Source organism: Tachysurus vachellii, chromosome 4 (assembly GCF_030014155.1).
Source record: "Tachysurus vachellii isolate PV-2020 chromosome 4, HZAU_Pvac_v1, whole genome shotgun sequence".
NCBI lineage: Eukaryota > Metazoa > Chordata > Actinopteri > Siluriformes > Bagridae > Tachysurus > Tachysurus vachellii.
Window position 1 is genome coordinate 1 of NC_083463.1, and position 125,000 is coordinate 125,000.

The 125,000-nt window shown below is 41.0% G+C and overlaps 2 protein-coding genes and 1 pseudogene across 5 annotated transcripts in view; 2 read left to right on the forward strand and 1 right to left on the reverse strand.

The window, feature by feature from the left end:
• Positions 1–13,330: 13,330 nt before the first annotated feature.
• Positions 13,331–58,853, reverse strand: LOC132844142 (NACHT, LRR and PYD domains-containing protein 3-like; annotated as a pseudogene).
• LOC132844126 (histone-lysine N-methyltransferase PRDM9-like) lies at positions 22,173–99,449 on the forward strand. Of its 3 annotated transcripts, XM_060867303.1 has the most exons (7): positions 94,017–94,149; positions 94,351–94,417; positions 94,710–94,875; positions 97,111–97,382; positions 97,583–97,650; positions 97,939–98,129; positions 98,268–99,449. In XM_060867303.1, the coding sequence occupies exons 2-7, from the start codon at positions 94,379–94,381 to the stop codon at positions 98,993–98,995; spliced, it is 1,464 nt and encodes a 487-aa protein (XP_060723286.1). In that variant the 5' UTR covers positions 94,017–94,149; positions 94,351–94,378; the 3' UTR covers positions 98,996–99,449. The 3 variants fall into 3 exon arrangements, with proteins under 3 accessions (XP_060723288.1, XP_060723286.1, XP_060723287.1); XM_060867305.1 differs by lacking the exons at positions 94,017–94,149; positions 94,351–94,417; positions 94,710–94,875 and adding an exon at positions 22,173–22,427 and having other exon boundaries at positions 95,872–97,382; XM_060867304.1 differs by lacking the exons at positions 94,017–94,149; positions 94,351–94,417; positions 94,710–94,875 and adding an exon at positions 94,895–95,797.
• Positions 99,450–110,276: 10,827 nt separating this feature from the next.
• Positions 110,277–125,000, forward strand: part of pfkfb4b (6-phosphofructo-2-kinase/fructose-2,6-biphosphatase 4b) — a 15,068-nt gene continuing 344 nt past the window's right edge. The window contains exons 1-14 of one of the 2 annotated variants that reach the window (XM_060867306.1): positions 110,277–110,483; positions 111,955–112,071; positions 112,419–112,515; positions 112,611–112,677; positions 112,754–112,828; positions 113,646–113,702; positions 114,340–114,461; positions 114,665–114,872; positions 115,200–115,346; positions 120,054–120,158; positions 120,362–120,491; positions 120,642–120,704; positions 121,179–121,243; positions 124,393–125,000. The exon at positions 124,393–125,000 is cut by the window's right edge and continues 342 nt beyond it. In XM_060867306.1, coding sequence (XP_060723289.1) covers positions 110,354–110,483; positions 111,955–112,071; positions 112,419–112,515; positions 112,611–112,677; positions 112,754–112,828; positions 113,646–113,702; positions 114,340–114,461; positions 114,665–114,872; positions 115,200–115,346; positions 120,054–120,158; positions 120,362–120,491; positions 120,642–120,704; positions 121,179–121,243; positions 124,393–124,452 — 1,443 coding nt within the window. In that variant the 5' untranslated portion in view covers positions 110,277–110,353 and the 3' untranslated portion in view covers positions 124,453–125,000. Of the gene's footprint in view, positions 110,484–111,954; positions 112,072–112,418; positions 112,516–112,610; positions 112,678–112,753; positions 112,829–113,645; positions 113,703–114,339; positions 114,462–114,664; positions 114,873–115,199; positions 115,347–120,053; positions 120,159–120,361; positions 120,492–120,641; positions 120,705–121,178; positions 121,244–124,392 lie in introns of those variants that run through there. The other variant, XM_060867307.1, reaches the window with a different exon arrangement.

Sequence of the window (125,000 nt, forward strand, 5' to 3'; positions counted from 1 at the left end):
AGCCATAAAACAACTGCAGGGCCTGTGGAAGGCGGCCTACACAGCGTTCCCCAATGCCACAGTTCACACAGCATTGGTTCCATATTCGTGGTCTTTGCCTGATCAGGAGCAGCAGAATCTGGAGGTGCTCAATGAATACATTGCGTCTCATGAAAATCCATTAATGGCTGAGAGCCAGGATCTCTTTAAAGTAGAACAGGATGGCATATGCTGGACAACCGACACAGCACAGGCAATATTTGACTACTGGGTAGAGCAACTAGATCCGTAACAACACAATTGCAATAGATGCACATAACTTCAGACAACAACCTTAACAAAAACCTATTTTGAAGAACATAAGAACTCATAAAACATGGATTTTCATGAGACGCAATGTAGAAAGGTGAGTACACCCAAATGCAAGGTCACCAAAGTTACAATAGGTACATCTCATTCTTGAAGGTTTCAATTTACGGTTTTCATCATTATTCTGTAGGGTACAGGTCTCCAGGATCCCTTTCTGGTTGAAAATCATTTCATTGTCACTATTATTATTCCTATCTATATTATTATTTATTATTATTATTATTGTTTATATAAATAAAAAAGACAAAAAAACAGAGTCATGGATATAGAATCCTTAAATTTCTTTTGGTGTGTGGATTTGCGGTGATTACTATTTTTAGCACTTACCTTTTTTTTGATCACTTATCCTTTAGCACTTCTTTTAGCACTTATTGCTCCATGCTCTTGTTTGAAATCTTTTTCTAGTACTGTAGCTATTATAATAATCTACTGTTATCTATCATTCCTGACCTCAACCTGCTCTTACCCCAATCTTACTTTTCCACTTCAACCTGTACCTCAAACCAACACCTAACCTTAACCTCGGCCCATATCCTCACCCCATCCCCTTACCCCGACCCGGACCCTAACCTTAACCCAACACCCAACCCTAACCTTAACCTCTGCCCTTATCCTCTTACCCAAACTTCTGCCCTAACCTTAACCTAAACCCAACCCTAACCTTAACCTTTACCCTTACCCCATGCCCTTACCCTAACCCTAACCCTAACCTTAACCCAGTACCCAAACCTAACCCTTAGTCCTTGCCCTATCCTCTTACCCAAACCTTTGCCCTAACCTTAACCCCATACCTAACCCTACCTTTCCGACTGTTCTTTTGGCCCCCATACCCTTTTCCGTTCTCTAAACTTATCTTTACTTTCTTAGCTCTTTCCTTTCCCCTTCCCTTTCCCCCACCCCTCCTTTTCCTCTATTTTGCCTCATCTTCTCTACCCTTTCTTCTCTCCCCTCTCTCACCCAAAGTTCCTAGTTTCTACAAAATACTTACCTGTAGACCGGTCCTCCTTCAATACTTACCTTATTGCAGTACAACTCCGATTTCACTCCATCCAAAAAATAGGGGATCTTGGAGACCTGTAAAATAAATAAATAAATCAATCAATCAATAAACACATTAATAAATAAATAAAATATCTGATTAAAACAAATAGGGGGGAAGGAGATTCTTGGTTGTGCCCGTGCACCAAAAATCCAATTGGATAATTTTTTTAAGAAACAGTCTTTCTAAAACCTAACCCTAACCCTAACCCTAACCCTAACCCTAACCCTAACCCTAACCCTAACCCTAACCCTAACCCTAACCCTAACCCTAACCCTAACCCTAACCCTAACCCTAGCCCTAAACCTAACCCTAAAACTTAACCCTAAACTTAACCCTAATTTTTAGAACCCTACACCTAACTCTCAGCCCTAAACATAACCGTGTTTCTAGCCTTAGGGTTTAGAGCCCTAAGCCTAACCCTAAAACTTAACCGTTAGCCCTAAACCTAATTCCCAGCCCTAAACATAACCGGAGATTTAAAGCGCGTTCGTAACCCTAATTTTCCGAACCGTAAACCTAACTCTTAGCCCTAAACATAACCTTAGGCGTCGTCTGAGGTCGGAACCCTAATTCAGACCGACCTCCAACTCTAGAAGAGCGCTTTAAGCTCGTAACTATAAATAGGCGGTGTTTTTTCGTTCGCCGTGACGGTGGTGGCCGAAAACGAGGCCCGAGTGGCAGGCCCGTGCACAACGTTGGCTCTGGGTCACTCCCGGAACCACGGTCTTTTCCCCTAACCTAACCCAGCCAGTGCCGCCCTCGGACACCTCGTTGGAAGCCATCTCCACGTGACGCGTGATCCTGGTGGGCAGAGGTTAAAAAACTTTAACTGTTAACCTCAATAAAATAAACACAACGTAATGTCTTGATATAGACACCCACCGAGGCACCCCATTAGTTGGGGGCGACAGTTTCGATGCTTATCCATGAGCACGTGCTGTAGCGATCGGGCCGAATGACACGGGCGATCCGTGCTCTATGGGCGGCCGAACAGAAAGGCGCCGGGGCGTAAGCGCGAGGGATATAAGAGGGACGGGAAGCGTAAGCGCATCGTAGTCTCAAGGGTCATTGGTTACGTTTCCGGAGCACGGTTTGGGATTAGCCCGAATCTAGCGTAGGGGTCTGCCGCCCTCGACGCAGGATACCGAGGAGAAAGGCCAAGAATGACCCATGACTTTTCTCGTGCCACCCTCAGAGGTCTGGTCCACCCTGAAGGCGAATGGCGATCGTTAGCTTAGGCTCTGGTTGCGTGCCTCGACCACCGAGCAGATGCCCGCTTCGTATTGCCCTTAATAGATCTCCGCTGGCCTTGTAGTGACCCTAAAATAGGCGCCCGCCGGCCCAATCTTACCCCATTCAGAGCGTTAAAGCTCAGGCATGAATACGGAGATTCAAGCGCAGAAATAGGCGTCGTAGGTTATTAGGCCTAAAGTTAATTTAATTAAAAAAATAATTAATTTTCTAAATAGGTTAATAATCACGGATTAGATTTAAAATAAGGGGGAGATCGTAACTACGCTCCGTCCTGCTAAAATAATGTTTGGACCGGAAACTTAGGCCTGAACTCTAAATTAGAGGCGTTTATTAGCTATTTTAATTTAAATTAGTAAACTCTTATCTTAGCAGCGATCCAAAATCCCTTTAAATCCAACGTGAGACGTGCCTTGACCCAATTCCAACCAGTTAAATGGTGGTTAAGAGGTTTTAGGCCCATAATTTACATAACTCCGCCCATAAAGTCAATTTTGGAGTACATTTTAACTAATAACTCCAAAACGACAAAAGATAGAGAGAAAGCGTTTTTTGCGACGTGTTAGCCATAACAAAATATATAAACTACAATATAAAGTGAAAATTCACCCTCAGTGAGAAAATTAGGCCGATTAAGGATCTGGACTGGCCTCCCACTGAAAAAAGCTTAACTTGGCTGGGAATTATACTGTCTTTTTGAGAGATTTTTCCTAGAGGGCTACCCAGTAGAAGCTTGTTGACCTGATCCGGGGTCATCCGCTGGGATCTGTGGGCTCAACATATGCTTCGCGGGGCACAGCACTCTGCCCGTGTGGTCCCGGAAACCTGGCGGTGTTAACAAAAAGGGCCACTGGCAGAGAGGTGAGTCATGGTCTTCTACCTGTCTTCACCTTGTTTAAATGTGTTGAAAATGTTTATTGTGTGACGGTTCAGGTATGATGATAGTAATGTGCAGCTTTAACACTATAGTGGTAAATAGGACTCTAAATGTAATCATTTATCTTAATGAATAAACAAATCAAGAAGATTATTTTCTTAAGAAATGATCTTCATCCTAATAAGAAAATAAATAAATAAATAATTTGTTCTCTTAAATAATTATCTTTTATCTTAGTAAATAAATAAATAAATTGTTTATCCAATTGGCTATGGGACACGAGCCGAGGAGTGATCGCCCTACGGCTGGCCGCCATGGATGAGGGTGTATAGTAATGAAAGGCTGAAACACCCTGTGATTCTATGGTTTACTACTGATGACGTGTCTCACTATTTAGGATGTCGTCGGGCTAAAGAGGGCTTTAATTTTAGTCTGTACCCTTAGCCCTAAATAGCATTTAATGCGTTTTCCATTCCTGAACCCTAAACATAACCGCAGGTTTCCATTTTTAAGCCCTAAACATAACCATGTTTCTAGCTCTGGTGGTTGGAGCCCTAAACCTAACCCTAAAACTTAACCCTAAACTTAACCCTAATTTTTAGAACCCTACACCTAACTCTCAGCCCTAAACATAACCGTGTTTCTAGCCTTAGGGTTTAGAGCCCTAAGCCTAACCCTAAAACTTAACCGTTAGCCCTAAACCTAATTCCCAGCCCTAAACATAACCGGAGATTTAAAGCGCGTTCGTAACCCTAATTTTCCGAACCGTAAACCTAACTCTTAGCCCTAAACATAACCTTAGGCGTCGTCTGAGGTCGGAACCCTAATTCAGACCGACCTCCAACTCTAGAAGAGCGCTTTAAGCTCGTAACTATAAATAGGCGGTGTTTTTTCGTTCGCCGTGACGGTGGTGGCCGAAAACGAGGCCCGAGTGGCAGGCCCGTGCACAACGTTGGCTCTGGGTCACTCCCGGAACCACGGTCTTTTCCCCTAACCTAACCTCAACCCTAATCCTAACCGCCGCTTAATCCTAAAACCTAGCCCTAAAACCTAACCTTAGCCCTAACCATAACCGATAAACTCCAATTCGGACCGCTACGCTAACCAGACTCTAAATCCTTAAACTCAACCAATCTTGGCCCTAAAATTCCCTAACATTACAATTTGGCTCTAAAACCTAAAAACAAAATCCAAAAGTTATTTTCATATATCAAAATCCTAAAAGATAACTTTCAAAATTGACCCAAAAACAACTTGAATTGGATCTAAGGCTCTAAATCTAAAACAGGCCTAATACGTAGAACTTGATTACCTAATTCAACTTAACTAATTAATTGAATTTTTTAAATTGACTGGTTAATGATTTAAATTAATTAATTTAATTGTTAGATTAATGTAGCTTATTAATTGATGTATTTATTAATTGGTAAATTATTCAAATTAATTTGTTAATTAATTGATTAAAATTAAATAACCCTAATTAGGATAAAATTAATTTGGACTAATACATTAATCCGGACTCTTGGCCCTAAATGTTCTTGACAACTCAAATTGGCTCCAAATACCCCTAATCAAAACTCTAAAAAAATTATCAGGCAATACCATGCCAAAAAATTTTAAATTGACCCAAACCCACTTGAAATTGCAAATAGAACCCTAAATCAAAATAAAATCACCTAAACCTAATTAGAATCATTCCAATTTGGAATACTACACTAATCCGGACTCTAAATCTTATATTCATATATATTTTATTCATAATTATGTATACTTATGTATTTATATTAATTATACCAGGAACACAATCCAAAAAATACATGAAATTGCATAATTAATACTGCAGATGGTGCCATTTGAACATGGGTGCCGCCTAATGCACAGAGAGGATTCTGGGAACAGAATCAAAAGCTAATATCTCAGATCTTGCGTGGGCAATGTTACCCTGGTAAAACCAATTCGATATATTTTATAGATGATAGACAACCAGACAATGAGCATAATGTATCCTTTGGAGCAGAAGGAGGTCTTATAACAAAAGGGAACAGACATATGCACTGAATAGAGACGGTAAAAGTGGGTGGCTCCTGAGGCGGTTCTAGGATTTCATCTTTAGGGGGTTTTAGGCCTAAGTGGAAATTTAAAAGAAGAAGAGTTTTATATTATATATTATATGAGTACATAGTAAGCCAAAAGTAATGGTATTATTTAAAATGGCAAAAGTGGACAAAAAAATGTTATGCATGATGTAATGATGCCAGTCTTGAATCAAATCAATTCATGTACAGATGCAGCGGCTCAAAGTTGTTCTTTTCCAACGTGTGACTGACCTTAGTCAGACTTTCATCACACCTTTATCACACGTTTAGCAGTACTTTTGTCATGAGCCCCCCTCTCTACAGGCAATGAAGGACATGTGAATATTCTAATGTAGCCACCCCCATTTTTAGCTGTTGTAATGCAATTCCAGGGCACAACCTGAAGATGGGGCTTTGCTCACAAATACTTTCTGACCCTGACTTTACAGGTCAGCGACAACATTTTTTTAAGAGTATAGAAGCAGTTTTCTCTTTCACCTTTTACCTGTCCAGCAGGAAGATAGTAGGAAGGACCTGAAACTTTAATGTCATTATCACACACTGGAGAGAGACAGACTGGAGAGAGACAGACTATATATATATATATATATATATATATATATATATTTGATTTGAACCAAGGACAAGATCTTTTCAGGACATGCATCTATGACCTGTTTAGACTTTAACCCTCTTATTACAGTATGTTGCAGGTCAAATTGACCTCAAATTGCTAAGGTTTGTCATTGCCATAGTACATATGATATTTATATAACCCTTGTGCAGACATGGGGTCTATTTGACTCATCTGGAAAGTTTAATGTGTCATAACTTGGGTTTCCTTCCACATATTTGCCTGAAATTTACCAGGACTGTTCCAAATTATGAACATTGCAAGTAAAATTAATACTTTCCTCCTCAAGTCCTCCCGAGTCAATTTGACCCGGCCACATTTAGTGGGCAATAGGTCACACTTTTGCCCTTTTCAGCGCAATGAACATACATACAGACACAAAAATGCACACATAAAATGTTCACTAACACACACACTCAAAACACACACTCACACCCCACACACACACAAATTGGGCATTGCATTTCATTATGTCTCCAGAAAAAAAAAAAAGCCACACATTTGTAAATATTTCACACTTTTGATATGCCTTTGCCTAGCAGAGGGCAAAATATGATCTAACGAAATGATGCTACACACACACATTGTGTTTTCATATTCAAATCATATTTAATGGTCAAAATGGTTTCAAAACAATCTCCTGGCTTTCAAAGAGACAATGCCCCGAGATAGATTCATTTCAATTATGCAACACCTTCTAACAGACAAATTTGCTGCGGCCTCCGACATCTGGACACACTTCAACAAGAACTGTGCTGAGAGTTTCACTCCAGGAGAACACATGTCCATAGATGAACAGCTGTTCCCTACCAAGGTTCGTTGTCCATTCACACAGTATATCGCAACCAAGCCAGACAAATTTGGGATCAAGTTCTGGATGACCACGGATTTGGAGACCAAATATGTCTGCTATGCATCTCCTTACTTGGGAAAGGACCCCAGTCATCAGAAGGGAGAGAGGCTGGCAGAGAGCGTGGTCATGAATCTGATGAAGCCATTTTTGGATGATGGCAGAAATGTCACGCCGGTCAATTTCTTTACTTCACTGTCACTGTTCTTCTTTTGTTCTTCTTGAAGACCTGACACACCTCATCTTCACTGAACTGAATTTTAGGTGTGTTGGAGTCGGTGTTTACAGGAGGTGAGAATTGGGCTTTTTCAAACCTACAGTAGAACTCATTCAGGTCGTCTGCCAGTTGTTGATTCACCACAGTGCTGGGGGATGGTGTCTTTCAGACCTTTCCACACTGAAGCTGAGTCGTTAGTGGAAAACTGAGCCTTTTCAGAATAATTTCTCTTTGCAACGTGTCAAAGCGGTACAAGAGGTGTGATTCCCCCCTGTTGAGATTTTCACAGTTCTTCAGCTCGATTCTCCTTCTGCTTTTGTTGTGCAAACACCCCCATCAGGCACATTTGCATTTGTTCACTCAGAGTAGCCCAGATCCAAGGCAGGCCAAACCTCTGTGTGTGACATGGAAACCTTCAGAAATGCCCAAATAAATAATTGCCTAAATAAATGCAAAATAGTCTGTTTTGTTTATAAAAAATTGTGTGAAAACAGAATGAAAAGTTGCTAATACTTTTCAAATCAAATCCTGTTTTCTCTCTCTTATTTATGAATTTGGTTGCTTCAGTCAGCTTTGACCTGGGGATGTTTGACATACACCAACCAGTGGTTATCCAAAATAATATTTAATAATTTTACTCAAAAACATGGCATAATTTCATGAGGTTTCTTGTTTATAAATTAAATATAATAAAAAGCATAAGAGGTGTAAAGGAAGTTTTATTCACCATAAATTATGCCATGTTTTTGAGTGGTGTGCGTGTGTGTGTGTGTAGCCCGTTTTTGGGTGATCAGATGGCATCTGGTAGGCAAAATAGACATAACAAGTGTAAAATGTTTACAAATATAAGCTGATCACACAGAATGCTGATCATTGTAGAATTTTTGATTTATAAGCATTCAAGTCAATTTGACCTGGAAAAAACAGGTTTTATTATTTACTGACATTAAAAATGATCAAAATGGTTTTAATTTAATTTAGAGACGTTTCATTGGTTAATGCCAGCAGCTGTTACACTGATCACGGCGCCACCTGGTGGATCAATGCGTCATTGCAACAGACGCGTGTAGGGGGCGTGAATAAGGCAGCTACTCATTAACTACGTCAGAGCGGGGGAACAAGATCATTGTAGCACTCCTGGTGGATGTCTGGCAGAATCACACAGTAATCATGCAGTGAACATGCAATATTCAAACAGCAATTCTGAGCCGCTGCATCTGTATGTGTGCATTCTCTACAAACAGTGTGTCCAATGAATGCAGTCATTAAGTGTCCAATGAATGCAGTCATTATCTGTATCTGTATCTGTACTCGGAGTGGGTGGGGCCTAACCCGGAAGTCTCAAATGGGCGGGGCTTTAACCGGTATGTTATTTTAAGCATGCAATTGATATGGGTTGATCAGAACCCACATTTACCTGAACTCTACTGGTTAGTAAGTACGTATTATTAATGTTACAACCCGAAGTAAAAAGCTGTAGAAACCCTAAACGTTAACGGAAAAGACCCGCGAGCCCGAGTGACTGAGGGAGAGGCAGAGAGCTGTTCTATGTGTGACTGTGAGTGAGCAGTGTGAGACACAGCAACACAATACGTCTGTATGTGTGTAGGGGAGGGGCGCTGTGACTAGCCTATCACAGAACGCTGACACAATCAGCTACCCAATGATGATTGAAAGGTTAGAGATAAAACTCTTGCACCGTGGTATAATAGTCATACTCACACCCTCAAGAGAGAGACCCGTAACCTCGAGCGAAAGTGGAGAAAAACTAAATTAGAGGTTTTTAGAATTGCATATAAGGAAAGTATGTCCAGCTATAGACAGGCTCTAAAAGCTGCCAGGGCTGAGCACCTGATCAAACTCATAGAAAACTATCAAATTACAGACCTATTTCACACCTTCTGTTTATGTCTAAAATACTAGAAAAGGTTGTCTGTTCAACTGAGCTCCTTCTTACAGGAGAACAATATCCTCGAAGAGTTTCAGTCAGGTTTCAGGCCCCATCATAGCACAGAAACTGCACTTGTTAAAGTTACAAATGACTTGTTCTTAGCTTCGGACAAAGACTGTATGTCACTATTAGTTCTACTTGACCTTAGTGCTGCATTCGACACTATAGATCACAACATTCTCCTAGATCGCTTACAAAATTACACAGGTATTCATGGACAGGTCATGGACTTCTGGTAGTTCCCAGAATATCTAAGACTACTAAAGGCGGCAGAGCGTTCTCTTATTTAGCTCCCAAACTTTGGAATAGTCTTCCTGATAGTGTTCGGGGCTCAGATACACTTTCCCAGTTTAAATGTAGATTAAAAACTCATCTCTTTAGTCAGGCGTACACATAACACATCCCATCATATTGTGCACTGTTACACTAGACTTGCACATTCTTATGAACAGCAGATATGTTAATCCCTCTGCACTGCTCTTCTCTTCTCTTTTTCTACCCATGCCGAGACACCCATGCTCTGATCGTCTTCCGTGCGATAAAGTTTTTGGACCTCCACTGAGACCAGGCTGACTCTGTGAGAATCCTGAGACATCTACAGATCTACCGGCTCTAGTTGGACTCTGTGATACTTGTATATTTGTAACCACACCATCTAGTGTCACCCATATGAGGATGGGTTCCCCTTGAGTCTGGTTCCTCTCAAGGTTTCTTCCTTTACCAATCTAAGGGAGTTTTTCCTTGCCACTGCTGCCTGAGCCACCTCAGACTTGCTCATTGGGGACAAGTACATATACACACATACATACATTCATACATGCATACATACATACACACTGAACTATATATCTTGAATTTTTATTATATTAATTCTTTATACTACTCCTTATGTTTATCTTTTGTTCTATGTTTATGTTCTGTAAAGCTGCTTTGTGACAATGTCCATTGTAAAAAGCGCTATACAAATAAACTTGAATTGAAAACTTGAATTGAATTTTCATTCAATCCGAGCACAGATATTGACTCGTATTACTCGTATAATACTCGTACTCGGCAGAAGTGCTTTATCCGTACCGGATACTCGTTTCAGCCGAGTATCCGGCTCATCTCTAATTGTTTGCATTAATATTTTGTTTGTGGTAATAAGAATAGTGACATTTCACTGGTATAACTGATTTATTTTAAATGTCACCACAGTACTATATATATACTACAGCCACACACACATATGTGTACATTAAGTTCACTACTATAGCAGAAACATGCAGTAATAGTACAACTTTTTATTACTGTAGTGCCAACAAACTTTTACTTGCGGGATGATATAAAATACATACTCACAATTAATACATTTTAAAAGAAATGTCTCCAATTAAATAATTAAAACTACTAGGGTGGGCTTATAGAAATATGTTTTCATTTGAAAAACATGCTTTTGTTTGAGAAACAGACACAAAACACAGCCTGCAAACAATTTGAACACAAATAGCACAACATTGTACAACCTCATGAGTGCCAAATTCACTGGATTTGTGAATTCTTTGAAGTTTAATTTTTTAGTTGTATAACCGTCTTTGTGGCTTTCCGCCGATTAACGTTATAGATAAATGCGCTCTGACTGCACGTGCACGCTGCGCGTACCTGTGCTTCTCTGTTCAAATAAAGCAGACAGCTGATGACGCACTATTGAAAGACTACAACGCACGCGCGTAAAAGCAAAGTAAAAAAAAAATCGCTCTTGGATCAAACTGAAAATTAAAGGTCTAGAATAAATAATTTTCTTTACCATTGACAACATGTCCTGCATTTTAACGTAATTTTTATTGTTATCTTTGAAAGTAAAAATGATACTTTTAGTTTTAGAGTGGCTGAGATCACAGACAGGGGGGCTACCTTGCCACCCTAAAAAAGGTCTAGAACTGCCCCTGGTGGGTCCAATATTATTGGTCTTAAGAAGTGGGTGGTCCTGTCCCACCCACATATAATTGTTCCAACGCTCATGTAGACAATGTTTCTGCTAAAACCAAGGAACGTCTGTCAATACTGGAAAACTTTAACTGATGCAACATGTAAACTTACCCACCCACTCTCATGATCACACACTTGACCTGATCTGTTCACCTGGACTAAACTGGGTACCTGGTTAGTAGTACTGGAAAGATACACTTACCTGCCGATTCAATACTATACCTAATTGAAAACCTGCATTTTCCACAACGCTATACGGACGAATGTTTTTGCAGTAAAACTGTGCATTGCTCTCTGTGACACTGAGTCAGCTGGGTTGCTGCAGATTGTTTGGTGTTTAGCTCGACATTCAACTCTGGATGGTGACGAGCAAGTTGGCCACTCAAGTTGGTCGTATTGTTACAATATGGAATCAGTATATGACAGTGTTTACATACAGTTTTAGTCATGTCTAGCACATTTTTTTCAGCAGTGTGTAAAATCCAAAGTGGTTCTAAACTTTATATTTAAACCGTGAAGGTGCACCATGAATCTTCAGAGGTTTGACCCTCTGAGTCCACCATGGTTTTACTTCTCGCACCAGCTTGAAACTGACATGATGTCATATACTATAGATAACAACAAATACGTTGCGCCCTTTGCTGGAATTAAACTGGTAACTTCCACCACCTCTTAGGAAAAGTAAAATAAGTAAATATAAATCGAATCTGGTGTAAAAAAATCTATTTTTATATTGTTTTAAAAAGAATTGCAATAATTAGGTGAATTGATTTTTTTCCCCTCAGTCCTACTGGTCAGCTTCTTTCTCCACTATTATCGCTAATGTCAGCTGTGAAGCCTAAACACTTTTGACCACAGAGCACAAACTCCCCCAGCCATTGTCACATAATATCTCTGGTAGTAATGCTCTTGGTCACTGTGTCTGTTTAATCCAAATTATGTATTAGTGTTCAGTTACATCCCTAGCAGCCAGAGAGACAAAACAAGGTTTATTTATCTACTATAATGTACTTCATTGTGATTGATATTATCTCATCCATGGTGGATTCTTGTCACATGTCCAGTATTCCTGGGATAGACTCCAGATCCACAGCAACCCTGTGGTTGAACATGAAATGAGGTACACAGATGTACAGAGTTAAGAGCCAGTCTACGGTTAGATTTCACAGAGTAATCAGTTCAGGATTCAAGGACTTGGTATATTTAATAGGACCAGGAATGACAGACACACAGAAAGGTTCCAACAAAAGAGTGTTGGTATATTGTTAAACACTGCTATGAGGATTGAGCTGAGCCTTTAATCTTTATTGTACTGGTTATCAGGAATATGGAATAGTATCATCAGTGTATAAAGATTTCTTTATTATAAAAATGATACAACCCACACTACAGAAAACACTTCATGCAGAAGAATAGTAAATATTTTATAAGACTTTCAACACTGTAAACATTGCTGGACATATTAACAGGTTATTTTGGGATGCTTATTGTCATTGTGATACACACTGGATCTCAATCTTGACAACACACTACTTATTTTATACAAAAGTCCTATGAAATCGATTACAGACTGTTATTATTTAATAGAAAATGACATGTCTAACTGATTAAGCTGATGAACTGTTTTGTTGCAGCCAAACCAACCTGTGAACGCTTGGATGTGCGACTGCCTGGGAACACCAAGTGCTGTAATCTTTTGACATTCATTTACTTTACTGTTTGAATTCTGTAACAACATCATTTTATTATTCAGTGGCAGCAGTCAGGAGAGTGAAGCTCTCCTCCATTTCACTTTGTTTTGTTTTTTCTTTTTTTTGAAAACTATCTGACAGCAGCTTAAAGCAGTCTAGAGGCTGGTGTAGAGGAAATTTTTAGTATCATGAGTGTTTTTATATAATTATGTGCTTTTACAGTAATTTCTGTGTGAAAGACTAGGGAGAAAGAACAAGAGGCCCTTATTCTAACTGTTACATTTGTACATGCTAGAAAGATGGGAACTTTAGGGGTGTGTGTGTGTGCGTGCGTGCGTGTGCGCGTGTGTTAAGAACTGAAAATGGAATGTGGCCTTGCTGAGGTGATAACTCAAAGGGAGACATCTTCAGTAACCAGGGAGGATGCATGAACACACACGCACACATACAGACACACACACACACACCTGGGGTACAAATAAGAGCACTGAAACACTAGAATTTGCCTCTACACAGTGAAGTTTTAGCTCTCCTTTTTGTCAGTTTAGTAAATGTACATGACCCAACAGATAAAAAAGAAAAGAAATAATTATTTAATAATTTAAAAAGAATTTTAAAGAAGCATAAAGAAATAATAATGATGGGACTTGCAGTGACTGTTTTCAGTAAACTCCATATGGCAGATGGGATGGTTATTAAATCAGATACAGAGAGAAAAGAACTAAAGGATCTAATGAGTGAAAACAACCTGATAGACGTGTGGAGAGAGAGAAATGTAGGAAGGAAAGAAGAGATTTAGTGAAAAACCTGCAGGACAACGATTGAGTATCATGAGTTTTTATTTTTTAAGACTGGAATAATGTAGAAAGGGACAAGGTGTATGCAGGGACGGTTCTAAAGGCGGGGCCACAGGGGCCCCTGCTGAAATCTGATTGGCCCCCATTCCATCAATCGCCGACGAGAAGAGCAACCGGAGAATTTTTCACAAAGATCACAGATGCAATTCCAACCGCAAACAATTGGCGGCACTCGAGTGTTTGAAAAAGGAATGACTGCCGAAATGTACTTGCACCGTACTGAATAAATTAGTTTGTGTGCCCTGTACTTGGCCCCTGAATGTAACATGTGACCCCTTAATAGCCCCTGTTATAGAAAAATCCTAGAACCGCCACTGGGTGTATGGATTCTAAATACAGAAAGTTTAAAGAAAAACCACTATGATTTTAAGATTAGAGAAATCATAGAAAAAGAAAAAGGAAATGAAATGAATGAGGAAGATAATGTTACATTTTTAATTAAACATTTTTAATTAAATATTGTAGAATGGGAGAGAAAGAAAGAAAGAAAGAAAGGAGAAAAAACAAGTAAAAGTACATTTTAAAAAATTAGAGAATGAATTGGCCAAAAAGAACAAAAATATAAAAAAGGGAGGAGAAAGAACTCGAGGGGGCAAAATGAAGAAATAAAGCAAAATATATGGTGGAAAGAGGAAAAAAGAAGCTAAATTATATAAAAACAAGATGCAACCAAGATAAAAAAATGTCATGAGGAAATTAAGAAAGAAGAAATTGAAATATAGAAAAATAGATCAACTGCACAAAAAAGAAGATTCCTTTAATGTTTAAAGGGATTTTAATAAAGATTTTAAAAGTGTTTGGTGAAAAGGGTTTGAAAAGAAGACACTTTTAAAGGAAAATAAATAAATCAAGATCACAACTGTGAGTCAATCTGTGGAGAAACAAATTTGAGATACAATTAAAGAGGTAAAAAAAAATCTCTAAACATCTGTAACACATGGATGTGTATTTGTGTAATCAGTGTGATGATGTAATGATATCTCTGTGTTGTGTGTAGATGCTGAAGTATTTGACTTTGGGTTGTAAAATATGTTAAAGTGTGAAGTTGTAGCTGAGAGGATAAAAGGATGTGATCAGTCACAGTTATTGTTATGGGATCTTCTACATCTGAATATGAATGATTCAGCTCCCAAACTGCTGGAAATGTGGGACGTGTTCTAACGCTTCACCACCATAACTGATTTATCCTGGAAAAAGGTCTGAGGAGAGACTCCTGTCATACACCAGACCTGGTGAGTATATTACCCTTCATGCTGAAAAACACAACAGGACAGAATTACAGACAAATTTATACACATTGCTTATGAACAACAGAAGCATAAATACACACATTAGATGTGACATTTTACAGCACACAGTGAATATTACTCAATATCATACAGTAAAGAGACAGTAAGTCAGTAACTCACCGTAGTGTCTCCAGTGTACAGTGTGGATCCTTCAGTAGATCAGAGAGCCGCTTCTCTCCTGATTCTCCTGGATTATTACTGTCCAGATTCAGTTCTCTCAGGTGTGATGAGGAGTTTGACCTCATAGCTGAAGCCAGAGCAGCACAACCTTCATCTGTAATACTGCAGCCCTCCATCCTGCAAGAAAGAAAAGCTTCTCACACTTAACACACTCAGTTTTAGTATTGAAAACATTAACTACACAAAATCTTTATATACAGTACATTTACTCTCCATCTCACACACAACAATGACAATATATCAGATCACTACAATTATAGTTACCACAGAGGAGAACTGGATGTTGTAGTGTTTATTTACATTTACATTTACAGCATTTAGCAGACACCCTTATCCAGAGTGACTTACAACTGAGCAACTGAGGGTTAAGGGCCTTGCTCAGGGGCCCAGCAGTGGCAGCTTGGTGGACCTGGGGTTCGAACCCATGACCTTCCGATCAGTAGCCCAACACCTTAACCACTGAGCTACCACATCCCAGATTTATTAAAACTCTGTGTGTGTGTGTACCTCAGTTTCTCCAGTGTACAGTGTGGATTCTTCAGTCCATCAGAGAGCAGCTTCACTCCTGAATCCTGCAGTTTATTGCCACTCAGGTTCAGTTCTCTCAGACTGGAGGAGTTTGAGCTGAGAACTGAGGACAGAACTCTACAGCTTTCCTCTGTCAGATCACACCCCCACAGACTGGAAGAGAAATGATGAAATATCAGAACATTGATCTCAAACACACAAACACAGCCATAATCCAGCTAAAGTTGAAGATGTAACAGAAATGTCAGTGTGTTTGTGTGACACACACAAATCAGAGGACAGGACACCACAGAACTAACTATTACAACCCACTAATACTGAGACCATCATCAACTGAAACATTTGTAGAACTTAGCCATTTTGTAACATTACTGATGATCTGAATCCATTGTGAGTTTGTCATAATAAATCAGATATCACAATAAAACAGCCTTGTGTTATGTTCCATAAATATTATTGGAATAATTCTCATTATAATCAACAAGAAGGTTGTTCACACTGGACATCACATCATGACAGTTGTGACAGAGTTCCTCTACCCGGCTTGTCTGAAGGCATTGCTCAGGCTGTTTGGCCTTGCCGTCATGTTGATTGCACCCTGCTCACTCACACTCTCACTCATTTTCTACCGCTTATCCGAACTACCTCGGGTCATGGGGAGCCTGTGCGTATCTCAGGCGTCATTGGGCATCAAGGCAGGATACACCCTGGACGGAGTGCCAATCCATCGCAGGGCACACACACACACACTCATTCACACACTACGGACAATTTTCCAGAGATGCCAATCAACCTACCATGCATGTCTTTGGACCGGGGGAGGAAACCGGAGTACCCGGAGGAAACCCCAGAGGCACGGGGAGAACATGCAAACTCCACACACACAAGGTGGAAGCGGGAATCGAACCCCCATCCCTGGAGGTGTGAGGCGAACGTGCTAACCACTAAGCCACCGATTGCACCCTGCTGTTTTTTGTTAATAAATTGTGTGGGTTTTACGGTGATTACACAGAGTGACATGCTCCGCTACAATTAGAGCTTAATTAGGACTATAATCTTTTATCCTGTTTCAATGATGTGTCTGGTGCACGTCATCAGCAGCCGTGTTACAGACACCATCACGTGTGTAATGAACATGACCGAGGTGGATTATTTACTATTTCATTGTTTTTCTATGAAATGTGTTTGTAGAAGGAACTAAAAGTTGATAGATTGAGCACATGTAGTCTAATAAAAGTACAAATTATACAAAAGCACAGATGACAGAACTGAAAGTTTAGTGTTTTTTAGTTTCTAAAAAAATAACAGCTTTTCTGTTTACTGTGTTTGTTAGAGGAAACGCAGCATGAACCCAGTCGAGTATTACAGACTAAACTTTATACATCACTAATATAGTGTGTGTGTGTGTGTGTGTGTACCTCAGTATCTTCAGTGTACAGTGTGGATTCTTCAGTCCATCAGAGAGCAGCTTCACTCCTGAATCCTGCAGTTTATTGTTAGTCAGGGCCAGTTCTCTCAGACTGGAGGAGTTTGAGCTGAGAACTGAGGACAGAACTCTGCAGCTTTCCTCTGTCAGATTACAGTTACACAGACTGGAAGAGAAAGAACACTGATCTCAAACACACAAACACAGCCATACCCTGCTGAAAAATCCAGCATAAACAAGCATGAATTCCATGCTGGTCCAGGCTAGTTTTTACTGGTTCATGCTGTTATAGTGCTGGTATAGATGGGTGGCCAGCATAGTCATGGTGTTATCAAGCAAAACGGGGCTGGTGTAGCTGGTTAACCAGTATGATCTTGCTGGAATGAGCTTTATGGGAACAAGCTTTATTTTTGCTTGTGTATGTTTCTATGTAACACATTAATATAAGATTAAAACACAATATATTGGAATATATTTAATTATAAGTGTGTTATTTCTTTTGCTCCCTGTACTGCCCTTTATCTCAAACGCCTTGCTCGAGTATGCAGTCAGATAACGCCCCCCAAAGACGACAGACTCAATAATGCTTTTCAAGATTTACTGCTGTCCATGGAGTAACGTAAAACTGTAAAAATACAAAATAAAGAACTCTAAGCTTACATATTCAATAATATGTTTACATAAACACAGCAAAGACTCTCCACATTCCTTGTAGCTAGCATCAATTATTTCCAGAAACAGATTGTGCCATTCACGAAAACAAAGAAAGATAAATTAACATCTGGCATACAAAATATAACAATTTGCTATAAATATAATTGGAAACTATAATGTAGCAATATCTACATACCGAAAGTGCCTTCAAACCAACTTAAATCAAGGAGCAGTAGCCATGACCGCATGCTCTTCCCTGCTGCCGCTGCAAAACTAGACTCACGTCTGTGACGTCATCATATAAGGACTTAAACAACAATATGCGATACCCCATTTGAACAGAAGGGGTCACTCTAGACCAACATTTAACCAAACAATACAAAATGTTCGTAGAGAACAGCACACTCCCTCTTTTGAATAAAGAACTGCAATAACAAAGAATAAAAACATTTAAAAATCATTCGTTAGGGATTAAAGTGTCTCTATAAAATATAGTAATACCAACAAATGTTGACTTCCCGGGCTCCATGAGAGAAGCAGCATATAAATCATACAGAATGATGGTTTTTGAAAGATATATGTGTGTGTATATATATATATATATATATATATCCATTTGTCTCAATTAAGAGGTAGTTAAGTTGTTTGTTTGTTTTTTTAGTAAAGCGGTAATGTGAAGAGATATTACCCAGCATCAGCGTTATCATCAACCTTTAAAGCAACTATGTTCACGAAGGTAAATGTAGTTCCTGCACTTTCCAAAAATAAATTTTCGACTACATTATATACCTTACAGTGTTTATCGAAATTAGTATAAGTGATATTAAGTAATATTCACTGCACAATATAAACAAATGAGTGATATATAGTTTTGTTTCTATAATTTTTCAGAGAATAAAGACATAAAGCAGGAGTTGTCTAAAGGCAAACGACTCCGGGTAGCACCTCTTAAAAAAACATGGTCATCGCCACCACATACTACTTGTTACTTGCTAAAAGAGAGAGCGGAAGCTAAGACCAAAAATGTGTGTTGTAAAGGTTATATTGTGTAACATTATTTGTGCACGTGTGTATACAGTATTATAGTGTGATGGCAAATGTCATTGTCCAATAAATATTTGAAACAAACTTATACATACATATATATATCGTCGCTGTCAGGCGGAAACCTCGTCTGTCCAAATTTGGTCAATTTCATATTTTTTCACATATCGATACTATTGGTCAGTCCCCACGTGGGTCTGTTATTTTTACAAGTTATTAACCAATCTAAAGTCTTGAAAATAGCTTGAACGCAAATCTCTTAACTCCATTGGACACTTCAACTATCTGAGAAATCTCGTAACTCCACCTCTTCTTCACTCCGCGGGAGAGCTGCCCAGCATATTTCTCCTTGAGATTAAGAGTCGCAACAAATCAACACGTCTTAAAGTGATATCTAAAGTCATTTTAGTGGGGCTCAAAGAAAAAAAATCTTGATCCCTGCTAGTTCTTGTGCTCGTCTGAGGACAGGAATTTAGTGCAAGACAATCGACTGCAACGCGGACTAAACCCTGTGCATTGCAGATAAGATAGGATTGTATCTTACAATGTCAAGGCAAACCGTTATGTTCAACCGTCATGCTCATCACTTTAAGCAAGCTGGCTGGCTTTTTGCCTCGTTATTATATGTAAACATGCCGTATAACGTAGTGAAACGATAATTTGAACTTTATTAATTTTATTTTTTGGGTGAACTATCCCTTTAACTATGATTTTATCAATGTTTATCTGTGTTATTGATGTATTTTAATTATCTATTTATTACTGCTTATTATACATGTTCATTGACGTTTTAAAATGGTTTTTTATAATATAATATTTGAATTAAATTGAATGTTTTGGATACCACTATTAAATTATTGTTTTTATTATTATTTTACTGACTTTAAGTAAACTTATAGTTCCTACTTATAGTTACAGTTCCTACTTATAGACAATGCCTCTCTTGGCACTGTGCATGTAAAACACTGTTTTTTGGACACTAACAAGTGAAAATAGGTTAGATACATTTGAGTAGGTCTGTTTTGTTAAAAATCGATAGCTGTAATGCTTCTGTGCAGAAAGAAACCCGTGAGCCACGAAGGTAAGTTTGCGAGCAGATTAGACTAATTTCCACCTATTAGACAGCCTAATCAGCTTATCGTGTTTTGTATTGCATCACTTATAGCTCTTAAACCTTTAAAATAGAGTTTAGGAAGATGTATGTAACTAGTCATTAGCTTTGGTTAACTATTGAAGCCTTGTCTCTTGTCAAAAGGCTCAACGTGACCGCAGACTTTATTGAACACTGCTGCCAGCAGCGACGTCTGTGTCCATACCGTTCTTATCAATGACATCATAATCTCGTATCTCCCTGCTCCCAAGTCATAAAGCTTGTATCTCCGATAAAACGTGACTTTGGGAAAATGTTGTGTTAATGTTGGTAAACAACAGTATATGATAGCAATATAAGGTATAATATATAAGGTATAATGTCAGGTGTAATGTAAGGTATAATATATTATACCTAATATAAGGTATAATGTCCCTGAGACATCTACAGATCTACCGGCTCCAGTTGGACTCTGTGATACTTGTATATTTGTAACCACACCATCTAGTGTCACCCATATGAGGATGGGTTCCCCTTGAGTCTGGTTCCTCTCAAGGTTTCTTCCTTTACCAATCTAAGGGAGTTTTTCCTTGCCACTGTTGCCTGAGCTCCTCAGACTTGCTCATTGGGGACAAATACACATACACACATACATACATACATACACACTGTGAACTGTATATATCTTGAATTTTTATTATATTAATTCTTTATACTTCTCCTTATGTTTATCTTTTGTTCTATGTTTATGTTCTGTAAAGCTGCTTTGTGACAATGTCCATTGTAAAAAGCGCTATACAAATAAACTTGAATTGAATTGAATTGAATAATAGCAACTTTAACGATACAATGTTTAACAACTCAAAAAAAAAGTTTTTTAATTTCCTGAAAAATAATGGTTTTGGAGATACGAGGATTCCGCCCGACAGCGACAATATATAGTGTGTGTGTAATATACATATATATACAGATGTGGCCTTTAAAAAAAGCCAGTCTCGGAGAGAAGAACGCCGCGAGGACTTCCGGCATTCTGCGGCAGTCTATCGAAGGGGGTTAAAATGTTCGGTGCAGGAAATACAAAACCTGTAGAGGGCAGTCGTGTTTCATGTAGGCTGTATGCATCTTAGCATCTGGTCAGGTACCAACTACTTTCAAGAGAGCAAGGGTTGTTCCCATCCTAAAGAAATCCATCAGACATCAGTAACTACAGACCAGTATCACTTCTCTCGTTTCTTTCAAAAATTCTCGAATGCATTGTCTATAATCAACTGTCTGTCTATCTCTCACAGAACAACCTCCAAGACCCCAACCAGTCTGGCTTTAAAGCAGCTCATTCCACAGAGACAGCCCTTTTGGATGTCTCGGAGAAACTACATGCTGCTAGATCAGCCAAACTGTCATCCGTCCTTTTCCTCCTTGACCTTTCAGCAGCGTTTGATACGGTCAACCACAAGATTCTCTTGTCCACACTCAGGAGTCTTGGGATTTGAGGATCGGCTTGGGAATGGTTTGCTTCCTACCTGGAAGGATGCTCATATCAGGTAACATGGAGGGGAGTGACATCTGCTCCACGCAGACTCTCCACTGACGTCCCACAGGGCTCAGTACTTGGTCCTCTTCTTTTCTCCCTGTATACTCACTCTCTTGGGGAAGTTATTTCTTCACATGGGTTCTCTTACCACTGCTATGCTGATGATAGATAACTTATCTTCTCTTTCCCACCCTTAGATGCCACAGCTTCTGACCGGATCTTAGCATGTCTGGCAGAAATTTCATCATGGATGACTGCTCATCAGTTAAAGCTCAATCCTAGCAAAATTGAACTGCTGTTCATCCCAGGTGATTCATCGCCAGGTCATGATCTTGCTATATCCTTGCACAACGATCTGATCTCCCCTTCAGCCATAGCTCGCAACCTTGGGGTAACCATGGACAATCAACTGTCTTTTTCCTCTCATGTTGCTAATGTGACTCGCTCATGTCGGTTTCTGCTCTACAACATTAGAAGGATTCGGCCATTTCTGTCCACACAGGCTGCTCAGGTACTTGTTCAGTCTCTTGTCATTTCTAGACTGGATTACTGCAACGCACTGCTGGCAGGTCTACCTATGAACGCAATCCGTCCTTTGCAAATGATCCAAAATGCAGCTGCACGGCTTGTTTTCAACCTGCCAAAGTTCTCGCATATCACCCCGCTGCTGCGATCCCTCCATTGGCTTCCGGTAGCTGCACACATCAGATTCAAAACTCTGATGCTGGCCTACAAAGCCAAAAATGGATCAGCTCCCTCTTACCTCAAAGCCCTCATCACTCCTCGCACTGCACCCCGCACCCTCCGATCTACCAGCACTGCTCGACTGGTTCCACCATCTCTCAGGGTAAGAGGCAAGTATACTACAAGACTCTTCTCTGTTCTGGCACCAAGGTGGTGGAATGAACTTCCCCTAGAGGTCCGGTGGTTGAAGACCTACTTATTCAGGAAACACTTCAACTAACACTTCTTTCCTTATCTTTTGCATAAAAAAAAAAAACCCACCACCTTTGACACTTTTTCATTGTAACTTTGAACAAATGTTTTAAACTCATGGTATCTTAAGTATGTAACTTAGTGAGCCAGCATTAATGTATTCAATGCTAGAGATTTAAGCACTTATGCACATCACAATGGATAAGGGTGTCTGCCAAATGCTGTAAATGTAAATGTCTCGTCATTTTAGTCTAGTTTTAGGCAAAAAAGTAGCTTGAGCACATCTGGAATCTATTGTAAGAATAAATACAATGAGGCCTCATTAAATGCAATAATATCAGGAACACAAGTGTTATAGTGGAAAAAATAACTTAATGAAAAGCCTAAGATCAAAACTGTATATATATATATATATAAAATTACCAACTTAATGCAAGTTATACATGGTATTGCACACACCATTATTGATGATATTTGAAGCAATTTACATGTAATTGTTCAACTTGATTCCCTTACATATACATTTGTTTTTAAGCCTAATTATTAATTTTGATTTATAATGTGACAGGGGCTTGGGAAGAGGTTTCAGGTTGGGGGTGCTGAGTTTTTTTCTTTTTACCACTTTTGAATAAGAAACAATATCAAGGCTATAAAACTTGTCAAAACTCCGCGAATCACAAAAGTATCAGTGAGAAGTTGAGAACACTCTTTTAAACAGTGCATACACTCGAACTTGACTGCACATCACATTTTTTACGTTATTGATACTGCTTTTAATCATAATGCAAAGACCGATCATTGGAACATAAGCTGTCATGTACAATAAAAGAGCCTGCGCAGCGACAGGAAAAATAATTTAACACAAAAAGCCTGCCTAGACAGTGGACTTGCGCTCAGGAGTTTTTATTTACTTTTTTTTTTTTTTGAGCGGCATGTGGACGAATTCTTTCTACACACACACTATTTTATTTCTTGATAACAGACCACTGCAAACTATAACACACCGTTGCCATGAAAAACAGAGCGTTGCCATGGACACACAGGATTCTAACCGTAGAGATGGAGCGCACTATTTTCTTTAGAGGAAGCAATACAATCGTTTTTAAATCATCATTTTGTGTCAAATTATTGATTTATTTGGTAGCTAGCAATATAATAAGCGGGATCCGCTCGTTCTGAATATTTTAAAGGCGTAACAGCTGATGAAAAAGCAGAGACAATTGTAGACGAAAATGAAGAGAGATTTTATTAGTTTTTATTTTATACAAAACATTTTCGTCTCGTCTTTTTTCGTCAACAATAATGCATGTTAATTTAGTCTTAGTCAGCGTTTTTGGACAGTGGTGCAGTCTTGTCATCGTCTTGTCTTAGTCGAAGGCGACGCTCTAGGCCCAAGAAGAAGCAGGATGACCTGAGGGTCACCCTTGCCTCCGACAAACGGGCAGTGGTGCGTAGATCCTGACGATCTACGGTTGGGGGGATGGGGCACACCTCACACTACGGTGCCCATCCCTCCCCTGCACCACCAGGTTGCCAGGCCGTTAGCTCTGCCACAAGATGTGCTTCAGAGTATGGTCCCCCTCCAGCGGGCACCCCCCCTCCACCTCTGCCCAAAGTCTCGGTAAGGATGGGGGAGACCTGCCTCCTCTCAGGAGGTGTCACCGGCTGCAGTACGTTGGTCCGGCCGTTTGGGTCATGGAGGCCGGTCTGCCAGCCCTGCCACAAGATGTGCCTCAGGGCGCAGCTTCCCTCCAGTGGTTTGCTCCCCACCTTTCCACCCAAAGGTTCGTTGTGGAAGGGGAGGGTCCGCCGCCTCTCGCGAGGCGCCATCAGCTGCAGGGCTCAGCCCCAGCTCTGCTCTGAGTGGGTCAGAGGCCAGCCCCGAGGGGCCGGTTCCCCTGAGGAACTTTCTGACAGCTTGGGAGGAGCTGCCAGGAGTCTCCCGGTTGGTCCTGCGGACCATAGAGGATGGCTACATGGTTCAGTTCCCGTCCGCTCCTCCACGTTTCAACGGGATGTGTCCCACCCTGGTGGGACCCGAGCAGGCTCTGGTCCTGGAACGAGAAGTGCGCACACTCCTGAGGAAAGGAGCCATCGAGGTGGTTCCCCCCTCGGTTCGAGAGTCAGGCTTCTACAGCCCATACTTCGTCGTTCCGAAGAAGGATGGTGGGTTGCGTCCCATTCTAGATCTAGAACTCGTGAGCTGACACAATCGCATCCACTACCCATCTGCTCAACGTCTGCTTAGTGGCCGGGAAACCTTTCCTGTTAGGGCCATAGCAGATGAGCAGCTGCTCCTTCTTTCACGTCTCAATGCCTATTGGTCAGAATACACACGTGGTTCAGAACGCGGTCACGCAGGGGCGTTCCCATAGCCTTTCAACGCAGCGTCTCATTCTTCGGGGAACTAGGGTTATGGTTGTAACCTAGAGACGTTTTTTGAGACTGTACATTGGAATGAAAGATTCTTCCTTCAAATACTTAAGTACAGTAAATATCAGAAAATTACTTGATACTTAAGTACAGTATATATCAGATACTTTAAGACTTTTACTTGAGTAATATTCTAAAAGGTAACTTTCACTTTTTCTAGTACGATACTTGTACTTTTACTCAAGTATTGCTTTCTAGTACTTTATACATCACTGAGTGTGTGTGTGTGTGTGTGTGTGTACCTCAGTATCTTCAGTGTACAGTGTGGATTCTTCAGTCCATCAGAGAGCAGCTTCACTCCTGAATCCTGCAGCAGTTTATTGTTACTAAGCTCCAGTTCTCTCAGACTGGAGGAGTTTGAGCTGAGAACTGAGGACAGAACTCTACAGCTTTCCTCTGTCAGATCACACCCACACAGCCTGGAAGAGAAATGATGAAATATCAGAACATTGATCTCAAACACACAAACACAGCCATAATCCAGCTAAAGTTGAAGATGTAACAGAAATGTCAGTGTGTTTGTGTCACACACACAAATCAGAGGACAGGACACCACAGAACTAACTATTACAACCCACCAATACTGAAACATTTGTAGAACTTATTCATTTTGTAACATTATTGATGATCTGAATCCATTGTGAGTTTGTCATCATAAGTCAGATATCACAATAAAACAGCCTTGTGTTATACTCCATAAATATTATTATGTATATGTTTTAATCAGTTACATCAGTTTAATCAGACATATGTTTTAATAAAACAATCATTTGATCAATTAAGGTTTGTGGATGGATGGATGGATGGATGGATGGATGATTGGATGGATGGACTAATGAATAGATTGATGGTCAGATGAGTTTACTGTTTAGAATATAAAGAGAGCACGAGGGAAGCACAAGTGTTAAAGTGTTTATAGGAGATTTTCCAGGACATTGATTGCCTTACACTAGAGATTAATGTGAACCTCATTAATACCATTAATTCAGGCTGTTGAGAGTTCCACATAGATTACATCTATATAGGACAGAGTCCATGCTCTAATACAGAGATCGAGAGAGAGAGAGAGAGAATTAAAATAAACCAGCTGGTGATCAGGGTTGTGAGACGGATGTTGAATTTTGGAGCAAACAGTAACGGAATCCAGATCATGCTCTAAATCTGGATCATCTCACCACCATAAACAATAAATGAATAAAAATGTAAAAATTGCATTACACATGTAGATTTACATAAAAGAGTTGCACCAAAAAAATAGATATTCTTAAAAAGTAAAAAAAAAAAGCAACATTTTTCACCTTGAGCAAGGAGAGCATCTTTATGAATGTTTTTAATTAATTTGTGCTAAACATTTTTAATCTCAAATGTTACTTTGTCAATAATCTCCATAAAAGATCCTAAAGAATAAAACATTAGTATAAGGTCATTAAAAGCAGAACAGATCAACAAAATGTGTTTTAGAGTATGAGGAGTTCTACATGACTGTCTAATCTTATTTCCTCAAGGTTTTGTAGTTTAACAGATTTATCTTTACACAGATTAACAGCAACAGTGTAATGGCTGAAGACCTGCCTGATTTGGTTGTTCAGAATTTAGGTGCAATGTTATTAAAACTAGAACATCTTGTACGTGTACCTTCTTCAGCTATTGTTGATTTATTAGGTGAACTGTATTACTATGTAAATGTAACGATTGTTGTCCGTTGTGTGACAGCCAACCGTCACAAACTTGAAATTAACGACGTACACAAAACTCTGGTTGTCTGTTCTTTATTTTATTCTCCGCAGCATTGGTGATCGTATCTGAGAAATACATCAAAATGTATAAACACACTGGGTGAAAACACTGCAGACATAAACCACAGAGGCAGTGTCAGCCATTTTCTGCTGAACTACGGCAAACTTGTAACAAATCCATATAAACAAAATAAAAATAAACATGAAAATCACATATGTGAGAAATACATCAAAATGTATAACACACTGGGTGAAAACACTGCAGACAAACCACTGAAATAAGAAAAACATAAAATAAACAATGTCACTCCTGTACATTTGTTCATATAATTACTACAAATGTTTATATTGGAGAAAATCATATTAAAACACACTATCATCACCTTTATAAAAATACCATAAACAGAGAGAAGAGAAACACGCTTACCCGAGGCAGTGTCAGCCATTTTCTGCTGAACGTAGGCGTGCAAGGACAAAATAATAAATGTCTGCAATGTGTTAACCACTAGGGGCGCCAAAACACCATTTGACTTAATCTATCCTCTAATTTCATGTAATTCAACACCATGAATATAATTGGTATTAATGTTCTTTTTAACTCCGTTACATTGACCCCCACAGAATTACATGAAACTTATGCATCACCGAAGGTACAACAAAAACAAACACCAAGCATGTCACATCAAAAGAAGAATCTCCCATATAAGAACGGTCAATATGAAAACTATCCCATAAGGAGCGCCAAGTCCCCCTATCAACAATCGACAGCAGAATGTCCACATACATTCCACAATATTCTTCCAAAAACTAGTATTCCCAGAATACACTAAGCAAGGAAACAAAACAACAAAACGCATAAAAACCGCATTAACAATTGGGGCCCCTCAACACTTAACTATGAGGACACTTCCCACCCTCGGGTATGTTATTCCAACATGAACGAAGGACCTTGAACTAGTCCAGACAAACTAGTGACAGTGTCAGTGACAGTCGCAGCAACTGTTGCTTCATCTGACCTCACAGATGTAGTGTCAAAGGACGTTGTGGGTGCAGCTAGTGGTGCACTTGAGTTTATAGTTGCAATAGATTCCGGACTCTCATCAGGCAAATGAGAAACCCAACTCAATGTCCTGTCAGCATTGTCATTCAATTGACTGGCCTGAGGAACTGGCTCACAGGTGATGTTATCTATGTGGCTATGCAAGGATTCATTTGACATGGGCACTTGATGAACTTGAAAGTATGCCACCCTGCGGGTCACTCATTAGGGAAACTGGACAACCTACAGATATCTCGTCAGGCGCAGGTAGGAAATGGACCAGTAACAGAAGATCTTCTCCCACCCATTGGCAGGGTTTCGAATTCTGCAAGTGTGAGTCTGAGGCTTGTGGTCTACCACAGTGTAAACAGTGGACTCCCACCGGTCAGCAGTTTTCCTTTTACCCCTCTCGGCCTTATTCGCCAACAATACTTGGTCACCCACACCAATGGCGAGCCCCTTCACTCGACGGTTATACAGAGCCGCATGTCTCTTTTGTTCCTTTGTGGCATGCTGTTGTGCAATCACCATGGCCTCCTTGAGGTCCCTAACAAGTGTGTCAACAAATTTGTCTTAGCTGACCACATTCTGACCATCCAGGACCGAACGGAAGAGAATGTCAACTGGAAGGCGAGGCACCCTGCCAAACATCAGATAGAAGGGTGCATAGCCTGTAGACTCATGTGTCGTGCAATTGTACAGGAATGTCAATGTTTGCAAACGTCTCGGCCAATCCCTCTTGACATCTGGAGATAGAACACGGATCATGTTGCCTAGCCTCCTGTTAAAACGCTCCACTCTACCATTGCCCATTGGATGATTAAGGGGTGGTGTGTGATTTGACTACTCCTGAAACACTGAGAAGTTCGCTAATGAGTCGGCTCTCAAAGCTTGCACCTTGGTCACTGTGGATACGTTCTGGCAGGCCATAGATTCAAAAATCTCTGTCCCACAGGATCCTGGCAACTTGTTTGGCGGATTGGTCTCGGCACACAAAAGCCTGAGCTAGCCTCGTGAAATGGTCGGTCACAACTAGGACATCAATGGATTTATTCTTTGCGTCTTCAGCTGACCAAAAATCAATGCAGACCAGCTCTAGTGGCCTTGTAGATTTATGTTCTCCAAAGGAGCATTGCCGGAGGGATCAGGACTTTTGCTTATGATGCAGCGGCGACAACAGCGCACATAATTACGTACTCTATTCTCCATGTTTAGCCAGAAGAAACGCTGCTTCGCCAAACTCACACTCCTGAATTGACCTTGATGGCCATTGTCATCATGAACACTCCTCAGAATTACATCCACCAACGAGTCAGAGACAACGTATTGGAAGCGTTTCAGCCTTGATGATTGGCTATGAGACACCCTGTAGAGAACACCATTCCTCACAATCAATTTATCCCAGTGTCTAAGGTAACGAAGCACTGCAGCGGACTCTCCTGCCCTTTCCTTTCTCGTGTTCTTTCTAAAGTTCTGATCACCGAAAATACTGTACATCATCCGCATGAAGCTACCAAGACTATTGCAAAGACCCTGGGGTAACTTATTGTACTCAAACAGGCCCATTGGAGTGGTGAAGGCAGTGAATTTACGATCGTCCTCATGTAACGGCATGTTGTAAAACCCTGACGTGAGGTCCATTGTACTGAACAAAGCGTTACCACCCAGCGCTGCCAGACAATCTGCTTGGTGTGGAAGAGGGTGGGCATCTTTTATTGTTCTTCTGTTCAACCAACGGAAGTCAGTACAAACCCGAAGATCTCCATTCTTCTTCCACACTAAAACAAGTGGAGATGCGTACTCGCTCGTTGAACGGCGAGTTATCTCTTTTTCCTCCATATCTGTAAGAACCTGTCGCAACTTGTGGTACTGACTAGGGGCTACACGCCTGTATGGGAGTTGGAAGGTGATTCTATGTACAAAGCCCTTAGCTTCTCCACAGTCAAGGTGATTTCTTGAGACTGTGTCTTCGTACGTCAGGATAAAATTGACTAATTGCTGCCTGCACTCGTCAGAAACATTACATAACTCTACATCCAAGTCAGACAGTCCCGTGGATTTCAACCTTTCACTTGCAGACATCGTCTGGGCCCTACAGTCAGGCAATCTTGCGGTACAACTTACAAAGTGAGGTTTGACTGTATCCATGTTACCAATGTCCTCAAGGGCAATGCAAGGATATAGATCAGCCAGTTTTGCGTTACGTCTAAGCAGCACGAGTCTCCCTGACGTATTGATCACCTTCAGAGGGACCCATCCGTCACCCCACAATGATGTAACTAGCCTGGCCACCATGACACCCCTGGGAATCGAATGAGAAGTCGTGGGTTCTGTCATGACAGCACTGCCTGGAGATGAAACAGTTGATCTTGATAGTCTCCCCCCACACCAGGTATTCACAGCCAGGCTCAAGACAGACAGCGGAATTGCACCTCACTGTCCCAAGTTTATCAGGCATGTTCTCACCTCTCCAGCGATTTAGTCCAGCGAGCATGGACAGAAAGCTCTCACATTCAGGATCCTTTGATTCAGGGCCGGACACAGCTCTCCAGAAGCCTTCACACTGCTTGATATGCCGCAGAATATGTTTGATGACATTAGTTCCAATTATGAGTTCGTCGTGTTGACCAGGAACCACTAGAGTAGAATGGAACCACTAGATTAGTACAATCATTTTCAAACCGTAAACTTCCATGGTCAGATTGTAAACAGATTTAGGCTTGACACGGAATCCGCCACAGCCCACAAGGACCACATCAGTGCTCAACTCACTACTTCCATCAACTGCTCCTGTCTGTTTCAGCTTCATCTCCGCCATGTCATTTATAGTGCATGCCATTGAGCCACTATCCATCATGGCTCCCAACGATACTTTATCTCCAATTTTTACAGGTGTATAAAAGAGACTATCATGTCCCCCCACAACATGTGTGTTCTGATGCACAATCTATAGTCCCTCAACACCTCAACAATCTATAGTTTCTCAATCAAATGGCTTAACTCTCCACACTCAGTAAGAACTTGGGAGTTGCAAACATGACCCGTACTGCCTCCCTCCAAATACGAGTCCATCAGTTTCCCGGCATCTCATCCCGTCCAGTAGAAAGGTTTGGACATGTTTCGCATGTCCGGGTGAGAAACATTCGAGAAACAACTTATCAGATATGCAGTGCATCACAGTGCTGTGTTTGTTATCATGACACACACGACATGTATTTCTGGCATAGCGTCGCTGAACCCTCGAGCCAACTCTGTGAGTGGGAATGTCACGTGGCTGAACTCTGTCCAACAGCTGCTCCAACATCCCCATCATACGTGAAAGCACTTGACTGTCAGGCTGTTGCGTATTCTGAGTCATGGTTTGTACTGCGGGCAAGTTTGAGGCAAGACTTGATTGACATTGAACAGCACTAGGTTCAGCTGAGAGTTCTGGCTGTCTACATGTACTTGGCACTAATGGAGAACTTGAGAGACCTTTAACAGCAGACTGCGGAAAGCAGAGGAGGTGATTATGCTCAGCACATTCCTTATTGAGCACAGTTGAAGTGTGGCTCTTTACATGTCCACCAGTACGACCCATGTATTCTCTTTGATATTCTCTTTGATGTCTTTAATTCTCCACTCACGGATAGGTTTACATCTAAATACACTAGTTAAATCTGGGTCTGGACAGTGCTTGATAAACATACGTGTCACCTCTTCGTCCATATCAGACCGCTGCTTCCCCTGTCTATGAAGGCCATAATTCGCCAGATCAGCAGCCTTGTTGATTCTAATCCAATAATCTACTGGGTTCTCACCGGCTCCGGGAAGAGTAGCATAGAAATCAGCAAGGGGTAGGCTTGATGAGGTCTCACTGAAATACTGCAGCAGAAGATCATAAATCAGCTCAGGATTCCGCTTTGCATCAAGTGTATAATCACTTCTCAGACTGATATCTTTAGCTTTCCCTGCAAGTCTGCTCATAATCTCCTCAGCTTGTTCTGATATGGGACTTTTCTGCTTTCTTATACAAGCTTTGGTTCTATCAATCCACTCTCTAACACTATACTTGTCAAATCTGTCACCCCTAAATATATCATATTCAGACCCTACATGTACTGACACATGTGGCACTACCATTGACATAGACTGCTCTGGTCTCATCTGTGATTGAGTGTGGTTTACTATCAAATCGCTCTGGGAGTTATTGCTCGCATTAACTAAGCCTGCTGAAAGTAATCTGGAAACAATTGACTCTCCAATCTGTGTACCTAACTGGCCCATCATGTCTGTGAGATGGGTAAGAGCATCCCGCTCAGCATTAGGTGTAGAAGTACAGGGGAGCTCAACTGTGGCACGCCCAACAGGATAATTATCTGTTGTTAAATTTAAACCACGACCCACACTGTGGTCACTATGAGACCTTGACTGACCTACCCCCCTTCTACCACCTTCACTGAAAACATCATTCCCAGAAGCTCCAACAAGCCAACGTCCCCTCCCTCTTGGAAGACCACTGACTTCGATAAACGTCCTGTCCATGTCAGTATCACAATCATTTGCTTCAGTCATATTTCAATCACTGACACATAATTAATTAAGGAAAAAACAGTATATATATCAGACGTAGACTCAGAAAACAATTAGACACTTAAACAACACTCCAGTATGGGAAAAAAATAAAAAAATCAGTGTAAATGTGCCAAACAGTCTGTATACAAACTATGTTAGGTGATTGACATTCACTTAATTGCGATCGTGTATTGTGTATGTGTTAACTGCCTTTGTCCATAACATCGAAGATCCAGACGGGGTTCAAATACAGCTGAGTAGCAGCAACCACGGCCGATCTGCATCAAGCTGATCAGGGCAATCCAAAGAGTCACGGCACCAGTGTAACGATTGTTGTCCGTTGTGTGACACCCAACCGTCACAAACTTGAAATTGACGACGTACACAAAACTCTGGTTGTCTGTTCTTTATTTTATTCTCCGCAGCATTGGTGATCATATCTGAGAAATACATCAAAATGTATAACACACTGGGTGAAAACACTGCAGCCGTAAACCACCGAGGCAGTGTCAGCCATTTTCTGCTGAACTACGGCAAACTTGAAACAAATCCATATAAACAAAATAAAAATAAACATGAAAATCACATACCTGAGAAATACATCAAAATGTATAACACACTGGGTGAAAACACTGCAGACATAAACCACTGAAATAAGAAAAACATAAAATAAACAATGTCACTCTCAAAAGGTAATTGTGTGTTTTCCGTTTAGCTATCTGTAGCTGTGGCTATCTGTAGCCACAGCACATTAATTTAGCCACATGAGACACGAGGCACCACAATAATTACTCAACAAAGTTTCCATCCGACATAAATCCATCCAACTCCTGTACATTTGTTCATATAATTACTACAAATGTTTATATCGGAGAAAATCATATTAAACACACCATCACCTTTATAAAAATACCATAAACAGAGAGAAGAGAAACACGCTTACCCGAGGCAGTGTCAGCCATTTTCTGCTGAACTACGGTAAGCGCGCAAGGACAAAACAATAAATGTCTGCAATGCGTTAACCACTAGGGGCGCCAAAACACCATTTGACTTAATTTATCATCTAATTTCATATATTCAATATTAATTGAATATAATTGGTATTAATGTTCTTTTTAACTCCGTTACATAAAGTCTGTCAGTTCCTCTCACAGCATGTGTTTAAGAAACATAATATCAATGTTGATGAATCTATGAATGAAATCACAACTACCATCATTACAGCTACACTGCATTCAGCCATAGGCAGAGGGGGTCCTTTATGTTGCCCATAAGTGCAAGCAGCTTTACCAGGACAATTTTAGTGTTGTGGAATATTGAATACTGTCTTGATTAAAAAAAAAAAAAACAGACCAGCACATTTCAGTATGTTCCAAAATTAAAATATCTGCAGCAGGTCTTTCCTAAGAAAGACATTTTTGACAAAGTTGTTCTTACCCATGAAATGAGATCAACTTGAATCTTGATTTTGTCTTTTATTCCTCATGCAGAACTCACAATGTACACATTTGGTCGTTGTTGCTGTAGTTTAATTTTATTATTTTTGCACATTTGTTTGTGTGTGTGTACCTCAGTTTCTCCAGTGTACAGTGTGGATTCTTCAGTCCATCAGAGAGCAGCTTCACTCCTGAATCCTGCAGTATATTGTTACTCGGGTCCAGTTCTCTCAGACTGGAGGAGTTTGAGCTGAGAACTGAGGACAGAACTCTACAGCTTTCCTCTGTCAGATCACACCCACACAGCCTGGAAGAGAAATGATGAAGTGTTTGATTTATAGTGAAATGAGGTGTTTCCATCAGTGAGAAATAAAGTGTCTACCTGAACACAATGAGCTCAGGTTAGAAATCTCAAAATACATTTTAATGTAAAGAAGAAACAGAAAAACTTTTTCTACATTCAATCATTCCAAGTAGATTAGATTAATGTAACGCTCTTTTATGTATTTCACAAAAAATCCTTTATACATTACAGTTAGTAACCAAATGACTCCTATTGTACAGGAACTGTACTGGTTACCTGTGACATCCACAATCATTTTAATATCATCTCAAATATTTATTTATCATCAACAAATGCTGACTTCCTTAAGGTGAATTTTAATAAGAAGAAGCTTCAGTCAAACTGCTTTTAGTGTCGCTGCTCCCAGGATGTGGATCTCACTCTCAGTGTTTATCCATCAGTCACCTTCACTAAATACATTTACAAAGCAGCTTAAACACAGTGTGTGTGTGAGTGTGCATAAGCAGCTTAAACACAGTGTGTGTGTGTGTGCACATGTATGTACTGTATGTGTGTGGTGTGTGTGTGTATGTATGTGTGTGGTGTGACGTGACATACGGCTAAGTACAGTGACCCATACTCAGAATTTGTTCTCTACATTTAACCCATCCAAAGTGCACACACACACACCGTGAACACACACCCGGAGCAGTGGGTAGCCATTTATGCTGCAGAGCCCTGGGAGCAGTTGGGGGGATTCGTGTTGTGGCCGGCCCGAGACTCGAACCTACAACCTCCGGGTTACGAGTCAGACTCTTTAACCATTTGTGTTTGTGTTTGTGTGTGTGTGTGTGTGTGTGTGTACCTCAGCATCTCCAATGTACAGTGTGGATTCTTCAGTCCATCAGAGAGCAGCTTCACTCCTGAATCCTGCAGCAGTTTATTGTAACTCAGGTCCAGTTCTCTCAGACTGGAGGAGTTTATGCTGAGAACTGAGGACAGAGCTCTACAGCTTTCCTCTGTCAGATCACACCCACACAGCCTGGAAGAGAAATGATGAAATATCAGAACACTAATCTCAAACACACAAACACAGCCATAATCCAGCTAAAGTAGATGTAACAGAAATGTCAGTGTGTTTGTGTCACACACACAAATCAGAGGACATTACACCACATCAGCACATTTACAGGAGCAGGGACTGTTATGAATTAGACTTGTTTTTCTTTTTTTCCTTTTTTTTTTTTTTTTCTTCTTTATACTACATTTCCCACAATCCTCTGCAGACTGCATCACCATTTTTCTAGTGCACTTCATTACCCATAATCCTCAGCTGAGGTCTATAAATAGACCTCATTTCCTTCCTTTGTTCCTTTATATTGGGGAGGTGTGGGCCTGAAGATGGGCACTCAACCATGTGTTTGAATCCTTTCCATAAGATGAGTTATGTAAGTTTTCTATTGTATTGTTTCATTGAATTTGATGAGTTGTATATTTGTCATTAGTAGGGTTATAGATATTATATTTGATGTTGTATGATTTCCATCTTTATTATTGTTTGTGAGCCTGATTTCTTTATATTGTTTGTAGTGACCAGAAAACCATCTTTACATCGTTACGTCTTTAGCATCTTTAGCATCCTTATCATCTTTATCATCTTTACCATCTCTCCTGCTCATCCTGTGTCTCTTATGCCTTCCATTTATCCTGTGGAACCTGTGTACTGCGCATCAAGCCTTATTGTCAATAAGAATAAATGAGAACAAAAGGATTAAGTTGTTCCGTGTTTTAACAAGACACACCACCAAGTTCTACATGTCCACTGAACCTTGGATTCTTTTAACATCTGTTATCCAACAAATGGTCCTTCGAGCTGGATTGTAGTAATTTGGTGGAAATGGATTATCATGCAAGACCTGCAGTCCGGTGCAGCCAAAGAATGAGAAGGCCTCCTGCTCGCTATGCGGACTACATGATACAAGAACGTGCTCCTCTTCCCCCTCCCTCACGAACACCAGTTCTAAGTGATCATCACCAAATACAAATGGAGAATCCATGTTCATCATCCATGCAGCACGAACAGTCTCAAAATGATTTATGCAATATGGATATGGATGTTAAAGAAGAAATACTGGGACTGAAGGGTATGCTTGGCGAGATTGTCTAAAATGTCACATTTAGTAGTTTCTTCTAAACATTCTGAGCTATCTGAGTCTTTTGATTGTTTATGATGATGATGCTTACAATGAGAATGATGTTGATAATACCTTTGCTAATACAACTATTGTTCAAGAATTGTGTGCATGTACAGATGTGACCTTTAAGAACGAACTACTTCTCCCGCGGCATTCGGCAATTCGTGCCGCAGCGTACCGCGGCTTTCTGCACTTCTGTTCGGGGGGACTATCTTAACAATCACCTTAATGTGTTTCGTTTCACAGAATATCCTCCAGGTGGTGCATAAGAACACTTTTTTTTTTCTCTTAAACACTCAAAGGTTTTTTAAGATTGTATGATATGTCTATTAATTTACATTTAAAAAATTTGATTTATTTTACTACACATTACATAAGAATTGTGAAAACATCCACAATAAAATATAATTATAAAGACGTATGAAACACCGTTGGCTATGGGATTTTTTTAAATTAACATTTGTTCTTCTTATTATTATATGTATTATATGCCTACATTTACTCAAATAATAGCAATGTAAACTGTAGTGGTTCAGTTTAATTGCTAACTGTAAAGGGAGGATTTTGTTTATATGTTGAACTTTAAGCGCCATCTTGTGGTGCGTTTTGAGATGGTAACTTCCGTGTAATAAGTGGAGTTTATTGTTGTGTCACGGCTGAAGAGCGGCTCGTACAGTGGTGGTGTGACCGCATAAGGCTGTAAGTCGCTATTACTTCTCATAAATATAAAGCTTAGTAGTTAAAGATGTTCAATAGTAAATTAATTTAGAGATGCAAATATTACTCAAATTAAACGTAAGTGCAAAGCATTAGCATTAGTTAGCACCGTATGCTAGCGGTCTTTGGTTATGCTAGTTAAGGTAATTTGGATTTTGTGTATACAAGCCATTACCTAGAACTAAGAACATGGTTATGAGACACACATGACAATGTAATGTTTGTTAGGGTGTCGATTTAATGTTTCCTTCGAATGTTTTAGGCACTAAATACTGTTTGGCTGTGCTTGTGTGTAATTGAATAGAATTCTAAGTGCTGTGTATTCATCTGTTTACAGTTTTACAAAAACAAACAAAAGAGAGAAATATTAATGTTAACGTTAATGGAGAAGATTCATGAAAACTACTGAATGATTAAAGCCATAAACCAAAATCTCACTTGTTCACTGTCTGTCTAACTGGATAGAGAAGTACACGTCTAGTGAGGACAGAACATAAAATATAAAGGAAATCAGTTCAAGTTAACATAAGTGACATTAACTAAGCCTGCGCAAATTTGCGTAAATTCCCTGGACCTCAGACCTACTAGCACCCCTACAGCTCCATTGTTCTCCTGCTTTTGTTGTGCAAACACCCCCATTATCTACAGTATGAGGCCTGGCACATTTGCATTTGTTCACTCAGAGTAGCTCAGATCCAAGGCAGGCCAAACCTGTGTGTGACATAGTGTTAATTTCGTCAGAAGAGACGAAATATGTTCGTCAACAACCTTTTTTTTCATGACTAAGACGAGACGATGACAAGACGCTCTGTTTTTCATGGCAACGGTGTGTTATAGTCCGCAGCGGTCTGTTATCAAGAAATAAAATAGTGTGTGCCTAGAAAGAATTTGTCCAAACGCCGCTCAAAAAAAGAAATAATTAATTAATAAAAAATCCTGAGCGCAAGTCCACCGTCTAGGCAGGCTTAATAAAGCAGTATCAATAAAGTAAAAAATGTGATGTGCAGCCAAGTTCGAGTGTTCTCAACTTCTCACTGATACTTTTGTGATTCGTGGAGTTTTGACAAGTTTTATAGCCTTGATATTGTTTCTTATTCAGAAGTGGTAAAAAGAAAAAACTCAGCACCCCCAACCTGAAACCTCTTCCCATCCCCTGTCACAATCACATCATAATCAAAATGAATAATTAGGCTTAAAAGCAAATGTATATGTAAGGGAATCAAGTTTAACAATTACATGTAATATTGCTCCAAATATCATCAATAATGGTGTGTGCAATACCATGTATAACTTGCATTAAGTTGCTAATTTATATATATATATATATACACATATACATATATATATACATATATATGTATATGTGTATATATATATATATATATATGTATATATATATATATATATATATATATATATATATATATATAATATATATATCTTCTTCTTCTTTCGGCTTTTCCCTTCAGGGGTCGCCACAGCGAATCATCTCTCTCCACCAAACCCTATCTTCTGCATCCTCAACACTTGCACCCACTAGCTTCAAATCCTCATTAATTACATCCATATACCTCCTCTTTGGCCTTCCTCTTTGCCTCCTGCCTGGCAGCTCCATGTCCAACATTCTCCTACCAATATACTCACTCTCCCTCCTCTGAACATGTCCAAACCATCTTAATCTCGCCTCCCTAACTTTGTCCCCCAAACGTCCAACATGGGCTGTCCCTCTGATGTACTCATTCCTAATCCTGTCCAATCTTGTCACACCCAAAGAGAACCTCAACATCTTCAGTTCGGCTACGTCAAGCTCTGACTCCTGTCTCTTCTTCAGTGACACTGTCTCTAAACCATACAGCACGGCCGGTCTCACCACTGTCCTGTACACCTTCCCCTTGATTCTTGCTGATATTTTCCTATCACACAGAACTCCTGACACCTTTCTCCACCCACTCCAACCTGCCTGCACTCGCTTCTTTACTTCTTTCCCACTCTCTCCATTACTCTGGACTGTTGACCCCAAGTACTTAACCTCCTGTACCTTCTTCACCTCTTCTCCCTGTAACCTTACTGTTCCACTTCCCTCCCTTTCATTCACACACATGTACTCAGTCTTACTACGACTGACTTTCATTCCTCTTCTCTCCAGCGCAAACCTCCACCTCTCCAGGTTTTCCTCCACCTGCTCCCTGCTCTCACTACAGATCACAATGTCATCTGCAAACATCATCGTCCAAGGAGACTCCTGTCTGACCTCCTCTGACAACTGGTCCATCACTATAGCAAACAGGAAGGGGCTCAGAGCCGATCCCTGATGCAGTCCCACCTCCACTGTGAACTCCTCTGTCTGACCTACAGCACACCTCACCACTGTCCTGCTCCTCTCATACATGTCCTGCACCACTCTGACATACTTCTCTGCTACTCCTGACTTCCTCATACAGTACCACAGCTCTTCTCTTGGCACCCTGTCATACGCTTTCTCTAAGTCTACAAACACACAGTGCAACTCCCTCTGACCATCCCTACACTTCTCCATCAACATTCTCAGAGCAAAAATTGCATCTGTTGTGCTCTTTCTGGGCATGAAGCCATACTGCTGCTCACAAATTTCCACCACCTTCCTTAACCTAGCTTCCACTACTCTTTCCCACAACTTCATTGTATGGCTCATCAACTTTATCCCCCTATAGTTGCTGCAACTCTGCACGTCACCCTTATTCTTAAAGATCGGCACTAACACACTCCTTCTCCATTCCTCAGGCATCCTCTCACTTTCTAATACCCTGTTGAACAAAGGTTAAAAATTCCACTGCTGCCTCTCCGAGACACTTCCAGACCTCTACCGGGATGTCATCAGGACCAACTGCCTTTCCACTTTTCATCCTCTTCAAAGCCTTCCTGACTTCATCCTTTCTAATCTTATCTACTTCCTGTTCCACAGAGTTCACCCCTTCTACTCTTTTTTCCCTCTGATTTTCCTCATTCATCATCTCCTCAAAGTATTCCTTCCATCTCCTCTGTACACTCTCCTCACTTGTGAGCACCCTTCCATCTCTATCCTTAATAATTCTAACTTGCTGCACATCCTTCCCATCTCGGTCCCTCTGTCTAGCTAACCTGTACAAGTCCTTCTCTCCTTCTCTAGTGTCTAACCTAGTGTACAACTCGTCATATGCCTTCTGCTTGGCCTTAGACACCTCCCTCTTCACTCTGCACTGTAACTCCTTGTATTCCTGTCTATTCTCTTCAGTCCTGTCCATATCCCACTTCTTCTTGGCTAATCTCTTCCTCTGGATACTATCCTGAACTTCCTCATTCCACCACCAAGTCTCCTTATCTTCTTTCCTCCTTCCAGATGACACACCTAGCACCTTTCTCCCTGTCTCCCTGATCACTTCTGCTGTAGTTTCCCAGTCATCCGGCAGCACTACCTGACCATCCAGAGCCTGCCTCAACTTCTGCCTAAATTCCTCACAACATTCCTCCTTTTTCAGCTTCCACCACTTAGTTTTCTTCTCTATCTTTGACCTCTTCCTCTTACAGACCATCAGAGTCATCCTACACACCACCATCCTATGCTGTCTGGCTACACTCTCTCCCACTACCACTTTACAGTCACTAATCTCTTTCAGATTGCCTCTTCTACAAAGGATGTAGTCTAACTGTGTTCTCTTACCTCCACTCTTGTAAGTCACTCTATGTTCTTCCCTCTTCTGAAAATAAGTGTTAACCACAGCCATGTCCATCCTCTTAGCAAAGTCTACTACCATCTGTCCTTCAAGGTTCCTTTCCTTAACTCCAAACTTGCCCATCACCTCCTCATCACCTGTGTTCCCCTCACCAACATGTCCATTAAAATCCGCTCCTATCACCACTCTCTCACCCTTGGGAATACTCTCAATCACCTCATCGAATTCACACCAGAATCTCTCTTTCGCCTCTAACTCACAACCTATCTGTGGGGCATAACCACTAACAACATTCAACATCACCCCTTCAGTCTCTAACTTCAGACTCATCACCCGGTCTGACACTCTCTTCACCTCCAGAACTTTCCTCACAAACTCCTCCTTCAGGACCACACCTACCCCATTTCTCTTACTATCCACACCATAATAAAACAGCTTGAATCCTGCGCCTATACTACGAGCCTTGCTACCCTTCCACTTGGTCTCCTGTACACACAGTATATCCACCTTCCTTCTCTCCATCATATCAGCCAGCTCTCTACCTTTCCCTGTCATAGTACCAACATTCAGAGTCCCTATTCTCAGTCCTACACTCTTACCTTTCCTCTTCTCTCTCTGTCTGTGCACTCTCCTCCCTCCTCTACTTCTTCGACCAACAGTAGCCCAATTTCCACCAGCGCCCTGTAGGTCAACGGCGCCGATGGCGGTCGTTGTTAACCCGGGCCTCGACCGATCCGGTATGAAATTCTTACTGACAATTCGCATGGTTAGATTTGGCAATGTTTTATGCCGGATGCCCTTCCTGACGCAACCCTCTCTATTTATCCGGGCTTGGGACCGGCACAGAAGTCACTGGACTGTGACCCCCATGGCTAGATTGTATATATATATATATATATATATATATATATATATATATATATATATATATATATATATATATATGTGTGTGTGTGTGTGTGTGTGTGTGTGTGTATACATATATACACACCTACAGTTTTGATCTTAGGCTTTTCATTAAGTTATTTATTTCCACTATAACACTTGTGTTCCTGATATTATTGCATTTAATGAGGCCTCGTTGTACTTATTCTTACAATAGATTCCAGATGTGGTCAAGCTACAATTTTTGACTAAAACTAGACTAAAATGACAAGACTTGTAGTCGACTAAAACTTGACTAACAAAAAAAGATATGTGAATGACTAAATATGACTAAAACTAACAAGGACATTTGGCACAAGACTACGACTAAGACTAAATTAAAAATAGGTGACGAAATTAACACTAGTGTGACATGGAAACCTTCAGAAATGCCTGCCGTATCTATACAAAATAGTGTGTTTTATTTATAAAACATTGTGTGAAAACAGAATGAAAAGTTGCTAATACAATGACATGAATAAAATGAAAACTTGCTAACACTTCAGTCTCCAATGTATGTTTGTACACAAATGTCATAAGCTGAGTGAAGTTATGGTCCATGCTTTTTGACATGTTCGTACACATACAGAATAAAATGGTCATTTCATTTTCATTGGCCATCACTGAATTATAACACCAAAAGTGAATTTTGAGACGGAACAAGAACCCAGCATGCCTCCACGGAAGATGCACCGTGGTACTGGGAATCCCTGTCTTTTCTGTTTTTTCTGGAGGCTTAATGAAATGCAATGCCCAATGTGTGTGTGTGTGCATGTGTGTGTTATATGTACTATGTATCACATGTACTATGGCAATGACAAACCAAAGGTTTCCATGTCAGACACAGAGGTTTGGCCTGCCTTGGATCTGAGCTACTCTGAGTGAAAAAATGCAAATGTGCCAGGCCTCACAGGTGATGGGTTTGTTTGCACAACAAAAGCAGTAGGAGAATCGAGCTGAAGAACTGTGAAAATCTCAACAGGGGGGAATCACACCTCGGGACCCGCACCAGAAAATAAAAAAGTCAGTAAATCTAGTTTTAATACAACAGATACAGATATACTGTTTGTTTGTTTTTAAATCTCTTAATTTGTCATATTTTAATTTTTGTTTCTCTGTTCTGATTATATCACTGACTGTTTAAAATATTTACCAAAAGGGCATTTGTTTTGAAAAAGGGACAAAAGGTACAAAGATGATTTATTTGCATGTGTCTATTTAACTCGATCAATTACATTCAAATTTTTTTAAATATAAGTATTTTCATAAATGTTTTATGACATTGTAATTTGTGAATCATTCAGAAAAAAAATTAAAAACTAATTTTATTTTATTGACCCTTTCTAACCGTTTACCATTCACCATTTGTTTCAACGTTGTATCATACAAGTTAAAAAAGATATTTACAGCATTTTAAAAAAGAGGAAAACTTAATCGCTTCTTAATCGCTCAAACAAAATGATGACATTGCTGAGGGACATTGCTGTGATGTGTTGGACATAGTAGAAGCCGATTCTTGAACAGATGAATAGTTGTAATCAAGCATCGACAGTTGGTGGTTTAAGTAAGCGGAGTCCTCCATTATATCTGCAGGACGAGTGCGTTTTTTGAAAATTTTTTTATAAATTAATATATTACGAGTGTAGGGGCATCTGTATTCGGCCTGAACGTAATGAAACAGGCGTATTGTTTACATGTATTTGACTGCATGCAGCACTGCGCAGACAAATCAATCTATGACATCAAAGTTCCACGAGAGCCATTCAAAAGCTTATCACTCATGTGTTACATTGATCTCATGTGTCAATCGATCTATGCCGTGCAGGTTGCAGTCAGCCTACATGAAGCCTAGCCCACATCCAGCCTACATGAAACACGACTGCCCTCTACAGGTTTTGTATTTCCTGCGCTGAACATTTGACCCCCCTTCGATAGACTGCTGCAGAATGCCAGAAGTCCTCGCGGCATTCTTCTCTCCGAGACAGGCTTTTTTAAAGGCCACATCTGTATTAAGAAGGCTGAACTGAAATCTGCACATGAATGTGGTAATTCTTCAACTGCCCCTATGCCTCTTCCACCGAGTAGGCCTAGTTCTTTGCCTCTTCCTCCTTCCTCACTGCTACGTAGTCCACCTCAACATACCAATATAATCGATACACCTCAACCACAATCAGGTAGCATGATACAGCCTATAATGGTTCCAAATCCCTCAAACTGTCCATCCCCTCAAGTGCAGACTCCTCAGGTACATCATAGTGGTTCACCACAACAAACTTCTCATGTACCAGGTAGCTCTTTCTCCCAGCCGTTAGTTCATACTCATTCATTTCCCCAAGTAACAACAGCACAGTTACCTGCTCCGCTTCAGTATACTGTTTCTCAGTATTCACAGCCAATAGGACCATCAAACCCTACTTTACCAATCCCTAATCCATCCTCAGCTAATTTAAGTTCTCATATTCAACTTCAGTCAGTCAGTCCATCAGGGAATTTCACTGTACAGCAAACTGTTCCTTATATTCCACCAACTGCCCCTACTGCTCAGTCAACTGCAGCTTTATTACGTTACCCTTATCCATATCCCCAGCCGTATTATAGACCTTGCCCAGTTCCCCCTTATCTTGCTTCTCGTGTTCAAGGGCCTTCCTTCCCTTTTTTGGTTAATGATGACCCACAGGAATTTGCAATGCTGCAGTTGGCTTTGACAAATCTGTTGTCACCTCATGATTCAGAACATTACAAGTACCATATTCTGCTAGACCACCTAAAATACTCTCCTGCTTGTGATTTAGCTTTAGCTTATGCTAATGACCCTCAACCATATAGTATGACTCTTTGGGCACTACAGCAGAAATATGGACAACCTCACCAATTAGTCTTGAGAAAAATCAAAGACATTCTAGCTCTTCCCAGGGTGCGACAAGGCGACTCCAGAGCATTTAGTAGCTTTGCACTAAAAGTTCGAGCTCTGGTTGGCATGCTTCAATCTCTGGGTCAAGACCAAGCCAAATCTGAATTATCCTGTGCTTCTCATGTACAGCAACTGCTCTGTAAACTGCCCGCAGAACAGGTGACCAATTTTGCCCGTTATGCCTGTACAGTCCTGAAGGGTCAAAGCTATAATTTGATGAACTTTTCTGCCTGGCTTCAAGAAGAGGCTGAATGTCAATCAATGGCTTATCAAGTCAGTGATTTCCCAAAATCAACTCAAATGAAACTTCAACCAAAGACTCACATTAACACTCGAACAGATTTTTGTATGGAGCTAAAAGCAACCCAGTTGTACGAAGATACACTAATAAGCAATTCTAGAACTTAAGAGAGAAGGAACAGAATTTCAAGTATCTATGTGCATATTGTTCCAGCCATGAGCATTTCATTGGCATATGTCCTACCTTTAAAACATTAGAAGACACTGGCAAGAGTGTATGGATAAGAGAAAACAAAAGATGTTGGAGATGTAGACTTAACTATCTAGCTGCTGACTGTGATCTGAAAAAACCTTGTCCACAATGTAATGGAAAACATCTTGGTATACTTCATGGAGTCAACTGTCATGAACAGGATAAAGGTACATTCTATCTTAGTCGTCTTGGAGGTCCTGGCAAGGTACTTCTAAAAGTGCTTCTCCACTATAAAGGTAGATCCTTGCAAACCTATGCTATCCTAGATGACGGATCAGAACGTAATATGTTATTGTCTCAAGCATCTGAAGCCCTAGGCCTTGATGGGATAACTGAATCCTTAGTCGTTTGAACTGTATGTCAAGACACTATCGCACTTGAGGGCTTTTCTGCAACCTTTGAAATATCCTCCATTGACAACCCAAACACGAGGTATACCATTTCCAACGCCTTTTCTGCCAGCAGATTAGGCTAGGCCTTTCTAAACAGTTATACCCTGTAGAAACTTTACAGAGACGATTAAGGCATCTTCGAGATTTGCCTCTTCCTGCATTTGCCAATATTCAACCACTTATCCTTATTGGGGCAGACTACCCGCATCTGATAAATCCAATTGACCAGGTGTACTTAGGACCTCCTAAATCTCCAGCCACCATTCAGACTAGGTTAGGTCGGGTACTTCAAGGTCCAATACCGATTCCTAATAGGGATGAGATGCAGTGTCTCTTTACCATGACCAATCCTCTAGATGAACTTCGCTATGATGTGGAGAAATTATGGCAAGTGGATATCCTCCCTTTTAAAAATGAGAGTGTCATCGCTAAATCCAAACAAGACCAAGCAGCTATGGATTTGTTGGCCTCTAAGACAAAAAGAGTCGATGTGGATGGTGTGCAAAGATATGCTACTCCTTTACTGCGTGCTGCCTATGCTGTAAGGCTAAAAGCTTCAACAAATGCAGTTATTTCTTATCTCCGATGGATAGAGAGGCGTCTTGAAAGAAACCCTAAAGCCGCCTTCGTGTATAATCAAGAAATTACCAAGCTGGAAACGTCTGGGTACATCTCAAAAGTAGAACCATCTCATGACTCAACTGAATCCTGGTATCTACCCCATTATATTGTGGAGCACAATGGAAAACCACGAATAGTATTTAACTGTTCCGATCAATATAAAGGCATGTCATTGAACAACCAGCTACTTCCTGGCCCACAATTAAGTCCCTCCTTACTCGGCGTCTTACTCCGGTTCCATCAGTATCCAGTGGCAATTAGTGGTAAATATAAAATCTATGTTTCACCAAATCAGGTTACTACCAGAGGGTCATCCTCTCCTACGTTTCTTGTGGCGCAATATGCAGAAGTCAAATCCACCTGACATCTACGAATGGCAAGTTTTGCCTTTTGGTACAGTATGTAGTCCATGTTGTTCATGTTGTCCATATGCCTTACAAAGGCATTTCCATGATCATCAAGAAGGTTATGAAGATATCCTGAATTCTATACTTCAGTCATTCTATGTGGACAACTGTCTAGAGAGTTTCCCAGATGTGCAATGCATTCCTTACTTATGAGTGGGGGATTCAAAATTAGACAGTGGGCAAGTAACCAGCCTGATGTGGTCCGACACCTACCATCTGAAGCCAGAGCCGAGAATGCTGAACTATGGATCAATCAAGATCGTTTAGACCCAAAAGAAGGAGCTTTGGGTCTGAGTTGGCATTGTCCTTCTGATTCATTAGGATATAGATCTAGAATGGTAGAATGCAAACCAATAACTATGCGTAATATCTACAAAGCTCTTGCAAGTCAATATGACCCACTTGGATACATAATTCCCTTCACAACGAGAGCTAAAGTCATTACAACAACTTTGGATGAAACCTAGAGACTGGGATGATCCCCTTATGCCAGATTCTATCCAAAAAGCCTGGACGGCTTGGGAAACTGAGCTTTCTGATTTGTCTTTGATCAAACTTCCCCATTGCTATTCAATACTACCCTCAGAACAAATCACGTCCAGGGAGTTACATATTTTTTCCGACGCCTCAGAGAATGCATATGGCTCAGTAGCCTATTTGCGAATGGAAACCAACTAGAAAAATGGTGATGCAGTCTGCAGAGGATTGTGGGAAATGTAGTATAAAGAAAAAAAGAAAAACAAGTCTAATTCACAACAGCCGCCCCCAAATACAGTAATGTATTTGCTATTCATCATCTATTTTAGGTAATGGAATCAACTGGGCGTACATAAGTTTTATCATTGATGTTAATCTCAGCAACTCTAACACGTCCATCCTGACTGGGTAGAAGACGTACTACCTTGCCAACAGGCCATGATGCTCATGGAAGTTGAGGATCAATAACTAAGATGACGGCAGAATCATTTAAATTAGGCTGTTCCCTATTCCATTTTTGACAAAGTTGCTGACCTGGCAAATAATAATGAATAAAGGATGTCCAAAACTGGTCAGCAAGAACTTTGCTGTTGCGCCAAGATCTACGGCCTAGGAACTCTGTGTTGGCATAGATCACCTGTAGTCCCGCCGCCCCATAAGAAGAAGTTTTGGGGTGATGGGATCGAAATCTGAGATGTTAGATGAGGCATAACCAAGTGGTTTTGAATTTAACACCCCTTCAATTTCTATCAGGACTGTCTGTAAGACTTCCTCTGATATGGTTTGAGTGCCAAGTACCACTCGCAGAGCGTTTTATATTGAATTTGATGAGTTGTATATTTGTCATTAGTAGGGTTATAGATATTATATTTGATGTTGTATGATTTCCATCTTTATTATTGTTTGTGAGCCTGATTTCTTTGTTATATTGTTTGTAGTGACCAGAAAACCATCTTTACATCGTTACGTCTTTAGCATCTTTAGCATCCCTATCATCTTTACCATCTCTCCTGCTCATCCTGTGTCTCTTATGCATTCCATTTATCCTGTGGAACCTGTGTATTGTGCATCAAATCTTATTGTCAATAAGAATAAATGAGAGCAAAGGGATTAAGTTGTTCCGTGTTTTAACAAGACACACCACCAAGTTCTACATGTCCACTGAACCTTGGATACTTTTAACATCTGTTATCAAACAGGGACGTCTTTCTGCACTCCACAATCTCTGTTACAATTTATTATAAGACCATTAGGTCATGTACATAACACACACATGTGAGAGCGAGCAGCCTACAAACACTACACTCTGATCTGTGTTCAAGTTTCTACAACCAACACTGCAGATACAGTGCATTTTATTACAGAAAATAAAGAATTATACAGCTGTACACCACCAGTTAATAACATGACAATACTAGTCGTACTTTACACTCAGTTATATGTTGAATTTCACAGAAACACTAAAACAGTTGGTGTGTGGTGTTCTCTGTGTTCGTACAGGTACAAATCTTTCACCTCCAGACCTCTGATTTTACACACACTGGTTCAGGTGTTTGGTGTGGACCCAAGTACAGGTGGAGTGTTCACATACGTCCAAACACATCCAAACTAAAGAGAAAGATTAAATTTTTTAACCTTATAAACGATTCTTGATCATGATTTGTATTTTTTATAAAATATAGATGTGGAAAAATCTCTCATTGATCATCAACAATGTAAATAAAGGATATTAGAAAGAACATTGTACTGTTTACTACAGATGTCACTGTTACTATTTCAACACAACTTAGTGAACCCTTCTTTCTCCACAGAGTAAATGGGATCATGTCTTTCATGCCTCCACAACTGAGAAGTGAACGTGGGGTTTTCTTCTCAAATCTGAGCTCCTTCCCTGTTTACAGAGTGATGTCACATCAGCACGACTGCACACAGCATCAGAAATAAACAAAGTCAAACTTCTTACCTTTAAATGAATGACACGGTATATACACAAGTATTAGCTTTAGATGGATCAACATACAGACATTCGTTTGTTAAATCTAAAACACTGACTATACACATAGCAGGAACTCTAACCCACCATGTAGGTAAAAATCTAACACAACACTACTGTGTGTTACACTAAAGGATTTGTGTAGGTGGGCTTCAGGTGGCTATAAGTGACATGGTAGAATGTAGTGTACCAATGTGTAATATTGTATCAGTACATAATGATGAACAGAGAACAAAACCAGTCTGTTACAACGTTGTACAACAAAAATATAGATTCACTACAGCTGCTTATAAATACAAACACAGTCCACAGCTTAAAATCTCCAAAATCCACAGATAGTTTCAAAAGAACGAAACCTGACGTCTCTTCAACAGTAACGGTGATAAACCTGACAGACAGTCACGTGCAACCGTCTTTGTGTTCTCCGTCTGTTTTTACCACATCCACCAACTTCTGGTGCAGTGAACCAGACAAAAAACTGTGTCTATAATTCAACCATAACAGATTAACAACAATCACGACCCAAGAACAAGAATGTGATCAGTCATTAACAGTTTGGTGTCTTTGTCGGACTCCAAGTAGAACAAAACAGGACTTTTTAATAACAGCGGTCACGACACTACACTCACCTGTGACACATTATTCATCCTCTCTCTTTTTACCTGCTTGTACACTTGATAAGCAAAGAAAAAATAACCCCATCAAAATAAAAATTTTCATATAAAAAGTCACATTTAAACTCCATCCTCTACAAACAGTTCAGTTAGAGAAAGAAAATCTTCATCACACATCTGAGTTAGCTGCATAGCTTGTTTCTAACATAATAAGAAGATAAAGCTGAACATTTTCCCACTTCGTCTGTCCAATGTGTCAAGGTCCAAAATGATGATTGATGTGTTATTTACCACAAGCTCAGTCCTTGGTAAATTTTAGCAGTAGTGCAGACTGAAGGAGACTTTTGTTTTTCCTTCGTATTGGGTTAAATTTTTAAAAAGCATTCATGTTTTATTTTTATTAGAAAGAACAATTGAGGAAAAAAGCCATGACAGAGTGAATCTCCCCACAACACTGTCACACACAACAAAAGATGAGGAACTTGAACATAAAGAGATACTTGAAGGACATTAGAGTGTTTTTGTAATGACGGGTCGTAAGAATGAGGATCCATTTGCAGCTTTTAATAGACAAACTCATAAACAACAGGCAGGGTTCGGTAACGGCAAACACAACAGAGTAGGCTAGGCAAAGACGTGGTCAGGATAACAGGCAAAAGGTCAGGGCACGCAGAAAACAGTCGTGAGGCAAAATACCAAAACAGATCAAAAACCAGAAACAGGAAATACTGGAAACGCTCAGAATGATAGCCGTAGCAAATCAAGACTTCGCACTGAAGTCAGTTCAAGTTTGCCTTAAATAGTCGCTGGGTAATTGGCCGCAGGTGGCGGTGCAATCAGTCCCGGCATGTGGCTTATGGGAAATGTAGTCAAGAAGTGTTAGTACTCCGGGGATGGCTCCCTCTGTTGGCGGTCGGAGGACGAGATGGGTGCTTCCATCATGACAGAGCCCCCCCCTGCGAGCGGCTCCCGAAGCGAGGGTGTGTGCGACGCCGGGGTCTTCCACGAGGCTGAGGGGCCGGTTTGTCTGGGTGATTGCGATGGAATTCAGAGATGAGTGGCGGGTCGAGGATGTCCCCCGCCTTTACCCAAGAACGTTCTTCCGGGCATCTGGAATCCAGTAGGCTATGGACCTGGTACACCTCCTCGCCGTCGACCAGGAGGGGTGATGGACCTGCCGTATCCGCCGTCTCCTCTCATTCCCCTCTCGGACCCTCAGCCGGTTTTAGGAGTGAGACGTGAAAGGTGGGGGAGATGCGATACGTGGGAGGCAATGCCAGTCGATATGCCACGGGATTAATTTGCCTGATGATTTTAAACAGGCCCACTTACCTAGGACTGAGTTTCTTGCAAGGAAGGCGGAGCCGGATGTCTCTGGTGGAGAGCCAGACCCATTGTCCGGGCCGATAATCCGGATACGGTCTGCGGTGTCTGTCAGCCTGGAATTTCTGTCTCCTGATGGCTCTTTGAAGTTGACGGTGCACCTGGGTCCAGGTTTCCTTGCTCCTCCGGAACCAGTCATCCACAGCTGGCAGATCTGAGGGTTGGTCTGACAGTATGAGCGGAGGAATTGAGTTAGTTCCTGGTTCATGCGTTCAATTTGCCCGTTAGCTTGTGGATGATACCCGGAGGTGAGATTGATATTTTCAGTTGTTTAAAGAAGGCCGACCATACTCATGAGGTGAATTGGGGACCTCGGTCGGAGACAATTTCTTCAGGTAAGCCGAAAAACCGGAACACACAGTTGCAAAGAGCTTCAGCGGTTTCAAATGCCGTGGGGAGTTTTGGCAGAGGAATTAGGCGGCATGCTTTCGAAAAGTGGTCAGTAACGGTGAGAATTACGGTGTAGTTGTCAAACTTGGGTAGATCAGTGACGAAGTCGATGGCTATATGGGACCACGGTTGTTGTGGGACCGGTAGAGGCTGTAACAGTCCGGCAGGGAGTTGGTGAGAGGCTTTCGACGTATTACATATGGTGCAGTTTTTCACGAAGTTTCGCTTGTCTTCGGGTAGTGACGGCCACCAGATTTGTTCTGTGCGAGGTGTACGGTCCCCGAGATGCCGGGGTGACCAGAGCTGGGTGTGGCGTAAAGTAGTTCTAGGAGAGCCGTGCGTAGATCTTCGGGTACGTAGGTTTTGGAGCAATTTGCAGAAGGCGGTGAGTGTCTATTGGCCTGAGAAATCTCAGTCATAATGTCCCATTGGATGGGAGCGAGAATCTGGCTTTCGGAGATGATGGGCTCAGCAGGTACGGTCTGGTTGGGCTCGCCGTACAAGCGGGACAGTGCGTCGGCTTTGGTATTTTTGGATCCCGGTCAGTAGGTGACTGTGAAGTGAAAGCGCGACCAGGAGAGGTGGGGCTGTGTCTTCTTGGTCATTGAAGTGAGTGGTGCCGCGATAGTGCTGAACCCACGGATGAAACGGCTGTAAAACTTAGCGAAGCCGAGGAAGCACTGTAGCTCATTGATAGTTTGAGGTCGCGGCCAATTTATTACGGCCTGAACTGGATGAGCTGTAACTTTCTGTTATTAAACTCTGATAAGACAGAAATACTAATTATAGGTCCAAAAACCAGTACACAGAAACTCTCACAATTTAACTTCCAATTAGAGGGATGTACTGTTGCTAGTAGCTCGACAGTGAAAGACCTGGGTGTTATATTAGACAGCAACTTGTCCTTTGAAAATCATGTCGCCCAAACCACAAAAACAGTCTTCTTTCACCTTAGAAATATTGCCTATTGGACTATTGTAATGCATTACTAGGTGGTTGTCCTGCATCTTTAATAAATAGGCTACAGTTAGTCCAAAATGCAGCTGCCAGAGTTCTCACTAGGACAAGAAAGTATGACCATATAACCCCAATTTTATCATCTCTACACTGGCTACCTGTTAAGTTTAGAATTGATTACAAACTGCTGCTACTTATGTACAAGGTTCTTAATGGTTTAGCTCCCATGTAGCTAACTAATCTTCTAACACGTTACAATCTTTCACGCTCTCTGAGATCACAAAACTCAGGATTTCTGGTAGTTCCCAGAATATCTAAAGGCGGTAGAGCGTTTTCTTATTTAGCTCCCAAACTCTGGAATAGTCTTCCTGATAGTGTTCGGGGCTCAGACAATGTAGATTAAATGTAGATTAAAAACCCATCTTTTTAGTCAGGCGTACACATAACACATCCCGTTATATTATATTGTGCACTATTACACTAGACCTGCACATTTTTATGAACAGCAGATATGTTAATCCCTTTGCACTGCTCTTCTCTTTTTCAACCCATGCCGAGACACCCAGACATTGTACCAGCTCCGATCGTCTTCCGTGCGATTAAGTTTTTGGTTTCCGCTTAGATGAGGCCGACTCTGCGAGAATCCTGAAGAAAACATCTACAGATCTACCAGCTCCAGTTGGACTCTGTGATACTAAGAGGAGATCTGAACTCCATGTGATCCCTACACCAATACAACATTTGTCTGATTGTATATTTGGAATCACACCATCTAGTGTCACCCATATGAGCATGGGTTCCCCTTTGAGTCTGGTTCCTCTCAAGGTTTCTTCCTTTACTAATCTAAGGGAGTTTTTCCTTGCCACTGCTGCCTGAGTCACCTCAGACTATATATATTTTGAATTTTGAATTTTTATTATATTAATTCTCTATATTACTCCTTATGCTTATCTTCTGTGCTATGTTTACGTTCTGTAAAGCTACTTTGAGACAATGTCCATTGTAAAAAGCACTATACAAATAAACTTGAATTGAAAACTTGAATTGAACCTTCGATTCGTCCATGGCGACCCCCTCGGAAGAGATGACGTAGCCTAAGAAGCACGTAGATGTCTGATGGAACTCGCACTTCTCAGCCTTGGCGTAGAGTGCTGGATAAGACGCTTCAGCACCGTTCTTACATGCTGTACATGCTCCTCTAGTGTCTCAGAGTGGATCAGTGGATCGTTGATGAACAACTGGAACACGGCTGGACTGTTAGAAAGGCCGAACGGCATGACCAAGTATTCGTAGTAACCGGTTTGGGTCGAGAACTCGGTTTTACACTCATCTCCCTCCCTAATGCGGATTAGATTGTAGGCATTACGTAGATCCAGTTTGGTGAAGTATTTGGCATTACGTAGCTGTTCTAGGGCCGACGGTACGAGAGGGAGAGGATAACAGAATTTCACCGTGATTTCATTCAGGGTGCGGTAGTCGATGCATGGTTGGAGTCCTCCATCCTTCTTTTTCATGAAGAAGAACCCAGATGACGCAGGGGATACGGAATGTCAGATGAACCTCTTTTTTAATTCCTCTTCGATATATTTAGTCATGGCTTCAGACTTCAGGTTGTGAGAGGGGAAATATCCTCCCCTTGGGTGGAGTGGTGTTGGGCAGGAGCTCAATGCAGCAGTCATAAGGTCGATGCTGTGGCAGCTTGGTGGCCTTGATTTTGCTGAAAGCCTCGGCAAGGTCGATATATTCCACCGGGAGGCCGGGAATGTCAGTAGCGACAGGTGTGGTAGTAGTCGAGTTGAGTTGGAGGGACACCTTAGTGGGTTGGCAGTGTTGGGTGCAGGTACTACTCCAGTCAGTGATCCGTGGTTCAGGCCATGAGAAAGCCCTGGTCGGCAGGTCGCGTGCGGGCGCTCGATGGATCGTGTGCGGGTGCTCGACGGGTTCTCGTCAGGTTATCTATTTGAATGGATAATTCGATGAATTCGGCTAGGTTCCTTCCCTAATCTCGGCATGCGAGTTCAAGACTTCAAGAATGATAGCCGTAGCAAACTCATAAACAACAGGCAGGGTTCGGTAACGGCAAACACAACAGAGTAGGCTAGGCAAAGACGTGGTCAGGATAACAGGCAAAAGGTCAGGGCGCGCAGAAAACAGTCGTGAGGCAAAATACCAAAACAGATCAAAAACCAGTAACAGGAAATACTAGAAACACTCAGAATGATAGCCGTAGCAAATCAAGTCTTCGCACTGAAGTCAGTTCAAGTTTGCCTTAAATAGTCGTTGGGTAATTGGCTGGCATGTGGATTATGGGAAACGTAGTCAAGAAGTGTAAGTACTCCAGGGATGGCTCCCTTTGTTGGCGGCCGGAGGACGAGATGGGTGCTTCCATCATGACAGTTTTAATATTCATTCATTCATTTTCTACCACTTATCCGAACTACCTCGGGTCACGGGGAGCCTGTGCCTATCTCAGGCATAATCGCGCATCAAGGCAGGATAAACCTTGGACGGAGTGCCAACCCATCGCAGGGCACACACACACACACTCATTCACTCACACATTCACACACTACGGACAATTTTCCAGAGATGCCAATCAACCTACCATGCATGTCTTTGGACCGGGGGAGGAAACCGGAGTACCCGGAGGAAACCCCCGAGGCACGGGGAGAACATGCAAACTCCACACACAAGGCGGAGGCGGGAATCGAACCCCCAACCCTGGAGGTGTGAGGCGAACGTGCTAACCACTAAGCCACCGTGCCCCCAGTTTTAATATTTACTTTTTATATTTTCTATCCATATTGATCCCATTTTTCAGTCTGATGTTTTTCTCATCTGTGAGAGTTTTGTTAAATATCACTTTCAAAATAAACAGAAAAGAAAAAGTCTTTCACTGGTGTTTAGTTCAGAAATGTCTTCAGTTCTTAAATGCATGCAGTTATTTTGTATAGAGATTTTTACGTAAATTTTAGAGAACACTTAATTTTTCATGATTCATATATAAAAGCTATAAAATGACTCATATGATATTATAAGATTTTGTCCATGTGGCCCAGCCCTCAGTTCAGATATAACATGTTAGTGTAAAAAGTGAAACAATCTTCTGTAAAAGTACCAGAGGTTTGTTTAAAGATGATTAGAGGAACTATTAACTAACATTAATCCAAACAGTTCAGTGTTACTTTAAAATAATAACCCATGCAGTAATACATTTATAAATAAAAATACTCACAAAGATTTTCTGGAGGATTTGACCACTGGCAGCAGCCTCAGAAGACATTCATCTGAGGGATAATATTTACTCAAATTAAACACATCCAGCTTCTGTTCTGAGTTCAGTAACACAAACACTAGAGCTGACCACTGAGCAGGAGAGAGACTGATTCCACTGAGACGATAGTCACCTCCTATGTTCAGGAAAGTTTGTACTTCCTGCTCTAGAGATTGATCATTGAGTTCATTCAGACAGTGGAACAGATTGATGGATTTCTCTGGAGATGGATTCTCCCTGATCTTCTCCTTGATGTACTTCACTGTTTCCTGTTTGCTGTGAGATCTGCTTCCTTTCTGTGGCATTAAGTCTTGTAAAAGAGTTTGATTGGTCTCCATTGAGAGACCCAGAAGGAAGCGGAGGAACAGGTCCAGGTGTCCATTCTCACTCTGTAAGGCCTTGTCCACTGCACTCCTGTGGAGATCAGACATGTTTGGACTTCTGAAGAAATTAAAAAGTCCAGTGCTTTTCCCAACAAGCACATTTGTATTTCTTAAAATAAAGCAGAAAAATACATATAAAGCAGCCAGAAACTCTTGAACACTCAGATGTACAAAGCTGAACACCTTCTCCAGGTGAAGTACAAACTCCTCTCTGAAGATCTGGGTACACACTCCTGAGTACACTGACACTTCTCTGACATCAATGCCACACCCTCTCAGGTCTTCCTCATAGAAGATCAGGTTTCCTTTCTCCAGCTGGTGGAAAGCCAGTTTTCCCAGTGCCATGATACTCTCTCTGGTCTGCTGAGGATCAGGGTCACATTTCTGATGGTACTTTTGGTCCTTGTGTTTGATCTGAAAGATCAGGAAGTGTGTGTACATTTGAGTCAGAGTCTTGGGGATCTCTCCACTCTCTGCTTCACCCAACATTCTCTCTAGAACAGTGGCTGAGATTCAGCAGAAGACTGGGATGTGGCACATGATGTAGAGGCTTCTTGAAGACTTCAGGTGAGTGATGATTTTATCGGCCAGGCTCTGATCACTGATCCTCTTCCTGAAGTACTCCTCTTTCTGAGGATCACTGAAGCCTCGTACCTCTGTTACCTGGTTTACACACTCAGGAGGGATCTGATTGGCTGCTCCTGGTCTTGTGGTTATCCAGAGGAGAGCAGAGGGAAGCAGATTCCCCTTGATGAGGTTTGTCAGCAGCACATCCACTGAGGTTGACGCTGTCACATCACACAATATCTCATTCTTCTGGAAATTTAGAGGAAGTCGACACTCATCCAGACCATCAAAGATCAACACCACTTTGTAGAAGTCACAGTCTATTGATTCTAGTTTTCTCATTTCTGGAAAAAAGTGATGAAGAAGTTTCATCAGACTGAAGTTTTGCTGCTTCATCAGATTCAGCTCTCTAAAGGGAAGTGGAAACATGAAGAAGATGTCCTGATTTACTTTTCCTTCAGCCCAGTCCAGAATGAACTTCTGTACAGAGACTGTTTTTCCAATTCCAGCAACTCCTTTAGTCAGCACAGTTCGGATGGACTTGTCTTTAAAGAGCTCATTACATTTGATGGGTTTCTCCTGTGTTGCTGGTCTCCTGGACGCTGCCTCAATCTGTCTCACCTCATGTTCATTATTGACGTCTCCACTCCAACCCTCTGTGATGTAGAGATCTGTGTAGATCTCATTCAGAAGTGCTGAGCTTCCATGCTGTGAGATTCCTTCATTAATTCTTTTAAACTTCTCTCTCAGCTTGGACTTAAACGTTGGCTGACACACAGAGGCGAGTTCTAATAAACAAAGTAATATCTAGTTTAGTAATAAATAGTTATAATGCAAAATTGTTCAAACACTGCTATTAATTCCTGACTGATGTACTAAATATTATTGAAGCTGGACCATGAACATATACATGATATTAAAATTAAATTTAAAACTAAAAGTGTTCATATCTAAAACTATTTCCTCTCTCTAAAGTGAACCTCATGGAATAAAGTCATGACTCAGAGCTCTTACTGTTGTGCAGTGTGTTAGCGAGATCTGTGTGGTTCATGTTCTTCAGGACGTGCAGTGTGATCTTCAGCGCTCCCTCTCTGACACTGTGCAGATCCTCCTCATCCTCCACCTCCCTCTCAGTGCATGCTGTGTAATTTGGACTCAGGAGCTTCCTAAACCTCTTCAGCTCATTCTTTATCAGAGTGATGACTTTGTGTTCCAGCTCCTGGTTAGAAACATACAGGAACAGATCTAAATATTATCATGTTACACAGTGAGAGAGGATTTTATTTTATCAAAAGAAGAAAAGTCTATTTTTATTATCACATTTAAAACTCATACAACTGATTACCCTTAATGCTGCTGCACATCAAGACATTACAAGGGATCACAACACATACATTTCACACTTTAAAAACAACACACACCTTGAATATAGAGTCCAGCTGATTTCTGCTGATGTTTGATTTTTGTGGTCTGTGAACAAACAAAACCCATCATGTAATATGGACTATATGTATTCATAGCTGCACAAATCACACACTAATAAATACAGACACAGATATTTAACACTATCCTCTTAACACAATACAGATTTCAGGATTTCCTAACTGACACCAACATGTTTAGAAACAAATGTTTGAATAAATGAATACAATCTTTATATTGTCATTAATGTCCCAGGTGTAAATGTTCTTCTGTAGCACCACAGACCCTTCAGCTCAGGGACTGCAGACTGAACTGAACTCTTAAAGCACTTTTCCTCACTGCCAGTCCGAGAGCTGCAGCACTGCACAGTTTAGTGTTTTACTGCTTCAACACCTGATAAAGCTCAGGAAGGGCTTCATAATGAGACGAGTGAGTTTGATCAGGTGGAACACTGCTGTAAAACACCTCATTATACTGACCTCACATCAGTAGAACTGTCTCTGTCTCTGAAGTTAATTGGAGGATCCATTGACTCGTCACTCTTCATGGACACACAGCTGGGTTCTGGTGAGTCTGATCTCTTTCCCTCCATCATTCTAGAATTACAACAGAAATATCAGCAATAATTAATACTCTGCTGCCTCAGCACTGTTAAACAATGTGTTCATCATTAAACACCAATAATTCCATCTTTTTAATTTCAGATCCAGTCTGTACACTTATTCAAACAGGAGACAGGCCTCATAAGTCAGGAATTACACTGATATCAGGAGTCCCAATCACAGCTAACTGACTCAGCTGGGTCTTAAAGCCTGTAGAGTTCACTGACACAAAGCTATACTGCTCTTATGCTCCACATTACACAGTCCTTTTTACTCTTCTCTCAGTTAATGATTTGTCTAAACTGTTCTTAGATCAGATCAGTGATATATTCAGTGCTATTAAACACCTTAAAGCAAAGTTGAGTTCCTGTGTTAACTAGTGAGTGTTTAGAGATACAGATGTGTTCCCATGATACGGTGTGTATTTATTGCTGGTGAATGTAAAAGTAAGTCACCTCTCGTCTTTCTTTAAGTCCTGTTTTCAGACACGCTCATGTTGGAGGTCATGTCTCCTTCTCCAGATTACAGCAGGAAACACGCTTACTTCACTCCAACAACGGTGTGTTAAATTAAACCCTGAATCAGCACAGAGGTCACTTACAGGAAATAGTCACGCTATCAAGTTATAAAACAGCCTGTGTACATTAAAGCTTCAGTACAAACCCACAAAACTCTGTGTGTTTATATATTAGAGCTTTAGATACTCACTGTGTTTTTACTCCTGAAATCTTTTAGTTTTCACTCCACACAAAATGGAGCTGCTGACTTTCATTTTTGTTACAGTTTATACTGCAGAGGGGGGAAGGGCAGAGATGCAGACAGACACACACACAAACATAATGGTTCTGACACCCATGGATTTCAGGAAGCAGGAGCGTGGTCAATGCTGTAGGTAAAACGCGGAATGGAGATTAATTTATTAGGGAATTCCTCAAGCAAAATGGATTCGACTGGTGGCGCTCTGAAAAGGGAACAGACATATGCGCTGAATAGAGACGGTAAAAGTGGGTGGGTCCAATATTATTGGTCTTAAAAAGTGGGTGGGTCCAATATTGTTGATCTTAAAAAGTGGGTGGGTCCAATATTATTAATCTTAAAAAGTGGGTTGGTCCAATATTATTGGTCTTAAAAGGTGGGTGGGTCCAATATTATTGGTCATATAATGGTTCCGATGCCCATGACTACAATTACACCAAATTGTTTTCATTTATCCACAATTTGTAACATTTCCTCTTTTCGTCTATTAGTATTTTTGGCCTTATTATTTGTCGCTTAGGACGTTTTGTTTGTTCTACAGCATCTTGTCTATTTTCAGTTACAGATTCTTTAGTATTGCTTTGCATTTCTAATTGTTCATTTTGCTTCGCAATTTCCAGATCATTTGTCTCACTCTCATTGATTTTTATTTCTCTCTGAGGCACTTTTAGCAAATGTCTTGTGTTTGTCCTCATTATTTTCCCATGCTCTGTTAGCACTTCGTATGACCTGAGCGTAGTCTCTTTAATGACTTTGGCCAATGGTCCCCACTGCCCATCACATCTCACTCATACAATTTCTTCTTGAGCAAGTGGGCTCAGTGGTCTTGCTGTTTTGTTGTAGTGATTAATCTGTCTTTCATTTGCAGAGATCCACGTACTCCGTACCATTTGATGCTTTACCACGGTAGCTTGTTGACACTGGCATCTGTGCTTTGATAGAGTCCACATGAATTTGCACATCTTTCTCTGTAGTTGCAAACAGCTCCTAAACCTGCTTGTAATGCATCTGTAGAGACCTTTAGAGGCTTTTCCTGGTCATAACAATTCAAAGCAGGTTCTCTTGTTAAACTGCTTTTTAACCACGACCACTCTTTTGCCTGCTCGTCGTTCCACTGCCACACGGTGTCTGTTTCTAACAAGCTTCTCAGTGACTTTGTATTTGCTGACAGATTTGAAACAAATGTTCCTAAGTACTTTATTAAGTACTTAGTATTAATATTATTAATACTATTAAGTATTAACCCCATAGAAACTATGTCTGTTCCCCAGTGAGATTCAAAAGTGCAGTGAGATTCAAAAGTAATTATGTGAGACGTTCTCGAAATAATCTTACTGTAATTAGACCAGAAAATGCCAAAGAAACAAACAAAAACAGTTCCTAAAGTTTGGGCTTCTGAACATTAGATCACTTGCACCCAAAGCACTTATTGTGAATGAAATAATCTCAGAAAATAGCCTTACTGCACTCTGCCTTACCAAAACTTGGATTAAACCAAATGACCACATCGGTCTAAATGAGTCTACACCATCAGGATATATCTATAAGCACGAGCCTCGTCAGACTGGTCGTGGAGGTGGTGTTGCCACTATTTTTAGTGATTACCTTACTGTTACACAGAGAACACAGTATAGATTTAATTCTTTTGAAGTGCTCGTCCTCAATGTTACACTATCGCACATGCACACGAAAAAATCCCTGATGTCTCTTGCGCTAGCGACCGTGTACAGACCCCCAGGGCCCTACACTGATTTTCTTAGAGAATTCACAGATGTTCTTTCTGACCTATTGGTTAGCTTTGATAAAGCATTAATTGTAGGAGATTTTAACATTCATGTCGACGACACAAATGATGCGTTAGGACTCACATTCATGGACTTACTAAACTCATTTGGGCTTAAACAAAACATCACTAGAGCAACTCACCGTCGTAATCATACACTAGATTTAATAATATCACACAGAATAGATGTCACTGATATAGATATCATTCCTCAAAGCGATGACATCACAGACCACTACCTTATAATGTACACACTACCTGTAGAACAGACCAACTGTGTCTCACCACATTATCGACTTGGTAGAACTATTATTCCGACCACTAAAGACAGATTCACCAATAACCTCCCTGATCTGTCTCAACTTCTTACTGTACCCTTAAACACAAACAATCTAGATGAAATTACTAACAGCATAGGCGCTACATTCACTCGTACATTAGACACTGTTGCCCCAATCAGATTACAGAAGGTTAGAGATAAAACGCTTGCACCTTGGTATAATAGTCATACTCACACCCTCAAGAGAGAGTAACCTCGAGCGAAAGTGGAGAAAAACTAAATTAGAGGTTTTTAGAATTGCGTATAATGAAAGTATGTCCAACTATAGACAGGCTCTAAAAACTGCCAGGGCTGAGCACCTGAGCAAACTCATAGAAAATAACGAGAACAATCCCAGGTTTTTATTTAGTACAGTGGCTAGATTAACAAAACACCAGAAATCTGAACACATTATTCCATCACAGTTCAGTAGTGAGGATTTTATGAGATTCTTTACTGATAAAATCGAAAGCATCAGGAATAAAATAGGTGACACTCAATATACTGTATAACAACTAGTGACCCAGTCTCACCTAAGGCTCTAGACACACAACTACATTGCTTTGCAAGTACAGGACAGGAAGAGTTAGACAAACTTATTACAACAGCTAAATCTACAACTTGTTCATTAGACCCCATTCCAACTAAATTACCGAAAGAAGTGTTAAATAAAGCCGGTGAGCCTCTTCTTTATATTATTTACTCCTCGCTATCTTTAGGTTACGTCCCTAAGTCTTTCAAGTTGGCAGTTATTAGGCCTCTCTTCAAAAACCTAATTTAGATCCAAATGACCTGTCAAATTACAGACCTATTTCACACCTTCCGTTTATGTCTAAAATACTCGAAAAGGTTGTGTCTGTTCAACTGAGCTCCTTCTTACAGGAGAACAATATCCTCGAAGAGTTTCGGTCAGGTTTCAGGCCCCACCATAGCACAGAAACTGCACTTGTGAAAGTCACAAATGACCGGTTCTTAGCTTCGGACCAAGACTGTATGTCACTATTAGTTCTACTTGACCTTAGTGCTGCATTCGACACTATAGATCACAACATTCTCCTAGATTGTTTACAAAATTACATAGGTATTCATAGAAAAGCTTTAAGTTGGTTTAGATCCTACCTGTCTGACCTATACCATTTTGTAGAATTAGATGGTGAACCCTCCAGTTTACTACGTTAATCATGGGGTCCCTCAAGGATCAGTTCTAGGACCTCTGCTCTTTTCGATATACATGCTTCCATTAGGGAACATCATTAGAAGATATGGGATTAGTTTCCATTGCTATGCTGACGACACACAGTTATATATCTCATCAAAACCAGATATAATAACTAAATTGTCCAAATTAACTCAGTGCCTTAGAGAGATAAAATACTGGATGAGCTGTAACTTTCTGTTATTAAACTCTGATAAGACAGAAATACTACTTATAGGTCCAAAAACCAGTACACAGAAACTCTCACAATTTAACTTCCAATTAGAGGGATGCACTGTTACTAGTAGCTAGACAGTGAAAGACCTGGGTGTTATATTAGACAGCAACTTGTCCTTTGATAATCATGTCGCCACAAAAAACAGCCTTCTTTCACCTTAGAAATATTGCCAAGCTGAGAAACATTCTGTCTGTATCTGATGCTGAGAAACTAGTTCATGCTTTCATGACCTCTAGACTGGTCTATTGTAATGCATTACTAGGTGGTTGTCCAGCATCTTTAATAAATAGGCTACAGTTAGTCCAAAATGCAGCTGCCAGAGTTCTCACTAGGACAAGAAAGTATGACCATATAACCCCAATTTTATCATCTCTACACTGGCTACCTGTTAAGTTTAGAATTGACTACAAATTGCTGCTACTAACATACAAGGCTCTTAACGGTTTAGCGCCCACGTATCTAACTAGTCTTCTAACACGTTACAATCCTTCACGCTCTCTGCGATCACAAAACTCAGGACTTCTGGTAGTTCCCAGAATATCTAGGTCTACTAAAGGCGGTAGAGCGTTTTCTTATTTAGCTCCCAAACTCTGGAATAGTCTTCCTGATAGTGTTTGGGGCTCAGACACACTTTCCCAGTTTAAATGCAGATTAAAAACTCATCTCTTTAGTCAGGCGTACACATAACACATCCCATTATATTGTGCACTATTACACTAGACTTGCACTTTTTTATGAACAGCAGATATGTTAATCCCTCTGCACTGCTCTTCTCTTTTTCTACCCATGCTGAGACACCCAGACATTGTACCAGCTCCGATCGTCTTCCGTGCGATGAAGTTTTTGGACCTCCGCTGAAATGAGGCCGACTCTGTGAGAATCCTGAGACATCTACAAATCTACCAGCTCCAGTTGGACTCTGTGATACTAAGAGGAGATCTGAACTCCATGTGATCCCTACACCAATACAACACTTGTCTGACTGTATATTTGTAATCATACCATCTAGTATCACCCATATGAGGATGGGTTCCCCTTTGAGTCTGGTTCCTCTCAAGGTTTCCTTGAGTTTTTCCTTGCAACTGCTGCCTGAGTCGCCTCACACTTGCTCATTGGGGATAAATACATATACATACATACATACATACTGTGAACTATATATATATTTTGAATTTTTATGATATTAATTCTTTATATTACTCCTTATGTTTATCTTCTGTTCTATGTTTATGTTCTGTGAAGCTGCTTTGAGACAATGTCCATTGTAAAAAGCGCTATACAAATAAACTTGAATTGAATTATTAACCCTAAGTCTCTTTGCAGGACTTTTTTGTCTCTTGGCTCTGGCATTTTGTCTATTGCTCTGATTTCTTTGTCTGGTTGTATTCCTTTTTCAGACAGTCCTTCTCCCAGGTAAGTGATTTCTCTTACTCCAAATTGGCATTTGTTTTTATTCAACTTTAATCCATTACTTTGTGCTTGATCCAGGACCTTGCGACGTCTTTCATCATGCTCTTCTTTTGAGCGGCCCCATACCACTACATCATCAATAAAGTCTCTGACTCCTTCTATTCCATCAAAAAGGTGTTGCACAGTTTTGTGGAATACTTCTGGTGCTGAGCTGATGCCAAAAGGTAGCCTTTGGAAACAATGCCTTCCAAACGGTGTGTTGAAGGTGCATCATTTTGTGCTTTCCTCATCTGGTAAAATCCCGATGAGGCATCCAAGGCATTGGAGAAATAACATGTTCCACTCATTGCACTAGTAATGTCTGACTTTGTTGGAAGTCTGTAGTGCCCACGTTGGATGGCCTTGTTTAAGTCTTTTGGATCTACAGGGAGTGCAGAATTATTAGGGAAGTTGTATTTTTGAGGATTAATTTTATTATTGAACAACAACCATGTTCTCAATGAACCCAAAAAACTCATTAATAGCAAAGCTGAATATTTTTGGAAGTAGTTTTTAGTTTGTTTGTAGTTTTAGCTATTTTAGGAGGATATCTGTGTGTGCAGGTGACTATTACTGTGCATAATTATTAGGCAACTTAACAAAAAACAAATATATACCCATTTCAATTATTTATTTTCACCAGTGAAACCAATATTACATCTCAACATTCACTAATATACATTTCTGACATTCAAAAACAAAACAAAAACAAATCAGTGACCAATATAGCCACCTTTCTTTGCAAGGACACTCAAAAGCCTGCCATCCATGGATTCTGTCAGTGTTTTGATCTGTTCACCGTCAACATTGCGTGCAGCAGCAACCACAGCCTCCCAGACACTCTTCAGAGAGGTGTACTGTTTTCCCTCCTTGTAAATCTCACATTTGATGATGGACCACAGGTTCTCTATGGGGTTCAGATCAGGTGAACAAGGAGGCCATGTCATTAGTTTTTCTTCTTTTAGACCCTTTCTTGCCAGCCACGCTGTGGAGTACTTGGACGCGTGTGATGGAGCATTGTCCTGCATGAAAATCATGTTTTTCTTGAAGGATGCAGACTTCTTCCTGTACCACTGCTTGAAGAAGGTGTCTTCCAGAAACTGGCAGTAGGACTGGGAGTTGAGCTTGACCCCATCCTCAACCCGAAAAGGCCCCACAAGCTCATCTTTGATGATACCAGCCCAAACCAGTACTCCACCTCCACCTTGCTGGCGTCTCAGTCGGACTGGAGCTCTCTGCCCTTTACCGATCCAGCCACGAGCCCATCCATCTGGCCCATCAAGACTCACTCTCATTTCATCAGTCCATAAAACCTTAGAAAAATCAGTCTTCAGATATTTCTTGGCCCAGTCTTGACGTTTCAGCTTGTGTGTCTTGTTCAGTGGTGGTCGTTTTTCAGCCTTTCTTACCTTGGCCATGTCTCTGAGTATTGCACACCTTGTGCTTTTGGGCACTCCAGTGATGTTGCAGCTCTGAAATATGGCAAAACTGGTGGCAAGTGGCATCTTGGCAGCTGCACGCTTGACTTTTCTCAGTTCATGGGCAGTTATTTTGCGCCTTGGTTTTTCCACACGCTTCTTGCGACCCTGTTGACTATTTTGAATGAAACGCTTGATTGTTCGATGATCACCCTTCAGAAGCTTGGCAATTTTAAGAGTGCTGCATCCCTCTGCAAGATATCTCACTATTTTTGACTTTTCGGAGCCTGTCAAGTCCTTCTTTTGACCCATTTTGCCAAAGGAAAGGAAGTTGCCTAATAATTATGCACACCTGATATAGGGTGTAGATGTCATTAGACCACACCCCTTCTCATTACAGAGATGCACATCACCTAATATGCTTAATTGGTTGTAGGCTTTCGAGCCTATACAGCTTGGAGTAAGACAACATGCATAAAGAGGATGATGTGGTCAAAATACTCATTTGCCTAATAATTCTGCACTCCCTGTATACACAGTCTTAGATCTCTGTCTGGTTTTTCCACTATCCATCCATCCATCCATTTTCTACCGCTTATCTGGGGCCAGGTCGCGGGGGCAGCAGTCCAAGTAGGGACGCCCAGACTTCCCTCTCCCCAGACACTTCCTCCAGCTCTTCCGGGGGAATACCGAGGCATTCCCAGGCCAGCCGAGAGACATAGTCCCTCCAGGGTATCCTAGGTCTTCCCCGGGGCCTCCTCCCGGTTGGACATGCCCGGAACACCTCCCCAGGGAGGCGTCCAGGAGGCATCCGGAACAGATGCCCGAGCCACCTCAGCTGACTCCTCTCGATGTGGAGGAGCAGCGGCTCTACTCTGAGCTCCTCCCGAGTGACCGAGCTCCTCACCCTATCTCTAAGGGAGCGCCCAGCCACGCTGTGGAGGAAACTTATTTCGGCCGCCTGTATCTGGGATCTTGTCCTTTCGGTCATGACACAAAGCTCATGACCATAGGTGAGGGTAGGAACGTAGATCGACTGATAAAAAGAGGAGCTGAGCCGCAAGGCGAAGCTCTTCTTCACCACAACAGACCGGTATATCGACCGCATCACTGCAGAAGATCCGCCTGTCGATCTCCCACTCCATCCTTCCATCATTCGTGAACAAAACCCCAAGATACTTAAACTCCTCCACTTGAGGCAGGAGCTCTCCACCAACCTAAAGGGGGCAAGCCACCCTTTTCCGGTTGAGAACCATGGCCTCAGACTTGGAGGTGCTGATTCTCATCCCCGCTGCTTCACACTCGGCTGCAAACCATCCCAGTGCATGCTGAAGTTCCTGATTTGAGGAATCCAACTGCACCTAGAAATATTGTCCATATAGATAATGAACAGGACCGGTGACAAAGGGCAGCCCTGCCGGAGTCCAACATGCACCGGGAACAAGTCTGACTTACTGCCGGCAATGCGAACCAAACTCCTGCTCCGGTCATATAGGGACCGGACAGCCCTTAGCACAGGGCCCCGAACCCCATACTACCAGAGCACCCCCCACAGGTCACCATGAGGGACACAGTCAAATGCCTTCTCCAGATCCACAAAGCACATGTGGACTGTTTGGGCAAACTCCCATGAACCCTCCAACAACCTGGCGAGGGTATAGAGATGGTCTAGTGTTCCATGACTGGGACGAAACCCGCGTTGTTCCTCCTGAATCCGAGATTCGACTATCGGCTGAATTCTCCTCTCCAGTACCCTGGCATAGACTTTTCCAGGGAGGCTGAGGAGTGTGATCCCCCTGTAGTTGGAACACACCCTCTGGTCCCCCTTCTTACACAGAGGCACCACCACCCCAGTCTGCCAGTCCAGAGGCACTGTCCCCAACTGCCACGCAATGTTGCAGAGGCGTGTCAACCAAGACAGCCCCACAACATCCAGAGACTTGAGGTACTCAGGGCAGATCTCATCCACCCCTGGTGCCTTGCCACTGAGAAGCTTCTCAACTACCTCAGTGACCTCAGCTTGGGGGATCGACGAGTCCACAACTGAGCTCTTGGCCTCTGCTTCCTCAGTGGAAGACATGTCGGTGGGGTTGAGGAGAACCTCGAAGTACTCCTTCCACCGTCCGAGGATGTCCCCAGTCGAAGTCAGTAGATTCCCACTCCCACTGTAAACAGTATGAGCAGGGCACTGCTTCCCCCTCCTGAGGCGCCGGACGGTTTGCCAGAATTTCTTAGAGGCCAACGGATAGTCCTTATAATAATAATAATAATAATAATAATAATAATAATAATAATATGTTTAATTTATAGCCAACCAGGCTCGATAGGACTCCTTCTTCAGCTTGACAGCATCCCTTACTTACGGGGTCCACCACCGGGTTCGGGGATTGCCGCCACGACAGGCACCGGAGACCTTATGGCCACAGCTCCGAGCGGAGCCTTGGGAGACCCTACCAGGGGCAAAAAGCCCCAGACAACATAGCTCCTAGGATCATTCAGGCACACAAACCCCTCCACCACAATAAGGTTCGAGGAGGGGTTTTTTCTACTATTATGAAAGAATTCACCCATTCTCTAGGCTCTTCTATTTTTCTGATTATTCCTTCCTTTATCAGAATTTCTATTTTATCGCTCAGTCTTTCTTTTAATGCTACTGGCACCCTTCTTGCTGGATGTATGACCGGTTCTGATTCTCCTTCAGCTTTATCTTGTGTTTTCCTTGTAATTTTCCTATTCCTTTGAAAACTTCTTTGTATTCTTTTATCCACTCATTCTGAGTAATTCCTTCTGTAGTTGCATCTTTGTCATTTTCTTGTTTATGACATGGTCTCTCTTTAGCAATCCAAACTGTATGCATGATTTCAGCCATAGTAATAACTTGTCTGTTTCCATCCACAAGTACAAAAAACACATCCTTCTTCTTTCCTTTGTAGGATAGACTGACTCTGCATATTCATTTACATTTACAGCATTTGGCAGACGCCCTTTTCCAGAGCGACTTACATTTTCTCATTTTTATACAGCTGAGCAATTGAGGGTTAAGGGCCTTGCTCAGGGGCCCAACAGTGGCAGCTTGGTGGACCTGGGATCGAACTCACAACCTTCCGAATGGTAGCCCAACACCTTAACCACTAGGCTACCACAGGCCCTTTGTAGGTATAGTTTTGTTGTCATACGTTTTCAGATGCACTTTTCTTTGATGTATTTTTGGTTTTATTTTCAGTCTCAGAAAGTCTTTCATAGGGAGGATATTTACCTTGTGCCCCTGTGTCCAATTTTAATGTGACATCAGTGCCATTTACATCCATGTGAGCCATCCGCTCTCCTCCTGGAGTAATTTGTTCCTCTTCGATTGAGTCTACGAAGATTGTTGCTTCATCATCTTCCTTGTCACTCCTCTTTTCTACTAAAAGCTGGCCATTTTCTCGGTGCACGTTTATTTCCACACATTTTTGTGCATTTTCTTCTTGGACATTACTCTTTATTTTATATTACTCATTTGTCTTTAGCACGTCAAACTGTATCCACTTCTGTTGTCTCTTTTTCCTTGCTAAAAGTCTTTAACTGAGTTCTTGCGCTTTCTGAGGGCTGGCAAATTTGTATTGGCCTTTCTACAGTGATGTTTGTCTCTGTTAACAACATCCTCATCCTCACTCTTTTATCTTGTAGTCCAATGACTATTTGATCATGTATCATGGAGTCACACAATGTTCCGAAATTACATGACTGACTTTTCAATCTTAAATCCGTGACCACCTGTTAGCAGCAATGTTAACTTCCTTCGTTCAGTTCCATCCAACCCAATGGCGAGGGCATAAAGTTCTAAACTTTGCTTGAAAGCTTTCCAGTTTTCATTTATATTTCCTGTCAACTTTAATTCGTCTGGCGAACGGATGGAATTCATAATTTTTAATCATTTATCCTGGTACCATGTATTGATGAGACTCACAAACAGAGTATCCCATTCAGAACCCCGTTTATTAACTGCTCCCAGTGTTACACACACAGTCACAACATCACTGTATTGGTAGCATTACACTGCCCTCTAGTGGCCATCATATACAATATACACATCTCAATACATTTTTAGCTGGTGATATTTATTGAATTATCAGTAACTGCTGAATCAGACAAGATCCAGACAACAAAACACATTTTATAAAACACATTTTATAAAAGACACTAAAACACTTTGAATCTTTAGTTTTTCGTTCAAATCCAAGGCTTTTCATTGGTCCGTTAAGATGAGATATAGTGATGTGTCATTCACGAACCATGACTCAAGAATAACGAGTCGTTTTAGGGGAGTGATTCATTCATTCTGTGTTGACTGCGCATGCGCAACATCACATGTGATCATTAAACAGAAAAGAATAGTTCACCTTTCGAGTGGTTTGTTCATCACATGACAGCACCATAGGCACTAAAGCAATGCAGTCTGAGCCATAAACATTTTAATTACATTCTGCTGAAGTGAACGAAATGACTCGAAAAAAGATCTGTTCATTTTGCTGAACGAGATTCAATGAACCGAATCAGTAAAATGATCCAAACTTCCCATCACTAATGAGATATTTTTATTGCCTACCAAAATGCAGAATCGTGATTTTTAAAATAACAAAGTAAATTACTTATTTTAATTTGTACTTAAGTACAAGTAAAATTATAGACTTAACCCTCTGAGGTCTAAGGGAATTTATAAATATAAATGGCTAAAGTCTAATATCACTGTAATCAGCACAAACTGGACTACAATAATATGTGAGCAGCATGTATGCACATGATTGTGTTTTTGAGAAAACAATGTTTATGCGTGGTTAGTGAAAAATGAAATATTTTAAATCACTTGAATAAGGCCATAAAACACATACAGAACATTGGTTCACAGGACTTTTGAGAACTGGATCTTGTAGCCTAGAGTTTTTGCTTCAAAATTATGTGAAAATCATCTTGTTTACTCGCTCACAGGAAACAATATATTGATTTAAATTTTCTAAGACACTTTTTGTTTGTAAAGGGCATATGCGAGTAGGCATCAACTATGATTCACACCTGAGAAGACAAGGGCCCGCATAATGAGCTGCATAATGAGCCTTTCACTAGATTTACTAACCCTGCGCAAATTTGCGTAAATTCCCTGGACCTCACACCTACTAGCACCCCTTCAACTCCATTGTTCTCCTGCTTTTGTTGTGCAAACACACCCATTACCTGTGAGGCCTGGCACATTTGCATTTCTTAGCTTAAACCAAGGCAGGCCGAACCTTTGTGTGTGACATGGAAACCTACAGAAATGCCTGCCGTATTTATACAAAAGACACACATTCACAATATATGGATACACAAGTCTGTTTTATTTTAAAGTGTTTCAAACTTTACAGCGTTTGCAGACCCAGTGTCCATCGTCCCTGCATTTGGCACAAGTGAATTACTGACATGTTGCACAGGTAAACCTGCTGCAGTTCCTGTTGCAGCTCTCTTGCACCTGGTACTGCGTTGTCTGTACAGTCCCTGGCACAGCAGCTGCAGCAGCTTCAGCAGCCTGCCTCTGTGCCAATATTTCCTTGTGCTGCATGAATCGTCAACAAAGTTCCTTAGCTAGAAGACTCAGAAACAATCTTCTTTTGCCTGTCCACCCTGTACATGCCTTGTACAAAATGTAGGCATTCACCGCCACCAGGTCCAGCATATTGTAAAAAACCGCTACTGGCCATCTGCGTGTTGCTGCTCTTACAGAATACATCCGCACCATTTGGACCAACACGTCTACACCACACTGTAAAAGCAGAGAGAGAGAATCATGAGTATATGTGCTTTTTTTCTATAGGCCTGTATAGTACATGTAACCCACATAAGGTTACTGGAGTGCAACTCTCTACTCTGCCTGTGGGTGGCGCATACACCCCAGGGAATTCACTTAAGAAACAAACACGCTTTTCCTCTGGTAAAAACGTTGCTAGAAAGCAAACAAGGACTGGTATGAGAAATATCCTCTAAAGCACAGAAATTAAAAGAAGAATCTCTCACTCACTCTCACTCATTTTCTACCGCTTATCCGAACTACCTCGGGTCACAGAGAGCCTCAGGCGTCATCGGGCATCAAGGCAGGATACACCCTGGACGGAGTGCCAACCCATCACAGGGCACACACACTCTCATTCACTCACGCAATCACACACTACGGACAATTTTCCAAAGATGCCAATCAACCTACCATGAATGTCTTTGGACCGGGGGAGGAAACCAGAGTACCCGGAGGAAACCCCCGAGGCATGGGGAGAACATGCAAACTCCACACACACAAGACGGAGGCAGGAATCGAACCCCCAACCCTGGAGGTGTGAGGCGAACTTGCTAACCACTAAGCCACCATGCCCTCCAAGAAGAATCTAGTACTATATATTGAAATATTGTGTTTCCATTAGGTTAAAAGCTGTGTGAGAGAAAGTTGACCCGCATGGCAGCGAGCTTCTCAAGATACCTCCGGTAAGGATGGTAATGCTAATGAGTGTTATGCTGATTGTGCAAGCTCCATTATGGAGCAAAATACTGTTCTTTAAAAACCAATCGGAGTTATGAACCTGATTGTTGCTGTTTGATACAATATAGACACAGATTCAGATTGTTTTATGTTGTTTAAGATGCTCATAAAAGTTCGCTAATCGCGCTAGCTACATGTTAATTGTTAACATTTAAATGCAAGTTCTATTTGGTTTGTTATGCTAGCTCAGCTAGGCTAGACATCACTGTAGCAGATCTTTAATAGTGTTTACACCGCTAAGTATAGGTGTATAGGTGCCTTTATACTGTTTTGTTGACTTAAAAGTTAATATGCATGTATTTAAAATAAGGGTGATTTAGTTAATTTAATTGTCAATATACATGTTTGATATGTATATGAGGAGCAAAAGTTTATCTTAGCTGATAAAAAGAATAAATATGTTAAAATGTGATGGTTGAATGTGGTGGTTAAAATGTGATGGTTATTAAGATGAAAAAAAACCCTAAATGTTAGAGATGAGCCGGATACTCGGGTGAAACGAGTATCCAGTACGGATAAAGCACTTCTGCCGAGTACGAGTATTATATGAGTAATACGAGTCAATATCTGTGCTCGGATTGAATGAAAATCATCATTGGCTAGCTGATTGTGTCAGCGTTCTGTGATAGGCTAGTCACAGCGCCCCTCCCCTACACACATACAGATGTATTGTGTTGCTGTGTCTCGCTCTGCTCAATTACAGTCACACACAGAACAGCTCTATGTCTCTCCCTCAGTCACTCGGGTTCGCGGGTCTCTTCCGTTAACGTTTAGGGTTTCTTCAGATTTTTACTTCGGGTTGTAACGTTAATAATACGTACTTACTAACCAGTAGAGTTCAGGTAAACGTGGGTTCGTTCAGACGTGGTGCTTGCTTGGTAGAATGCGACTCTCATTGCGTCTCTGCCTGTCGGAGATTTTTTTTCTTTTTTAAACCTTCAGCTCTCTCTAACCAGTAACCAGACACTCTGTGTCTGACACGTTTTTGCTGTATTTCATAAAAACATAAAGGTAGTAAGCTAGTGTTATAATTATTACAAATTAATTATTACCGGTTAAATCCCCGCCCATTTCAAGACAAGCCCCGCCTACTTCCAGGTTAGACCCCACCCACTCCGAGTACGGATACAGATACAGATAATTCATATGGTTAACAGATACGGATACAGATACAGATAATGCTGTACTCGCTCATCCCTACTAAATATCTGGTTTCAGAAATAGGTTTCTGAAATCCATTGATTTATTTTTGTACTGTGAGATGGAAGTACATGAGTGATTGATTGTTGTTCATTGGAACTGACTTATGTTATGTGGTGTGATGTGTGCTTATTCATTTGCATAGTGATTAGCGTATTTACAGTATAACCTTTACAATTGGTTATATTTGATTTGACATTTGAATGGAGAAAAGTTGATTAGAGTTGAACAGAAATGAGGCAATTGTAATTAGTGCATTCTGTACTGTATGTATAGATTGGTTTTTAGAACGGGATAGACCATCTGAATCTGACCCTAGCGGTCAGTGGCGAGCCAACCGCGGAAGTGAACGGATCAAGAGCCCGGTGTGGCCAGCCGTGGCATCTTTGGAACCAGCATCATCCTGTGCCTTCATTTGTGATACAGATAAGAACACATGTAAACCTACCCGGGTAGTGAAAAGAACATACTCTAGGAAACACACTCACACACATCAAGAACCTCCATGGACTCTTTTTTTATTTGAGGTTTTACTTTGAGTTTATTGTGCGCTGTGCACATTGGAAGCCGGCTTAGGTAGGCAGGGAATGTAAATAACTGCCATTCATTTTGTATAATACAATTTTCAAATTTATCTGTTTTGTGTTGTCTGTTCTCTGATGACTGTTTACTATTTCAGGCTCCATTGTCGTATCTAGAGCTTATGATACTAGCCCAGCTTTAATTTCTTAGTATTTAAATTGGTTATTAGTAGAGATGAGCCGGATACTCGGCTGAAACGAGTATCCGGTACGGATAAAGCACTTCTGCCGAGTACGAGTATTATACGAGTAATACGAGTCAATATCTGTGCTCGGATTGAATGAAAATCATCATTGGGTAGCTGATTGTGTCAGCATTCTGTGATAGGCTAGTCACAGCGTCCCTCCCCTACACACATACAGATGTATTGTGTTGCTGTGTCTCGCTCTGCTCACTCACAGTCACACAGAACAGCTCTCTGTCTCTCCCTCAGTCACTCGGGTTTGCGGGTCTTTTCCGTTAACGTTTAGGGTTTCTTCAGCTTTTTACTTCGGGTTGTAACGTTAATAATACGTACTTACTAACCAGTAGAGTTCTGGTAAACGTGGGATCATTCAGACGTGGTGCTTGCTTGGTAGAATGCGACTCGCATTGCGTCTCTGCCTGTCGGAGATTTTTTTTCTTTTTTAAACCTTCAGCTCTCTCTAACCAGTAACCAGACACTCTGTGTCTGACACGTTTTTGCTGTATTTCATAAAAACATAAAGGTAGTAAGCTAGTGTTATAATTATTACAAATTAATTATTACCGGTTAAAACCCCGCCCATTTCAAGACAAGCCCCGCCCACTCCGAGTACGGATACAGATACAGATAATTTATATGGTTAACAGATACAGATACAGATAATGCTGTACTCGCTCATCCCTAGTTACTAGTTACATTAACCTAAGATAAAGGTTACATACACATCAGAAAACATTGTAGCACTGGTGTAAAATTATACACACATTCACATACCTTCATGTGGTTATAGTCTGTTATCGTGTTGGGTTTCCTCTTTCTGCCGTCACCGATCATCATGTCTTGGAGCATGGAACTTAGAACACACACAGTCTTGTTTTTTTAGGTGCATAAATTGTCAAGGAGACACTGCCACTTCTAAGCACTGTAGTGGAGAATACCCCTCGCTGTGCAGTGTCTTTTGCAAGTTGAGGAAGTTCATGCCGGACTTTATTCACCGTGCCCAATAGCATTGTTTTGCGCTGCACCAGTCTGTGCGACAGTGACAGTGAAGTAAAGAAATTGTCCGTCGTGACATTTCTGCCATCATCCAAAAATGGCTCCATCAGATTCATGGCCACGCTCTCTGCCAGCCTCTCACCCTTCTGACGACTGGGGTCCTTTCCCAAGTAAGGAGATGCATTGCAGACACATTTGGTCTCCAAATCCGTGGCCAACCAGAACTTGATCCCAAATAAGTCTGGCTTGGATGCGATATACTGTGTGAATGGACAACGAACCTTAGTAGGGAACAGCTGTTCATCTATGCTCATGTGTTCTCCTGGAGTGAAACTCTCAGCACAGTTCTTGTTGAAGCGTGTCCAGATGTCGGAGATCGCAGCAAATTTGTCTGTTTTCACCCGTTCTGCCCGTGTGTCCTTGTCATCAAATCGAAGGTGTTGCATAATTGAAATCTCGGGGCATTGTCTCTTTGATTTCTGGCACCAGAAAGCTTTCTGACCAGCAATCCACAATGGCACAAAGGGGCTCTTACAAACAGAATTGCTCTTACAAACAGAATTGCTCTTACAAACAGAATTGAAATGAATGCAGTTCATGAATTGCCAAATTCCAGACCGGCTCTGTTCTGCGGGGAAGCTTTGGAGCACACTTGTAATTTTACGCTGTCAGAAGATAAACAAATAGAGAATGGTAAATTTTCATGAACCTCACTCTAAATGGGTTTATATAAATATCGTATGTACTATGGCAATGACAAACCTTAGCAGACTCTGTGGGTCCAGCTTGTGCAGTGAAGCACGCGCAATTTGCTACTGCACTGGGCATTGCAATGTCCTCCTCTACCCACACAGTGCTGTCTTTTGCCGTCTGGCTCAGACAGGGCTTCCCAGTACCACGGTGCATCTTCCGTGGAGGCACGTTGGGTTCTTGTTCTGTCTCAAAATTCACTTTTGGTGTTATAGTTCAGTGATGGCCAATGAAAATGAAATGAAATCATTTTATTCTGTATGTGTACGAACATGTCAAAAACCATGGACCATAACTTCGGATTTACGAAGGCCTGACGGAAATGTTTCAAACATTGAATTATCAGCTAAAAAACTTTGTAACTGTAAAAACACAATTTTTTCCAGAATCTTTGAGATAAAAGGCAGATTAGAAATGGGCCTAAAGATTGTTAAAACTGATGATTCCAGATTCGTTTTTTTAAGCAGTGGGTAAAACACTGCATGCTTTAAACAGTCAGGCATAATGCCAGATTCTAAACTGCGATTAATAATGAACAAAAGATACGGAGCAACATCAATAAAAACCTGTTTAAATAAAAAAGGAGGAAGAATATCCAAAGACGAGCCGAAAACGCTCGCTTTGAGGCTGCAGCTAATGTAAACTAGATGTAGAACTAGCTAGATGTAAACAAGTTCACCATCTCAGAGCATGACGTGAGGAGGGCATTAAGGAGAGTGAACACCAGGAAGGCAGCAGGACCAGATGGCATCACAGGTCGGGTTCTGAAAGCCTGCGCTAATCAACTAGAACCGGTGTTCACTGAGATATTCAACCTCTCACTGGCACAGTCTATTGTCCCCTCATGCTTCAAACAGTCCATCATTGTTCCTGTCCCAAAGAAACCCCAGCCTGCCTGCCTCAACGACTACCGCCACGTAGCTCTGGCCTCAGTAGTGATGAAGTGCTTCGAGAGACTTGTCAGAGACTTCATCACTGCATCACTACCAGACACACTGGATCCACTACAGTTCACGTACCGCCAGAACCGCTCTACTGAGGACGCCATTGCTCATCTTCTCAACACCACAATGAGCCACCTGGACTGCAGAAAAGGGAATTATGCAAAAATGCTCTTTGTGGACTACAGTTCAGTGTTTAACACCATAATTCCCTCCACGCTCACCTCTAATTTGGAGGTCCTGGGATTGTGTCAATGGATCTCCAACTTCCTGACAGACCCCACAAGCCAAACACACGTCAAACACACCTCATCCACCCTCACCCTCAGCACTGAAGCTCCCCAGAGTTGTGTCCTGAGCCCCCTGCTGTACTCACTGTACACATATGGCTGTGTGGCCACTTCCAACTCCACCACCATCATCAAGTTTGCTGATGACACTGTTGTGGTGGGCCTGATCTCCAACAACGACGAGACGGCCTACCTACAGGAGACTAAAAACCTGGAGCAATGGTGCCAGGAGAACAATCTTCTCCTGAACATCAGCAAGACTATGGAGTTGATAGTGGACTTCAGCACAAAGCAGGAGCAGTCATAACAACCGCTAAACATCAACGGGACCCCAGTGGAGAGAGTGGCCAGGTACCTAGGTGTTCACAGGTCCTTTCACATCAACACCCTGGTGAAGAAGGCCCGGCAGCGTCTGTACCATCTGAGACGCTTAAGGAACTTCAGACTACCCTCTCAGGTGCTAAAGACCTTCTACACCTGCACCATTGAGAGCATCCTGACAGGTATCATCACTTCCTGGTTCGGGAACAGCTCCATGCAGGACAGGCGAGTCCTCCAGAGGGTGGTGCGGTCAGCTGAACACCGAGCTCCCTGACCTGCAGGACATCTACAGCACACGGTGCCGGACCAGAGCCAGGAAGATGGTAAAGGATCTCAGCATCCGAACAATGGACCCTTTTCTTTGTTGTGTTCAGGGAAACGCTTCCGCTCCCTGAAAGCAAACACAGAGAGAATGAGAAGAAGTTTCTTCCCGCAGGCCATTTGGAGTCGAAATCAGGAAACACCCAGGATATAGTGCTGGACCTCTCCATCCACACTGTTTTTTGCATGGTCACTTTAACTCTGGACTGTCACTGTCACTTTAACTCTGGACTTGCACAGCACAGTGCCACTTTATACACTATTTACACACCACACTGCACCTGGACACTCTAAAAACCAGTGTTGTATTCGAGATCAGCTCATTCAAGTCCGAGTCAAGACCGAGTTCAGAGAGGGTCGAGTCCGAGTCAAGTCCGAGTCCACATAAAGTTGCGTCTGAGAAAAGACTTAAAAGTAACCCTCAAACATATGTTAAATTTTTGGTGGAAGCAATAAAAATGAGCAACAAGCTCAATCAGAAAAGCACATATACCATTAATACTAATTATGTCAGTTGAGGGCAAAACGGAAACAACTGCCACATAATGACATATAAAGACAATTTTATTACAAACAATTACAGCCAGTACCACCAGTACATAACACAACTGTAATACTTTACTAGTCTACATGACAATTCTAGTACACATAACATTACTGTACCAGTATAGTTGCTTTTCAAATAGATAAGTGAAGACACCATCCTGTTACCCAGCCTCGTCTGCTGAATCGAGCTCCTGCTCTCGAGGAGAAGCAGGCCCGATGGCTGCTTCTTCTCCCGGCGTGAGCAGCGCGCCATTACATGTCTCTCCCTCCGAGGAAGGAGAGCTGATGGATACTAGCAAGCCCGTGGGCTCCTCACAGCCTGCAAGCTGGTTGAGTGTTTCCTGCATCCTGTGTCACTTCTTGGGCACCGGAGCCTTCCGTATTTTCCCGATCTGCCGTACTCAGCGTGCACTTCTCCTAGTCACTCCTCACTCTATGCGAATGTGGTTGGGGCTAAGGCGTGCGGCTATGGGGCGATGCCGCGTGTGGAAGAGACACTGGCTAGCTATCTCTCCCCTAGCATAGCATAATCACTAAAGGCTCCGGGGTTCCCTACTAAGCCACTACGGGAAGGCTTACGCGGCAGCAGGTCAGGCCACGGGCTGCCTCCACACCATGGGTATGTTGCAGGCATACCAGGCTGACCTGCTACGTGATTTGGATGAGGGACTTAGCTCCACGACGGCTGATATTAAGGAGTCGCGTCGCACTCCCGACTTAACCCTTCGGGCCACGAAACACACGGCGCGGGCCGTTGGTCGGTCCATGGCGGCCACAGAAAGGCATCTGTGGCTCACCTTGTCTGACCTCCCGGACAAGGATCGAGCTGTGCTATTGGACGCACCGATGGCTCCTGTACTGGCTCCTGTACTGTTTGGCAACGCTGTAACGGCCGTAGTGAACAAGTTCCAGGAGTCTAAAAAGCAGTTGGCTGCGTTTAAGCAGTACCTCCCTCGGCAATCTTGTGGGGCTGTTCGGCAGCAGCCCTTAGCCTGGTCTAAGGCCCAATGCTCTATTGCTCTAGGCCCAAGAAGGAGCAGGGGTCACCCTCGCCTCCGACAAACACACCTCACACTACGGTGCCCATCCCTCCCCCGCACCACCAGGTTGCCAGGCCGTTAGCTCTGCCACAGGATGTGCTTCAGAGTACGGCCCCCCTCCAGCGGGCACCTCCCTCCACCTCCGCCCAAAGTCTCGGTACGGATGGGGGAGACCTGCCGCCTCTCGGGAGGTGTCACCGGCTGCAGTACGTTGGTCTGGCCATTCGGGTCATGGAGGCCGGTCTGCCAGCCCTGCCACAAGATGTGCCTCAGGGCACAGCTTCCCTTCAGTGGTTTGCTCCCCACCTTTCCACCCGAACGTTCATTGTGGAAGGGGAGGGTCCGCAGCCTCTCGCGAGGCGCCATCAGCTGCAGGGCTCGGCCCCAGCTGCTCTGAGTGGGTCAGAGGCCAGCCCCTGAGGAACTTTCTGACAGCTTGGGAGGAGCTGCCAGGAGTCTCCCGGTGGGTCCTGCGGACCATAGAGGATGGCTACATGGTTCAGTTCCCGTCCTCTCCTCCGCGTTTCAACGGGATGTGTCCCACCCTGGTGGGACCCGAGCAGGCTCTGGTCCTGGAACGAGAAGTGCGCACACTCCTGAGGAAAGGAGCCATCGAGGTGGTTCCCCCCTCGGTTCAAGAGTCAGCCTTCTACAGCCCGTACTTCGTCGTTCCAAAGAAGGATGGCAGGTTGCGTCCCATTCTATATCTACGCTCCTTGAACCGCTCTCTCAGGAGGCTCAGGTTCAGGATGCTCACCCTCAAGGAGGTCGTGACTCAGATCAGGTCCAGGGACTGGTTCCTCACAATAGATCTGGAAGATGCATACTTTCACATTTTCATCCTCCCTGCACACAGGAGGTTCCTGAGGTTTGCTTTCGGGGGCGAAGCTTACCAATATCGGGTCCTCCCGTTCAGCCTAGCACTCTCGCCCCGCACCTTCACGAAATGCGTCGACGCAGCACTGCGAGCACTGGTCACTTACCTCCGAAGGACGAGTCTGTGGAGAAAGTCGGAGCAGCTGCTCGTCTGCTACGGCCGTAACAGGAAGGGTTTCCCGGCCGCTTAGCAGACGTTGAGCAGATGGGTAGTGGATGCGATTGTGTCGGTTCACGAGTCCTCTGGCCTCCCCGCACCGCTCGGGGTCCGAGCTCACTCCACCTGGGGTGTGGCGGCCTCTACGGCCTGGTCCGCTGGAGTGGCACTCCAAGACATTCATTCATACATTCATCTTCTACCGCTTATCCGAACTACCTCGGGTCACGGGGAGCCTGTGCCTATCTCAGGCGTCATCGGGCATCAAGGCAGGATACACCCTGGACGGAGTGCCAACCCATCGCAGGGCACACACACACTCCCATTCACTCACGCAATCAAACACTATGGACAATTTTACAGAGATGCCAATCAACCTACCATGCATGTCTTTGGACCAGGGGAGGAAACCAGAGTACCCGGAGGAAACCCCCGAGGCATGGGGAGAACATGCAAACTCCACACACACAAGGCGGAGGCGGGAATTGAACCCCCAACCCTGGAGGTGTGAGGTGAACGTGCTAACCACTAAGCCACCGTGCCACCCTACTTACATTTTCATATTTTTATATAGTTTCTTTTTTATATAGTTTATACTTTTGTTTATTTATCTCCTTCTGGTTTATTTTTTATCCTAAATTGCATTCCTTGTTATTTTTATACACTGGACAGTTGCATAAAGCATTTCACTGCAAGTTATTACCCTGTATTTATATGTATGTGACAAATAAAATTTGATTTGATTATATTTAAATGTAAATATTCCCTGTATTTATATGTATGTGACAAATAAAATTTGATTTGATTATATTTAAATGTAAATATTCATAATGTCATAATCAGGAAACTTACCATTTTCCACACTTGATGGTGCGATGTGCCTCGTTTGAAAAGTTAAATTTGTGTAAAAAGTGTGGTGTGTTGTGTAAAAATAATAATGTATGCTGTGTAAATCGTGGATAGTAGTGTCTCTAAATGGGCGCTCGCTCGCTGAGGTTCGCTCACTGTGTTTAAATTTGAATGTCAACAATTTAAATGTAAACGGTAATGAGATGTGATTGTATTCCGGATCCTCTATGACAGCTTCAGTGTTATACACTACACTACTAACATATAAATCCATATGTTTACATTCACAACCCCAACATGACAATCATTTTATTCTATTCACCACGACCTGAGTAGTATTTTAAGATGTGAGCGTCTCAGCCCCAAGAGGCCTCGCTCTAATGTTTGTGCTAAAATATATTCACACTGGTGTCTTCATGCTTTAATCATAGTCTATATATGTGTGTAAATCTCAGGATTATCTGATTTCTATGAAGTGAATACGGTGGCCGGGAAGTGCAAAACAAATTAACAAATCCGAAAACACATTAACAAGTCAGACAACCCGGAAGCGGTTGGTATAGTTTGTGAATGGAAACTTACCATCATCGGACGAGACACCTTTCATTCACCTGTATATCTTTAATGACAGTCGTCTTGTCCAATGATCGGTAAGTTTCCATTCACAAACTATACCTACCGCTTCCGGGTTGTCTGAATCGATGCACGAAACACATTAACAAATCAGAAAACACATTAACAAATCAGAAAACACATTAACAAATCAGAAAACACAACGACATTTCAGACAACCCGGAAGCGGTTGGTATAGTTTGTGATTGGAAAAGACACCTGTCACTCAAGGTCTGCCGCAGGGAAAAGTTGGAATGGATGGATGGAATGGATTACTGTGGATTAATTCTGTTATTTTCTTATATTTAAACGGAGAACTTTACACATAAGATTCCATACCTGTATATCTTGAGTGACAGGTGTCTTGTCCAATGATCGGTAAGTTTCCATTCAAAAACGATACACTACCGTTTCTTGGTTGTCTGACTTGTTGTTGTGTTTTGGGATTTGTTAATGTGTTTTGGGATTTGTTAATTTGTTTTTGGATTTGTTCATTTATTTTGGGATTTGTTAATGTGTTTTGCACTTCTCAGCCACCGTAAGTGAAGATAGGTTTCTTTCCTCTTTATGCTGCTTTTTTATTGTTTGTCATATTGACATTACTACAGTCAGCTATCAGGACAATAAAGATCAGCCCAGACACCACTTTCACTACACCACTTCCACTACACCACTTTCACTACAACCACTTTCACTACAACCACTTTCACTACACCACTTCCACTACACCACTTCCACTACACCACTTTCACTACAACCACTTTCGCTACACCACTTTCGCTACACCACTTTCGCTACAACCACTTTCACTACAACCACTTTCACTACAACCACTTTCACTACACCACTTCCACTACAACCACTTCCACTACAACCACTTTAGCTTATTTTAGCTTTCAATAGATTTTTTAATCTATTCTTTGTTTTATTTCATTGTATTTTATATTTCTAAATCCCCTATTTTGACCCTATTCTTATAGGATTATATCTTTCTTAACACAGACACTTGTAAATAGCAGCTCACTGCATGTGGTATCCTGTATGATTGTGTGCCATCAATATAAATCAGATTTCATTATGAAGATTGTGACCATATACACTCATAAAAGCTGATGTCTGACACAATAAGGCTGATACTTTTCACCTGACTACACAGTAAAAGGAGAAAAACCTCTTCCTTTTTTCCCACATACATTATTTACCAATATTTTTTAGTTTGCTTCGCTTGAGTTCAATACGGTATTTTGGTCAAACGCGCATGTGAGTGGGATGAAAATACCTCAAAGTTTCCCAGTAGGAGCAAGATCATTTGAGTAAACAATTTGTGTCAAGTTCGCTCTCAAAATGGCAGGGAAAAAAGGTGATGATCATGTGTGCCCATGTGTATGATGTGGCTCTTTGCGGTAACACAGTAAAAAATGTGGCTCTTGGTCTCTGACTTGGTTGGACACACCTGGTCTACGATAACGGGAGGTCCTCCAGTAGGGGCTTCCGTGGCGGTTTAAGTTGTGCTTCCTCCTCCTTTGGCAACATTACGCTGAAATAGAGCGTGTGGAGCGTAATGCAATCTAGGAGCAGTGATTCACCAAACCTCCCTTATTGCAGTCACACATTTCTTCTGATTTTATTTTGTAGTAACAAGTAACGAAGATGCTTAGTGGAAATATAACGTATTATATAACGAAATATAAAGTGGAAATATAATTTTTTCACCTCTTAACGAACACTGTGCCGTCCACGGCACACACGCCCCCTGAGCCGAGGCTGCATCAACTTCATTGTAACTTTGAAGCATTAAATCCTCTAAATATACGGTCATGTTATACATTGTTTGAAAGCTTAGACTCTCAGGATTTTATTAAGCCCACACACAAAGCATAATATGATTTATAGCAGTCATAAAAATGTAATCAAGTTGATACTCACCTGAACTAGGCGGCGCTAGTTCAGTTTGTTTACTTACCTTTAAACTCTTCCCTTTCTTCAATGGGGTAATATTTTCCAAAACAAATATATTCCATAAATCCCCAAGAGTCCAAGGAAATGGCATATCTAAGCCTTTTAATCCAAAACGCTTTGCTCACCTCACAATAATTACGTTTCTGACCGAAAACTGTAAACAGTAGTTTAAGGTAGTAGGGGCGGGCTAGAGCCCTGTGAAAACAGTCATTACGCAATTCTCGAGCTGTATTGCGCAATCCTAGAGCACACACACATAATTCTTGTTTTTTTTTAGCAGATACTACTGCCTAGTGGTTTAGGCAAAGGGGTTAAAAGGTTATAGGCGTTTGAAACTCTTCTTTCCAATGAGACCAGGTACACCCCTGAGTGTCAAAGTATGTGGGAGCTGTACCACTTTTTAGTTGGGTATGTCATTTAGGCGAAAATCATGAAATCTAGGTAGACAATCTAGATATTTATCTGGTTTGATGAGAAAAAAACTGTGTATCGTCAGCATAAAAATGGAAACTAATCCTAATGATGTTCCCTAAGGGAAGCATGTATATCGAGAAAAGAAGAAGTCCTAAAACTATTAGTTCTACTTGATCGTGACATGCAGTGTTGGTTAGAAGCTAAGAACAAGTCATTTGTAACTTTAACAAGTGCAGTTTCTGTGTTATGATGGGGTCTGAAACCTGACTGAAACTCTTCAAAGATATTATTCTCCTGCAAGAAGGAGCTCTACTGAACAGACACAACATGTTCTAATATTTTAGACATATAGTAAACAAAAGGTTTGAAATGGGATTTGATAGTTTGTTAGGATCTAAATTAGGTTTCTTAATGAGGGTCTTAAAGGTAGGGTCTCCGATGTTTGAGAAATGCTTCAGGAAACTGCGTTTGGACGCCAAACAAAACAAAAATCAAAACAAACGTGTAGCCAATGAGCAGAAAGGGGCATGTCTTGTCAATATGTGGCGGAGAGAGCGTTCAGTGCGCATGTGTGACATTAGCAGAAAGCGGTTTTAACATTGAGATGGAGGATAAAAACAAAGAAAAAAGCAAAGAAAGGCTTACGATAAGGCAAGAAGTAGGACGTGTTAATATAGGATCAGCTTTCCAGTGCTGGAGAGAACTGAAGGAGCAGGAAGTTGGCGCATATTCACAGATTGGAGTTTCCCGAGTCAATAACTACTGAGCTGTACGCTGTTACTAAAATAATACAAATATACACAAATAACACCTCTTTTCTATCGTAGTAATGTAGATTGGCAGCTACAACCGTGGTTTGTGTAGTAGCAGCGTTTAGCTCAGGAGTTATTGACTCGGGAAACTCCAATCTGTGAACATGCGGCCAACTTTACTTAAGACGCTGAGGCGCTTTTTTCCTTCTCGATAGGTGAGTAACGTTGGTTTTGCTTTGTTACACAGAACTAATATATGCCTTTGTCCTTTACATGATTATGCTTGTGTGTCATTTTTGCTTGTTTGTTTATCTGCAATCGTATTGTTCTTCCCTTCAGCTATGATACATCCACATGTTACGCTTGTTATTAAAATTTGACAGCCAGTGCCTCATTTGCATATGTCAAAGAGTGACGCTAACCACGAGGAGTCCTTAAAATAAATGTTTTAGGATACTTTGTCTTCCTGATTGCCATTTATTTACATTCATCACGTATCTTTATGAAGGGATTTGTGCCTAAAATTTATCTTAAAATTTATAAGGATAAGTTCATTACTTATACTAATAAGTTCGGTATTATCTGATATTGAACTAGATCACTTTTGTGAAAGTCTCCAGTGTTCATGATAATGGTTGGCCTTTTATTTGGCCCAGCAGAGGGATATCAGGCTTCATCTGCAGTCTATACAGTATCTGTGTGTAAAAAATATATATATATTCCAGGTGTTGATTATTGTATATTCGGTAAAATCGATTTATTGAGCAACGGTTGAAATTACAGCATCATTGAACATGATAAAGAATACGTCAAAAAATGAGAAACAAATGTACTGGGGTCTCATTTATAAAGCGTGCGTACGCACAAAACGGGTCTGGAAACGTACATACGCCATTTCCCACGCAAAGGTTGTCATCTATAAAAACAAACTTGACGGGAGAATGTGCGCACCTTTAAGCAAACTTTGAGACGTGCGTACGCACATTCTGGAGACAAAGGGAATTGGCGACACAGATGGTGAGGTCGTGAACTGAAGTTAGATTGTAGAAAATACATGTGAGAAAAACGATTATAAGAATTAATGACACTTAATTTTCACTCCATTTCATACGTTATATCCACATTATCATGAAGATTAAATCCAACAGTGTTATTTGTGCTGATTGTTTTAGGCTATATACATCTAGTAAAATCCAAACGTAATTCAAAATGTATTAAAAAAAAATAATAATAATAATAATAATCAGTTGTGCCTTACAGTCACATTGTCCACAACGGGCGCGCAGGAGGAGATGTGATACAGAATAGCATGAAATACCCTTTTAATAGAGAACTGCAGAGCACAGTGTAAAAACGAAATATTTTCCTTAATGTACATATATCATAAAATGTCAAAGTCTGCAAATACAGTCATGATGCACAATCGCTACTCATCATCGGTCCTAACTATTACGGTGTTCATTACAAAACTGTCATGAAGTATGTGTTCACTATAACATTTTCGTCTTAAATTTTCGCCCACAAATTCATTTAGTGATTTTGTCAAGGTGTTAACAATCAGTCTAATTGCTAGAAACATATAAATCCTCCGGTGACCCGGGTATGTAATTCTTCATGATGGCACTGCTGGCACTGTTGGAGGATTATGCCAATAGCAGAATAAGGAGAGAACGAGTTTTCAGGGACCATGATGATTTCCTGACCATGATGATGACTGGCTAATAAGCCGATTTAGATTCCCTAGAGCTGTGCTCTTGGATCTATGTGCTGAATTGGTATTAGAGAGGACAACACGCCGGAACCATGCCATCCCAGTCCAAATACAAATCCTCACCACTCTGGGGTTCTTGGCAACCGGCTGTTTCCAGCGGGAATTGGCAGACAGGTAAATTATTTATATAAAAAAAACTATAAATAATCCTCAACTTTGTCTCTAAAACCTTTTTGTATATGAAATAATTCTATTGGAATCTATCATCTCACCCTATAGGTCTGGTACATCACAGCCGTCCCTGAGTGCCATAATATCTGTTGTTTTGAATGGTATACTTAATATGGGTAGTCGATACATCAGGTTCCCCTACACTGTGCGAGAACAGGCCAAAATTAAAATGCAATTTGCAGCAATGTCTGGTTTCCCAAATGTAATCGGTGCAATTGACTGCACTCATGTTGCTATAAGGGCACCATCTGAAAATGAATGTGCTTATGTTAATAGAAAGCATGTGCATTCTATTAATGTGCAAATCATATGTGACTCCAACATGACCCTCACAAACATTGTGGCACGCTGGCCTGGTTCAACACATGATTCCTTTATCTTGACACATAACTGTACGGAACAGACTAAATGCAGGCGCAGTACGTGATGGCTGGCTTCTTGGTGAGTTTAACAATATTAAAAAGTAGAAACTGTAACAATTTTGTTTTTAATATAATTATAACAATGTTGCTTTTAATATAATTATAACCTGCAGGCGACAGTGGCTACCCCCGAGACGCTGACTCCTCACCCCATTTTTAAACCCGCAGAGCGCAGAGGAAACTCGTTATAACAAGGTCCACTCTCGTGCCCGCGCAGTTGTGGAGCGTGCCATCAGCATCCTGAAATGCAGATGGCGTGCTCTGGATGCCTCAGGTGGCAGACTTTTATACCATCCAGCAAAAGTGTGCAAGATTGTCAGGGCGTGTGGTGTTTTGCACAATATAGCACTGAGGAACGGTATTCCTCTCCCTCCTGATCTCCCTCTACCCCAGCATTACGACCCCGAGCCACAGCCCCCTGGCCGACAAGAGGGATATCAACGAGGTGCAAGAATCTGTGAGGATGTCGTGGCATTCATAAAGAAAAACAAAACTCAAGGTTCATGTTTTAACTGCATCTTTTAATGATTGTGCAATTTCTTGCATCACTTCTCTCATCTGCCGTAGCTCATCTGCAACCCTGTTGACAGCGTTTATTGTCTCTTGCTGTGACTGCAGGACTGCGTCAGTGAGTACCCGACCACTTTTGGATGTGAGAACCCCTCCTGTTCAGCCACAGCTTCAGACTCTGGAAGGACAGGAGGACAAACAATTGGCAACATTTATCCATTTATCACCTCACACACTGAAATGTACAGCGTTAATGATTAAAAATCTGTTTAACCTTGCTCCTCTGTGGTTTCAGTCATGTCAGTGTCTCCCTCCTTTTCCGACACAATCCCACACACGCTGACCTCCCCAATTATAGCCGCGATTTTGCTGTCTACTGATGTGAGATCAGCTGTACTTGGGCCCCCACCAGTTGCAGCCACGCTCTGGCGGTGGGAGGACAGTTTTCTCTTTGTCTGCACCTTGAATGAATGAGAATTGAATGAATGAGACCCCACTGCTGTGGCCACCAAATAAACCAGTTTTCCGAGCCTCCAGCTCCCCTACAAGTGTTTCAGTCTCAGTGTTTGAGAAATTACATTTTTTTCCTCTTTTCTCACCTGTCGCCATTATTCAAAGTAACCGAAATACACTTTTTCACTTTCTTTGATTAATTAATTGGCGGGTCGCATGTCAGTTTTCCAGGTATATATGGGATTCCACTCTCATTTGCATGCCGAATGAGGTGATTTGCATTGACTATTTATGGTTAAAAATGGGCGTGTACAGGGCGGGTTTTTAGGCTGGTTCGTGTACGCACATCTGCGGGTGATCTGTGATTTATAAAGGGAACATTGCTTAGAGGAGTGCGTACGCATGGTTTATAAATCGGAATTTTTTTTGGCGTACACCATTTTTGGCTTTTGGGCGTACGTAAACTTTTAGTAGGGATCCTACGCACAGTTTTATAAATGAGACCCCTGGTGTGTTATACGAAATTAAGCAAGAAAAGTCTAATTGTAATTATAGTAATTATATATGTAATTATAGTTTACTCACACCCTCAAGAGAGAGACCTGTAACCTCGAGCGAAAGTGGAGAAAAACTAAATTAGAGGTTTTTAGAATTGCATATAAGGAAAGTATGTCCAGCTATAGAAGGCTCTAAAAGCTGCCAGGGCTGCGCACCTGAGCAAACTCATAGAAAATAACCAGAACAATCCCAGGTTTTTATTTAGCACAGTGGCTAGATTAACAAAAAAACAAAAATCTGAACACACTATTCCATCACAGTTCAGTAGTGAGGATTTTATGAGATTCTTCACTGATAAAATCGAAAGTATCAGGAATAAATAGGTGACGCTCAACATATGAGAGCAACTAGCATCCCGGTCTCACCTAAGGTTCTAAACACACAGCTACATTGCTTTGCAAGTACAGGTCAGGAAGAGTTAGATAAACTTATTACTACAGCTAAATCAACAACTTGTTCACTAGACCCCATTCCAACTAAACTACTGAAAGAAGTGTTATATAAAGCCGGTCAGCCTCTTCTTAATATTATTAACTCCTCATTATCTTTAGGTTACGTCCCTAAATCCTTCAGGTTGGCAGTTATTAGGCCCCTCATTAAGAAACCTAATTTAGATCCTAATGAACTATCAAATTACAGACCTATTTCACACCACCCATTTATGTCTAAAATACTAGAAAAGGTTGTGTCTGTTCAACTGAGCTCCTTCTTACACTAGAACAATATCCTCGAAGAGTTTCAGTCAGGTTTCAGGCCCCATCATAGCACAGAAACTGCACTTGTTAAAGTTACAAATGACTTGTTCTTAGCTTCAGACAAAGACTGTATGTCACTATTAGTTCTACTTGACCTTAGTGCTGCATTCGACACTATAGATCACAACATTCTCCTAGATCGCTTGCAAAATTACACAGGTATTCATGGACAGGTTTTAAGTTGGTTTAGATCCTACCTGTCTGATCGATACCATTTTGTAGAATTAGATGGTGAATCCTCCAGTTTACTACCAGTTAATCATGGGGTCCCTCAAGGATCAGTTCTAGGACCTCTGCTTTTCTCGATATCCATGCTTCCATTAGGGAACATTATTAGAAGACATGGGATTAGTTTCCATTGTTATCCTGACGACACACAGTTATATATCTCATCAAAACCAGATGAAATAACTAAATTGCCCAAATTAACTCAATGCCTTAGAGAGATAAAAGACTGGATGAGCTGTAATTTTCTGTTGTTAAACTCTGATAAGACAGAAATACTACTTATAGGCCCAAAAACCAGTACACAGAAACTCTCACAATTTAACTTCCATTTAGAGGGATGTACTGTTACTAGAAGCTTGACAGTGAAAGACCTGGGTGTTATATTAGACAGCAACTTGTCTTTTGAAAATCATGTCGCCAAAACCACAAAAACAGCCTTCTTTCACCTTAGAAATATTGCCAAGCTGAGAAACATCCTGTCTGTATCTGATGCTGAAAAGCTAGTTCATGCTTTCATGACCTCTAGACTGGACTATTGTAATGTATTTCTAGGTGGTTGTCCTGCATCTTTAATAAATAGGCTACAGTTAATCCAAAATGCAGCTGCCAGAGTTCTCACTAGGACAAGAAAGTATGACCATATAACCCCAATTTTATCATCTCTACACTGGCTACCTGTTAAGTTTAGAATTGATTACAAACTGCTGCTACTTACGTACAAGGCTCTTAATGGTTTAGCTCCCATGTATCTAACTAGTCTTCTAACACGTTACAATCATTCACGCTCTCTGAGATCACAAAACTCAGGACTTCTGGTAGTTCCCAGAATATCTAAGTCTATTAAAGGTGGTAGAGCGTTTTCTTATTTAGCTCCCAAACTCTGGAATAGTCTTTCTGATAGTGTTCGGGGCTCAGACACACTTTCTCAGTTTAAATGTAGATTAAAAACTCATCTCTTTAGTCAGACATACACATAATACATCCCATAATATTGTGCTCTATTACATCAGACCAAATGTACATTATCATCTAGTGCTTGTTAATATTATGAACAGCAGATATGTTAATTCCTCTCCACTGCTTCTCTCTTTCTACCATCCCGAGGCATCCAGAAACTGTATGAAGATTTTGGACCTCCACTGAGATGAGGGCGACTCTGTGAGGATCCTGAGACATCTACAGATCTACCAGCTCCAGTTAGACTCTACTATACTAAAGAGGAGATGTGAACTCCATGTGATCTTTTACATCAGTACAACATTTATCAGACTGTATATTTATAATCACACCCCCAGTGTCACCCAGATGAGGATGAGGTTCCCCTTTGTGTCTGGTTCCTCTCAAGGTTTCTTCCTTTACCATCTAAGGGAGTTTTTCCTCCCCACAGTCACCTGAGTCACCTCAGACTTGTTCATTGGGGATAAATACATACACATTTAAATATATCTAAGATTAATATTAGATATATTTAAATGTGTATGTATTTATTATATTATATTATATTAATCTTGTATTTTGTATTATATTAATCTTTATATTAATCTTTATATTAACCTTTTGTTCTATGTTTATGTTCTGTAAAGCTGCTTTGAGACGATGTCCATTGTAAACGGTATCGCTCAAATAAAAATGCATAGGGATGTGACAAAAATCCACTCTGGGCTCAAAAAAATTAATACAGACTCTTCATCAACAGGATCGTCCATAAAAGGACATGTCATTTCATTCATTTTACATTTACAGAATTTAGCAGACCCCCTTACCCAGAGTGACTTATATTTTGTTTTTAATTTATACAACTGAGCGTTAAGGGCCTTGCTCAGGGGCCCAGCAATAGCAGCTTGGTGGACCTGGGATTTGAACCCATGACATTCTCATCAGTAGTCCAACCCCTTACCCACTGAGCTACCACATCCCACAGTCCCTGTGCTGATCTCTGTGTAACTGAAATGTGTGTAATAAATGAGGCGTTTAAACGTCGCTTCCCCTTTAAAAAGAAGAGGAGACCGACAGAAACTCTGGGTTAACTGAAGAAAACCTGCTCCTGACCAGGGTTAGGTTCACAGAGTAAGTTACTATGGTAACTGTTACTATGGTACTATAACTGTTACTATAAGTTAGCTCTCTTTCAGAAACGGGCTTAACTTAACCTGCTTTCTCGGGTTTAACTTACCTCCCTTTCTGAAATGGAAAACCCAGTTTCCCTCATTTCAGGGTTACATACTCAGAGTTTTCACTTAACCTCCTTCCTGAAACAGGCCCCTGGTGCAATAAAGTGTGCAATTGTAAACATATACATACTGATGTAGTAGCAGAAGTTTGATGAGTTAGTGAAATGTGGAGTGAAAAAAAAACAGCATCTGAGTGAGTGATTGATTTGTACAGTTTAGTGTAATTCACACAGTGAGTGTGAGGTGTTTGCTTGTTAGGAACCATGTGACGTTAAAGACAATGTACATTATGTACAAAGTGGAGACAGGGACTCCATCAAGACTAGCTATGTCATCATAACTAAAAGGGAGTCAGAAGGTGACACAGACATGAGGACGTCTTGGGACATAAAGATTCCCACCACTTCATAGTCAGTCAAACCTGAGTGAACATGTGAGAGTGTTAAGGATACAACATCCAGACATCTCAGATTACTAAACACTCAATGACCACAAACCAGATCTGCTCCTTTAGAATAATTAGAAAAACTAATCAAAATAATAAAATAAAATAAACAAATGTGTTTTCTGTATAAAAAGTTGTAGCTATTTGTAGCTGAGAAATTTCCCATTGTGGAATGAATAAAGGTATATTTTATCTTACTCCCCTTGTCTGGATTTTCTCTCTCTTTCTCTCTCTCTGATGCTCACACAAGCTATTTAAAGACTTTGTTACACAATTTTGACTATAACAAATAAAAATCTTGACCATATAAGTTACGGTTATAGAAATGAAATGATTTATAATCACACTCTCTGGTGTCACCCAGATGAGGATGGGTTGTGTTGTAAACTTTTTCCAGAGAAGACCAGAAGACTTGGATTTCCTTGTGCAGTAGTCTTTATTGAAGAGACACGATGAACACGAGTCTTCAAGTTGTTATTCCAAGTTTATTTGTATAGCGCTGTTTACAAGTGACATTGTCTCAAAGCAGCTTTACAGAACATAAACATAGAGCAAAAGGTTATTATAAAGAATAATATAAAGATTAATAGAATACAAAATTCAAGATTAATATTAGATATATTTAAATGTGTTTGTATTTATCCCTAATGAGCAAGTCCGAGGTGACACAGGGTTAGGGGTTAGTATTGTAATTATACACATTTAAGGGAGCATATAATTATAAGGGGGCAATTCCCTTCAGATTGAAAAACACTTGAGTGACAAAGCATAAAAGCAGGCAACAGCCCCACAACAGATCCTGGAATGTCATCCACCCTTAATATCATTAACATAACAGTCTTCCTCAGACCACTTCATTATCGTAGGAATGAGTTCACCACTTATGCTTGGCCACCTTAAACAATGGGACAAATGGCACAGACAGATGATATCCTGAGATACTGTTGCCCTTTACTTTTATATTAATGAGACAGGAACCACAAGACTAATGTAAAGTTTGAAATGAACTGTTTACTACTAAAATTAATTATTTTCCTACAGCTGCCTATTGAGTAAATAATAATAATAAAAATAAATTTACTTTACAAAATTTTGTTGTTTACATTTTGCATTTCTTTCATGCTTTCTCAAGTACAGTTGTAGAGCCAGAGGGTTACCCTATAACCCTGACCCTGACCCTAACCCTGACTCTGACCCTGACCCTAACCTGACCCTAACCCTGACTCTGACCCTAACCCTGACCCTAACCCTGACCCTGAGTCCCAGCAGATATTGTTTTTAAGGCCTTTGATTGACGGTTTTCCTCCTGTTTTTGTTAAAGCTGTTTTATGACAATGTCTGTTGTTAAAATTGCTTCACAAAAAAACATTATTGTAAATTATTAACTTCCTCAGTTTGTATAGATACATTTTTGAAGCTTTAAAATTGTGCACTTTCTTTCATGATTTAAACATTAAGATTGAGTTTCTGGTGGAACTGATTTCAGTCAGTATACAGTATGTGAATAAGATATAATGAATGACTTATTGAAAAAAAGTCATAAAATTCAATAAACTAATACATATAGTATGAAAAAATCTATAAATGAACATTATTATTATTTGGGATAATTTTGGGATATGTTTACTCCAATTTGGACCCATTTACTTTGATGGTTGAAGAACTGTTTACTCCAGTCCACCTGGCGGCAGTAACGCGCCAAATAGCTGCTTCTTGTACCAACAGTAAACACTGAAGAAGAAAAGCCCTTGCAGGCATGAATATTAAACCAACATTAGATGGAGTTTAAACTGATTATTTTGTCCGTGTTTGGGGAATTAAAACTGCTCTGTTTCACATTGTGAGGTAAGTTACAGTCTGCTGTGGGGCTGAGATTCGTGTGTTATTTGTGTTTCACACTTTAGGTATAAAACATTTCTGTAACTAAAGTCTGTAATTCAACAGATTTACTTGTCTTACTTTTATAGTCTTTAATAACTTTACTTAATCCAAAGTAACTTAATTTACCTATTAACTAACTTTGTGTGAAATGTTTTTCTTTATAAGGTGTTAAAGCAGCTTTCTGTGTACAGAAATGTTAGGAGACAGAAACCAGGATCCTGATCACGTCCAGGTGAAGTTTAGTGACCATTTGTGTCACATGTTAAAGTAAAAACAGAGTATAATATTAATTAATGCTTTATTTCCCTAATGGACTCTGAATCTAATGATAATGAGCATCATGTTTAGATTAAAACAGCAAGACGTTATTATTAAAAGTATAAAGATTTATGACGAGTGTGTGTGTGTGTGTGTGTGTGTGTGTGTGTGTGTGTGTGTGTGTGTGTGTGTGTGTGTGTGTGTGTGTGTGTGTGTGTGTGTGTGTGTGTGTGTGTGTGTGTGTGTGTGTATGTTGTGGTCTGTAGCTGTGTGAGGAGATTAAAACCGAGTGTTCAGACGGAGGAACAGAAATCTATGTGAAGAAAGAGGAGAAGCTGCAGCCGAACATCTACAACCATGGACATGACTTCAGTAACATACCTGAAGTTATCTCTATTAAAGAAGAAGAAGCTGATACTGAGGACCATCTCTGTAAGACACGTGTGGAGCTCAGCACTGATTATTCCTCTCTACACACATCCACTTCACTAAATGTTCTGTATCCAGGCTTTAGGACTGAGCTTCTGTTTATTTAATTACCACTTTAGTTATTCTCCAGAATCAAAACTAAATCATATTTTATTTACATTTTTATTTTTAAAATGTTTTAGATATAATTTTACACACACACACACACACACACAGTAAATGCAAATGCATAAACAAATGCTGTAAAGTAATAACCATCTAAAAAAAAAGAAGTGTTAATAGTTTATTAATGAACAAAATGGAAAGTATATGAACAGAAGTGAAATCCAAATCAAATTAATATTCATTGTGACTCTTTGCCTGCAAAACACCATCAGTTCTTCTCAGTTCACTCACACACAGTTTTAGAAGGAACTCAGAAGGTAGGTTGTTCCACTCATCTTGGAGAACTAACCTCAGATCTTCTGTGGCTGTAAGCTGCCTCAGATCCTCCTGCCTCAGATCCTCCTGTCTCTTCTGCCTCAGATCCTCCTGTCTCTTCTGCCTCAGATCCTCCTGTCTCTTCTGCCTCAGATCCTCCTGACTCTTTATGTAAACCAGACAGACTGGATGATGTTGAGATCAGGGTTCTGTGGGGACAAACCACTCTGAAGATAGATCTTAATGACATTGACTGTATGTTTGGGTTTGTTGTCCTGCTAAGTTCTCAACCTGCCAAAGTTCTCCACACCACCCCGCTGCTGCGATCCCTCCACTGGCTTCTGGTAGCTGCACACATCAGATTTAAACTCTGATAATGGCCTACAAAGCCAAAAATGGACCATGTCCCTCTTACCTCAAAGCCCTCATCACTCCTCACACTGCACCTCACACCCTCAGATCTACAGCACTGCTCCACTGGTCCCACCATCTCTCAGGGTAAGAGGTAAGTTTACTACAAGACTCTTCTCTGTACTGCACCAAGGTGGTGGAATGAACTTCCCCTAGAGGTCCGGACAGCTGAGTCACTGGATATTTTCAAGCGGCGGTTGAAGACCTACTTATTCAGGAAACACTTCAACTAGCACTTCTTTCCTTATCTTTTACATTTAAAAAAAATTGCATTTGTAACTTTGAACAAATGTTTTAAACTCATGGCATCTTAAGTATGTAACCTAGTGAGCCAGCATTAATGTATCCAATGTTAGAGATTTGAGCATGTACGTTGCTCTGGATAAGAGTCTGTCACATGCTGTAAATGTAAATGCTGCAGAATAAATGTATTCAGTCAGACGCCTCTCTGATCGTATGACATGATGGATAAGTATCTGTCTGTATTTCACAGCATTGAGGGCTCCTTTATTCCAGAGCAGAAATGCAGCCTCAAACCTGCAAAAAACCTCCAGCATGCTTCACTGTTGCCTGCAGACACTCATTACTGTGCTGCTCTTCAGCCCTTTGTCCTGTCCACAGTCAAGTAGCTTAGCATTGTTTTCATGTCGGAGGCCTTTTGTTTTGGCCATAGTTCTGAGCAGATTTCTGCAGACAGTAGATGGGTGTATCTGGGTCTCACTGCTTTCCTCCAGTTCTGTGCTGAAGGCACTGCTGTACATATTCTGATGTAAGCATGATGCGTATGACTTATGACATAAAACTGTCTCCACAACCTCACCTTAGTAACACAGTCTGGCTTCTTACCCACTGTGAAGCTCCTACACAGATGTTTGTTTCAGTTAATGACTGGGTTTAAACCTACATATGAAACTGATGATCATCAGCACCTGCATGGTATCATTGGTTAATCACACACCTGACACCGATCTCACCGTCACACCAAACATCGATTTTTCTTCTTCTGTTTGCTCACTTTCCAAGTTGTTACAAAACTGAAAAAAAAATTTTTAAAGCATTTCTTCAGACCTGCCTAAAACGTTTGTGTGTGTGTGTTAGTTTGATTCAGTAGTTTTTGTTACTTGTTTATTGATTAAAGTGTAAAAAGCTTCAGTGACACTCAGACACACACCTCTACAATAGAGAGAAGATAAACAGTAGATCTCTTTAGTACACTTTATTATGTGTCTATCAGACTTGGCTTTTATCAGACAGCCACTTAAATCTAAAAAGTAGATTAGTTATCTGGTGTTTAATTTGCATCACTTTTTGTCTGTTAATAGTTTTTCATTGCTGAATCACTTTAGCTATGACTTTAGCTATCACTTCTTCCTGTTGTTCTTTTCATGTTACTGCCCAATCATGCAGACTGTGAGGTCTGTAAATCTTCCTTCTTCAACAAGTGTGAGGTTCACGGTCCAGCGCTCTTCATCCCTGATACTCCTGTTCCCATGGGGGTCACTGACCGAGCCAGACAAACTCTTCCTCCTGGACTAGAGATTCGAAAATCTGCTATTCCTGACGCAGGTCTGGGAGTGTTTAATAATGGGGAGACTGTTCCAGTTGGTGCACACTTTGGGCCGTACCAGGGTGAGCTGGTGGACCGAGAGGACGCCATGAACAGCTGCTACTCCTGGGTGGTGAGTTATTATAAAGTTAATATGAAGGTCTCTATTGTTGGCTGTAGGGCAGTATGAAGGGGTTCAAGCTGTGTCCTAATCAGTAAAGCAGGTAGTCTGTAAACTGCTTTGAGTCAAAGGGAATGTTTAAAAGTGCTCTACAAATAAATAAAATAGAATTTAATGTGTAAAATGTCATGGGATGTGTTCTGTTTTTGCAGATCTACAGGAGCAGGGAGTGTGAAGAGTATTTAGATTCTAAGAAAGAGAGGTTTGCTAATTGGATGAGGTGAGAGATGTATAATATTTTAAGTTATTATTTTAAAATCAATTTTAAACTTTAATGTATACTTTTTTTTATTTTTTATCCTTATTTTTTCTTTTTCTTATTAGATATTTATTTGTTGTTTTCTCTCTCTTCTGTTTCTAAACTTGTGTAAAGCTGCTTTGAGACAATAGGAATTGTTAAATAAATGTCATTTAGAATTTAACCCTCACAGTTCCTCGTTTGTTCCCCTCTCATTGGTCCAGCTCTTGTTCTCTTTATGCTTTCTGCTGCTTTGCCTCATTCTGTTAGATATGTGAATTGTTCATACAACGATGAAGAACAGAATCTGGTGGCGTTTCAGTATCGAGGGCAGATTCTGTACCGTTGTTGTCGACCCATCAGCCCAGGAGAGGAGCTGTTAATGTGGTATGAAAAGGAATATCCCAAAGATAAAGACCCGTCATTTCAGCACCTCTGGAACAAAAAGTGCTCTTCAAATGGTAGGGTTTGATTTTTCTTTAATAAATTTTGTACTTTAAAATTAATATATTATTTAAATATTTGTTTAAATAGTAAACATAAGCACAATAACTTGGTTTTTAGTTCCATTTCATCCTGATGTTTTCCCCCTGTTGCAGATGTGCACAGTTCACCGTTACAAGTCGTCTCCTGCTCCTTATGTTCACTTTCCTATACATCTCAAATTTATCTCGACAAGCACATGAGGAGATGCCACTACGATGATTATGTGAGACTTAATAAATCAAGAGAGATTAAAAATGAAACTCCGAAGCCTGTAAAGTGTTCAGTTACTCAGCAAACATCTGGGACGATCAGTTCCAACAAAAGTCACAACGTTATGAAAAAAGATATTCACCACTGCTCCGAGTGTGGAAAGAGTTTTACTCATCCGAGTTCTCTCCAGCGACACCAGCGTATTCACACAGGGGAAAGGCCTTATCACTGTACAGAGTGTGGGAAGAGTTTTACTGAACACAGTGCGCTCCAACTGCACCATCGCATTCACACCGGAGAGAGGCCTTATCACTGCTCCGAGTGTGGGAAGAGTTTTATTCACCCGAGTAATCTTCGTAAACATCAGCGTATTCACACAGGAGAGAAGCCATATTACTGTTCTCAGTGTGGAAAGAGTTTTACTCAGCAGAGTAATCTCCAGCAACACCAACACATTCACACCGGGGAGAAGCCGTATCAGTGCGCACAGTGTGAGAAGAGCTTTAATCGGCAGAGTCATCTCAAACTACACCAAAGCATTCATACAGGAGAGAAGCCATATCACTGCTTCTGTGGGAAGAGTTATAATCACCGTTCTGGTCTTCACAAACACCAGCACATTCACACATGACAGAAGCCATATGGATAAAGTTTTGATGGACAGGAACTCCACCGGAACTCCAAAAACAGCAGTGCATTGACACTGGGATAAAGACATATCACTGCTCATAGCATGTCACCTCTTCTGCCTATTTGTCTTAGAAGGTCAAGTGCATACTGCAGTGGTGAGGACAAACTCCCTGAGATGAAATGAGGAAGAAACCTTGAGAAGAACCAGAACCTCATCCTCATTTGGGTGACACTGCACAGGAAATGATGCAAATGTAAATAATGTCCTTTCTATGACAGTTTATAGTTGTTCAACCGAGATCCTGAGGAACTGATTTAGTCATTTGTGACACCACGTCCGGTGTGTGACTGTCTTTGTAATATCTTTTCTACAAGAATTGTGTATTGTGAATAGTGTGACCAAAAGCTACTAACAGGTCCGAGTCCATTTCAGTTCATTAAAAACCCAAGACTAATTCCTTCCTCCTGGTCTACAAATGTTCACTGATGAAGACACAAAGACATGAATGACAATTCAAAAAGTTGTCATGGTCCTCTAAGGGGTTCAGCAGTCCCACTGGTCACGGGCTGTCCATGCAGATCTATCCCAGCAGAGTGACCACCGAGAGAGAGAGAGAAAGAAAAATATTAGGTATGCTTGTAATCATGTGAAGGTTAAAAAACATTTTGTACAAAGTGCAGACGGGAACTCCAGCAAGACTAGCTATGATATCTTAAAGCTTACTTCTGGCTGCCTGTGGTCTTAGTAAAAGCACTTAAATGTTAAGCAGGAGGAAGTAAGCGTCCACTGTCTAATGTCCTGCACACATAAGCTGGTGTCTCACATCTGACTGAGCTGAAACATATAGCTGTGGGTCATCAAGTCAAGAAGCTTTTATTGTCATTTCAACCACATAAAATAAAGACAGGGCTAAGGACTTGGTAAGCTAGTCTTAGCCACATAAAGTGCATCTGTATAACCTGGTGTACACAGTGCAGGACAAAAGTCAGTGCAGGACAAAAGACACACAAGACAGTGCAGGACAAAAGACAGTGCAGGACAACAAATTACAAGACAATACTAAAAAAAGAGAACACACAAGACAATAAACAAACCGCACCGACCAGTGTACATACTGTATGTTCAACAATAGTGTGTGCAGAAATATATATAATATATATATAGCAGCATAACAGTGGAAGCTAATAACATGTTTATATATAATTGCACCAAGGGGTAGTGTGTGTATATCAGGAGAAAAGCAATGGGCCTAAAACAGAATCTTACGGAACACAGAACATTACCTTAGTATATATTCAGTATGCAGGTTGATCATTTTGAAGTAGAAATAAGTGAAATGAAGTCATTCTCTTGAAGGGGATTAAAACAGTCTAAGTACTGATCAGGAACAGTAATATTATTATCTACAGCATTATTTATCATATTGATGATGTGGGCTTTTCTACAGTTGGTAAATCTCTCTGGAGTAGCAGACAAATGTACGTTTAACACAGTGACGTGGCGAATTGCAAATGCGTCTGAAACATTTTAAATGAAATGAGATAGTGGTCTGAGATCTTCTGATTGAGACACTGACTATATTTTCTATATTTAATCTGAGGGTTAGAACGAGATCAAGAGTGTGATCTCCATTATGAGTGGGTCCTATTATATTCTGGTTAACTTCTACTGAATCTAATATGGAAACAACTGCTGTTCTCAGATGATCTTCTAACTTATCAAAATGAATATTAAAGTCTGCTTTGTCTAAAGAAACATCTGGGTTTGAAATGAAATCTGCAAATTCACAGAGGAATTCAGAATATGGTCCAGGAGGTCTGTAAATAACAATTAGAGGAACTGACTCAGTAGACTTACTGTATTTGTGGCTACATATCTTATGTTACTATGAACAACTTCAAATGAGTTAAATGTGTCTAGATTCTTGCTTGACATCGAGCTTATCATGATGAATAAATGCGACACCTCCTCCCCCGCCTCCTCCCCTGCCTTTTGGATGCGGCTGATGTATATAACTATAACTGGGGAAAAACCTCATTTAATGCGACATACTTGTTTGGTTTAACTCATGTTTCTGTTAAACACAGAACACTAACCTGATCTGTAATCATTTCATTAGCCATAAGAGCTTTAGATGCAAGAGATCTTGTATTTAACAGTCCTAGCTTCAGATCAAAGGAGCTTTGACACAGTCTCTATATTGTGAACCCTGGGTGACGACTCAGTGCAGCTAGCAGATGGTCAGATTAGCCTGCTTGTCTGCGCCCTGGCTCTGGCTCTCACCGATTAACTAGGCATGTTCTAAGACTATGTGCTATACTTAGACTTTTGGACTCCACTGTGTCTTTTTTAATTTTGCTTAAAATGTTCTGTCTTCATCTCAGGAGACAATAACACAATTTTCCACATGTGCCCCTTTTCCACCAAGGCAGTTTGAGTGCTGGTTTGGAGCCAGGGCCTAATTTAGAACCAGTTGGTACGTTGGTTGAAAGCCAATGTTGACATTTGAAATCACCAAAACAAACACGCCCCTAACCCAAATGGGTCCCACCCCTGTATTGATAGCTCCACCCACACATACATACTTAACCCAGGCAACTACTGGAAAGAAATGTGTCTTTATCATAGCTGAAGGGAAGAACAATATGATTGCAGATAAACAAACAAGCAAAAATGACACACAAGCATAATCATGCAAAGGACGGCATGAAGGAATGAAGATCCAAGATGGCGGCGTGAGTACATCGCGAGGCTCAGGGTCTCTCCAGAATCTGCAAATTTGCGGTATTTCTGTTGCTTATCTCACTGGTCACACGGTCACTGGTGAACAAAATGGAGGAGATTCAACTCGGCATCACTCACAGCATGAAACTGTTGAACTGCAACGTGATGATTTTCATGGAAACATGGCTGCACAGCGGCATTCCGGACAACGCTATTGAGCTAGCAGGACCACACACACTCCGGGCGGATAGGACATTAGATGGCTCCGGTAAGACCAGAGGCGGTGGATTGTGCATTTATGTTAACAAAGCTGGGTGCACAAACTCTGTTATTGTTGGGAGACATTGTTCAGCTAACCTGGAGTTTTTCATGGTTAAATGTAGACCATTTTGTCTACTGCGGGAGTTCACTTCCACTATTATAACTGCAGCTTACATTCCCCCCGATGCTGATGCTAAGCTTGCTATGAAAGAACTTTATACGGCCATCAGTAAACAACAGACTGTTCATCCGGAAGCTGCATTTATTGTTGCGGGTGATTTAAATCACTCAAACTTAAAGGCAGTGCTCCCCAAATTTCACCAGCATGTTTCCTGTCACACCAGAGGGAACAAAACCGTTGTGGAACCTGATGCCACTGATGTCATCTTCTTGTATGAGCTTAATGACTTTTATGCTCGTGTTGAGAGAGACAACAGAGAAACTGCCACCAAGCTCAAACCCTCGGCTGACCACCCTCCAATAATACTCTCCTCCACAGATGTCTGCAAAGCACTGAGCCGGATCAGCATACACAAAGCTGCTGGACCAGACAACATCCCTGGACATGTACTCAGGGCATGTGCTGAGCAGCTCGCTGGGGTCTTTACTGACATCTTCAACCTGTCTCTTGCCCAAGCAGCTGTTCCCACTTGCTTTAAATGTACCTCCATTGTGCCAGTGTCAAAACACTCAAGCCCAACGTGCCCGAACGACTACCACCGTGTAGCACTGACACCCATTGTCATGAAGTGCTTTGAGCGGCTGGTCCCAGCACACCTGAAGGACTCTCTACCGCCCACATTGGACTCACCAGTTTGCCTACTGCAGCAATAGGAGCACAGAAGATGCCGTTTCCATGGCACTGCACTCTGTGCTCACACACTTGGACAATAAGAACACTTATGCACGTATGCTGTTTGTTGACTTCAGCTCAGCATTTAACACCATCATTCCATCCAAGTTAATAGCCAAATTAATAGATCTGGGCATTAACACCACAACTTGCAACTGGATTATGGACTTTCTGACCAACAGACCCCAGCAGGTTCGATCAGACTCCATCTGCTCAAACACCATCACACTCAACACTGGTGTACCACAAGGCTGTGTGTTGAGCCCCTTCCTCTACTCCCTCTTCACCTCCGAATGCAGGCCTGTGTATGGATCTAACTCCATCATCAAGTTTGCAGATGACACTACAGTGATCGGTCTCATCACCAACAAATATGAGACTGCCTACAGAGAGGAGATCCAGCACCTAGCCACATGGTGCAATGACATTAACTTGCTCCTTAACACCTCCAAGACAAAGGAGCTCAATATGGACTTCAGGAACTTGAGGCACAGGAGACAAGAGGCACACATGACAACATCCATATCAATGGGATGGCTGTTGAGCGCATTTCCAGTTTCAAGTTCCTGGGGATCCACATCTCAGCGGACCTGTCCTGGACTACCAACACCTCCAGCCTGGTCAAGAAGGCTCACCAGCGCCTCTTTTTCCTGAGGACACTGAGGAAAAATCTCTCTTTTCCTGAGGAAAAATCAGCTTTCCTCGGATATCCTGGTGAACTTCTACCGCTGTGCAATAGAAAGCATCCTGACCAGCTGTGTCACAGTCTGGTATGGGAGCTGCTCTGTTGCAGAGCGCAGGGCATTGCAGCGGGTGGTGAAAACGCATCACAGGGACTCCACTTCCAGCCATGGAGGACATCCAGAAGAAACGCTGTCTGCGTCGAGCTCGCAGCATTCTTAAGGACTCCTCTCATCCCGCCCATAGACTGTTTTCACTTCTACCCTCCAGCAGGCATTTCTGGTGCCTCCAGACCAGGACCAGCCGACTAAAGAACAGCTTTTTCCTAGAGCTGTCTCTTTATTGAACTCTGCCCCTCGCTGATCCTGATTACATCTCCCCCCTCACACTTCGTTATTGCGCTAATGGACTGTTTACACAAATGGACGTTATTGCACTAATGGACTATTACACAAACTATGCTCACTTGCACACTTGCGCTCTCTTTTTGCATTGCTGATCACCATTGCCTTACCATTGTATATACCCACCTGATTTGTGTTTATAGTAACAGCAATATATTATATTAATAGCCATATATTTTGTTTTTAGCACATACAATTCTGTAAATTTCCATTTATACTAATAGCCATCTGCATATTATATTCATAGTACATATTTATCTGTATTTTATGTTCATAGCACATATATATTTACCTGTATATTATATTCATAGTAAATACACATCTGTAAATTACTGTTTATAGCAATAGCCATATATTTTGTTACATCCTTCTGTAAATTTCAGTTATAATTATAGCCATCTGTATATTATGTTCATAGTACTGTACACATCTGTAAATCACTTCATATTACCATTTTATTTAACTTAACTAAGTCTTGTAAAAACTGTATATCCTGCACTTACTGCTATTGCACTCTGGTTAGACATAAACTGCATTTCGTTGCCTTGTACCTGTACATGTGTAATGACAATAAAGTTTAATCTAATCTAATATAATCTAATCTAATATATTAGTTCTGTGTAACAAAGCAAAACCAACATTACTCACCTATCGAGAAGGAAAAAAGCGCCTCAGCGTCTTAAGTAAAGTTGCCTTTTATAATGTACCTTAAGTATACTAATGTTTAATACTCTTTTACTTTACCGCAATATGATCAGTTATCAGCACACATGATAGTAAATAGCTACATGCTAAGGCTAACTTTTTTCTGTGTTAATGATAAAATAACGTTATGTACTTTCTTGATTACAACCTCCGTTTATACAGATTACATGGAGCTGCACGTATACGTTGGATTCGCTCCGTTTGGATGTTAATGTAGGTTTACAAAGCCATGAGCATTAACAGTAAAGCAACATCTCACACCCTAAGATCTACAGCACTGCTCGACTGGTCCCACCATCTCTCAGGGTAAGAGGTAAGTTTACTACAAGACTCTTCTCTGTACTGGCACCAAGGTGGTGGAATGAACTTCCCTAGAGGTCCGGACAGCTGAGTCACTGGCTATTTTCAAGACCTACTTATTCAGGAAACACTTCAACTAGCACTTCTTTCCTTATCTTTTGCATTTATAAAAAAAAAAAAAACAACTTTCATTGTAACTCTGAACAAATGTTTTAAACTCATGGTATCTTAAGTATGTAACTTAGTGAGCCAGCATTAATGTATCCAATGTTAGAGATTTAAGCACTTATGTACGTCGCTCTGCATAAGAGAGTCTGCCAAAGGCTGTAAATGTAAATGTATAGAGAGCAATCAGTACATGCAGATCTTTATGGAACGTTTTTGGATGGATGTCCTGTTCTTGGTGATGTCACTGTGCTGCTGTTTGTTTTTGATGGCCTTTATGCTCTTCTGTGGTACATCAAATGTTTAGAAATTCTTCTAATCAATACTTTTCAAATAGTCAGAAAATTAACTGAAACAGCTGATCTTTATTTGGGGATAATCAGAATCATTTAACTTATGTGAGCTGCATGATTTTTAACACACTTAGGTTCAGAGTTTCTGAACACACTCATGTTGAGTGTTTGATTCTTCTCCTCTCAGTGTGGAGTTTGTATGTTCTTCCTGTGCTTCAGGGGTTTCCTTAAGGTTCTCCAATTTCCTCCCCAGTTTAAATATGTGTTGTAGACTGGAATCTCCAAACAGTGTGTGTGATTGGAGCAGGACAAATGAATAATGTTTTCTTTTTCTTTCCTAAAACGTTTGTTTTCACTTGTTGTTTCTTGCTATTTAACATTAAAGATGGAAAAGATGTGACGATTTATCTTTGGTTTAATTTTCTCTTAATCTGCTTTGTGATGATGTAAAAGTGATACAGTGGTACCCCGCTTATCGACCTTAATTCGTTCCTTAAAACCGGTTGAAATGCGAAAATGTCGAAGAGCGAATGTAATTATCCCATAAGAAATAATGGATACCCAATTAATCTGTTCCTGACCTCCACCGATACCCAATAATTAACAATTTTTGCCCCGTTTTTAGCAGTATTAATACTAAATAATACATAAAATAATACAGGTACATAAATAATATTGTATATAATACAGTAAAAAGTATAAATTAAAAACTTTACAAAAGTAACAAAAAAAATGATTGGACTGTGTGTACTTATGCGTTAAGTCGCAGTGATGGCTTGATGGAGTGGGCGGGAGGAGGCTGAGTGGTGGTGTTAGTTGGAGGAGGATGAGGCCTCACTGCCAGGAGGAGGGGAATCAGCCTCTGGGAATGGAGGTAGTGGAGATTTTTTACCTTCCAACTGAGGGAGAATCACCACTCATGAACACGGAAGGCAAACTATGAGGAGGAGTTTTTTCTCACCGCATTTTCTTAATTCCACTAGGGCCTGGTTGAGGCTCATCACTGGGTGTAGCTGTTTTTCCTGAAGCTGCAGGAATTGGCTTCAAGAATCTATCTAAATTTACCTGCTTCTTTCTCTTTTTCAATAGAGTTTTAAAGTAAGGCATAACAGTGTCATTGACTACACTTATTGCAGAGAAAGACACACTTTTATTTGTATGGAATTTATCAAAAAGAAATTCCAAATCTCTCCACTTTTTGCACAGGTCTTTTAGTTCATCCGTACCTAACGGTAATGTATTCAGTTCCTCCTCCTCATCACCTTGAACTTGGAATTCACCCCTTTCAGAACTTTGCTTTTCTTCCTGTAATTCCTTCAAGTCCTCAGTGGTGAGATCCTCTCGATGTGACTCCACCAACTCCTCCACATCTTGCGAATTCACTTCCAGATGAAGATCTGTGCAGAGACGCAAAATATCTTCCATGACCTTCTCTTCCTGCTCAAACCCCTCAAAGTCTCGCCCTGCAATGACTGAAGGCAGCAACTTCTTCCGTGCCGAGTTGAGAGTCCTGATGGTGACTTCCTTCCATGCCATATCTATCAGTTGAATACACTGATAGATACTGAAGTGGTCTTTCCAGTACTTTTTCAGGGTCAAGTTGCTGGAATTGGTCAAGCTAAAATACTTACGAAACAGGTGTTTCGTGTAGAGTTTTTTAAAGTTCGCTATGACCATCTGATCCATATCCTGAATGAGGGAGGTCATATTTGGTGGCAGATATTTGACTTTAATCCAGTCAAACTCAGCCTCCAACTCATCGCCTAAATCTGGAGGATGTGCTGTTGCATTGTCCAGGACAAGCACGCATTTCAATGGCAAACCTTTCTCCTGGAGATATTTTTTAACCCATGGGGCAAACACTTTCCGTACCCATTCCCCGAATAGTTCACGGTTGACGCAAGCTTGAGGGTTTGCACGCCACAACACTGGAAAACTGTCTTTGCAAACATTGTGCTTTTTGAATGCCCTTGGATTTTCTGAGTGGTAAACTAAAAGGGGCTTGACCTTGCAGTCACCACTTGCATTCGCACAAAGAAGAGTGAGTCTGTCTTTCATGGGTTTGTGACCCGGCATGGATTTTTCCTCTTTCGTTATGAAAGTTCTGTTGGGCATTTTTTCCAGAAAAGCCCTGTCTCGCCGCAGTTGATGATTTGCTACGAGACATAGTTTTCCTCACTAATAAACTTTGCAAAGTCCTGCACAAACTGTTCTGCTGCTTTGTTATCAGCACTTGCTGCTTCTCCATGACGAACAACACTATGAATACCGTGTCTTTCCTTAAACCTACAAAACCACCCGTGAGATGGAGCAAAAGGCACTTTGTCTTTGTTGTCTTTTGTCAGATTTCCGTAAATTTCTTTTGCTTTTTCACAAATTATTGCCTGATCAACACATCTCGCTGTTTCTCTTTTATCCACAGAACGAGTAATTTTTCCATCTCATTCATAGCCTGTGGTCTTTGTTTTAAGTTAACATTGTGCGACATACTGGGCAAGACATTTGCTTCTTTAATTTTTTCCTTATTGGCCAAATATGTACATAGAGTAGACTTAGGTAAATTATAATTAGCAACAAGATCTTTGATACGCATACCATTTTCATACTTAGAGATAATTTCTCTCTGTCTCCATAGAAATCCCACGCCGCTTGGCCTTCACATCACTAGCTTTTTTTGGACCCATATTTCGAGGGTATTTTCACAAATTTAAACAAAAAAAGACTTTACACTTTAAATAAAGTATTGTATATACAATATACACACACTAAATTGTTATATTGACCGCTAAATAACACTAATATTGTTCACAAACCGAAGTTTAATTTACGATAGATGCTCTCTCTACGAAGGCTGAGGCGTATAACACAAACTATATAACACAAACTATAACACAAACTATAACACAAACTGTATAACACAAACTATATAACACAAACTATAACACAAACTGTATAACACAAACTGTATAACACAAACTATATAACACAAACTATAACACTTACTGTATAACACAAACTGTATAACAAACTGTATAACACAAACTATATAACACAAACTATAACACAAACTGTATAACACAAACTATAAAACAAACTATAACACAAACTGTATAACACAAAATATAACACAAACTGTATAACACAAACTGTATAACACAAACTGTATAACACAAACTGTATAACACAAATTGTATAACACAAACTATATAACACAAACTGTATGACACAAACTATATAACACAAACTATAGCACAAACTATATAACACAAACTATATAACACAAACTATAACACAAACTATATGACACAAACTATATAACACAAACTATAACACAAACTATATAACACAAAGGGGGGGCACGGTGGCTTAGTGGTTAGCACGTTCGCCTCACACCTCCAGGGTCGGGGTTCGATTCCCGCCTCCACCTTGTGTGTGTGGAGTTTGCATGTTCTCCACGTGGCTCGGGGGGTTTCCTCCGGGTACTCCGGTTTCCTCCCTCAGTCCAAAGACATGCATGGTAGGTTGATTGGCATCTCTGGAAAATTGTCCCTAGTGTGTGATTGCGTGAGTGAATGAGAGTGTGTGTGTGTGTGTGTGCCCTGTGATGGGTTGGCACTCCGTCCAGGGTGTATCCTGCCTTGATGCCCGATGACGCCTGAGATAGGCACAGGCTCCCCGTGACCCGAGGTAGTTCGGATAAGCGGTAGAAGATGAATGAATGAATGAATATATAACACAAACTATATAACACAAACTATATGACACAAACTATATAACACAAACTATATGACACAAACTATATAACACAAACTATATGACACAAACTATATAACACAAACTATAACACAAGCTATGACACAAACTATATAACACAAACTATATAACACAAACTATAACACAAAATATATAACACAAACTATATAACACAAACTATAACACAAAATATATAACACAAACTATATAACACACATTTCCCAAAACATACAGTTCATTGTTTAATTGTAAAGGTATTTTCCTGGTTAATGTTACAGAAATATTACTGACATTAATAACAACACAAACATTACAGCCTGAGGTTGGTGTTTATTTTGCGGTGTTTCACTAAACACGAGACTTCGTATTACTGCACTGTGTTGCTCACGCTTCATCGTGCACAATGTTCGCTCTGTGATTGGCTAAGATCTACGAACGTAGCGCTCTGATTGGTCAGAGCCGCATCAACATTTGCCGCCCATGCGCTCAGCGTGTGAACCTGTTTTTCTCGCCGAGCGCGCGCGCATCTATCCGTTGATTTACGGTACATTTAAAGCGTCCTATAAAGCACATAATATATAATATTATAATATAAAGCACATAATATATAATATTATAATATAAAGCATATAATATATAATATTATAATATAAAGCACATAATATAATATTATAATATAAAGCATATAATATATAATATTATAATATAAAGCACATAATATATAATATTATAATATAAAGCACATAATATATAATATTATAATATAAAGCACATAATATATAATATTATAATATAAAGCACATAAAACAGTTGTTGAACTTTTCTGATCAATAAGTCAGCAATAAAGACTTTGTGTTCTACATGTTACTGTAAAACTGTAGTGAAGTGGAGAAAAGCTTAAAGGAGATTTTAACACAACATATTTATAACAGGGTTATATTTAAAGGTGTATATATATATATATATATACACCCTGTAATAAATATGTACCCTAACCCTTAGGTTTATACAGTTACATTGAAGTGTCACAGTTTAAGGCTTGTAACTGAAAGGAAATTACAACATTTCAGCTGAACTAAAACTGCAGTTAGTAATTTATTGACAGTTAATAGATTCCGTGTGCGCGTGTTAGCGGTATTACGGTAGTCTCCCTCAGCTGATATGACATAAAGCTCCTACACATTAAAGCGCATCAGTTCCTCATGTAAACTCCACCGGAATGACTTCCACTCAGGACATAACGTTTACCCCGGTAATTCTGCCCCGGGAGCTCGCGCAGAACCCACTGCATAAGATCTGGATGCCGTGTAAGAACGGACTTCCGGAAACGCACATTTCTCAGAGAAGAGGTGAGGAGTGAAAGTGCGGATCATCACTGAGATCTGTTTAGGACTTACAGTATAAACACTGTGTGTCTTTAACGGGAAGTTTAGGAAGCAGGACTGCAATGTGATACAATCAGTTTCAGAGCCGATAATGCACAAAAAGTCCTATAGGAGTCGTCAGATTATAGTCTAATTTGTATATTTAGTAGTGATCAGTGTTATGAGTTTAGAAACAGTGCAGTATTTAGTGATTGGTCAGTGTGTGCAGGGGAGATCAGTGATTGGTCAGTGTGTGCAGGGGAGATCAGTGATTGGTCAGTGTGTGCAGGGGAGATCAGTGATTGGTCAGTGTGTGCAGGGGAGATCAGTGATTGGTCAGTGTGTGCAGTGGTGAGTAAAGTGAGTGGTCAGTGAGATTAGTGGAGATCAGTGATTGGTCAGTGTGTACAGGGGAGATCAGTGATTGGTCAGTGTGTGCAGGGGAGATCAGTGATTGGTCAGTGTGTGCAGGGGAGATCAGTGATTGGTCAGTGGGATTAGTGGAGATCAGTGAGTGGTCAGTGGGATTAGTGGAGATCAGTGGTTGCTCAGTGTGTGCAGTGGTGAGTAAAGTGAGTGGTCAGTGAGATTAGTGGAGATCAGTGATTGGTCAGTGGGATTAGTGGAGATCAGTGGTTGCTCAGTGTGTGCAGGGGAGATCAGTGATTGGTCAGTGTGTGCAGGGGAGATCAGTGATTGGTCAGTGGGATTAGTGGAGATCAGTGGTTGGTCAGTGTGTGCAGTGGTGAGTAAAGTGAGTGGTCAGTGAGATTAGTGGAGATCAGTGATTGGTCAGTGTGTACAGGGGAGATCAGTGATTGGTCAGTGTGTGCAGGGGAGATCAGTGATTGGTCAGTGGGATTAGTGGAGATCAGTGGTTGGTCAGTGTGTGCAGTGGTGAGTAAAGTGAGTGGTCAGTGAGATTAGTGGAGATCAGTGGTTGGTCAGTGTGTGCAGTGGTGAGTAAAGTGAGTGGTATGACCTAATCTCTCTCCAGAAGCTGCACTGTGAGCTGCAGGAATCTGTGTTAGAGTGAACTGGTTATGAGTCTGTAAAGCTGTCTGTTGTTAATTAAAGGATTTACAATTTATGCTCAATTAAACCAAAATTCATGTTCCTTAACAGGTTTTAGTGTGTCATAGGATGTCTTGTGTAGTGTGTATGAAGTCTGTGTAAAATATTTTGTTTCCAAAAGTGTTCAACCTAGTAAGTGGATGTGATTAGTTATTTCATTTTAAGTTTTTGTTTCTAATTTCCCCAGTCAGCTTAACCCCATCTCAACATGTGTGTGTGTGTGTGTGTGTGTGTGTGTGTGTGTGCTTCTGAGATTCTCATTAGTGCAGAATTTATATGGAATTATTATTATTGTCACATGTGCCTTCAGGTTTTATGACAATTAATCTCTCTCTCTCTCTCTCTCTCTCTCTCTCTCTCTCTCTTTCTCTCTCTATCTCAGTTTGCATGACAAACTGTCCTACCCTCATAGTGACTGTGGGGTTGCCAGCTAGAGGAAAAACCTACATTTCTAAAAAACTCACTCGATACCTTAACTGGACTGGTGTTCCAACTAAAGGTATTTTTGAAAAGTTCTCTTAAAGTTCTTCTTCACTCTCAAAACTAAACATTTAGATTTAACTTTCACACAATGCAGTAAACAGACACGATATTTACTATAATTTCCTGAAGGATTTGTTGTATCTGTACACCATCAGAGACCCACAAACTAGCACAGAGAAAGTTCTCTGGAAGGAGACATTTCCATTTAAACATGGACACCTTCAACTGAAGACTGAGATTGTGAAGACAGAAACGTTCATCTGCCCCTTACATGTCCACTCTTAATGAGAAAAACACATCAGTGGAACTTATATAGTTTCTGTGTGTGTTTGTGTCTCTGTGTGTGTGATTGTGTGTGTGTAGAGTTTAATGTTGGACAGTACCGGAGGGACTGTATAAAGATCTACAAGAACTTTGAGTTTTTCCGTTCTGATAATGAAGAGGGACTAAAGATTAGGAAGTAAGATGACATGATCTATCAGTTTGTGTTTGTGCTATTGTATAATGTTGAATAATGTGTATTTCTGGTGATTGGATGTGTGTTGTTTGTTTCAGACAGTGTGCTCTGGCGGCTCTGAATGATGTGAGACAGTTTCTCAGTGTAGACGGAGGACATGTGGCTGTGAGTGAAATAAAATCATTTTTAAATCTTATGCATTTAATTGCTTTAATGATTTTTTGGCCAATTTACTTGGCAGGTGTTTGATGCCACTAACACTACGAGAGAGAGGAGAAAAATGATCCTGAGATTTGCTGAACAAAATGGCTACAAGGTAGAAACAAGTTCAACAGCTGTATTGAATACTAACTACAGAATAGGACAGTGTGGAGTTTAAACTTCTGAAATCCCCCTGAACTCAGCAGCAGCAATTTTTGTTATGTGTGTATGTGTATATGTGTGTATATGTGTATGTATATGTGTATGTGTGTACAGTATGTGTATGTGTATATGTGAGTACAGTATGTGTATGTGTATATGTGAGTACAGTATGTGTATGTGTGTATATGTGTGTGTGTATGTGTATATGTGTGTATGTGTGTATGCGTATGTGTGTACAGTATGTGTATGTGTGTATGTGTATGTGTGTACAGTATGTGTATGTGTATATGTGTGTGTGTATGTGTATATGTGTGTGTGTATGTGTGTATATGTGTGTGTGTATGTGTATATGTGTGTGTGTATGTGTATATATGTGTATGTGTGTATGTGTATATATATGTATGTGTGTGTATGTGTGTATGTGTATATATATGTATGTGTGTGTATGTGTATATGTATATGTGTGTGTATGTGTATATGTATATGTATGTGTGTGTATGTGTGTATGCACCGTATGTCACTTCACATTGAACATGGAAAACGTTTGGACGCGATTTACCTTAGTTTCATTTTTAACAACAAAGTGACCCAAAGTGTAGACATATAAATAAATAAATGAAAGTGCTGTAATATCCACATTACACAATGACACACATTATTTTACAATAAATTTTCAAGTTGAAATTGAATTGCAGCTTTTATAAAGTCTACAGTATGGTGTTTAATCTCTTCCTGAACAATAACTGCAAATTATTTTCTGTTTGTTGCAGGTGTTTTTTGTTGAGTCGGTGTGCGATGATCCGGAAGTTATTGCGCGCAACATTTTAGTAAGAACTGACATCAGAAATTTTGCATACTTTAATTTGTCAATTAAATTTATTTGTATGGCACTTTTAACACTTCACATTGTCCCAAAGCAGCTTTATAGAAGTATAGAAACAGACAAAAAAAAATACTTTACACTCATATCTTTTTTGCTTGCGTGTCTGTGTCTGTGTGTGCGTGTGTGTACGTGTGCGTGTGTCTGTGTGTGTGTCTGTGTCTGTGTGCGTGTCTGTGTGTGTGTCTGTGTGCGTGTTTCTGGGTGCGTGTGTCTGTGTGCGTGTTTCTGTGTGCGTGTGTGTGTGTCTGTGTGCGTGTGTCTGTGTGCGTGTGTCTGTGTGTCTCTGTGTCTGTGTGTGTCTGTGTGTCTCTGTGTCTGTGTGCGTGTGTCTGTGCGCGTGTCTGTGTGCGTGTGTACGTGTGCGTGTCTGTGCTCGTGTGTCTGTGCGCGTGTGTCTGTCTGTGTGTCTCTGTGTCGGTGTCTGTGTGCGTGTGCATGTGTCTGTGTGTCTCTGTGTCTGTGTGCGTGTGTCTGTGTGCGTGTGTCTGTGTGTCTCTGTGTCTGTGTGTGTGTGCGTGTGTCTGTATGCGTGTGTGTGTGTGTCTGTGTGCGTGTGTGTGTCTGTGTGCGTGGGTGAGCAGCAGGTAAAGTTAAATAGTCCTGATTATATTGACTGTAACACTGAGGAGGCTGTGCAGGACTTCATGAACAGGATTGAATGCTATAAGAACTGTTACGAGCCGCTGGATGAGGTGATTGACAGGTCAGAGCATCTTTATTTAAAATATAATTAATATATATTTATAATTTGAACATTTAATATTTCCACAAGTAGATCAGTCTCATTTAGATCTGTACGCTTGTTGAGATGACCGCTGGAAGATTAAAATTGTAGTTAGTAAAGGCAGGAGACTTGTTGTGTGTGTGTGTGTGTGTGTGTGTGTGTGTGTGCGTTGTTACCCACAGAGATTTGTCCTACATTAAGGTGATGGATGTGGGGTTGCGATATTTAGTAAACCGTGTAATGGATCACATTCAGAGTCGTATCGTTTATTACCTGATGAATATTCACATCTCTCCACGCTCCATCTACCTCTGTCGCCATGGTGAGAGCGAACTCAACATCCGGGGACGTATCGGGGGAGACTCTGGCCTGTCCCCCCATGGCAAGCGGGTGAGTGTGTGTCTGCCTGTATCTGTGTGTGTGTGTGTAAAAGTTTTGTTTCTTAATGTTCACAGAAATGTCACAGAAACTATACAGTCATGAACACAAACAGTCTGTAGTGGGATTTTTTCCTGTTATTTCTGTTTCATTACCTTTGGTCGTGTCATTTTGATGTTAATTTTGTCATTGCTGATTATCTGTTCATTATAAAGAGTGAGGTTTTAACCTCTTCAGAGAATCTGTTTTAGTCATTGATAGCGTGTGTGTGTGTGTGTGTGTGTGTGTGTGTGTGTGTGTGTGTGTGTGTGTGTGTGTGTGTGTGTTTTTCACTCTCAGTTTTCTGTGCGTTTGGGGAAATTCATTCAGGAGCAGAAGATAAAAGATCTAAAAGTTTGGACAAGTCAAATGAAGAGAACCATCCAGACCGCAGAGGCACTCAGTGTTCCGTACGAGCAGTGGAAAGCTCTTAATGAAATTGACGCTGTAAGTTTTGTGTGTGTGTGTTAGTTTGTGTGTGTGATTAATCTCTTGTTCTGTCCTGATATGTGAGGGTAAGTTAGAGGAATACATCTTGATGCAGGGGTACTGTGTGCATTCAGCAGAAAGTGTGGTCTGGTATAAAAAAGTAATGGCAATCAGTTTGTCACATCATTCAGTGATTAAGAGGACTACACGTCACTTGGTACACTTCACTTAATCACACAATTTATTTTATTTCTTTATTTCTTTATTTTATTTCTTTCTTTATTTGTTACTCCTGTCTTATTCAATTCAATTTATTTGTATAAAGCTTTTAACAATTCACATTGCTTCAAAACAGCTTTACAGAAGTATATAAACAGAAAAGTACAACATCCTGCAGCGTAAACACTGGACAAGCTAAATGTTTTGTACTTAATGATTACGTACCTTTGACTTGAACAGGATCAGAATATTAAAAAGATTAAAAAGCATTTCCTCCGCTAGCTGTTTGAAGACAGGAAACAAAAAGCGTCTCCCAAAGAATAAGAATAAAATTAACTGTGAGAAGAAAGTAAAAAATGTAATAAAGGAAACAACAGTGTAAAATATTAACCAAAAAGAGAAAATAAAAACAGTATAATCTAAATGCCGAGAGCTGCATTTCTGTCGGCACGAAATTAAGTGAGCCCGTACAGCTGAATGGTGGCATCCGGAAATCTTTCGCTGAGCCACGTCTCCGTGAAAACAAAGACGCAGCAGTCTCTAAACTCTTGCTGTGTGAGTCGGATGTAGTCCAGTTTACTGTCCAGGGAGCAAACGTTAGAAAGTGGAATGGATAGAGAGCTGGCCTCTATCCAGACTGTGCAGACGCCCGCCCTTTTGCCACACTTCTGCTTCCTCGAGCACTGCTGGACTGGAGGCCTGGTCTCTGTAGCAAAGCCAAGGTTGTGAAGTTTCTCCAGAACATCATGCAGGTTTGATGTTGCATGATTAATGTGCTTTTACAGCATCTGGTGTTTGTATACCTGCACACAGCTGTCTCTGGTGTCCATAATAAAAACTAGCTCTAAACATGTAATAGCACCATTTTGTATCCAGAGTGGCCACTGCATGGTGTGTTCAAAGGTGCTGAACCGCACCTTTAGCATGGCAGAAACAGGGGGTAAGGAGCAGTTTTTCCCCAATTATGTGCGGTGGTGTGTGCAGTATGTATACCAATCAGGCATGACATTTTGACCACCTTCCTAATATTTTCTTGGTTTCAATTTTGCTACCAAAAGATGTTAGCAGCAGATACTTTAAATTCTGTAAATTGCAAGGTGGGGCTTCCATGGGTTGAACTTGTTTGTTCAGCACATTTCACAGATGCTCAACTGGATTGAAACCTGGGGAATTTGGAGGCCAGGTCAACACCTCAAACTTGTTGTTGTGCTCCTCAAAGCTTTTCTGAACCATTTTTGTTTTGTGGCAGGGCGCATTATCCTGGTGTACATGTCTGTGTGTGTACATGTCTGTGTGTGTACATGGTCTGTGTGTGTACATGGTCTGTGTGTGTACATGTCTGTGTGTGTACATGTCTGTGTGTGTACATGGTCTGTGTGTGTACATGTCTGTGTGTGTACATGGTCTGTGTGTGTACATGGTCTGTGTGTGTACATGTCTGTGTGTGTACATGTCTGTGTGTGTACATGGTCTGTGTGTGTACATGTCTGTGTGTGTACATGGTCTGTGTGTGTACATGTCTGTGTGTGTACATGTCTGTGTGTGTACATGTCTGTGTGTGTACATGTCTGTGTGTGTACATGGTCTGTGTACATGGTCTGTGTACATGTCTGTAACAATGCTTAGATACGTAGGTGCCAAATGCAAAAGTAACATCAACATGAATGCCATGACCCAGTAACAGAACATTGCCCAAAGCACTACACTGCCTGCGCTGACTGGCCTTCTTATAGTGCATCCTGGTGCAGTTTTGGAGATCCTCTGAAAAAAGTTGTCTAACCATCACAATTTGGCCCTTGTCGAAGTCGACAAAATCCTTCTGCTTGCCCATTTTTCCTGCTTCTAACAGCTTTGTGGACGAAATATTAATTTGTTGCCTTGTGTGTGTATAAGTGTATGTGTGTGTGTGTGTATGTATATCTATCTTCTTCTACATTAATCTTTTCTCGTTGGGGTCACTACAGTGAATCATCTGTCTTCACCTAACTCTATCCTCATCATCCTCTACTCTCACACCAGTTACCTTCATGTCCTCATTTAACACACCCATATACTGTATCTCCTCTTTGTCCTTCCTCTTGACCTCTGACCTACAGCTCCATCTCCAACATCCTTCTACCAATATAACCATCTCCCTCCACTGTACATGTCTAAACCATCTCAATCTAGTCTCTCTGTCCTTGTCCCCAAAACAGCCAACCTGAGCTGTCCCTCTGATGTGCTCCTTCCTAATCCTGTCCATCCTCGTCACTCCTAAAGAGAACCTCAACATCCTCATCTCTGCTACCTCCATCTCTGCCTCATGTCTTTTCCTCACTGCTACAGTCTCTAACCCATACAGCAGAGCTGCTCTCACTACTGTCTTCTACACCTTTCCTTTCATTCTTACTGACACTCTTCTGTCACACACACACACAACACTCCTGACACTCTTCTGTCACACACACACACAACACTCCTGACACTCTTCTGTCACACACACACAACACTCCTGACACTCTTCTGTCACACACACACAACACTCCTGACACTCTTCTGTCACACACACACAACACTCCTGACACTCTTCTGTCACACACACAACACTCCTGACACTCTTCTGTCACACACACAACACTCCTGACACTCTTCTGTCACACACACAACACTCCTGACACTCTTCTGTCACACACACAACACTCCTGACACTCTTCTGTCACACACAACACTCCTGACACTCTTCTGTCACACACAACACTCCTGACACTCTTCTGTCACACACAACACTCCTGACACTCTTCTGTCACACACAACACTCCTGACACTCTTCTGTCACACACACACAACAACCCTGACACTCTTCTGTCACACACACAACACTCCTGACACTCGTCTTTCACACACACACAACACTCCTGACACTCTTCTGTCTCACACACACACAACAACCCTGACACTCTTCTGTCACACACACAACACTCCTGACACTCGTCTTTCACACACACACAACACTCCTGACACTCTTCTGTCTCACACACACACACAACAACCCTGACACTCTTCTGTCACACACACAACACTCCTGACACTCTTCTGTCACACACACAACACTCCTGACACTCTTCTGTCACACACAACACTCCTGATGCTCTTCTGTCACACACAACACTCCTGAAGCGAACCTCAACATCCTCATCTCTGCTACCTCCATCTCTGCCTCATGTATTTTCTCTTCACACTCCTGACACTCTGTCATACACACACACACATACACAACACTCCTGACACTCTTCTGTCATACACACACATACACAACACTCCTGACACTCTTCTGTCACACACACACACATAAAACACTCCTGACATTCTTTTCTGTCACACACACAACACTCCTGACACTCTTCTGTCACACACACACACACACACACACACACACACACACACACACACACACAACACTCCTGACACTCTTCTGTCACACACACACACACACACACACACAACACACCTGACACTCTTCTGTCACACACACAACACTCCTGACACTCTTCTGTCACACACACAACACTACTGACACTCTTCTGTCACACACACACACACAACACTCCTGACACTCTTGTCTCACACACACAACATTCCTGACACTCGTCTGTCACACACACACACACCACTCCTGACACTCTTCTCCACCCACTCCCACCCACCTGCACTCACCTCTTCACCTCCTTTCCACACTCTCTGTCACACTAGACTAAACCATTAACCCCAAACACTTAAACTCCTGCACCTTCTTGACCTCAGCCCCCTGTAACCTCACTGTTCTACTTACACTGTATTCTGTCTTACTATGACTGACTTTCATTCCTATTCTTTCCAGAGCAGGCCTCCACCTTTCCAGGTGTTCCTCCACCTGCTCTACTCTCACTACAGATCACAATGTCACCTACAAACATCATTGTCCACAGAGATTACTGTCTGACTTCATCTGTCAATCTGTCCATCACCATAGTAAACAAGAAGGGACTCAAAGCCGATCCTTGATGTAGCCCCACCTCCACCTTGATCTCCTGTCTGAACTACAGCACATCTCACTCACATCTCATACACATCCTGAACTACTCTGATGTACTTCTCTGTCACTCCTGACATCCTCATACAGTACCATAGCTCCTCTCTCATCACCCTGTCACACACTTTGTCTACATCCACAAAGACACACTGCAGCTCCTTCTGACCATCGCTGTACTTCTCCATTAACATTCTCAGAGCAAAAATTACATCACTTGTGCTCTTTCTAGTCATGAGACCATTCTGCTGCTCACAAATATCCACTTCCTTTCTGATCCCAGCTTCCACTACTCTTTCCCATAGCTTCATTGTGTGGTTCATCAACTTTATACCCCTGTAGCTGCTACAACTCGGCACATCACCCTTGTTCTCAAAGATTGGCACATATACATATATAATATAATAATATAATAATATACAATATATATTATTTTGCTTTTGTTTATGTGTGGTCTGTAGGGTGTGTGTGAGGAGATGATGTATGAGGAGATTCAGGAACATTATCCTCTGGAATTTGCTCTGCGGGATCAGGATAAGTTTCGATATCGCTACCCTAAAGGAGAGGTACAGTGTTCACTCCACAGGGTCCTGAATATCTCCACACAAACACATCCACTCATGGGATCATTAACATCATCCTGTATCAGAGAATATAGGCTTTTATAGAAATATCAATATAAAAACAACTAAAGCTGAACGAAATGACTGATGTGTGTGTCGTGTGTGTGTGTGTGTGTGTGTGTGTGTGTGTGTGTGTGTGTGCACAGTCCTATGAGGATCTAGTGCAGCGTCTTGAGCCTGTGATTATGGAGTTGGAAAGGCAGGAGAATGTTCTGGTGATCTGTCATCAGGCGGTCATGCGTTGCCTCCTCGCCTACTTCCTGGACAAATGTGCAGGTTAAAATGATCTTTACATCTCACACCATAATTTTATTTTGAAACAAAGTAATATATAATATTGTAGAAGACTTTTCTCCGCAGTGGGATTAGTGTAAACATGACCTACAAGATTCTGCTGGTGGTAAAAGTCTGCTTTTTTTTTTTTAGATGAGTTGCCGTATCTGAAATGTCCCTTACACACAGTGCTGAAACTCACACCTGTAGCGTACGGTGAGCAGATAAACACACACACACACAGTTTTGTGCGATTCTTTAATTGTCTGTCATTAATTATTTTGTCTATTTATAATTGTTATATATAAACTTGCTGCTAATCAGTAATAACAAAGTAACAAGCAGCAGTTAACTGGTAATGAATCAGTGACTATGGCCTAAAGAGTTTGTGTGGGTGTGTGAGTGTGTGTGTGAGTGTGTGTGTGAGTGTGTGTGAATGTGTGTGTGTGTGTGTGTGTGAATGTGAGTGTGCAGTGTGTGTGGTGTGTGAGTGTGTGTGGTGTGTGTGTGTGTGTGTGTGTGAATGTGTGTGTGTGTCTGAGTGTGTGGTATGTGTGAGTGTGTGTGTGTGTGTGTGAATCTGAGTGTGTGGTGTGTGTGAATGTGTGAATGTGGGTGTGTGTGTGTGTGTGTTTGAATGTGTGTGTGTTTAGGTGATGGTCTAATTTGCCTCTTTTTCTGTTACCTGAGGATGCAAAGTGGAGTCTGTGGGTCTGAATGTGGAAGCAGTGAACACACACAGAGACAAACCTGAGGTATGATGTAGTATATTATATGTAGTATATTATATGTAGTATATATGTAGTATATTATATGTAGTATATTATATGTAGTATATATGTAGTATATTATATGTAGTATATGTAGTATATTATATGTAGTATATATGTAGTATATTCCATACTCAGTATTCAGTACTCATTGTTCAGTGCTCTCTGAGTGAGAGGCCTAAATTCCCCCCTGTATCGTTGTGTATGTGAGCTCATGTATGAGGATGAAGGTGGAGGTGGAAATGACATGTGGAGAAAACTGGGAATCAAGACTCAATACACAGTGATTGTACAGCAATCTCATGGGTCTGTCCATGCTGATCGATCCCTGCAGAGTGCGCCATCAAGCCACGACCAGTGGAAAAAAGTGGTCACACTGGGAGCCTAGGGGGGGAAGGGGTGTCACTCCTGGGCCCTTAAGCAAGGCCCTTAACCCTCAATTGCTCAGCTGAATAACTGAGATAAATGTAAGTTGCTCTGGATAAGGGCATCTGCCAAATGTCATAAATGTTAAAGACAACGTACATTACAATGCCTTGCAAAAGTATTCACACCCACTGAACCTGTCCACATTTTGACATGTTACAACCATAAAGAAAAATGTATTTTATTGGGATTTTATGTAATAGACCGAAATAAAGTGGCACATAATTGTGAAGTGGATATTCATGTGTTAGAGCGGCCCAGTCAACGTCCAGACCTAAATCCAACTGAGAATCTGTGGTGAGACTTGTTCTGTTCACAGACACTCGCCATCCAATCTGACTCAGCTTGAGCTATTTTGCAAAGAAGAATGGGCAAAAATTTCACTCTCTAGGTGTGCAAAGCTGTTAGAGACAAACCCCAAAAGTCCTGCAGCTGTAATTGCAGTGAAATGTGGTTCTACAAAGTATTGACTCAGTGGGGCTGAATACAAATGTTAGGGGTATCAGAGTAAAGGGGGCTGAATACAAATGTTAGGGGTATCAGAGTAAAGGGGGCTGAATACAAATGTTAGGGGTATCAGAGTAAAGGGGGCTGAATACAAATGTTAGGGGTATCAGAGTAAAGGGGGCTGAATACAAATGTTAGGGGTATCAGAGTAAAGGGGGCTGAATACAAATGTTAGGGGTATCAGAGTAAAGGGGGCTGAATACAAATGTTAGGGGTATCAGAGTAAAGGGGGCTGAATACAAATGTACAACACACTTTTCACATATTTATTTGTAAAAAATATTTTTACACATTTATCATTTGCCTTCCACTTCACAATTATGTGCCACTTTGTGTTGCTCTATCACATAAAATCCTAATAAATACATTTTTGTTTGTGGTTATAACATCAAAATGTGGAAAAGTTCAGTGGGCATGAATACTTTTGCAAGGCACTGAATGTACAAAGTGCAGACAGGGAGTCAGAAGGTGACACAGACATGAGGGCTTCCTGGGACAAAGTGTCCCACCACTCCACACTCAGTAAAGCCTGAGGGACTTGTGATGGTGGTAAGGAGACAACATCCAGACATCCCAGTTCACCAAACACTCTATAACCATGAACCCTCCAGATCTGCTCCTTTACCTCAGAAAAGCTATTCATAAAAATCTAAACTAAACAAATGAGTTTTTATCCTGGACTTAAACACTGAGACTGTGTCTGAGTCCTGAACACTAACTGGAAGTCTGTTCCATAACTGTGGGTCTCTGTGAGAAAGAAAGAAAGGCCTTAGGATGGGACATTGCTTTGAAGGTTGTGAGTTTGAATCCCAAGACCACCAAGCTGCCACTGCTATGCCCCGGAGCAAGATCCTTTAACCCTCAATTGTTCAGTTTTCTTATCTCAGAAATATAATATAAGATGTTCAGGATCAAATGCCATAAATGTAATGTAGTGAGTGGTGCTGTTGTGGGCGAGCTTTAATGTTAGCTTTGGCTTTGCAAGTTGCCCCCTGTGAGGGTTCTAATGCCAGCATTCAGATTTTCCCCTGCAGACACTACACTAATCTCGCTAACCCGCTCTAGCATCTAAGTGCTCTAAAGCTAAAATCTTCTCCATCAGAGAACTAACACACACTTATCACAAGTAAAATTAATGCTAATTACAGAGGAAGTGTTGCTAAACACACAACACCTCAAAAATAAACATCACTGCCATAGGAAAGTGAAAACTTTAACAAACAAATGTGACAAACTGTGACAATATCATTTAACCAAATTTCTCAGACTGCAGTAAATTACCCTACAGTCACTGCTGGTCGCTGGATTGCACAGATTCAGACAGATGAAAATTTGTCTTTACCATTCACAATTCTTCCAGGAAGTGCTGCATCAGCAAGTGCAGCCAGCAGCATTGTGGATCTCAGTCCTCTCAGAATTATACCATGAACAGGACCTGAGAATATTTAAGATAGTCTCACTTGTTTTTGTATATTAAGTGTATGAGTGAATCGTGTGTGTTTGTATGTGTTTGTGTGTGTTTGTGTGTGTTTGTATGTGTTTGTGTGTGTTTGTGTGTGTTTGTATGTGTGTGTGTGTTTGTCTATTTGTATGTGTGTGTATGTTTGTATGTGTTTGTGTGTGTTTGTTGGTGTGTTTGTTTGTGTGTTTGTGTGTGTTTGTATGTGTGTGTGTTTGTCTGTTTGTATGTGTGTTTGTGTGTGTTTGTGTGTGTTTGTGTGTGTGTATGTTTGTGTGTGTGTGTTTGTGTGTGTTTGTATGTGTTTGTTTGTGTGTGTTTGTGTATGTGTTTGTATGTGTTTGTGTGTGTGTTTGTATGTGTTTGTGTGTTTGTGTATGTGTTTGTATGTGTTTGTGTGTTTGTTTGTATGTGTTTGTGTGTGTTTGTATGTTTGTGTGTGTGTTTGTATGTGTTTGTGTGTGTTTGTGTATGTGTTCTTGTGTTTGTGTATGTGTTTGTGTGTTTGTTTGTGTTTGTGTGTGTTTGTGTATGTGTTTGTGTGTGTTTGTATGTGTTTGTGTGTGTTTGTGTATGTGTTTGTATGTGTTTGTGTGTGTGTTTGTATGTGTTTGTGTGTGTTTGTGTATGTGTTTGTGTGTGTGTTTGTATGTGTTTGTGTGTGTTGCCATGCATGTTATCTCCTGGTGAGGGTATGTACAAGTGAATAGTTTTGTTTTTTTTTCCCTCTTTTGTCAAACAGAACGTGGACGTGTCTCGTCTGGCCAAGGAGGCACTGCTCACCGTTCCTGCACACCAATGAAACCACACCACACACACACACACACACACACACACACACACACACACATCATCCCACACTCCTGTTTATTTGCTCCATAATAATAATCCTTCATTATTCTTCCATCAGCACTGTGAAATAATATAATAATAATAATAATAATAATAATAATAATATAATAATAATAAAGTGTTGACTGGAATCCAGTCTTGTAGTCAGATCTGTGTGTGTGTGTTTTACAGTGAGATTTACACACACATGCTGATCTTTTGCAGCTGAAACACTTCATTTAGTTCATCAGTTCTACATTTTCCTTAAAGTTTACAGTTTTTCAAAATGTTAACACTTTTTTGTTGAAAATCTAAATAATACAGTTTACTGTAAAGTGATGCTGTGCCACAAAAGCCTTAGTATGTGAGCTTCTATTTAACTGCAGTCTGTGATCTTTAACCTAAAACCTGCACTGGTTTATTCAGGCACTGTAAAAGTGAATGACTTCAGATTAAATTAAATATAATTAGATTAGATTAAAATAGATTAGATTAGATTGAGGACTGGATTGGAGTGAG

Coding starts and splice junctions, on each gene's coding strand:
- LOC132844126 (XM_060867303.1), top strand. CDS start 94,379: ATGTTAGGAGACAGAAACCAGGATCCTGATCACGTCCAG. Junction 97,383..97,582: donor ACAGCTGCTACTCCTGGGTG/GTGAGTTATTAT, acceptor CTGTTTTTGCAG/ATCTACAGGAGCAGGGAGTG. Junction 97,651..97,938: donor AGGTTTGCTAATTGGATGAG/GTGAGAGATGTA, acceptor TCATTCTGTTAG/ATATGTGAATTGTTCATACA.